Source organism: Spea bombifrons, chromosome 4 (assembly GCF_027358695.1).
Source record: "Spea bombifrons isolate aSpeBom1 chromosome 4, aSpeBom1.2.pri, whole genome shotgun sequence".
NCBI classification, from domain to species: Eukaryota; Metazoa; Chordata; class Amphibia; order Anura; family Pelobatidae; genus Spea; species Spea bombifrons.
In genome coordinates, this window is record NC_071090.1 from 7,853,877 (window position 1) to 7,981,286 (window position 127,410).

General features: G+C 39.0%; 2 protein-coding genes across 5 annotated transcripts in view; both read left to right on the forward strand.

The window, feature by feature from the left end:
• Positions 1-554, forward strand: part of BPGM (bisphosphoglycerate mutase) — a 5,532-nt gene extending 4,978 nt beyond the window's left edge. The window contains exon 3 of the mRNA XM_053465557.1: positions 21-554. Within this exon, the coding sequence (XP_053321532.1) occupies positions 21-199 (179 nt within the window). The 3' untranslated portion in view covers positions 200-554. The remainder of the gene's footprint in view (positions 1-20) is intronic.
• Positions 555-40,000: 39,446 nt separating this feature from the next.
• CALD1 (caldesmon 1) lies at positions 40,001-121,276 on the forward strand. 4 transcript variants are annotated; one of them, XM_053464725.1, is made up of 15 exons: positions 40,001-40,138; positions 67,834-67,938; positions 78,687-78,787; positions 102,077-102,208; positions 104,176-105,439; positions 107,034-107,108; positions 108,821-108,957; positions 109,631-109,886; positions 110,393-110,533; positions 112,844-112,887; positions 115,008-115,086; positions 115,614-115,751; positions 116,368-116,463; positions 118,737-118,817; positions 119,795-121,276. In XM_053464725.1, exons 3-15 carry the CDS (start codon positions 78,717-78,719, stop codon positions 119,798-119,800), a joined length of 2,520 nt encoding a protein of 839 aa, XP_053320700.1. In that variant the 5' UTR covers positions 40,001-40,138; positions 67,834-67,938; positions 78,687-78,716; the 3' UTR covers positions 119,801-121,276. The 4 variants fall into 4 exon arrangements, with proteins under 4 accessions (XP_053320700.1, XP_053320703.1, XP_053320701.1 ...); XM_053464728.1 differs by lacking the exon at positions 107,034-107,108 and having other exon boundaries at positions 40,012-40,138; positions 104,176-104,584; XM_053464726.1 differs by lacking the exons at positions 40,001-40,138; positions 67,834-67,938 and adding an exon at positions 76,237-76,254.
• The last annotated feature ends 6,134 nt before the right edge of the window (positions 121,277-127,410 follow it).

Below are 127,410 nucleotides of genomic sequence, written 5' to 3' on the forward strand. Positions count from 1 at the left end.
GTTCTTCTGTAATTCAACAGGTATTTCTGATACAGACATAATAAACATTTCTCTTCCGACTGGCGTTCCTGTGCTCCTAGAACTTGATGAAAACCTGCACCCGGTTAAGCCTCACGTGTTCCTGGGCGATCAGCAGGCCATCCAAGCTGCCATCAAAAAAGTGGAGGATCAAGGCAAAGTGAAACCTACCAAGAATTAGTTCCTTTGTTTACTTCCGTGGCATTTGCTTGAGGGGATTTTCCAGTGTTTTGTGTAATTTGTAGCAAATCCTGTAAATAGTTATTTTCTGTTTTGTTTTAATTGTTTTTCAAACATACGCTACTGTGAAACGTTTGGGGTCATATAGCTGTTTTCATCGAAAATAGGAATATTTCTAGCTGTAACAAAATAGCAAAAGTGTGTTTCTAACGATCGGTTAGCCTCTTAAACATAAACTTGGATCAGCGAACACAACGTGCCATTGGAACACAGGAGTGATGAAGGGCCTCTGTATGTCTATGACGGTATTCCATTAAAAAAAAAATCGTTTCCAGCTATAATAGTCATTTACCACATTCACAATCCGCTTTTCTTTCAAAAACTAGGAAATATCTAAGTGACCCCAAACTTTTGAATGGTAGTGTATATAGTTCTATATTTTGTATATGTATATTTTGCGTATTGTTTATGTTGTAGAAGGCACTTCCTAATATTCTGGGTATTAATGATCTAGTCTGCACCTTAGTGTATAGTGTTTTTTTTTCCCATTTTGCTTTTATTTTTCTGTTTTCTTCCTTTTTGCAGAATTTTTTATCTTTGTTGAAGGTGTGTTACAAGATCGCCATCAATGCTGATGAATTCTGATTTCACATCCAAAGCCGGTGCTCTGTTTGTTCTAGCTTTAGTCTTTTAATGAGGTGCAGGCACATGGGTCTAAGTAGTTAGGAGCAAGAGAACAAATACTATATCCGCAGACAGGTTTGGGCTTTTTTAACCCCTTAAGGACAACGGGCGGTCCCTAAACCCATTGAAAACAATGCACGGGCTTTGTCATTAAGGGGTTGATGTGAGCCCCTGGATGTTGTGAATCCATAACTGACTGTGTTCTTTGTAACGCCACTATAGGTATTGCTTGGATATGATGGACCTATGACTATAGCGCCCTATAGAATACAACATTCTATAGGAAGCTATAGTAATAGGTCCATCATGTCTAAGTAATTCCTATAGTGCCATTGCAAAATGCCGGTTGGGCGATTCTTTTGATTACTATGTTAATAAATCCACCTTTTAAAACTGTTCCTAAATAACCCCCCGTGTTGTGTCGTGGAAGGGTGACCAGAATCAATTTATCTACGCGACGTGGACGGTGGCCCTTATTTTAGCATGTTCCCTTTGTTTTCGGAGTACCTACTATATGTAGCATTCACTGTTGACCTCGGCTATGTTCAGACGGGTATGTTGTTATAAGCTTGCCACCCATAGGCACTTCAGAGATCACAGCACTTTTGGACATTTAAAGGTCAAATTTGCATTTCTGTGTTTTAAACGTTTAGGAAAGTTAATATTTTTATAAACTTTAAAATATTTTGTTTTTCTCTTCTCCAGAAATTAAAATGTCTAGTTGGACAAACCCATGTAAAATTAAACATATTTTGAGCCAAAGAAATGTCTGTTTTGCTGTAAGAAATACTTTTTTTTTATTTTTTTTTACTTACTAATATGTAAACTATTCCTGTCTTCTCACACCAATGCAACCTTCATACACATTCTATTGTTTCCTTAGATCTGTGGATACTTTTTTGTTTGTTTTTTTTTCTCTTCTGTATTAAGAATTTACACCCCCGCTTTGACACTTGAAAGGTTAATTGGAGTCTCTCTCACTTGTATCGCAAAAAGCACATATGATATACTGGACTACAGGACTGGCCTGGGGATGCACTGGCACTTTAAGGCCAATGTCCACCAAGTGACAAAACTACAGCCGATGACCCTACATGCTCACGCAGCGTGAGGGCTGGCGTATCCAGCCAATAGCCACCCTCAGCACTTGCAACAGATCGGCAGAGTATGGAGCGATGTTGGCCAGTGACCCACCAGGCGTTTGCCCAGATGACCAGTCCGAGCCTGCTGCTCAATAAAGATAACCTGTTATGTTTTCTGAAGGGTTGCCGTGAGTTTAATCACATTGAGCCAAAAGCTTGTTTTTGTTCCTTTCCTAATGCATACTGAAAATCAAAATGGCAAACTCCTGATTAACTCTATACACCCTTGAGTTTAATTTTTTTTTAATTTTGACGTTCAACATTTTGTCGTTTAGGCGAGACAAATCACGAACTAAATGGAAACTCTTTCCTAGTCAACATAGCTGATACATGCGTGTAAAACCTGTATAACTACTTCTAAAATAACTATTTTCATCTGAGAAACAATGCGGAAGGGGTAGGTAAAGCATGAATGTTATTTAACTTTTAGGCCTATAAGATAATGTTGAGTATATTTGATTAAGTAGAGGTAATGTCCTTAACATCCCAAGTATTGCATGTTAATACTTTAATATGGAATCTTTCTCAAAAATAAAATAAAGCTCTAACCTGACAGAAGCTTCAGCCCTTCTTGCCGACCTATCAGTGGCAGGAAAACACTCCTATTGAATTCAATGGAAGTGCTTTACACGCACACAGGAGTCTTTTATCCTAGAAAATCTTCTCCCAAAATATGATTAATCCAATATTGTGCTGTTTTGTTGCTCACAAATATATGAGTAAAGGCTAGGATTGAAATGTTACTCTTACGCTTTTGTGCTAAAGATTAGGTGCTATTAAACTTGTGAATGAGGCCAAAATTCTTTTCGGACAAATGTTTGACCCATTTGTTTTTGGGCACTCAATTTCTTTTCCTGCCCTTTTGGTTCAGAAAAAATTCAGGGGGCTGTGTTTACTCTGAAACAACAAAAATATATCTCTTTCTGTGTGCCCCCTGCCTAATCCTCAGTCCTGTCGGTGACTCGACTCTCTGCTTCCTTTTGTGCCCCCTGCCCTAATCCTCCTAGTCTTCCCTCTACCATATCCCCACAACCTTCTCTTGGGGTTTTGCCATGTGTGTGCTCTCTCCCTGTGCCTTATAGCTGCTCCCCCTCACCTGCTCACCCACCTTCTTCAGCTGTTTACTTGTCTCCTCTGATCTCTCTGTGCAGCTGCAGAGACAATATTGACAAGAAAGGGAGAGGGGAGTTATTGATTGAAAGAGTGTGCAGGTGCAGAGAATAAATTGTGTTGTGTACACAGTGCCTGCAATAGAAGCTGCCCTAAATTATAACATAATATGCTTGTCTGTAGAAGTAAATTAATGCATAGTTTTCCTTACTGGAACTGAAATAGTTAATTGTCATCTGTATATTAGTTATCCTCTGTTAGGTCGTTTTTATAAGATGTGTTAGTTTGGTAACACTTGTTCCTCTGCCCATAAAGTGTTTGTTAATCAGTCTTTGGTCTTGTCTTAGATTCAGGAGCCATATGACCATCCTATGTATGTTTTTAAATTACTTCTCTGTATTATAGCCTCTACCACTTCTGCTAGGTGACTGTTCCACTTATCCACCACCTCTCAGTAAAGTAAACCTTCCTGACATTAGGTAAATCCCAAGGACCTCCATGTTAAGATTTTACACTGTTGGAGCAGCACAATATTCCCCCAAAATAACTAATAACTAATGTTGTCTCAGCTGCCCTAAAATATAATAAGATCCTCGCTTGACCACAGAGGTTAAAGGACGGCACAAAGCCGTGAGGACGATCACAGGGAAATGCGTCGGGCTTAGTGGTTTACACTCCATTCACGTTACACTTGGGATCCCTGTTAGTTGTTTGACCTCTGTGGTTAAGTTAGGATTCTATCAGATTTTAGGGCAGTAGAGCGAGGCAACATTAGTTTTTTTTATTCAAGCCACTGTTAATTTTGGAGAATCTTGGGCTGCCCCACAGCAGTAGCTGCCAAGAAGAGCGGCCGTGTAAAATACTTACTGCCAGTTATCGCAAGCCAAGAGTATTCCAACCAGTTATTAGGTTTAGGGGGGGAATTACTTTCTTGCCTGGGTCATATAGGTTTTGATAAACTCTACCTTCAATAAATGAAACCATCATTTAAAAGCTGCATTTTGTGTTTACTCACATTGTCTTAAAATTATTTGGATGATCTGAAACATTTAAGTGTGGCAATAAGCAAACAATAAAACAAAATCGGGAATGGGGCAAATACTTTTTCACAGCACTGTACCTTCATTCCATTTTTTTGTGGTGCTTTTTGTGAACCTCCCTTTTAGATTTTTGTGCCCCTTTCACAATCAGGAACTCAAGTTAATTATCCGTTATTGAATTGCTGTTAACATTTGTTTTGTGAAATTTAAGCTTTTAATTCTCCTTATTCACCTTCAGCCAAAACATGTTGCTTCACCGTATGAAATTAGCTGGATGCGCTTATTTTCTTACCTGGAGTTCTGTTCCTATTGTGGGGCCAGGTAAAAAAAAGACCTGATGGTTATTTAAATACTTAAATATTGATATCCCTCTACAGACCTATCCCATTTCCATTCTTCAGCCATAATCTGCCTACCCATTCTCTCCCAATTATCACCCGGTCCCCAGTCATAGCCCCCTTCTGTTATCAATTATCTGCCTTCCCCATACACAATCCCACCTCTAATTACATTAGGATAGGAGCTGCTTGATTGAGTTGGTTCAAAGACAGGACAGACATGTCGTATATACAGCCATCTGTGACGCAGCACAGAAGAGAAGCGTCGACAGTTTCACCATGAATGTACAGGCGTCACGTTTGTACCGTCAATAAAAATAGCACACCTGAGACATCACAACTCTTGTACATATGTAAGCAGCGCAGCACCAACAATCATTCATGCATTGATGTGAAACATATCACAAAGAGGCAATGGTAATCACAACAAGAGCAAAGATGTCAAAAAAAGGCTATTGTGGCAGGAATGACACCTGGGGATGCGGAGGGGGTGGAATGGCTTAGCCTGCGACATTGACCTGTTCCCTATTCAAAATTGGGTAGTTGCTAGCAAACTACAAAGCATCCTTAACACATTAGGTGCCATTAAAATGGGGGTGTTTCCCATGATGTCAATTAAAAGCTATTTATCCATAACAACAAATTGATGTACAATTGTTTTTTTTTTTAACTTTCAAAATATTATTTTATTTATGAAATCAACATTAACAATATATCATAAAACACATTTTTTTGTGAAAATTAAATGTGATTTTTATGGGGACAGTTAAATAAAATAAATACAGGTTTTTAACAAGAAATAACGGTGGTGTAAACTATTTGGCAAGATAATTTTTGAAATAAGTAAAGTGTATATATACTTTAGTATAGAGTTTTGCTAAATGAATTCACTTTTTAACACTTAGCTACGCTCACAGGATGCCTGTAAGGGCCAAATCTCTTCATGTTTTTTGGGAAACTTAAAAAAATTTTATATAGCCATATCTGGGAACATTCTAAATCAGATGGTTTTTAAACTGTTGAAATATGAACCCTTTAATAGCGGATAATGTAGATTCTATTTAATGACTCATATGTGTTAATTAAATGACTTTGATATCAGTCATCATGGAAATCTTGACTTGTCGTTATTTGAAGACACTCTTAATTGAGTCACCTGCATTCAAGCAGGATATCCACCATAACATGCTGGTAACAAAAGCACCAATTGGCAGCCTTATATATGATCAAAGAAGCGTAGAGTAGGAAGGAGTCAGTTCTAGACTGTTTGACCCTGAGAATCTGCCCCTTCCCCCTGAGATTAGGTCAAACCTGAGAGTTCCCAGGTATGTACATAACTGCTGTTAAATTTTATTTAATTGTCCCCATAAAAATCCCATTTAATTTTCACAAAAAAAGGTGTTTTATGATATATTGTTAATGTTGATTTCATAAATAAAATAATATTTTGAAACTTAAAAAAACAAACAATTGTACATCAATTTGTTGTTATGAATAAAGAGTTTTTAATTGACATTAAAGAAATCATACAAAAATATAAAAACCTAGACTGGATTGTTCTTGTTTCAGAAGCGCTGAACATGTTGCCGGCAGATAAAACAATAGCCACAAGGTGGCAGTATAGCCATGCCAGAATATAAACAACGCGACATGACCTTTTATGGAATAAATGTGTTCTCCTCAACAAAATCCCTTCCTGCTTTTTGCTCATCATGTTCACCGCCAATATCATTAAGAGGCTTTATTTTTATATAAAATGTGGTTGCAAATACTCCACAAATGTAAATACTTCCATCAGCAATTTATTGTTGGCAGTCCTTACCATAGGCCTACCCCTCCAAAGACCCATATTGAGTCACCTACATTCAAGCAGGGTTATCAATGATAAAATATTGGTAGCCAAGAGCTGTAGCTAGCTCCTTTTGCGCCCGAGGCAAGAGTGGAAAATTGTGCCCCCCAGCTAATTTTTAACAGAGGTTATTTTATTTACACCGCCCTCACGCACTGCCTTTACACACACCTATCCATAAACACGCATATATGCATACACTGCCCTTACACACGACTGTCCAATAACACGCATATACACATACACTGCCCTTACACAACCCTGCCTTTACACACATATACACACACACTAGCTTACAAACATACAAATACCTACACTGCTCTTACACACACACTACCCATATACACACACCAGCTTACAAACACACACATATATACACATATACTGCCTTTACACACTGCCTTTACACACACCTGATCATTAACACGCATATACACATACACTGCCCTTACACACACCAGCCTATACACACTACCTTTACACACACGTGCCCGTAAACACACATATACGCATACACTGCCCTTACACAAGCCTATCCATATACACGTGTATAAACATACACTGCCCTCACACTCCTCTGACTTTACACACACATATACACACACACCAGCTTACAACACACAAATACCTATACTGCTCTTACACACACACTGCCCATACACACACAAGCTTACAAACACACTGCCCTTACACACACACCAGCTTACAAACACACACACATATAGACAGCCCTTACACCCCTTTCTCCCCATCCCTTACTTTTTATCATCTTCCATCATCTTCTATCTTCCATCCTGTGGTGGAATCATGAGGTTTGTCACTCCTAGTGATTAGGGAGCATGGAAGCTGAGGTCTGAATTGACAGACCTCGCGCTCCATAATGTTGGGTCAGTTAGAGGGGGTTTGTGAGCTCCCCAACCAGCCCTGCTCATCGGACATCTCCTCCCCAGACCAGCGAGCAGCGCTGGTTGGGGAGAGCACAATCGTGCAGCTGCCTTGCCAGTCCCCTGAAGACCGGCCCAGGGGAGTTGGCCTTTCCTCTCGCCCCCTCCCCTATAGAATTGTTACTGTTTTTTTAGGGGCTTCATGGTGAATCACATTGCTAGCAGCAAAATAGTGTTCAATTCTGCAACATCTCCATGATTGTCCCTACGTGGCGTGGCTAACATCAGCGAGGAGACAGAGGGCCGTATATGCAGTGATATATTCTGTGGAGTGTTTTATTTAGTGTAACAGTAATAAGCTCCCCTAATTTTCCAACTATAGGCCACTTCTTTAAACAAATTTCAAGTCCTTAAACCAGGGGTGCACCCTATAATCCAGACAATGGAGTATTTTTAATGTCTAGTGAGAACAGGAACAGGGACATCAATGTAATAAAAGAAAATAATGCATATTGTCCCAATTTTCGAATTGACTGATTATGGACAGTGGTGTACTTACCTTTCTTGCTGCCCTAGCCTATGCTTAGGATAACACCCCCAGGCGCCCCTCTTCTGCTGGCACCTCCACTGCATTAAAGGGTGCACAGTACCCTTAAGTCAAAGATTTGACCTCATATCCATTCTAATGCAATCTATGTAGGCTGTGCTGAGCAGGTATAGCCTCCATAGTGGTCAGTTGGGGAGATCAAAGAACTTCCTTGCATACCCAGGAACTCGGGTTTTGCCCAGAGACTCTGGGAGAAGCACTGCTTCGTCATTGGAAAACTAGGGGTCGCGGGAGCAGTGTTCTGACACACCCAATTCCCCGTCCATTTCCCCCTTAACCAGTGTTGTTTCCTGCGGGACCTCCAACTGACGTCAACAAGACCCCCCCACTGACATCACTGATGACTTCCTGCCCACATCCCACAAGGGGGGGCTCCATGGAGCCATATGGTTCCCAGGTATGCTCCCTTGTGACTGCTGCATTGAGTAGCGGGACACCGCTGTACCTGCGCCCTACATCTAGGACACATGACTGGTTATGGAGCCAAAAATCTGCTTCACAGTTTCAGGCAGAAGATGGCTATTCTTCTCTCTCTCTATATCTCCTTCCTCTCTCTTTTTTTATCCAGCATGCTTTCTCTTTGCAAATTAACAATTACTCGGCATGGCAGACACAAACTACCTGGGATGTATTTTAAAAATAAATACACATCTGGTGGAAGAAAGGATGAGACTCAGTCAAAATAACACAGCTGTCAACTGTTTAGTTCACATTAAAGAATGTTAGATATTCCTAACAAACTTTCCCACAGGAGCCTATCAGCATTTCTATTTAGAGACTGCATTTATGAGCGATGCCAAGCAAACTGCAAAGGATGAGGATGGATAATAATAACGGGCCAAAAAAAAAGAGAGGGACATGGAATTTGATTTTCGTCTTTAAGTGTATCCGTTACAACCCTTAACTTTTTTTTTCTTTCCTCCTGGTCAGCGGCCAGTAAAAATTCCATCTTCAAGCGAAATGAACAAAGAGGCTGCCAGATCTCAGCCTGCATGTTTTCCTGCCATGAACGTCTGTCGTCTCTACTGAAGGTCTACAACAACAACCAAAAACATGAAAATATCCATTTTTCTTCATCGTGTGTTATCTATTGTTTATAACACTGATCTGTTAATACATTGTGGATCCGTCAATTATTTTACAGTTATGGAAACGAAATAAACCTATGCCATGGCATTTACAGATAAGCATTATACACACTGCCGTTCAAAGGTTTGGGGTCACTTAGAAATATCCTTATTTTTGAGAGAAAAGCACATTTTGTCCATTAAAATCACATGAAATGGATCGGAAATCTAGCGCAGACGGGGTTAATGTTGTAAATGACTATTGTAGCCTGAAAAAGACTGATTTTTAATGGAACCTCTTCATTGGTGTACAGAGGCCCTTTATCACTCCTGTGCTCCAATGGAACGTTGTGTTCTCCAATCAAAGGTTACATTTTAAAGACTAGTTGATCGTTAGGAAACCTTTTCGCAATTACGTTACGGCTCGAAATGCCATGATTTTCCATGAAAACAGCTACATTTCTAAGTGACCCCAAACTTTTGAATGGTAGTTTGTATATTTTCCCCAATCTGTGATCTGGAAAGCACTAAATTAAAAGCTGCCACCCAAATGCTGCTATCAGAGAACAAGTTTATCGTGAACACAGAGCAGATAACAAAACATAAACAGAAGCAAGATCTTCTCATTTCTTTTCGAAGTGTTTATATTCATGATAAAAATAAGTAGGTGTCAAACAGAGTAAGTTTCCCATAAAGAATTTGATGTAGTGGAGTGCAGAGGTCGGACTGCATCCAGGGAGAAGATTACGCCCTTCGTACACGTGGACATATAAGGTGAAAGGTCTGGCCTAAAATCATATGCAGCTCTTTTGGATGTTACCTGTAGCAAAATTATCATTTAATGTTCTCGACCCTTCTTTAATTTCCAATAAATCACTAGAAATAGAAGCACAATGTTTAATCTGGATAATTCATGCAGTTGTTGCTAATGAGATGATTTTGTAAACTTCGTTATAGTTGGGCAACTTGGTGGAATTAGTGGAATGAACACAGAATTTGATGGCGGATAAGCCCGTCTAGTCTGCCATTTTCCCAAGATAAAATGGAGAACTTGCTGCCCCCAATCTCAGCTTCCACGAGGTGAACTTTTCAACTAAATAAAACAGAAATTATTCTGCTGGATGACAAACAGATGGTACAGACTATGGGTATTTCTGATAATTGTTAAAAGCTGTCAAAATGACATTTGCCTGCATGGGTTCTCACTGTTCTCCACCACCATTAAATTATCTGTTCAACATTAGAATTAGGACTGCACAAAACTCTTGATTGGTCGAAATGGACCTGAGGACATTCTGTAAGCCAGTTGACAAAGCTTTTGTTGAGTTGCTGGTTACCAATCACCAAGGTACAGCACATTTTGAGCTTTTTTGATGAGTCCTAGCTTTAGTCCATATGGACTCAGCTAGATGGAAATCAGGTGGAAAATGGTGCACAATGGATAGTAAATTCACCTGAATGTGAGTGCACTCAAGATGCACTTGGCTCCCCTTGAGTCTCAAGACCACAGCTTTACTTTACTGAATAAACTAGATAGATAAAATAGCTTTACGGGGTAAGGTTGTCCAAATCTCGCAGATGAGGTAGCCTTGAGTCCTAATGCCAACCGACGCCTTCTACATACAGAGAACAGAACAACAAATGATAGGTGACCCTCACTGGTCTGGACCACCAAGTCCGTATCTGTCTGTATCTTTTTCCATACTTTTTTCATAAATCTGTGCAAAGCCGACACTAGCTACCAATGACATTTTTGTTGCGAGAGAATAAATTTCCTTTAATAAAGTGAACATTTTCTCATGAATCTACGGCAGATAATAGGCCTTTAACTCGTGGGAATGAAATGGTCCATTGAAATAAAAATAAAATAATGGATTAAGATTGTCAGGAATTAATACCTTGATTTAGCACAGAGCATTCCAGAAATGCTTTCCATCCAGATAAATTATTCAGAGAAATATTAAATTATTCAGAGAAATATTAAATTATTCAGACAACATCAAATTATGGAAATTATTCAGAGAAATACAGGGTGGCTTACATGCTGATTTATTAAACAAAGATAGTTAAAAGATCATCAATATATTTGGTATATATTTGTCATCCTGGCTCCTATAGCTCTCATGACGGTGTAATTATTTTATGTATTATATAACTTTGTTTTTTAACTATTTTTTTTGGATTCTCAAGAACCTTCAGTATTTTGTTTTATTGCATTTAGTTTTATGACAATGTACCTCTAAAAGATCTACATTTATAAGGCTGCAGTGTGTAGTACGGATAACTCTTCTGTTCATGTGCACAGGACTGGTCCAAACATTTTTAGTTCTGTAGGCTGTAGGCTGACCCTGATGGTCTTCAGCTCCCTACTCTGCCTCACTTGGTGGTCAGGCCACCCCACCTTATTACCGATGATTGTATCGCTCACAATCCCACCTATTGCTATATTAATGAGGCGGGGGGCTGGTAGCTAAGGGGCCATAAGCAAATCAAGGTGCTTCAATGTAGCCTGTAGTAAGTCATTCTCAATGACCCTGAACTTAATGTCCGACACTGGAAAGAACTTGGTGAAGCTGTCACCCGCCAGCTCAATGCCTTCCACTACAAGGCAGGCCATATGGCTTCCAGCACCCAGGGCAGACAACAATCTTATATTTTAGCATTTAACATAGGAGAAAACCTGGTAGTATAGGCTAGGCTTTAAGCAGGTCTGCCATTGTCTATATGTTGAGACAATCTGGTATTTTTATGTTCCAATATGAAAACTGTAAATGTTGTAATGGTATAAACAGTACCATATACAGTATATTTGTATTACTCTTATATCCTAATTTTGACATAATAGTTATGCGTGATTTGTTGCATAGGCATTATATCTGGATATAAATTTCTGTTTCCTTAAAATTCTCTACATGATCTAATAGGGTAGATTACACTCTAGATTTTGTATTACTATTAACCATTGTTGTGTTATAACAGTATTATACACACAACGATTCTTAATGCATTATAGCTTTCTGAATTGTAATGGTGATTAGGTATAAGTAAATATACCGACATTGTTGAATAACTAAAATACTTTTATCAGAAAAGCAGGATATATACATGATTAAAACTTTGTTAAAATTGTATTGAAATCAGTCTAGATTTGTGCTGATTTTTTTTTTATTTTTATTTTTTATTTTACATAATTGTTAAAATAGTTTTATTAGTTTTAGAATTGTTTAATACAGTGAATTAAATATCAACAATGGAATTCTTTGTCATAAAACATATAGTGTGACATTCCAGCTGAAGCCGCTGACATGTTATTGTAGAACGGTCTACTCTTTGCTCATGGTAAAGAAATACTTTATTTGTTTAGGTCTGTGAGAAGAAGGTTCTATGGAAAGTCCCAGGGCTTTCATGTTGGATTCCATATTCATTTCTCCCACTGGAAGTGTTTGGCCACTTAAACTCGGCTCCGAACAGCAGCATAATCTATCTGCATCTGCATGTGGTTTATGGAACCCGGCCAAATCTTGATCGCCGTTACTGTGTGAACCTAAGTTAGATGGAACAGCACTGAAAATCTAAGAACATCAGACTAAGCAGAACTGATAAACGTCTCCTAAGATACAGAAGGTTTGAAATATAGATAGGCTACAGATGAAAAAAAGCCGCTTTGTATGAAATTTTGAATTTTATGATATTTGAATAGACCTTTATTTTTTATAGTTTGTTTTATGAATCAAGAATGATGGGGTGCTAAATACTAATGTGCTTGGCTATAGCTGCATTTCAAATCACTCTGGTGAAGGTCACAGTGGAGGTCTGTCCCATCGCCACGTTTCCCCTGATCCTCATATAAATGAAGGCAGTAAGGCAAGGCCAGTGAGAAGAAAGAGGAGCAGAGGTTAAGGGGCAGGAGACGGACTCTCCAACCAATTCCCTGTCTTTAATCTTATAAAGCCGTCCTAAACCAATCAACAACAATCAGCAACTTAAGAGTAGGGGTGGGATAACATAAAGGTGGATCAATAAGCATACAGACCCTGCGAACTGGAAGCTAAGATGGATTGCTCCCTTGTTTACACATAATGCGGGTTCAAAATAGGTATAAACCGCTTGTTTTAATCTGTAAACATAGTTCCATAGGTTTATGTAGCGTACTGAATTTTAAAATGTAGAATTTAGGGAAAGCGACAGATCAGCTTTATTCTATACATCAGCTGGTTCACTATGTGGCTCGTTTACATGCCTAATGGTCAGTGTGTCTCTTAGGAGTATGCGTGGCATTACAGTGCGATCGTGATCTTTAGTGCTATGCGGACACGTAACATTTCCACAAATGTTGCAAAAACATTCCTGAGGCTTGATTTTATATGCTAACATAATTTTAGAATGTATAGTTTTAAACAAACCAAAGCATCTATAATCAATGCCAGAATGATTTAAGAGAGATTAATTTATTTTTTAAGAAGCATCATTTTTAGAACAAAAATAACACAAGGTAGTTGTTAAGCCCAATTAAGGAATTCTATTTATCTCATGTAACACTTTGTTAAATCAGATAAGAATTGTCGATGTTTCATTCAGGCATCTGTTACGTAAGAAAAACATCTCCAAATTATATCAACATATCTGTACGTTTCTATATTTCTGAAATGCAATCAAGTGTGTAATTTAATCAAAGAAAAAAAATACAAAAATTAGAGGTTTGAGTGGGAAACAAGAAAGAAGGTGAGGAACTGCTTGGGTAAGGATAATTTCATTGTAGCAGAGGTCCCAAGTTAGTAGCCTGGAGATCTAAAAGGTGGTAAAAACAGATGGTTTTTGCTGTGGCCAAGGAGAACATGTTCCCCTTCCAGTATAATTGCATCACTTTTGATGCGCAAACCACATAAATGTACCAAAACCTTCATAGTATACACCAACCAGCCATATCATAATGACCACCTGCCTAATATTGTGTAGGCCCCTCTTTTGCCACCAAAACAGCCCTGACCCGTCAAGGCATGGACTCCACTAAACCTCTGAAGGTGTGCTGTGGTATCTGCACCAAGACGTTAGCAGAAGAGCCTTTAAGTTCTGTAAATTGCGAGGTGCGGCCTCCATGGATGCATCCTGGTGCCGCGTCTTCTCCAGGTAAGCAACGCGCCCGGCCATCCACGTGATGTAAAAAAAATAGTGATTCATCAGACCAGGCCAACTTCTTCCATTACTCCGTGGCTCGGTTCTTATGCTCATGTGCCCATTGTAGGTCATTACACCCTAATTTTGATATTTATCTATCATCATATCTGGGAACATCCTAGGGTAGGCTACCCAGAGTACACCCACTTATTGGGGAGTGACTTCATGAAGGGGTGGGGCTTTGTGTACATAGGGGAGGGGCTAGGCACAGCAGTCGTAAGTGAGTGACACTTGAGCATAGCCAAACATCACTGCCCTAGATGGAGAAAGAAGAAACTGAACCAGAAACTCCAGGTCAAACCCCGGTATGTATATGATCTATATGTTAAGCCCAGTTAAGTGTATATTCACAAAAACAAGCAAACAGTTTACAGCCAAGTGCTGGATTCCAACATCTGTAAAGGAAATTCCCAATATTTTCACAATTCATGCAAAAAATTATTTTACCACTTTTAACTAAATAGAAGAAAATAGTGTTGCATGTTTTTTGAGTAATACAATGATTATGATCCTTCTGGGCCAGGCTTTCTTCAATAAGTGTAAGTTATACATGTACCAGCTTTCACGAATAATGGGCACTATAATTCACAGATGGTGTTACTTGAGAGCGACAGACCAATTTTGAGTTACACGGAATTTTAAAATGTCCTTTGCTGAAAAAATAAAGTAAAAAAAGTAAAATCCATTTACCCTATAACGTTCCATGAAGAAGTGGTTAAGATTGATGTTACCAGACATGAAAATTTTGTCATTATGGCTTCTGCGTGTAGCGCATGGAATGTGTGGGCTTAAAAATAAAGAAATAGTTTTACTCCCCTGTGCTTAACCAAAAAAAGGAGGACGGTTTGAAATGGTCTGAAAAGAATTATATCTACTTCTGCTGGTTTGCAAAAAAAAAAAAAGACTAATCATAGCGTTTGCTCTGTATGTGCGTGGAACAAACAGGGGTTCCAGAATTATTCCAGTAAGCATTTTCTCATGTCTGGGTAAAAATACATAAAACAAGCTGACATAATTTGGATTAATTTGGTTAATTCTGCGTATATTATAATTGTTTCTGTTATAAGAGCCATAGCCACTTTGCTAGCAAATTTAGCTCTGAATGCAATTAATATGCCACAATGGAAAGCAACACACGGTAATTAAGTTCTCTGTAAGACTATAAGCATGCACCCACAATCCTCTCTGTGTAGAGAGAGAGAGAAAGAAGGAATGTTATATTGAGAAAGGAGAGACAGGGGAAAAGGAAGGTGTAAGAAGAAGGAGAAATGATGAAAAAATAGAGAGAAAAAGGAGAAAGAAAAGTGATAGGGATAAAGAGAAAGAGGAGGAAAGATAAAGAGCGAAGGGAGATAAGAGATAAAGAGAAATATGAGAGATAATGAGAAAAGGAAGGGTCCAAGTGAGAGGTAAAAAGAAAGAGGAGGGGAGATAAAAAGGGTGGGGATACTGGAAAAAAGAGTAAGGTAAAGTAAGGGAAGAGAATGAGAGAAAGGGTAGGGAAATAAAGAGAGCAAATAGAGACAAAAAGAGATAGAAAGGAGATAAAGACAAGAGGAGGAGAGGTGATGAAAAGGGGGGGTCAAAAAGAAGAGGAACAATATAGATAAAGAGATAAATAGAAAAGGCAGAGATAAAAATGGAAGTAATAAAGAGAAAGGGAAAGATAAAGAAAAAAGGGATAGATAAAACAGGGCAACTAGAAAGGGAGAGAGGTGGATGGAAAGGAGATAAATTATGAGAAAGGGGAGAAAGTGTGTGCTTGTGTTTTGAAAATGTTTGTATGTATGTGTGTTTATGGACAGTGTAGTGAATATGTGTGTATTCTGACAGTATATCCATTACTGTTACTGTGTTGGGCCTAAATGGTAAACAATGAACAAATGATGTGTGTCAGCCAGACTATGAAGAGACCTAAAAGTCTGAGACCACTGTGGGTGTAATATGGGTGCTGGGCAAGTCCTCTGGGTGCAATCTAGGTTATGGGGCAAGTCCTGTGGGTGCAAACTGGATGCTAGGCAAGTGCTGTGGGTGCAATCTAGGTGTTGGGGCAAGTCCTGTGGGTGCAAACTGGATGCTAGGCAAGTCCTGTGGGTGCAATCTGGGCGTTGGCAAGTCCTGTGAATGCAAGCTGGGTGCTTGGGCAAGTCGTGTGGGTGCAATCTAGGTGCTGGGCAAATCCTGTGAATGCAAGCTGGGTTCCAGGGCTGGCCATTGGAGTGTGCTACTTGTGAGCTATACCTGTAATTTAGGGTTTTCATGTATTATTCATTTGATCTATACCTTCAAAGGCAAAATGTTTGTACAAGGACAAAGTGTCCGTGACAAGGTTTGTGAAGGTCCATAGAAGATCAAGTTGTCCACCACAGATCCCAGTAAAATGTCCATCATGAGAAATGTTGATGCCTACCCCTGCACAGGACAGACATATGGGTATCCTGAATTTAAAACAAGACCAAGGACCGATTAGGGTTTGCATCTTCATAGCAAGAAAAACAAACAGCCTAGATGGGTCGAATGGTTCTTAACTGCCATTCAATTCTCTATTTCTATCTATGAATGAGATTCAAGGCTAAACCAGTTCAAGCTCCTATTCCTGTTTAGGATTCGTGTCCATGTGATGAGCCAAACCTATTGTTTGGCTCAGTTCCTGATCAGCCTGTGGCTTTCAAACCTCTAACCTATACCAAAGTATAACCACTAAATATACCATACCCCAGTGTCCCCATCCCATTATATATGGGACAAAGTGCTATATGGCTTCATATGTAAACAAATTTATTTGATTTGGTAAATCTACCTACGGCTGGTGATTTATGTTTGAGACAGTTTGGTTTAAAAGTAAGTAACTGATTATTTTCTATTCAATAAAACATGATAAGTAGGTAAATTATAAAGACGTGAAACTTTAGTCTCAAAGCACCAACTAGGCATTTTGCAGAACCAGCTCTTCTCTTGTAGGTGGACATCTCCTCTCGGGCTGCATAATACATAAGTGATTTATTTTACCACAACTCTCTTACAACTTAGTGTTACATGAATAAACCCCTCAAAATAAATCCTATTTGCTTTGCAGCCTTAAGAGGTTTTGTTATTAAGTATTTTATTACTACTTTTCTTATTGAATCCCACCAGTATTCGGATTCGGAGTGAATAAGGACATTTTATCAGATTTATTCCTTAATAGCAAAACATCCTTACCATTTACTACACAAAATGCAGAGTAATCAGATATTCTAAAGACCCTGTTGGTTGACAACTCTTAAGAGTCCGTTCTAAATACCTCTCTGTTATAGACTTATAAAACTGTTAGAAAAGCACATTGAAATTCCAAACGGGGGCCTCTAAATTTCCTATCCAGTGGTAAGAAAAACATTTGGTAACTTTATATAGAAGTGAGTAATTTATTATTCATGAAGATAGAGACAGGACATTTGAATTAAATACATTTGTAAATAGTAGACCAGCAGACCTTACGGGAAACACGATCACATGATCCAAAAACAGAAAAAAAAACCTTTTTTCAATATATTTTTTTAATTATAATCACTTTCCCGTCACTGCCAACATTATAACAATAGAGTTAACAGAGGCTGCGTCTGTAATTGGACCCCAATTTAAGCATTCCCTGTACCCTTCTTTGTTGTGGTGTATAGAGAGGTGGGGGTCCTAGCATATGACATCATAATCAAAAACCATTGGTGACTGTTTTGGTGAGCAATGTGAGAAATTAGCTCAAGAAATTAGCTCAAGAAAATATATAAAATGGTCTTCAAACTTTCAAGACCAATTGGTGTAGACCAAGCTATACCCCAGCCTGGCTCACACTCAACTACGTGATCAGCAGGGTCTGTCACTCACACCTTTCTCCTTTCTTCCTTTCACCTACAAATTGAAATCCTCCAATATCCATTTAAAACCCTAAACATGGCAGATTCTATTTGAATTCCGCGGCCTACTTACCCGAAGACTCTGACATGGACGGGTCAAAGATGGGCTCTTGCATTGCACTCGTGAAATCAGGAAGCAGCGGGCAGTGAAGTAAATTACCACTCTTCCTAAGTACCTCGAAACACCGATCCCTGAAGGACGTTCTAATTATTGAGTTCAATCTCGCTATGGACCCTTAATATATGTGCGTGTTTTATCACTACTATAGAAAGAAAATATTCACCCACACCAAATTCTTCTAGCTTTAACTGATCTCTAAAGTAAAACAGGCTGTTCTAGAACTGGCAATACATACGTTTCCACACACAGGCGAGGGTCACTTAACTGGCTTCCACCCTGTATTGATTGTAAAATAATAACCTCTGGAGAGGTTTCATGTTTATACTGTGATCTGTTGTGCATATATTCAATAGTCTATTTAGTTAAGTTCGCTTGTAAAATTAGAACCCAAATTCTATCGCATGTCTAATGTATCTCATTCCTAACCAAAGTCCAGAGTGGTTTGTCAATTCCCAACCTCTAATATTTTCCAGATATATTCAGCCAGGCTTTGTGGTATCGGCCTAATTTGGATGCATTCTTAGCTCTTTTTTTTTCTTTTCTTCATAAGCGGCAATCATTCTTGGCCTGAACGCACGACACAATTGCCGCATCAGCGCTAATGCACAGATTTCTCATCAGAATATTTATTTGACATCTATTCCTCCCTGCTAATTTCATCATCCAGTATGGAAGGTTCACCCTCAAAGATCAAGGAGATATCCAGATCAAAATAGAGATTTTAACCACATAAAACACTAGTCCAACTCCTCGGAGTCATTTATCTGTTTTTGATTATTGTAAACCAGTTGCCAAATACCTTTGGTTACAACAGAAAAAATAAAATAAAAATGTCTATACATTGCTGTGATTTAATGCTAATGTCTTGCTTAAAACAAGTAATTACTTTGATCATCTTAATATAATTACATTGCTTGGAACTTCCCAGGAGGCCTCCCCTTGGTGGTCCATATAGGAGATGTATGGGGTGGCGCTTAGCCAGAGTGGCAGGGCAAGGTGCGCTAAATGTGGGCGGTGTAGTAGTGGTATTAAGGGGTGTGGCTATTTGCACGTGTGAATGAATAATAGCAGGAAGGGTACAGAACTTATAGATTTGGCGGAGCTAGACCCCTACACAGACCTCAATCAGAAGCTGATCCTCTGCGGTACCTGGAGCCTTCAGGGCTGAATTCCTAGCGATGGTTCTTTATCATGCCATTAAACTCTTAAATAGAAAACATCATGCGTGATGTGTAACGTGTGATGTGTAATGTGTGATGTGTAATGTGTCACATTATACATTAGTGGACAAAAATAAATAAAGGTGAGTTAATGACCAATTTTGCCTTTGTTCGTCTACATCTATTTATAAATACATAAATGATTATGACACAGAGAAGATACAGTAGGCATACGTGTTTTGAAGAAGAGACTGGTGATATAACTTTAGGAACAATTATTTTAATCTGCTGAGTGCCACTCCATTCCACTAGGTGACATGTTAGAAGGCCTAGCAGGTTAGTGTGCCAGTGGCATGTAGATGTGCTGGGAGGGATCAATCTGGGACCTTGCCAAAAACATTAGGAACTGCAGTTGCAGGTAAGATTAACAAGAGGTTTTCATAAACCAATGCCAACCAAAAATAAAGACATTACTTCCCCTTTAATTTCTCCATATTATTTATACTCAAGATGTGGTCACATATTTAATGAAACCTACACTGATCGGCCATAACATTATGACGACTGACAGGTGAAGTGAATAACACGGATAATCTTGTTATCATGGCGCTGATCAGTGGGTGGGATATATCAGACAGCAAGCGAACATTTCGTCTTCAAAGTTGATGTGTTAGAAGCAGGAAACATGAGCAAGCGTAAGGAACTGGGCGAGAGCCAAATTGTGATGGCGAGAGAACTGGTTCAGAGCATCTCCAAAACTGCAGCTCGTGGTGGAGTGTTCCTGGTCTGCAGTGGTCAGTACCTATTAAAAGTGGTCCAAGGAAGGAATAGCGGTGAACCGGCAATAGGGTCATGGGCGGCCAAGGCTCATTGATGCAGGTGGGGGTAAAGGCTGGCCCATGTGGTCAAATCCAACAGACGAACTATTGTAGCTCAAATTGCCGAAAATGTTAATGCTGGTTCTGATAGAAAGGTGTCAGAACACACAGTGCATCGCAGTTTGTTGCCCAGACCAGTCAGGGTTGCCCATGCTGACCCCTGTCCACTGCCAAAAGCGACTACGGAAATGGGCACGGAACTGGACCACGGAGCTATGGAAGAAGGTCGCCTGGTCTGATGAATCACGTTTTCTTTTACATCACGTGGGTGGCCGGGTGCATCGCTTACCTGGAGAACGCATGGCACCAGGATGCATCCATAGAGGCCGCAACTTGCAGGACTTAAAGGATCTGCTGCTAACGTCTTGGTCCCAGATACCACAACGAACCTTCAGAGGTCTGGTAGAGTCCATACCTCGACGGGTCAGGGCTGTTTTGGTGGTAAAAGGGGGACCTACACAATTATAGTCAGATGGTCATAATGTTATAGCTGATCGGTTTATGTGTGATTAACAAATGATTTCCAGCTGTTATGAGTCTGTATGAAGAAAATAAATTAAGGATACATTTCAAACATTGTATGTATTTTTTCTATTTTATGTTTTTTGAAACTTTATTTGTATTTCTTTATATTTCTTTGGTTGTTCTGGACACTCAAGAGCTAATGAGCCAGAGCTAGAGATCCCTGCTCCAGATTATAAAACACAGTCCTAAATGTGAATGCATTTGAGAAACTATTTCTAGCATCTCTGTAACTAATTATTAAATATCAATTTTAGGTACTATATAACTTTAAATTGTTTTCCTATTTTTTCTGTTGATTATCCCAAGATTTTCCATTCAGTTGATAGTACAAGATGAAACTATTAATGACATTTTTAGTAAATGGAATTTCCAAATGGAAAACAATAATATTGTAAAAAAATTCAGTCCTGTTGAACAAAAGATGAATGTTAGAAAAAAAATAGCATTACCAAAGCCAAGAAACAGCCTAGTTAATAATCAGAGGGAAATAAATACAGTAGTAAACTAGTTTGCTGATTTTATGCAGGAAGATCCAACTTCTGGCCAAACCACTTAAATTTAGTGATTTTTCACATCTGTTTCACAATTTGTCTTCAGAATAGCTCAATTGTTTGATCTGAAGTCCCAGATTATATTTTAGAATGCCTAATATTCCAAATGACTCGGTATAGACTTCCCTTTTGTCAGATGTGCATTTGCCAGCTGTTAGATATACTTTAAAGTGGCTCTGTAACCGTTCTCAAATCTTACATTTTACAGTATAGTACATATATATATATATTTATATATATATAAAACGAACCTACAGGAACAGTCTATTTAACGCCTTATTTTTGTGTGATTATTCTTCTGTATGCGGTTATCTCTCTCATGGTGGAAAGTTGCTGATGGTTGTTGATTGGCCCAGGTAGCCATTGCAAGGGGAAGTGAGGAGAAGAAAGAGAACTTCTTCAGAACAGGAATTTGATTAAGTAACGCTAGTCATGTCACATTCAAACATAGAGCTCAACTAGTAAAACTAGTCCCGTTACTTTCTAAACTAGATATGTCATAGTTAATGTCAGTTTTACCACTACAGATCTTAGGCTGCCTGTGATAAACTTGTAAATTAACCCCTTAATGACAAAGCCCGTACATGTACAGGCTCAAAATGCATTGTTCTCAATGGGTTTATGGACCGCCCATTGTCCTTAAGGGGTTAAATAATATAGAGCTATAGATTGTTTCAATAGATTAGTTTTAGTCACGTTAAAAAACCACGGTGGTCACGGTCCCTCTAAAAAAGAAACTGATCTTTAAACTATGCATTAAACCCACTTTCTTATGTTTTATTCCTTTCGTTTTGACAGGGTGGGTTCCGCTATTTAATTCCAACTACAAAGTAAAAAAAACGGCAGACTACAACATTCTTGAATAGCTTCCAGCTCACAGTCTACATTTAGAATTAATTTATCTTCAGATGCAATATTTTACCAATTACTCATGGTCAGGTAATTTTTGTGATTTAGCAATGAATTATGAACGAGGCATTTTGTGGGGTTATTTGAGAAGAATCCACAAAGAATGTCAATTGTTGGGGAAAAGGGACGCTTATTTTTTAGTGAGTACAAAGCGATTACTATGGGATATTTAAGTTAATGTATATAATTAATTAAAGGGGTAGTCATTCTAAGTGGCAGGACTTTTTCAATAATTAGCATACCTAGGAACTTTTCAGATGGACCGTGGCTAAATACGGCTCTCTGCCCAGAGAAAGAGGAACGTGACCTGGAGACCCAGAGTGGCAGCGGCTCAACCGGAGACTCCAGGTCAAACCCAGGCGTTCCCAGGTGCTACGATTAGTGAGGCATTTTGTGCTTCAATGACCCCCTGCCTCATCACTAAGCAAGAAGTATTTCACTTCTTCTGTTATGAAGCACCACTAGTTCTTCTTTGCAGATGTTCTCTGTCAGCCATTATCATTCACTCCAATAATAATACAAATATTACAGCACGCAAAAAAAAATTACCGGAACAAAAAAACTAACTAAAAATGGAGTTTCATTTCTTTACAATACTAAATAATTTTTTACACAACATTTATTAGGGTAGTTCCTTTACGAAGGTACACAGTAGGGACGTAAATGGTGGAAGCAGGTTTTAGCTTTCCAATGATCCCAATAGGACAATAACACATTAGGTAAAGGGTCTGTCTATCTGGTGAACCAGCCCTGTCTACCCAGAACCAAATTTATATCCTAGCCCCAAATTAGGATTGTGAAAATTTGTATCCGTGGCCAATCAGGCTCAAATTGCACAAAAAACGGGTGTGAGTATGAGTGAGTGGATCATACATGGTTATGAGAAATAAGTGCCTACAAGGCAGACTCTGAACATTCCAAACCAAACGTTACAACAAAGACCTTACTAGACCTAGTTCCTTTACAACAATCAAGCTACAGACAGATACCTAGAAACAATATTGATAACGAGTAATCATCTGAGATAAGTAATCTGCGTAAAATGAGATAGATTTAGAAAAAGTTTATTAATATTTTTTATGCTTTCCCCTAAATGATGTTCACACATCGAGACCATGTGATTTTCTTGAAAATTCCGTGAAAATCTTTTCCTGCTCGCACTACATCCTCATGACCTCATGATTACAGCTTCGTAAACAGGTAAGTCATACTTCCTCATGAAGCAATCAGAATAGCGAAGACGTTCTCATTCACACAAACCAGCAAAAGTATGATTTGCCAGCGATTGCACAATCGGAATAAAAAAAAAATCAAGACGAATACGCACAGTTAGGCTTTTTAAGAATGTTTTGGGTTGGTTTTCTGGGCTGTAGTTCAGAGTTGCAAAATAGTGTATGATCCGCACGACTTGTTATCCTACCAGAGTTTTAGGATTTTTCTAATAAGCGTGTAATTTAATAGTTATTACTTTTAATGAAAATGATTTCATTCCATGTTATTATTATTTATTGACCTAGAAGTCTTAGAGGTGCAGGGTGCTGGATGGTATACAGTAGCTGGAGGCATTAGGAGAAGAAAATAGGAGGTGGTTCTGCTGCTCTCGACATCTCAGATCAGACCTCGCCTAGAGTATTGTAGATTGGAGACCCAGAAGGATACAGGAGGGAAGATAACTTCAAAGGAGAAACGTTAAAAAAAGTCAGGATCTAAACCTAGAGGGTCGAGGGCTTAGATGTAATGTTAAGAAGTTTTACTTTACTCAGAGGTTGGTAGGTAAAGTGCATAATGGGACATGCTCTTAATGTGGTTCTTTCTGGAGTAATCTTGGGAGGTCTCAACTAGTGAGATATTCTCACTTGACAGAATACATGGCATGATTTGGCAAAGATCTAAGCAAACCATATCAGAATTATCCACAAAGCTTAATGGGCTGATGTGTTTGGCCTCTGGTGATGTTGGTGACCCTACAGCCACCGCAAGCATTTTAGGGTTGTTCAACCTTGTAGGCTAAGAGGACCTTAGTTTGGCACCTCGTTTAGGGTCTGATTGCTTCATAACAATAGAATTCAAAGAAGATCTTGTTACCTTTGTTTTCTATGAGCTGAAATCTCTGTAAACTGCAAATAAAACCAGACCACCTAAATGCTGCTCCTCAGTTGAGAACCTTCTACTCCATAGAAGCAACACCACCAACATGTCAAATATTTAGTGATAAACAATGACTATACAATTTTCTGTAAACTGTAATTACTCAAGCCATAAAATAGTGTAATTATCTCTTTTTACTTCCAGTTGGATTTGAAGCACGTGTAAAGGCAACGTGTTCTTGAACAACCTGCATGACCAGGACCATGCATGTTCCAAAAGCCCCATATTTTAAGTGGCGCCACTAAACGTCACATGGCGGCTCTTAACTATAGACTGGTCCACCAATTCTCTGCCCAGTTTTCTTGTCTGCTACCATTTTCCTCTTGTTTTTTTATCCGTTTACCAGAAATAAATTGATTGCCATAATCTTGTTTGTTAATCAATGCTTTAGAAACAGTCAAGGTGAAAGAGCAGAAAGGAAATGTAATTCTGTTGGCCTTGCACAGAACACCACAAAACACTGTATCCTAACAAAAGAATAGGTCGGGGAGAGATAACTTAATGGGGAGGAATAATCACGCTGACCCTGAGAACAATTAATAAGGATGGCTTCTCCTCCGTTCAAATCACCTACCAACTCAAAGTTTAGTAAATAAACAATTCAAGTGATGCTCAGCGCAGAATCGCAAGGTATCGGAAAACAAACAAGCAAACTCTTTTAGCCCGATTGATAGACACATGAGTTTAATTCTAGTTTGAAGTGTAAGACAGACATGGGTTTTGTTAGAAAGGAACATTAAAGGTTTTTATGGTTCGTTTTTTATATACAAACCAGACCTTGCAGCTGTTTGTCTGAAGAATTGTATTTGAAGGTAAGCTTTGAATATTGTGGAGCCAAAAAAAGTTTCAAACAAAAAATGCCCTAGTGATACCTTGTAGTAGATTTGGACTCAAATTTAGCCCACATTTGTATGGATTCCCTATCAGGTGGTAGAACCAATGCAAGTGTGATGGAGATATCTTATACTGTTTAGAAGTGAGAAAGCCAGGACTAGGAGAACCAATGGCACATACATCTTTAATAGAGACGACAACACAAGTCATGCGTCATCGTGGCCTGATTCTTACGCAAATACCCAAAGAGGGGGCACTTTTGTTTTAGACGGTGTTAGTGAAAGTGACTGCAGGGGAATGGCTGTATTGAGATGTACATGGCTTTGTGACCTACTGATACATATTTATAGAACTGCGCAGGAGGACAATTAATTTTATTCCTTATATAAACCAATTTCTGCTGTTATAGGATAATAGACTCAAACCAACTATACATTATGAGCTTCTAAGAGGAACATAAATAGAAAAGAAGAAAAGGACAGAGGCATTTGAGTCCCCAAGAAAGATTCAGTTGCCTAAAGAGAGATGGTAGGTATGGATTCTAGCTCTGATCCGCACCCCTCTCCAAATACACATAACTTACCCAATTCTAATGATTTTATGTAATAATAATAATAATATCGTAACAAATTTATATGTATGTATATATATATATATATATATATATTCTTATGAGTTCCCGTTTGAAGCAGTGAAGTCATTTATTTAAGGTTAAAAATGATGTCATTGCGGAAAGGGGTTGCGATCCATTGTGTAGCTTACGCAACAAACGCAGTTCATCGCGCCGCCTGTTCCTGCGTAGACAGACACCGTATAACACTTTTGTCTTCCTCCTTGTGGTGTGTGTAACTTTGTACAGCACGTCCGGCTATATAATTTAACTTTGGAGCAATAAAGTTTAAGTGTAAAATATTCCAGATACCCTCATAAATGTAAATAAATGACAGATGCTGTGTTTTGTCTCCGGTAATTCAAAATGGCAGGTTAGCGAGATAAAATATTTTTATTGTTTTGGGCAGGAGGTAGAGAAAACGTGTTGCTCTTCTATGCGACGTAGAGTAAAATGGACGCAAGTGTGTTTCAAACATGTCTAAAAGGAGTCGCTCCATCTGTATACGTACACATGATACAATAGATCAACTGTTTGACATTGTCTTAGACAACCAAGTAATTTGTTCTGCAGCGGGGATGCTGCCAGCTGGAATTCTGACACATACAATTCTAATTGGATCCAGGCTCAACCTCTGCTTGCGCACGCCCCATCAGTCTGCATGCCCTTCCATCTTGTTTCCTTCCTTCGGACGGGGGTTTTGTTACCTGTCTGCCAAGAGATATATTTCAACATTCCGGGGATTTAATTCAAACGATTTCAAAGCCCACTTTGTAAATCCACCATCTCAGACAGGCTTGGTGGGCCGTGGGCCGGGTGTCTATTTTTAACTACACAGACCCTTTTTTTCAGCAATCTATAAAGAAAATTCCATTACCAAAAAAAGAGATATCACCAAACTAAATAACACTTTTAATGTAAATTTGGCCGCGTTTATTGGTCCTAAGAGCAAAGGCTTCTCCCATGAATGGATGACCAGATTCTCCTCGACCTGAGAACACACAGGGACTGTGTGAAAAAAGTTAAGAGAACAGAAAGTAACTCATCCTGCCCAGTAGTGCATCCCCACTCAGGTCACGTTTTAGCTCCCTTAGTGCCATCACAGAAGGAACCTCTCCATTGACATTCTAGTCTCGCCAAGCCCACCAAGGGCAGTCCAGAAATCAAGTGTCTTCTGCATAAGGGAACCAACAACCCCTAACACATGCCTTTGCCTTCATGGGGCTCATCAGTAGGGTGTAGTCAGCATCCCTTTAGTCACAAATGGTCAAGGAGGTCACCATCTGGAGGACCCAAGGAGATCTCCAAAAAGTTATTAGACCAGCTCAACCCAATTCACAGACAGTCTTAATAGCAGGCTCCATAGTGGGTTTTATATTTATTAATATGCAACAAATAATCAGTATACCATTAAAATGTAGCAAAAACCCTATTTTTTAGTGATCTGTAAAGTAAATAACACTAGTAATCAAATTATTAGTAAATATAGGGGAGATATCACCAAAAAGAATGGCTTCCTGTAAAGTTGGCAGTGCTTATTGCTATCAAGGAGCAGCAGCTTCTTTCATGAATAGATAGAGAGGTCACGTTATAATTAGTTGCTCGGGATAAATTTTTTTCACATATGCATCATATCCTTCAAAAAAAGACACAAGGTCACCCTAATGTATAAAGGAACGAGATTCAAAGAACAAGACTGGGTATATACAGACACAAAGGCCATCTTTGAATTTTGAACCTACTCTTACATCCAGAACAATTCAGTAGCAATGTTTTTATATTCTTTTTTATTAATTGAATGATTTAAATTATTAATATATTAATATTATTATTATTCGGTTCATGTGATGTCTCTTCTGTTTTACCAACATGGTGTATAACATGTTTCAAATGTAGCAGAACGTTTCCCCCTTTATTTCAGCATTAGTCATAGTCCTGTTCTCGGTTCCGGAGATGTCTAAATGTTCTAGCCCTTGGGGAGTCAGGAAGGAATTGCCAACAGGAGTGGGTTGGGGTGGAGGGACATCATTCCTAAACCATCAGTAAACACAACATCACCTTCCACATGGACGCCATATGTGCTCTACACCCTTAGTCCAGAGCGGGTAATTAGCTAATGGTAATACTCAGATCCAGACTTCTTGAATCTAGAACCCTTGGAGCAATTAAGAACACATGTATTTATGGGGGGAATATGCAAATAATTCCCTTAATTATGAAAATATACATACACAGTATTTTAAATTAGTACACACCAAAAAAATGTCTTGTGAAACTGAGCAAACTGATGTGATATCTTGTGGTCATTTCATATTTATTCTGCCGAGTGTTTTTTTAATAACTACATGCAGAGCCGGCCTTAAGTGTTCTGGCGCCCTGTGTGGACTACTCCTCTGGCGCCCCTCCATCCCCTTCTCACTGCCCCCCCTCTGTCCCTTCTCACTGCCCCCCCCTGCCCCTTCTCACTGCCCCCCTCTGCCCCTTCTCACTGCTCCCCCTATGCCCCTTCTCACTGCCCCCCCTCTGCCCCTTCTAACTGCCCCCTCCCTCTGCCCCTTCTCCCTATCCTTACTTACCTCGTTGCTGGAGTCCTGCGGTGGGAAAGGGAGGGAGCGGTGCACGCTTCACAGCTGAGCGCCGGAATAATTTCAGCATGAAACGCCGGCACCGCGACGGAGTCACGGAGAGTGAGGGGCGCTGAGCGGTTGCTGAAAACTTCACGAGCAACTGCTTGGCGCCCCTGGCCGGGACTTAAATTGAAACATCGTTTTTTTTTGTTTGTTTTAACTTTATTTAACATCCTCCATTCTAAATAAAGTTAAAAAAACTTTAATATGGAGGATGTTAAATAAAGTAAGGATGCTTTAAGTCCCGGGCAGGCGCCCCCGTTGCCATGGCGCCCTGTGCGGCCGCACAGGTCGCACACCCCTAAGGCCGGCCCTGACTACATGAATTAGTGACCTCATCAAAAAATAAGCATATCTATGAACAAGCAAAAAAAAATCCAAAGAGAATAAAAGTGTGTATTGAGAAAAAATGATAAGCCTGTCTTGTGGCATGATCCCAACTCCTACCAGCTGTGGTCTGTCATTAAACATTAAAATACACATTTATCGGAAATAGACAGAGCAGGGAAGGTCTTTCTCGTGATACGTGGGTGATAGGTTTCTACGAAAATAGTAATGTGGAAAGACATCAATGGAATTGTGCCGTTGTGTTCGTCTTTTAGATGTGTGTTGGCATAAAATGCGGTTTGTAACATTAGAGTAATTTGCGAATTAAGTGTAGATTTAACGTTGGGCATGCCACTCAGAAGGGGATATTGGAAGTATTGTCTGAATGTGGTTTTGATTTGTTTGTTTGACATACGATCTTGTTTTTTTTTTTTCAGGCGTTTTTGAATGTCAAGTTGGGAAAATGATTTAATTGGTCGTGTTTCAAATTTCTGACCGTCTAAGCACATTGCGTTGATTTAGACACAGTCTTAGGAGTTATTCGAACATCGTAGCTGTGAGCTGCTTTTAAGTACAGATCTTAGGGATGGACCCCAGAAGTGTGCGAGACAAGAGGCATGACCACCCACCAACCTTACCCCGAATGGCCACCAAGGAGTCAAGGTGGCAGCTGTAATGGAGGTCTGGGCCACAATAGCAAAGACCTTCATTGACTTTACAGCTCTCCGGGCCAGCCAAGGGAGTTTTAAGGATTTCCCCAACCCGCCCATGCTCCCCATTGCCCACAAAATAGGGATAGTACCCACCTGGGGCAGCGTGACTTTTGGCAGGTATGCATAGGTGATATGGAGCTGCCTAGGGCACTGACGTGGTTGTTACTGGCAGAAGACTATTCACTCCAGACACTTAGGAATTCCTGCCAGGGCTTAAAGTAGATCTGTCACTTTTCCCGCATTCCACATTTTTTTTACAATTCTATCTGTTTTAGGACCAGTGGTATTTAGTATCCTAAAGACAAAAGCTTTTTTTTTGCTATTTATACCATATGTTTTCTCAAGCATGATTGCCTTTTTTTTTTGTATTTAGTTCTCCAGCACAGATTGTATTTTGCTTTTCTTCAGGACAACTAGGGATTGTGTTCAAAGCCATATTCATACATATTTAATACACATATATTTCATTAGCATTCAAATGTAAAAAGAGAACATTGGGGAAAAAAATGTAAAAAATTAAATAAAAAATACGCTACATTTTACATTTAGCAAATAGCAACATAATATCTCACATACAAAAATTTTTATTTGGGGGATCAATATGTTCCCTCTTACACTATTATTATTATTATTATTATTATTTTTAATGTTTTTAATGCTTTTAGGTTGATGGCATATTAGGTACATTGTATGTACAGGTGTTTGGGGATACTTTTTAAATATTTTTTTTACATTTTTCTTGATTTTTTTTGTTCAGCCAATGTTTGTAAGCATCAGGTGAGAAGAAGCAAGGGAACTTCAGGACACAAAGCTGAATATTTACAGTAATTAATACCGTATTTTGGGGTTTTTTGTTGTTGATTATTGTTGGTTGGTTCTAGATTTATCCAGAGAATGCATTTTATTTATCCAGTTTAGAAACACAATGGTGACTTTTAGGACAATTTAACCCCTTAAGGAAAATGGGCGGTCCCTAAACCCATTGAAAACAATGCATTTTGAGCTCGTACATGTACGGCCTTTGTCATTAAGGGGATAATGTATGATATGATCATAGCCGTTCTGAACTTCCAGAAAAGAGGCCTATCACGGGAGGAAAAGTGGGCAAAGGGACAAAAGGACAATCCCTCCTAAAGAATAAAAGTTGGGACAGAAAATATTTTTTTTTAGTCCATGCCTTAATTGTACGTCCTACCCACCTATGATTAGATTTAGCTAACTCTGACATTTTTAAACAATTTACAAAAAAAATTGGAAATGAAAGTAAAAGCAAACAGGCGCATGCATTTATCATCTCTATGATGTTGTATGAAGTAGCGCAGTCATACCAAATATTAAGACTTCCAATATTTGGCTTTGCGGCCAGAAAATACTGTTGTACCGTTTTTACATAAATCACTCGGCATGGGGAGGAAACTGCTATTCAGTGGAGCTGATTTATGACTAGTAACAGATATAACGTCGAGCACATTCAATATGTCTGGTAATTCCTTATGATGCCTTTGAAAAAAGAAGTAACAGTTGTTTAGTGTTCACAAAGGAGCTGGCAAACCTTGTGACGGGCTAAAGATGCGTCTGGAAAGATAAATTATAGGATAGCGATAAATCAAAATATCCTGTCTAACTTTATAAAAGTGTAATAGTTCTATAAGAAACATTGGCGGTATCTTTCGGAGACAAGACACATACAACAGGACTTTGATTTTAAGTAGATGCGTATTAGGAACCTACCCTAACCTCCTGTTCTAGGATGTGCGTGATTATTCCTCCCCATTGCATTATCTTTTCCCGTCTTAAGATGCTCGTGGCTCTTGATCTTTTCAGCCAGTGTTTGTAAGGGTCAGGTGAGGAAAAGGGAGATATTTTGAGGACAAGAAGCTGATTATAAGTAGTTTTACAGGCTGACGTTAGTGAAATAACGAAGGTGATAGCTTTTGCCAAATATTTTAAGTGCTCATTTACAAATCATATATTTTGTTGCTCTTGCGGTTACTACTTTATATCCTCTAGTACTTCCAAATCCTTCTTTCCCTGATCCAAAGGCATATAGTTAAACATCAGCCTTATTTGAATCCTAATGCAAATCAAATTCCATTTTTATGGAGTCCAATGCATTTTACGGCATTCGAATCCGTCCAGGCGTTCTTTAGTTACTCGAGTTAGGAAAGAGACCTCTGTCTCATCTAACTCCTCCCCCAGCTGCCTCTACTGACACCAGGAAGCATTTGTAGGTACACTTCCTGCACATGCTCAGTAGCATTTCCCTTCTACTCCATCAAAGCAGCGCAGCCAATCACATTTAGGCTAATTAACAATGTAGCTACGGAGGAGTCAAATGAAACAGAAGTGTTATTTTCTAATGCCAGTAACTAAAGATCATGCCTGATTGTAGAAAAACAGACCCTTATAGACATTAAAATGTAAAAATAAAACTTTTGAATGGTAGTATACTGTATATATATATATATATATATATATATATATATATAACTACACCATACTTCTTATAACAACAAATTATAACCGTTACCACGGCACCTGGGAGCTAGAGGCCTGGATTTCATCGGCACAGACCGGCCCTTCATACACTTCTTCCAAACACTTTGCTTACACTTTGCATTGTAAATCTGGTGTGTGGCCTTTCTCGGACAGACATTATTTCACATATATATATACATTTATGATATATATATGACAGTTAGCAGTCCCATAACATCAATCAAACTTCTCTTAACCACATGCTGCAGACTCAGCGGCAGCCGAAGATGGCATTCTATTAGCGTGTGACATTTCGCATTGCACATGTCCTTTTGTTCTAGTCGTTGTATACATCAAAGTGTCAGATTCACAAAGCGAACGTGGGGAGAGCATTGTTATTTATACTTTAGACTTTCAAGGGGCTTGCTGTTTATCAAACGGGCTTGACAATCGCGTTCTAATTTTGTTTCCTCGCGGTTATACATAACTGACCTTTACTTAAAAAGGACAGATCGTGGACGAGGTCTTCCGCAAATACCTTCAGCGCTGAGATACCTTGATTACTTTATATGTATATAACATCTGGCTAAAGAGTACAACGGCAGCATTGTTTTAAAACACCATTGCTTTGCGACGTAACTCAGTCTGATTTAGACAGCACTTGGTACATCATTGTACATTTAACCATTTGAGTGCTTTTGGGGACTCTGTTAGAGTACTCAGGAGGAAGCTCTGGTCCTCAAAAGAAGATGCAACCGAGGTGGAAAGGTTGGCACACTTCCGGGCATATGTATTTTCTACATAGAATTTGTACAAAATCTAACCCATTTTTCATATGTGTGCTCGGCACTATATTGTGTACTGGGTCCTTCGTTTTTTGTGTTTGCAATCGCATATTTTGGATAAATTGACTTAAAATGATTCAGTTTAGATGACTTTTACTGTTCGGTTTGGATTATCTGGGTAAATAATGGTGGATAATGTTTTAATTCCCCCCCCCAGCATATCATGTGGTATAGGATCCGTGGTTGACCTTAAACTAGGTGAAGCACCATATTTTGTAATGAAGGTCCACATTGACTGGTCAAAAAAATTGGTTTTATTTAATTCCCCTGAATCGTGGGTTTTTACATCTGGACTCCTTGGTAAATGGCCTGTGAAGCCCATATAATGTGACCTCTGTCCAGAAATTAATACTGTAACAGCAATGCATACATTTCCACAAAACGAATATGTCTGAGAATGCCTTTAATTGGAAATGTGAAAATAGCATGTTTTTTTTTGTGTGCCTTAGACTTCTGTTTGTGATCAGTCTGCCGAAGAGCAAGATAAGAGCAAATGAATCATCTGATGATGACTAAAAACTTAAACACAATGAGTGAGGAACTACAGAGATTTCTTTTCGCTCTTCCAAGCCAAGACTTGGCACATATCGAAAGGTCAGCTCTGTGGTTCTAACTGTGAGATGTTCAGATAGCAGGAGTCCCATAACATCCCTGTAAAAGATCCTTTATTCTGTTAGTGACAACTCTCCAAGACACGGTAGATACTTCTTACTTGTGTCTAGGAAGCATCTGAACTTTTTATAAACAATTCAGCTATGTTGGGAAGCTGTAAACTGTAAAAGGTTCAAAAGATGCCTTGTGCCTCTTGTAAATATCACAAGAGTCCTCAATCCTGTGACAAAACCTTGTTCAAAAACAAGTGAAAAACACTAGCTAAAAAGTAAATATATTTTTAAAGCCTACGTACAAAGTGCCTATTTTCATAAAATTTCTCATTGGTCTTAGTCTTTTTTTTATGCTCCTGCATTTTACAACACACTGATATTATAATGTATATAGATGTCTAAATAGCTTTAATGTATTAAGATAAAAAATGATCTGTGCTCCATCACAAACCTATAAATATGCAACAAAATGTAGTATTACATTTTGGGAGGGGGTATGTACGTTTGTATGTGAGCATGAATGTCTATATGTAAGTGTGTGTCAGCATGAATGTGTGTGTGTGTATAAATGTGTGTGTGTATAAGTGTATATGAGCATGAATGCGTATTTTCACACCAGGGTCCTGTGGTTTCCAGTTATGGCCCTGATCGGTTTAGAGATATTCCTTATGCATTCTGTAAAGCTATATTGAAGACCAACATGTCAATCACAGTCCCAATCTCCAGGCAGCTTGGATCATGGGCTTTTTGAAGAGATCCTCCGATCTCCTCTGACGAGCCCAAAAGAGCTGTTGCAGCTGTTGAAGCTGACTGATGCGAGATGGCTCTTTGGGTAAGATAGGAAGGCAGTCTCATCAGGCACCTTTCTCCAGCTCCATCCTTCCTCACTTCCATACCACCACCTTCCCCTCCATAAGCCATGGGTTCCACTTTGAAATGTTGGGTCATATGTTATTTATCTATAATCTGTTGTCCATATCAAAATGATACTGTGTTCCTTATTGTAGACACATACAGAGAACACCCATATTTATTTTACAGACTATAATATGACGTGAAAGTAACATTTAATCTTGTTAATTTACTAAATTTGAGTTGGTCCGTGTAATGTAGCCTGCATTCCTTCAGGCATAGGATGGCCTGAAAAACTGATCATTGCTATTCCATTCCCCAGGCAATATAGGCTGACGCTTCCCTCATTCACGTACTACAGCTGATTACAACCACCCCCTGAGGCTATGGTCATTTTTATTTGAACAGCTTCAGGTGGTGGGTTTTATGGTATGGTCTGGAATTCTGGATTATGCTTCGGTCTCCTAGGAATAACTTTTTTGAAAGGTAAAAAAAAAATATGCTTTCAGATTTATGTTCAGAGTTTTCCCCAGAACTTGTGAATTTCTTGAGTTACAGCCAAATTTGCCTAGTTTTAAGGGAGTTTTAGGTGCCGGAATGTCAGCTGTGATTTGCCCCCCCCCCGCAATAATAGGAGCAACGGTTAAGAAGCTTTAGTGATTGTTTTATTCCATAGAGGTCTTGTTCTATCAAACATAAGCTAAAATATCGAGGAAGAAAAAGTACATTTCATACATCCAGTCAAAAGGTGGAATTTGTAGACAAAACAAATTCTCTCTGAAGGGACCAACACTATATGTGCCAATTAATGGATATTAATGTACTCGTACGACCTCACAGTGATTCTTCATTGGATTGAAATGTCTTTCTTCTTGCGTTCCAATAAACCACATTTTTAAGCCAGTAGCCACAAACTCCAAAACTATGAGGTTTTTGAAGTACAATAGTTTTTTTGTTTTGGGAAATTCTGCTTTTGTACAGCCATAGCTGAAGTACAAGGGTGTGTTCTCAAGGTAGCCACGAAGACTGAAAGGTTTAAAATGAATGTTCAAGCATTATGTGCTTTAAGGATTTTAGTAAATGCATATAAGCGAAGCCATTAGAAAGAATGCTTAAATAGCCTGTTGACTATATTTTACCCCATATACAGGTTATATTAAAATCCAGTTAAACAGTTTTAGTTTTGCATAAGATAATGTTCCAAGCAGCTACATATTAGTCCTTTGAATGTGTTCTAGCTCAGTTATCAAATCCCAATCTAGTTGACAAACACATTGGCTCATTATGGTACTTTTTGGTAAGTGATAGAATGGCTCTTTCTCACCCAGAAGGACCTTCTAGGTCATGAAAGTCCATGGAGGAAAGGATTCTGTTAGATAATCAGGACTTCATAAGCATTGCCATAAAGAATCGGCAAACCGATGGAAGCCACCAGGTCTGCGGATAAGGGAAGCCTACAAAGCCTCCTTCACCTTCTACACCAATGAGCGTTAGGTTTATTGATTGTAATGTTTTCAACAATACTACAGACATCACTGGCATTCTATTAAACTATAATATATAGTACATACAATATATAGATAACTAAAAGGTGGCACATAGACTAATCATGGGTGAATGAAAGGCCTTGACAGATTTCACTGCTTGCAACAGCGACTAAGTATGTTCCGCACCATTAATCAAGTAGGAGTGGGTTAGTGGAGGGCCACTCACTTTTCTTTTCAGAAAATGTTATGCATATTTCATTAAAATCTATTTGTATTACACTTTTGCTATCTATTGCTAATATTCTGTGTTAAAAATCCATTTATCTTCCAATTTGGATAACAGGGCACTGTCATGGGAAGTTCGTGTCTATTGATGACCACAACTATTATCTTGGTTCCTTCATATTTCAATGAGTCATTGTTTCCTTAGTTATCTGCTCTAATTGTTTGCAGCCTTCATTTCCCAAGTTATTCTTGTAGCCTTTCTTGCTAGAGTTTTCATATTTATCATCTCTAGACAAGTAAATATAGACTTTCATGAAGGGCAGGTTCTGTTACAATGTGAGTGAACATGTCTTGACCCTAAAACAGAGTATTCCATGCTCCAAGTACCTGCAGGAATGTTGCTGGATCCCACCGTTACCACCAATTTGTGATATGGGAGCGATCAGACAGCTACGGCAATAGTAAGTATTTCCAAAGCCTCCAAAATACCTTATTATCAAGGTGGAAGGAGAATAGGACTGTATAGTAACACTCTTGAACGTCCTTCCTCCACCTGTTCTTATTTGTAGATTCTAATGCTATGGGTCTAGAATGTATTAAAGAATGGGCGCAAAATGAGTGGGGATTTTTTTTTTCACACGACCAAACAATACAATACTCAATGATCTCACTGCCTAACAGAAAAAGAGATAGTATAATGAAATATTGAGCAAATTCAAAAAGCAGCCATAAATGAGTTAAATCCCATAGTCCGTCTTTGTTCCAACTGTTGTCTTATACCATAATTGTGTTCCTGTTGGCCCCATAACTACTTTCGTTTTCCTGTCCAGGGATCTTATATCCTACGGAACCAGTGAAAGCACATCCTGTTTCCAGGGAAATCTTATCAACATGAAACTGCTGATTCATGAAACCATTGTGCTTAATTGTTCTATTATTCTGCTCTACTAACGAATATCGTGCGGTACAGTTTGGTATCTAAATCAATGCCCGGGATGGAAAAATATATAAAAACCCTCTATCGTTTTATCTGCATGTGACTTATTATTATAATTATTATTATTTATTGTTTTATATAGTGCCATCATATTCTGTAGCGCTGTACAATGGGTAGACAGGACATAACAAGTAGTATGTAACATAACAATTTGACTAACAGAGACAACAGGTGAGGAGGGCCTGGCTCAAACGAGCTTACAATCCAGAGGGCTTGGCCACAACCAAACCATCCATGAAGTCACCCTCTGGGCCAGCTGGTCACAATCGCTCGATGCACACCCTGCCACTCCACCAGCAGATTGGGTGCTGTAGTATATGGCCACCGGCTGGATATGCCAGGCCACATGTTTCGCGGGCATCAAAATGTAATTTAAGGTGCCAGGGCCGCTTCGTTATCTCCCGTCTGAACCTGTAGACCAGGCTGTAGGCAGGGCCGGCCCGACAATGGAGCCAAGTGGGGCAACCGCTCCAGGCTGCACTTTTGAAGGGGTGGCACTTCGCCGCCCCAAGCCCTTTTTTTTTTTTTTAAAGCGAAAGAGAGAGAAAGGGGCGCCGAGTGGTCAGTACCCGCTCGGCGCCCCTCTCTCTCTCCTCTGCGGCGAGTCTCCCTGTTCGGTCTCGGTGCCGGCTTGTAATGCTCAGCACCGAGACCGAACAGGGAGTCTCGCCGCAGGACTGCTGAAAGGTAAGTATGGTGGGGGGTAGATAATAGGGCGGGGGGGGCGGCAGGGAAGGAGGGAGAGTAGTAAAGGGGGGGGCGGCATTTTAAAATTCGCCCCAGGCGGCATTTTGCCTTGGGCCGGCCCTGGCTGTAGGTAAGCAAACTGCAGCTATGCAAATTAAGTTTTTTTTTTTTTACCAATGCTGTTATTTTCATTTGGTTATCAAATGTTTTGTTGACCACATAAAGCAACACAAATATCATGCAGCTCTGTGTGTCACATTCACAAAATATTTGAACTATCTATATATATATGTGTGTAACATGCTATGCAACAGTACACTACTGTAGACAGTAAGTAAATCACACAATGGATGTTGCATTCTCCGTGCTTTTATTATATTCTGCTAACAAGTTTGGCGAGTTCACGGTTCACTTGGCGGTAGACCAGTCTGTGAAGAGTGCAAAGTCTGGGTTCTTCTTCTCCTGTCTGTAATGACGGCTACATAGGTGATAAATATGCTACACCCTATATCCAATATGTCTAATATTGGGTCGTTTTTGGTGCCGTAAAAAAAAAAAGAATGAATTCTTGGCTAAAATGCTGTCACAGACATTAAACATGCGCTTTAGCAGATTAGCAAGTACTAAATCCAAAAGGTTGAGTGATTTCAATAGTAATTTGCGAGCTTGTGCAAGAAAGTTTTGAAAGCCAAGCGCTTGTAGCTCCTTCTAGCAAGTCTACAAATAATAACGTTACAGTTGTAGGCCCCTTTTCGATAAAGGGAACGGCACAGCCACAATAAATGTGATTTTATCTGTTGGGACATCAAAATTCCTGTAGCCAAAAGAAGCTGCTACAATTCCACCTTTTTAGAAATAGACAGCACCAAGCACGTCTTGACATTCCACCTCCAAGTTTGTTGTGTTGGTTGAGAATGGCCTGAATTGGTCAACGGGCACTCAAGGGAAAAAAACAGCGGATTGCTGGGCTAATGTCACAGATGGGCGACGTGCCAAGAGCTTACATCATCCATTCATCATGCCTTGGCTGAAATACTTGGAAATGCCCAGTCCATTTTTCATCCTAGTAATGTCATGGCTTGGGCTGGTCCATGCAGTGGAGGACCTGATGTGATCCGCCCAGGGATCTCCCCACACCCATTGATGTCATTGATGCTGCTTTTTTACACTTATACTAAATAAATCTGGAAGAATAAATATGTAGTACCAGGGCGTCAAATTCTGAGATGGCCAGGCCTATAAGGGACCTTCAACACTTGCTAGATGTCACGACACATAAGGGTGGAGCATCGTTGGGTTCTAATATATCATATGTTGCTTTATGTTTTTATGCTTTCCATCTTGTATTTTCTAAAATAAAAAATAGCTCTGATTAAATGTTGGTTTTGATGACAAAGCTTTCCTGCTAAGATTCAGACTGAAGAGACCATCTGCTGCAGCGCTGGAGCTGCAGCTTCTCTAGGTTCGCATAATGCATGTCAAAGTGATTTTAATGTAATTTCATTTTTCATTGACTATCTCGCCTTGGACCTTGGAGTGTCCCTTTAAAGGGACATTGTCACTTACGCATGCTTGGGTTGGGTGATTATATGGCTCCTTTTACAGAAACAAATATAAAAATGCATCAAGCAGGGCAGCTATGATTTCAATGCTGTGCTGTGGTATACATTTTTTAGATTTTTTTTTCCTGTGTAAAGTAGAAATCTGACCAACCTAGCCCAAAACATGTTCAATACATCCCCTCTATGCAGCCTGTATATATTTCCCATTCAATTGTTCCTTGCCCTTGCCAGCAGAAGCAAAATACTAGAGCGTTTGTGTTACGTTACAGAGAACATTTGGTTTTCATTTAAAACAAATTAACAAGACTTTTTTTTTTTCTTTTTTTTTCTCTTGAGTTCTGAAGCTTGGGGTTTAACCGTTTAAACGCCAGTGTGGTTTGTTTCCAAAAATCCCTTTTTTTCCCCACTCTCCAAAATTCTCTTCCAGATGTTGGACGTTTCCTTTTGTTTCACCTTATTTCTTTTCTATTCAAATAAATAAATCGTAGCATTTAAAATGGGAGCTCTCGATGTTCAACAAGTTAGCTTGCTTTTTTTTTTTATTTTTTTGGGGGAAGATTAACATTTCTGACAGTGGATTTACTTACAGAGGTTCTGCAATGCATAACCAAAAAAGGACATGTAGCTAGATTTGGCAAGCTGCGTGGATTTTTTTTTCCTTTTTTTTTTTTTTTTTTCTTTTTTTTTTTTTTTTTTTTGATGAGTGGCTTCCTGAGAATGTTTAGGGAATGATAGGCATTTGTGCAATACAGGCTAAACCCACCTTTGGTTTGAGAAAGACTGATTGGCTGCATATTAAAATAAGCTCAAGACAATGCCTACCACTGGCTGCCAATTGTAAACATCAGGGATAAGGATTCATTTAGCATGGACTTTAAGGAGTGGCTACACAGAGTCTGTACTTTTATTCAATAGAGCTGTGTGCCTGTGTGGGGTTTTTTTTTTGGGTTGTCCTCCTATTCAAGGCAGTGAATTCTCTTTTCTTGCTGCTTCAAGCTCTTTTCATCAGAGAGGTAAGGATCTACTTTTCTTTTTTCTATTATTATCATTATTTTTTATATTTTTTATTAAGATTTTTTGCACTGAAACCAACAAAAGAATAATAATAAAAAAAACAAGAATATCCTGGTTAACCCTTTAGCTCCAGCAGAATGTGACAATGCATTGAACATATGCCACTGATCTGATGAAGGTGTTAGATATTGTAGCATTTTAATACATAAATGCAAATTTTGTTATTGTTTTCTTTTTTATGTAGCTGAAATTAGAAAATAAGCTTACAATGTTTCAGTTTCTATTGTTTACCGGTATTCATTTAATTGCAATAGCTGTGAGTTGGGATTTTGTATAAAAACAGTCTAATTCTTACCACCATGCTTTTTATAGAAGGTGAAATGCAGCAGAACCCATTTTTTAATAAATAAATCTATTACCTTTTTAGCTAAATCTATGTTTTTTTTTAACCAAATTCATTTGACTTTTCTAAAATCTAAATTTTTATATTTATAGATTCTGCTACTGTTTTTGTTTAAAAAGCAGAAAGCAGAGGAGGGGCAACATGTAGGAATATTACGAAATAAGCATCCCAATAGATTGTAAGCTCCCAGGATCAGGGCCCTCTTTTCCTTCTGCACCAGTATGTCTTATTCCATGTTAATATGAATTTAATATAGTCTTTATGGCGCTATTAATACGTGCAATGTAATATTTATCCTGTAGACAGTAATTCCTGGAAGAGGCGATGCAAGTTTGTATACTACTGAGACATGCTGAGGCAGCTAACTAAACCATGGAGAAGTGTGATGGATGCTGGAGATAGTTTGTGTTGCTTTGAATTCATGAGTTTAAGATAAAAACACTTAGCTGGAGGTAATCCTGTTTGGAAAGGAATGACTGATCTGATAACCTTTTGGTTATCTGAGATCTCCTTTTCATGTTCATAAACCCCTAACGGATTATGCTTGAAAAACCAAACAGCAAAGCAAGTTGTAATTCCACACTTCATTACCTTGAGCGGTTACTTAAAGCACCAATCTGCCCTTTACTTTGATTTTCATTTTTGGTATTCTTCCTTCGATTTGGTGTGTGACAACAGTAAGAAGGGTACTTTTGAGATTAAGTCGTGATATATTGTGGTTGCCCAAACGTTGGCGCAGTATACGGAAATGATGTCCTCGTTAAACATGTATATTGGGTTTATCAATGCCAGGATCCTCTTGCAAGCAGAACTGTCAATCATGATACTGATGGAAGAGCTTCTGCAACGGCTGAGGTCTTCTGCAGATGACTCTTGGGTCTTCAGAGCTTACAACGCTGCATGTTATTATGCTTGGTCCACTTGGTATTCCAAACATCCTTGGGCTATCTTCTCTAGGGCAAAAAAAAGATATAGATACAGATAGTGTTTCTTTCATGATGCGGATTAAGAGATACCCTTGATCACTTTCCTGGATTTTTTGCTTCCTGAAGCTCTGGAAATATATCAGTTTGCAGTTTCATGTGAATCGTTATATCAAATTCGGCACATCTGGTAGTACAAAAGAAAACAGAACATTCCAAATAATCCCATAATATATCAGATGTTGCTTTGATATTTCATCTTAATGGTATTTCTTGACATCGCATACTGAGTCTAACTTGCACCTGGTCGCTTCTGACTATTCTTGCCTGCAGTTACCATCGAGAGGTAACATTGAGCTGTTCCTACACTAGCACATTATCAATTCTGTCCCATCATCATGCTCAGATATGGATCTCCAGCTGCTGTGGACATGGTTATCAGCAACCGCAGACACGCCAGATGCTTTGGGCTGCAACTCCTTTCATGATCACCTATAACATCTTCAGACAGGAAAATAAGTGACTTATCTAGTTTTATGCATCAAATAAGAGGGTCGTTTGCAAAGTACTATTCTGGTTTTATCACCATAGGACCTAAAGGAATGTCCCGGCTCCTTTGACCATTCCTTTATAAATACCCCCCATTGTATTTAAATATAGGCAGTCATGTTTAACCTTTTGGGTTCCAGATGGGCCTGAAATGTGATCCAGACTTTTCTGGAACGGAGAAGTTACAGGGAAGTGGATAAATGTTTTGGTAGAGATTATACATTTCCTGCTGTATGGGTGTTGGAGATGTTGATGGTTTCAGGACCACTCAAGCATCTCTCGCAGCAATCTGAGGAATGTTACTACCCTCAGGCTGTTCCAGATGCCTTTGGAAGCTGGGGAAAGGGCCAGAAAGTTTATCTCTGACACATCTCTCAGCCACAAGGTATTGTCCCTAGTGATTACATTCCTTCAGTTTATCTCTACTGAGTCTGATAGCCGTCTTCCAATCCGTTATACCTTTCATAACGGTAATTTTACTCATTCCTTTATACAAAGGTTTTCAGCCTTCACAGTCACTTATATTATTTAAGATTATCTATCTATCTATCTATCTATCTATCTATCTATCTATCTATCTATCTATCTATCTATCTATCCTGGGCCTTCTTTAATGCAGGGAAGGGGGGCCCATGTATTATGTGCCCAGCTGTTTTTGTTTTAGACCCATAGGGAGACATCTTAAAGGGACATACCATCAAAAAAAACAATGCTGTTTTTCATTTGCCTTTTTAATTTGGGATTATGTGTATTTTATGTATACAGTCTGTTTACTGCAACATTCTAAGTAATTACCACCGCAACTTGACAGCACAGCGCTTGTAGCTCACTTTGTGTCTTTGGGTAACTGAGAGTCAATAATGAAGCTCAAGTCCTTCAGAGGGTCAGACATACTCAGCTCGCTGTGTGAGACAGGCTACTAGTAACTAAACAAAAAGCGACACCCAGCAAGCTCCCTCTCAATAGAGACACAGTAGATAGCAGGATACCTGATAGGGGGGGGGGGTCTTATCTAATAATATTGTGTCATACAGCATAATGTAAAGTGGAATCTTCTATTAGGATTGTGAAAATGCAGCATCATGGGAAATAACTATAGCCTTGGAACTAAGGGGAAACTCCAGGCCGCAGTTGAGGAGTGTTGCGGCACGCCTCGCTCCCTACCACTTGTCCATTACTGGGATAATCACCAAACATTATTAATTCCCCCTAGAGGTTTATGTTGTCTTTGGTAAGCATGAGTAGTAAAGATTATTTGCAAGAACCTTATAATTCTTAATTTTCATATAGACCAAGGTGATGTAGCATGGAGACTCACCAGATGAACTCAACTTGGCCTTGGTTCCAGGAGAACATTTAAGATCAGCAGCTAAACTTGACAGCTGTAGAGCTAAGTCCAGCTCAACTAAGCTAAAACTTTTTATTAACCCTTAAAAAAGGTTGAAACGGTTTGTGTGCCCAGCAGGGCCGGCTCTTTCTTTTTGTATGATGCTGGGAGGCAGGAGGTCAATGGGGGCACATAAAGCAAAGTCAATCGATCCTTTCATGGTAGCGCAGCAGCTTCTGGGTTTTGTATCTCGATCCTGTTCATATAGGTAATATAAAGCCTGCTGCTTAACTGCAACTTAAAACTGCAACTAAAATATGGGCTTCGTAAATAACACCCGTTATCATTGGCACATCTTTTTGGGAGGTAGTTGGCTCAGGTTTTGCCGAAAGTTTCTGCAACATCTTCCAACATGTCAAGTTCAGACTTAATGCTCCTTAAAATATTCATGAGAGCTACTAATGGAGAGTAGGTGCATGTTACGTTTATGAAATGCGTAATTATTTACCCAAGTTCCTTTATGTCTTAAGTTTTAGCGTAATTTCTTGAGTATTTTTTTCTCCAGATTCCCAAATAGCAGCTTAAACTCATCCTAGATCTGTATAGTTTGTCGTGTAGCTGGAGATAAACAAGATACATACATTCTAATGTATGAAAAATAGTTTAAAATGGAAAAAAAAAATCCACATAATTTGCTTTTAACTTTTGTCGAATTCAAGACAATAACAAAATACTTGCTTTTCAACCTCAGAACAAAGACTGGAATATATTTTATACCAAGAGGATGTTTACGATGCATTTACTGCCGCCGACCATGTAAGAAATTGTCATGTGGTTACAGAGTAAGAAGAAACCATTTAATTATTCCATTATCTTAGTCGTACAGCTGGAAAACAAATTACAAAACAAAGACATGGTTCACTTAACAAAGAAAAACCAGCATTACACTAGATATCGGTTGTGGGACAGACAGGCATTCTCATGTTTTCTGTGGTATGTAAAGAAGAATAAAAAACATATAAAAAAAACATCTTTTAAAGGGGAACTGTCACTGCTTTTAGCATAACTAAATTTGATTTGAAACAAGGTAAAACAAGGTAAAGGAAGATAGTTTATTTAAAAGGAGAAATACTACCACAACAAGAGGACATAAACTAGAGGGGCAAAGAAAATATTACTTTACGGAAAGGGTAGTGGACGCATGAAATAGCCTTCCAGCAGAGGTGGTAGATGTTAATACAGTAAAGTCATTTAAGCAAGCATGGGATAGGCATAAGGCCAAGCTAGATATAGGATAAGGGCAAGTACTAAAGGAAAGTACTCAGAGGTTGGGCAGACTGGATGGGCCTACTGGTTCTTATCTGCCGTCACTTTCTATGTTTCTATGATTATTAAATCTACCTTTTGTTTGTGAATTTTGTTTGTCATTTGGTGCAATTGCTTTGGAGACATTTACTTTAATAATTCACCTGATGGAAGCCGGGATGGATGGCAGCCTGTGGCAAAGTCAGCGTTATCTGCTCATTAAAGTTATTTTCCTAATTCCCATCATACAAAGGCTGCCTCGACCAATAAACAACAATCAGCAACTTAACAACAGGGGAGAGATAACTGGGGGGGGGGGGATCACATAGATCAAAGGGTGCAGGAGGTTTGTTTGTCCCGCTTCTTACGTGATATAAGTGATATACTTACCGCCAGCCAGTTCCAGGCCCCCACTGCACAGTGCAAGTCAATGAGGATGCTTTCCAGCCACTAATTGGCTGCTACAAGCAGCCAATCAGTGGCCAGAATCGTTTTGACATGGAGGAGAAGGGCTGCAGCAGCTGCAAGGCTCTATTTAAGGTAACTTATTTTATTTATATTTGAAAGAATGCATATTAAAGTACTCATAAAGTACTCATAAAGTACTCATAAAGCTTTAATAGGCTTTCTGATTTAGTGTGGCTGTCAGGGACAGTAAAACTTAAGGATTTCTGTCCCCACAGTATATGCATTGGAGGGGTTTTAATACATAAATATTTCACATTTCAACCTGTAAATATCATAGGTTTGCTTAGTGTCTAAAACTCTGTCAAATGTAGCAGAAACCGGGAAGAGGAACGTCTCCTACAGTCACACAGTGAGTGCAGGGAAACACTCTCAATATCCACAGGATCTTGAAGGAACCAGGATGTCTTCATAATAAAAATAACAAGAATCCAATAGGGAATAACCCATATAGTTTACATTGATCTTATAAGTCTTGTGAGCTCATAAGACAACCTACCTTGGACAATTTATTATATTTTTAGGATTTTTACTCAAATGAAGTTGTAAATCACATACGTTTCAAAGAAGGCCACCATCAACAGCGCCATTAAGGACTGTCATGGTCCATATGCTATGCCGGTAATTAACATCCCATTTGTGTATCATTAGTTGTAAACTTCAGAGAGATTGTTGGTAGACAATTTAGCTTCTCGGGATCTCCATGATCTCCCTTACACGATTCCTTACATTTTCCTACATACATTACATTTATTTATAAAGCTCCAGCAGATTCGTTAGCGCCGTTACCATCAGTGGGATAATTTAAAGTCACACACAATAACCAACCGGGTCAAAATGAGAAGAGGGCCCTGCTCTTGTGAGCTGACAATCTAGCCCGGCAAGCTTACAATCTAGTCCTGTTTCCTACAATACTGTCCATAAACATTATAATAAAGGGATTACTTGAATAGTGGACTGCCTAGTGAGCCACAATAGGAACCGGGTACAATTTCCCTTTAAATTCTATGATATAACATACAATACAATGTTCGGTTCCACACATGAAACTATTTGGAATATGGAATTCATTTCGCTGAAGTTTACCAGCAGATCATATTTATGGGTATTTAACATAAAAAATGCCATATGGTTTTAGTTTTGCAATGTCGTGAGATCACATCTTTGAAGACCAAAAAAAAAAAAAAAATTGGCAATATAATCTGTATTATCTGGGAAATGACTGTAATTATTTGTTTTCTTAATATGGAATAAAATACCAGAAGAAAAAAAATGCACTAAAATAACAGGCAGATAAGTTTATTCTAATTATAGCAGATTTTTCTGCTTTTTTTTTCATTGTTGCCTGGCAAAAATATTTAATACAGAAGATTGAAATAGCTGACCTTGTATGGATGTTAATCTACTATTAATAAGAGGCTTTTCTTGTTTTTAAGTTTTAACTTACTTAAAAAAAAATTACATGTTTTAAGTTTGGTTTTGATCTTTTACGTTCAGCTCCCACAATCTCCATTTCTGTTTTTTTTCCACTCCATTTTTTTTTTCTCGGGATTTTCCTCTAAAATGGAAAATCCATTAATTTTACACCATCCAGTTTGTTTTCTATGCTGTGTTTTTAGAGTTCCAAGGCAAAATGTATAAATGAGCTGGAATTACAGAAAATATATACACAGACTCCACGCCGGTGTTCGGAGAGAGACAGGAAGTAACCTGTTTCTTGTGCCTTTCCATCTGATAACAGGATAAGTTGAGACGATAGGAGAGGAATGCATTAACCCCTTAAGGACAATGAGCGGTCCCTAAACCCATTGAAAACAATGCATTTTGAGCCCGTACATATACAGGCTTTGTCATTAAGGGGTTAAATGTGTAGGGCCAGAGCCTGACGACAAATGATGAACTATTTTTGTTTTATATGTGTATTAAAACAAGTATCGTATTGAAGGCCAACTATATCCCATGTTGGGTTAAAGGCCAACTTCAGCCTCGTTTGAATATTTAAAGTCCATCGTTTCCTCGTTCTTTTTCATTTAACTCCTCCCCCCCAGCATCCTGCGCTGAAACCAGGAAGCATTCCTGTGTACACTTCTTGCACATGCTCAGTAGCTCTCACATCCTAGTCAACAGGAGCTGAGCCGCCACTTAAATCAGTAGGAGTATAAGCAACCAATCACACATTTGCTAGCTGAATTCTGATGTTTTGCTAGAATACGTACGATTGGCTACTGGTATTCCAACTACCATGTGATATATTAACCTGTTAAAGTTTAGAGGTACCTAACTTTGACCTAAAGCCTCTATTTGTATTATTGGCTTACTTCTCTATGTTTTCTCTATGTTTTCTATTACAAGCAATCAAGTTTCACAGCCTTCTATAGTATCAGTCTACAGTGTGAGAAATCTGCGCTCACATCATATATCATAAGGATGTCACGTTGTACATTTAAATCTAAACCTCTGAATTCTATGTCCTGCAGCTCTGTCTAACTAATACAGCCCTGAACTATAGTTTTTTTTTAACTAAACCACTATTATGATATCGATAAATGAAATGCCCAAACTTCCAACACTTTCTACAATTTATGAAAATTACCTTTATTTGCCATGGTCAGTTCTGTCGTGGTTCCTGTGACAGGGTAATGAGTGACTCCTCTTAATATGGTAACTCGGCTGGAGGCCAAGATGAGCAATTTTCCACCCATTGTTCATGGCGAGCATGACTTTCTCTTACAGGCTGTATGTGACATGACATCATGAGCAGCCGTATGATGCAAAAAAACAGTATTCATTTCCTCCATATTTTGGAATGGGGGCAATGTTTCCTCTCTGCTGTACTCAGTATATATTTCAAATCATTTTACAAAACATTCAGGTTTTTATAAATACCGGTATAAAGAGGTGCCAGTTACTTAACATCAAAATGTGAATATGAAATACAGGTTTTTGCATAAATTAGTTGGGTATTCGCAAAAGATAAAGTTATGCAACGTTTACTTTCTTTGGAAAGCGTCAATTAAACAGCAAAAAATGACACAGAAAAAAGCTATATGTCTCCATCTGGAATTGGGCTTTATTGGACGCCGTTGTTTTTGGAAAATCCTTTAATTTTGTAATATGATTTTTGAAGCCCTGGCATGAAGTTCACCAAATCAACCGTAAATTGATGGGATAACGCTGGCTGTGCCACAGGCTGCCACTCATTTGGTTGATCTTTAATTCTTAAACATAATACTTTAAAAATAATTTCACAGACAAAAAAAACCCACAACCAATAAAGACTATAGATTAATTTAGTTATGTTATTTGCTATGATAACAACAGCCCCCCCCTCTATATTAACATTGATGTTTCTACATATTCTTTTAACCCGTTAGTAACCGGGGCACATGGAAATAGTTTTGCAAAGTTATATACCCCTCCAGCACCTGAAGGGTCACTCATATAGGGCATCCTTGGGAGGATAATTGATTTAACCTCCAGACAGAATGTAACCTAAGGGGAGTTTATTGGAGACGGCAATGTTCTGAGTACCGAATCGGTCTATCCTGTTACCCCTGAAGAAGTATTTATAACATGCATAAAGGAATCTCTCCAGAGAACCTGGAAAAACAGATTTATGAACCAGATGTTTTCTTGCATTTACACAGGTGTGACGACGACGACGAAAGAAGGAACATTCTGTATAAGGATGGAGTTCCTTCTTTTCGCAACTCCAATTAACCTTACTTGGCTTTTTGGTGCACCATAGGAATATTTTGGTTCATCTTAAAAGCAGACGAATGGCACGTAGGCTGTTAGTTTACAAGTCAAATGACCGTTTAATTACACCTAGAAAAAATATTTTTGTAGCTGGAGAGCCATCCTGTCTTTCGATTTTAGTGTTGCTAGTTGTTTGGAAGGAAAGGCTTCAATGTACTTATGTCTCTGTATGAATGTTTAGACTGGTGGTGGTTGTGTCTCATGATGTTAAGGCAGCTTGAGAATCATGGGATATGTAGTCCACAAAGATTTGCCCCAAATTGTGAAGGGGAACACAGACTGTGGGAGATCATTCTGCATTATTCAGTATTCATGAAGATAGTTCCTTAGTGGCGAGATCATGTGAGTGATGTGTAACTCATGTGACCCGCACCTAATGTACGCGTGTCCGCATGTTGGCTTGCATTTCAGAGTCAGCCAAGTCTTTGAAAGCAGGTAGGCGGCGAGAGTGCTATATCGAAGGGTTGGCAGCACAGATCTGAGGTCAGAATAAAAGATGACCTCGAACTAGTCTTATAATCGTGCAAATACTGTATTTATCATGGAGAGGGGCCAGTAGGGCTCAATCTGGAACCCTGTCTTTTGAGGAGAATGCATTGAGAATGCGTACATGCCCATGGTGTGATACAAGAGACCTTCTAAAGGACACATCTCATCTCAGTGAGTACATGGGAGAATAGCGTACGAGAGAAGTTAACGCCCCTTTAAGATTAGAAAAGTTGACCTGTTTTGATTGCTTTGTTATAAGCACTCCATAGTTTAGAGTGCTTTTAAGGGTGCTTGAACACAGGTGTAAGAATAACCATGCTTTAAAAAGCACCAGAAAATATTTTTTTTCATATCTCAAGAAAACAATTAAGCAAATCTTTCTCGTATTAAAAAAATAAGGTTTCCACAATTGTTATGTGAGTAAGAAAGCAGCGTTGACGCCACGTGTCATGTCATTGTGCTAGTAGTGTCTGTAATGGCAGTGCAGATCTGAAGCTTCTTATGGACATTGTAGGCTTCTTTGCTGAATCCTTTAAAATACTAATTTGCACACAGAGGAGGGCTGGCCCCTTTCCCCCTGGTAACACACGCTAACACACATACCCACCATAACACCTACATTCACTATAATACATACAGTCACTGTAACCCACACCACACACCCTTACCTGCTCACGCACTTTGCCGGCCGCCGTGCTATTACCCCTCTTTAGTTGACCCCACTGCGCTTCTGCCTCTGCAAGTGGGCAGATCTAAGTTGGACCAGCCCTGGTTTTTTTGACCATGCAATTGCCCATCTGCCCCCCTGGGCCAGCCTGCCCTCTAATTGCGCATGCCTGGCTTTCGAGTTAATTGTTTTCTTAAGGGAAGGAAAGACTTTACTGGCACTTTAATTTCCCCAATTCATGCTCTGCGTCAATTGCCTGTTTTAGACTTTTCAGCCTTTTCAGAGGGCTAGGTTCTCTTTTTTTTTTACCGTCGGATTCATGGGGGAACAATTTATGGGTCAATATTTGCATTCTGTCGTGTAGAACTCAAAGAATGCAGTGCCAACGGATGGCTTATATAATTAGAGCTAAAGGGGGCTGTAATTGAAAATTTAATAATATACATATGTGACCTTACAATACATCCATATGATCCATCATGCTAACATTACACATGTAGACAATCACAGATTATCAAGGTAAAGGATATAACTCATGCAGTCTGCTTTAACTTTATGAAGAAAAACAAGAATGTAATAGGTATGGTTTCGTCATTTTGCCCTTTAATCTTTTCACTAAATGCCTGTTTCTCCAGAAATACCATGCTGATAATGTGTCTTACATTTATTTTAACAGCATATTTGCTATTTATCACGATTCAAGCAAAAAAAAAACCCCCAAAACATATACTTATCAATATGGCTGTGATTTTATGTTTCATAGCGGCATAATATAGTATATTGTTTGGCCAAGGGCAATCTTCTAATGAGTTATGGTGTTCCTTTCCCTACAAACTAACTACAGTGGCCACTTTAAAGACTTTTTTGTGACCTCACTTTTTATTCTGGACTCTGTTGGCTTGTTAAAGACCAGGGGCTACTTCTATACTGGTATTACTGGTAATATTGAGTAGAAGTATGTAAAGGGAGTTAGGGAAGAAGGAAAGTAAATCATATAGCGTAGTAGATACTGATGGAAATATAATAAAGATTGAAGTGTATGGGACACATCTGTGCTTGGAAGTCTGCTTTTAAATAAGGGTCTATGTCCCATCCTTCAGGCAACAAGTAATTCTCAGGAAACTCCAACATGCGTTCCAAATCTGTTTTAGAACAGACAAGCTGTATACAGTATTTATTAACATTTTAAACATACTTTACTGTGTCTTTGGTGACACAGTAGGAGCCTGCTGTGATTTAGCATGTAAAAATAAATTACCTCCATCCTCAAGAGATTTTATGTTCTTCTGGGTTCCTCTCCACTTGGAGTTAGACATTCCCAATCCTTAAGATGGTTTCTAGTAGGACCCTCTGACAATGTTCTTTTGGAATTTGGATTGTGTCCATCAGGAAACATTACCTAAGGTATAAAAATGAACACACATTCTAATATAGTGCTTCAAGCTATGACATTTAGCTGTATAACAGTACTGTGTAATCCTCTTTGAACAATGTTCTTGATTAAGTGTAGGGCTGTTCTGGCAAGGCTGCATTTTCGCCCCCTGGGCAGCTTAACTTAAGGAAATTTGGCTATTATGTTTTTTGTTTGCTTAGATGAACACGGCTCTACAATAGGAAGCTTGATCGGATGTCCCCTCTGTATGTGCTGACACTTTTGTGGCTAATACAACCATCTTTGTGCCAACTCTGGATACCTATAACACTTCTAATGCATTCAGGCTGGCCTAAAGGTAGTGACCAACACTTCGGAGGAGCCAAGGCATCATTTATCTGGCAATAAAATAATTTGATAATTGTAGATCTTCCAGAATTCTTAGTCAACCATTATCTCAAGAATGTCTTCACACAGTAGACATATTCTTTTGACTACTATTTAAATGTATCAATAGATCAACTGGTTAAATAAAAAAAAGTTGGTGTCAGGACAGCCTACACATTTTATCAAGTTCATTAAGCCTGATTTGACTTGGGCTCTAATTTTCCTTTAGATGTTATATGAAGAATGGAAAATCTTGCAGAGTTTACTATGCATGAAAGGGAAACTGTGTATCCTTGCAATAAACAGGAATATATAAAGTATCAGTTGGAAAGAGCATTGTTCATGAAACAGATACTTCTGGAAAAGTCCTGGCTTTGCCAAGTGGACCTCGATTCCTTAGATGGCAGGAAGCAAGAACGGAATGGAGTAACAAATGATTCTGTTGCTTGTTTAAATAGTTGAGGTAGGCGATTCACCAGGCCTCAGCAACACAGCAATATAAAGCAGCTCCATGTTTGAAAAGAGATGCTAACGTTCCATTAACAAAGCTATTTATATCATGACACCCTTCCACTGATTTATAGGCGTTTAGAAATGGCTTTAATTTAAATAACTTGGAAAGTAATAATTTTCCATCTGGCAAATGACATAAAAAAATCTAAATAAGAACATGTCAGCACCTAAGAAAAAAAATCACACCAGATCCAGGATCATAAAAAATGTCATTTTTTTTTTTTTTAATTTTACAATCAGCATTTAAAAAAAAAATTGTCATGTCTTTATAGCATTTCCCATCACACACCTTTTTCTTGAGTAACATTCTTTTTTTGTACTTGGTTTGTAATTTAAAACTGCTTTTATAACATGATCATATAAAGGGTTAATGTATAGTTTAAAATGAGCCATTTCTTGTAGGTTGATAAAATTGGTTTTACTTAAACAATGTATGCTTTATTATATATTATGTCAAATGTTGAAATTTCTGTCCAAGTAGCTTTGTGAATGTAGGATCACTGCATCACGTTATATTACGGTAGATCACCCACATCCAAATAGTCTAATTCTAAAGGGAGTACAGATAGCTCAATAGTTGCACCTAGCAGCCATGAATGTCAACAAAGAGATTCGGGACACCTTTGGAATATTAAAATATCAACTAAATGCATCAACACAGGATAGACAGGCAACTTTTCAACATGTTGCTATTTGTGACCATTGGCAACCTTGGGTTTTAGTCCAGAGGCTGATTACCTGGCCCACTGGTCAGTATGTTTAATCTACGGACGAAGGGCAGTGTTTGGCCCTAATCCAAGGCTATTCCTGTACTTATGTGTAACAAGCTCTGCCTCCTCAACCTGGATACAATCTTCCTGCCTCTTATGAGGAACAGAAGAGGGAGTTTTCTGGGAAGGGCCACCATGGGAAGTTCTCTTTTATGCCTATTGTATCAGAGGTCACACTGTGATATCATAGACCCAAGACTCTCATTGGGGGTTATATTCATAAAACGTGTTTCTGGTCTGCAGTCAATGATAATTAGCATACACATATCCCAACACTTGCTTATTTTATGGGAATATCTAAGCGCCTTCCTCTCTATCGCAGTGCACCCTTTCCTCCATCTTAACCAAAATTCACTTCCCCTTCTTCCAGAAAGAGAGTTGTCCAACCACACCCAATGGACTCAATCACCAGGAGAAAGGTTGGGGGATTATGGAACTGATTATTTGCTGTATCAAATTAGTTTGGAGCCTGATACATCTTCCCAAGCAAGTCCTATTTCAGAAGAACTTTAGGACAAATGTAATCTAAGATGTAATGCAAAACACAGAACATTTGGTTTATTAATAAGGAAAATATTTTTAGTTATTTTTGGGGATTTCTGTAGCTTTGGTCTACCAGAACCATTGCAATCTTTCAGTATTATCCTCTTTTGATATTGTTCTTGTTTCTGAAAGACTTCCTTTATTTGAAGAATGTAATTTAGAAGGAATCTGGAATATGCAGAGAAAAATTGATAATCTGAAATCTGATCATACGCCTTAGTTTTTTAATAAATAATAATGTGCCTGGACCAATAAAAGATGAAGAGTGAAACATTAGTCCACATGTAGTGGTGCTAGGGGATCCCAAACAGTGACTATTCTTAAACCTCAGTGTGATTCAAGTTCCAAACCAGTTTCTAAGCAGGTTTTCAAACAAGCAGGGGCCATCAAAAAATCATACGGGATCACAACCACCTCAGAGGCCACTGGTTGGACAACAGTGGCCTGTACCTTTTAGTTCCCAACAATATACATACCTGGGAACTCTGTGGGGTTCACCTTGAGTAACCTAGTGGAGTACTAGGGCTCAAGGTTAGTAACATCATGTTAGGGCAGGGAGTGTACATGACCAAACACTTGGTCCCCAGCCATAAGATGAAGTTAACAAAACCAAACCTTAGAGAACTAAGGCAGCCCAAAAGTGGTCATGAGCCACCTACTTGTAGAAATGTATAATTTCCTTGTGAAATACCTCTTTATGAATATGTTTGCACATATTGTAGGCTCTGATTGACTAACATGACTGACATGAAATGTGCCATTCCAGGCCAAATATTCTGTTTGTTTTCTTTCTATAAGTCTGAGATGTTTGGAAAAGTTTATTTTATTAAAGTTTCAGAATACTTCCATGCCCACTCTGTAATTTTTGGCCGGTACACACACTCAGCTAAATTGTTTTCTTTTTTTTTTTAGGCATTCCACATTTTTTTTCCAGTGTTTATTTGAATGGACAGTGCTTATTATTTTTGGATAATTGACTAAAAAAATAAGCTATATAATATATGCTTCTGGCTTCTCAAAATTATGGGACGTCATTAAAGTTATTACTTTGATGAAGTACATGTAAAGAAAAAACAGGGTATCATATACCTAATAACTAGTAATAAGCCATTTAATGGATATTAGTGACAGGCTATTAATCAAATTCATAATCTGTTATAATGAGTTATTCAAGTTACACTGACTTTTAAAGGGTTTTTTGTAAACTTGCTTCTCCAGGCTGTGATAGAAGTAGGAAAATAGAGACTCAAATTATTTAAGAAGTAGGACAATACAGCCTTAAATTATTTAGAAGTCTTATCTTCTCTCGCATGACAAGGAAGCAACATTTCGTGCAGGAATTACATATTGTCTTCCAACAGGATACAAGATGTCTAGATTCCTTTAGAGCCTTGGTGAACTGGACTTCCATCTCATGTCACCAACACCAACTCAGCAATCTAGGCAACCACCAAGTATGAGTATGTGGTAGGGACGGCTCTATCTCTAATTGCCCTGGTTTGATGTTTATGAGCTTTCATGGTTTATGAACGAACGCACCCGTTGAAGGTAACCGGGCAGAAACTGACTTGGTATTAGCTTGACCCCATCCCAGCTTGCCAGGACAGTCCTAAATAAGAGAGATTTTAGTTGATTATGTTCCAGCTATAGATCAGGGGTGTTGTTGCTGGGTGTGCTGAGTCTCAGAGGAACGTGCCGGTCCTTCAAGTTGGATTTAATAATAATAGGGACGGGGGGGAAAACGTTGTACCTTTGAAGTGCCCCATGACATTTCCTGTTTTTAAGTCTGCCCAGCTTGGAGGTTGGGCAGTGAAATAAAGATGTTTTTGTGTGCAGTAAAACACTTATTTCCTATTTACGCGTTAAAAAACCATGAAATAGAAGCCCTGCCCTCTTCACGGCCTTTCCTACTGCATTGTTAAATTACAGTAAATGGCTAAAAGCATCTCATCTTCACAGTTTTGTGAATAAATCCCTCAGGAGTATATCATACCTTTTGATATCACAATCATTTAGGCCTGGGCTCGCTTCAATGTCCGGTTGAAATATCACCTTTAAAGGGGCGGCCATGACATTTCTCCAGGCACCGGTGACGCAAGCAGTGGTTCCTGTTTGCCAGCTGTTGGCCGTTTCGTGGCATCTAGCACCGCTGAGTCTACTGAACGTTGGCATTCTCCCCATCAGTGATGGAGCCAACCTGGCCGGTACTCATTGGTGCAGATGGGAAGCTGAAAGGGTTGGGGCCTAAGGGCCTTTTAGAAAGGGGACCCTTTTAACAAGGGATTTCTTGTTTCTTCATTTCTTATTTATAAAGCAGTAATACGGTTTCATATTTTTAAGTATTGGTTCTCGTAATCTACGGTGCCTTCAATTCTTTCATACTTGTGGTTTTATTTGCAGTTGAACTCTAATCTTTAATCTGTCTGCTACACAGCATGTTTCTTAACTAGAAAATCCTTCAGCTGAGACTGTTGAGGAAAGCTCTGCCATAAAGCAGTCTGCCGGTCGAGATTTTTCAGTCAGGGGCGGCACCCGGCGATCACATGACACCCTTCAATGGTGACCTCCTATATCAGCACCAAAAGCTTGTAAAGTAAATTCAAAAACACAGCTTTCTTCAAGGCTGAATGAAAATATATATAAAAAATAATGATTATTAGCTTCCTGGGCTAGCCTCCTACATTCATTCTGCAACACTTGTTTAACTTTTCTATCGCTTCGATAAAAAAAAAAAAATCTTCCAGCCATCTGTGGGCAATTATTACTTTTTTTTTCACTTAAATTGACGTTGAGGTTTTACAAATTTGACATACCTTCTTTCCATTTATCGTCAGGTAATCTCTTTTCATGGGATGCGCACCCGCTGCAATTATCTAATCAAAGGCTACCCCATAACTTTCTAACCCATCACAAGAGACCAAGAATGCATGACAAAGCCCCGAGGAATGTTTACCTCTTACACCACATCTAAGCTGAGATTTTACAGCAAAGAACATTATAATTGGATTTGGTGTTTTTTTTTTTGCTGAAGAATTATTTAAGGCCTGCTGACGTTTGAGGAATTTTTGGGTTAATTAATTACTTTTCACCTTTCAGACAGTTTAAAATTTGGATTTTTATTTTATTTTATTATTTTACATGGATAAGTAAACCTTGAGATGCCTGTTTTAAAACTATGATTCTTATGATTCTCATTCATGCACATAGATGGTTTAAACTTGTGATAGTTAATTAAAAGTTAATTCCTTATACATCCTATGGCAATTACAGTTGAAGACAATTTAAAGAAAGGACTACATCATGTTAAAGGGTAATTCCCACCGTACTTTTATAAAGTATATGCCACATTAGTCTCATAAATTTGAACATTGTATGTTATTTCTATGTTTCATGCAAGTATTCCCCTACCAACGATCCTCTGTTATTTGGGGAAGCTGGTTCTTGCATCTTATGCATCACGTTAAGGAGCATGCAACCTAATCGATAGATGTTTATCCTGCAAACGTCCTTACGCAAGCCATAAATTGTCCCAAAAATTGCAAAAATTCACCTGCATTGTTTGCTTCAAGCTCAGCACGTCTGACATGATCTTACATGAGGTACCATCCCATGGTGTCCAAAATCTGGCCATAAAAAGTGACCCTCAGCAAACACACCCATGCAAGTCGTGTAAGTTTTCTTGCGGTTCTTCTTCAAGGAACACAAACCTACTTAGCACACATTTCTAGGAACACTACTGACAATATGACTATACAGGGGGGGAAACGTGGGAGTTCGACCCTTAAGAACATAGTTCCTTTTAAATCCAGATTAGCAGAAGTTCCAGTCATGGAACGATGTTCTCCGTAACTTCATCTTCAACCTCAGCGTACATGGAACATCACTAATTCCATACACACCTTGTTGAGGCACATGCATCCATGATCTACTCTCTAGATCAGCACATTAAGTGAATTTTTCTTTGCAGAGAAAGACAGGCACAGATGTTTCCCAGTATGTGTGGAATTTAAGGATTTGGGGAGAGGGATCTGGTTCTTTCCAATGGCAGTCCATATAGTAACCAATCATGGCTAATCTCTAATAATGTATACATATGGCTCTCAGATGTTTTATATCCTTTGTCTTACGTATATATAAAAATGTAAGATGGTAAAGATGTAAGGTACTAAAGAATACTATAAAATCTTACTTAAAATAATAATATGTTTTTAAATATCCTGTTCTATATAAAAAAATAAAAGGTTTTTTTTAAACCCACACAGGGAAAAAAGTTTTAATTGGACAACAACAAGTTCTGTCCAATTACTGGAAAACATTTGAAAACCTTTTTCTAAGTCATTTTTAACGCACATAAGCATAAACTCACACATACTACATGCGACATAGACACAGCTAAACATAGTAACGTATTATATTGTGTAAAATGTAATTGATGCAAGGATTAAGTGTTATTTTGCTTATGTCATAACTCAACATTCAAGCAGGAAAAGAGAGATATTAATGGTACCGTTCCCTACATTCTACAAGTACAGACAGATCATGCAAAATGTTAACCTCATTCTTAAGTTTTGTAGGGAATGCCCGTATTGTGTTGTGGCACAAAAACAGGGCACTTATAGGCTATAACTATATTATTATGTGATATAAAGTTCAGATCTGCGAAGATTTATATAACATGCTGTTTCTCAGCATTCCCAAAGACTTATCTAAACCACAAACGATTGCAGGTAGCCCTTGGAAACATTTATTAACTTATTAATATAAAGTTGGTCCTTTGCAGCTATACCAGCTTTCACTCTTCTGGGAAGGTTTTCCACAAGATTTTGGGGGAGTTTCTGTGGGAATTTTTGCCCATTCATCCAGTAGACCATTTGTGAGGTCAGGCATTGATGTTGGGCGAGAAGGTCCGGCTCGCAATCTCCGTTCCAGTTTATCCCACAGGTGTTCAATGGGGTTGAGGTCAGAGCTCTGTGTGGCCGGTCAAGTTCTTCCACACCAAACTCATCCAACCATTTCCCAATGTACATTTCACCTTTCATATGCTTTACCAGCAAGATGAAGTGGGCATCTCTCTAGTCGCAAGTGAGCAAGGAGGGCCATGTCTGGACTCATCACTTAAGGGGAACCTTAATAGATCCTCTAAGTGAGAAAACTCGTACAAATACTGTATGTTTGGGACTAGCTCAATTGAGAACATACAGGGTCCTAGTAGCCTGCGGTATACTGCATCCCTACTAAGGGCAGTTTCAAGATGTAGCTCACTTGTGCCAGTAGGTTAGAAAAATCTCCACTTGCATATCAGTCTAATCCATCCTACAAGGACAGTCCTGTTGTATGCATTTTCTTTGGGGTCCTATAGTTTGTCCCGGAGTATAACAGTCTTGTGATTCAAGAGATGCCAACTTAACCCTGTTAATGAGGACCATGATGGATCAAACATGCGTCTTGAGAGTTTGGTGCGTGTGTGTAGACGGTATCTGCCTTGTATTTCAGTTCTGGACTGTGCTTATGGAAGGTATCATACTGATATGGCAATGGCCGATTTCTTTACTCTCTAATGGCACCAGTAAGCTAAATGTTGACACGCTCTCAAGCAGGAATGCACTGTTCATGTGATCTGATACGTGCCGTATAATCGAAAATGTCCCCATAAGACTCAAACAATTAAGTTAACTTTAAGTACTGTGTAACTTGTAAATAATACTGCTTCCCCATAAATATTAAGATTCCCCTTGGAAAGCAGTCTCAGTTGTAACCTTTTTACCTCTATAGGAAACATTTGCAAACTTTATTATATGCCATTTGATACCCACTTTAACTTTGTAGGATGATTTTCATGATATCTCTAAATCATTTTCAGCTACTGAGTGGAATTTCATCTCAACCTATTACTTACTGTTACAGTAAACCCATGGAATTTTAAATATGCATTTAATTGGGTGTTTCTTAGCTATAATGCTCTTTAGCTTTGGAAGCAGCATGTGACACATAGGATGGATCCTATTACTAATGATAAATGGATTGTTGGTTTACATGTCTGTGAACCCCAAAGCAGAATTTGGTGATAAAAACTTGATGCTTTTACCACAGGCAATAAAACCTTGTCTTATAAAGTGATATTTTGATATGCAGTTGAAAAAGGAGCATTTTAATAGGCAAAGCATCCTAAGACTCTTAAATCAAAAAGATTTAAGAGCGAAACCATCTTTTCAATGTTCACGTGGATCTGCTACAGTTGCCTTTGAACTTTCTGAACTAGCCATCAATCAAAGATTCCAAAGACCATTGACTGGCTTTGAGTCTTCTTCAGGTAGGACGCAGCCTGTATAGGCGTATGTTAACAGAATTTATATCTCCAGAATATGGTAAATGGTGGTTATTAAGCAGATGCAGTCCTCATCCAGTTCTATCAAGTTCTGCCTGTTCTTCCCAAAATCAAACTAACTTGCTAAAGATAAAAGGAGCTGGTTAGGGATTCTGGCCAGCGGTTATATTCAGTAACATTCAGAGCCTATTCATATTATGACAGGATCCAACATTAAACAAATATTAAATCATACAAGATACAAGATATATTCAGATAGAGCCCAGATCACCTAGAGGCCAAGGGCTACATGATGAGGAGGGCTGGGGGATTCGATGGGATTAAGGCGCAGATTTAAGGGGGTAGGTTTTGGAGGTGGTCCAGGGTCAGGCACCTGAACCCTACTTAAACCCTGGGTTTTCAAGGCCTCCCTCCTCTCTCAGTTTTGTCAGCAAAGCAGGGGCAGCATTATTGATAGGAAAGGGGAGCTGCGTCTAGTGCTGGTTGTCCTGGGGAAGCCAGCCCAGGTGCTCTAGCGAATAAGCTAGATGGTGGGTTCCCATCATCCCTGGTGGCGTCCCTGGGGGTGCATGGACAAAACCACCGTGCTTTGCAATGTCAGTATGTTAGATCAACATTTGGAAGAGGAAATGTACCACGAGAGCTGCCACCCTCTCCCTCATATGTTGGCCACAAGTTAATTAATGCAATGGATGGTATATCAAGTTTTTATGTTGCTGTTATGTCATCAGAGTGTTTATTAAATACTTTGACCTTATTAAAACCCAACAATGCCTCTGGGGTCTTTACTAATGGAAGAGATAGCAAACTTGGCAATTCACCATCAAGCACTGGAAGCAAACTTGAGTAATTCTTTATTTTGGTTAAAAAACATGATGCTGCTGACGAACCACAGTTGCTTACCAAAAAGGATTCCTTGGTGTAAATACGACGGTAAGCAAACAGCTCTATTGTGCATTACTATATTATGATTTTTGGCTGGATTGTAGAAGAACAATGTTTAAGATCCAAGTCAAGGCCTGTCATAAAACATCAATATTCCTGGTGCCAAGTTTTCACAGATTAGCCAACAATAAAGCAGTGCATTCTCTTCTCAGATGCCCTCTAGTCATGGTACAATAATATTACAGTGCATATTTTGTTTTAATGTAGTATTATATAAAAGCAGAAATAAAAGTAAAAACTACTTGAACACTAAGAAGATTGTCTTAAAGTCTCAATCATCGTACAGTTTGGGGTGCAGTAGTGGAACAAGAAACGAGTTACAAGGAAATCAATGTCTGTAATAAGGCTTGTGGACGTCGGTGGTCGGTGGTAGTGAAATGTCCACCAAAAAGCCTTTTGCTGCATGTCCGTTAGTGAAACGGGGGGGGGGGTTTGGTGCGGTAAGATATCTTCTTAAGGTTGCCACTGCTGCCATCATGTGCTCATTAATACATATGATAGCTGAGAGATCCCTTTAAATGATGATGACCCCCCCTTGCAAATGTTGGATTCAGAATCCCCCCCATGTACATTGACCCCTTTCCCCACCCCTAGCTACTTTCCATGAAGGAGTTTGGCCAAACACAGTGGCGGAACTACCGGGGTCGCGACTGCGACCGGGCCCTGGAGTTCTGCCAGTCAGGGGGGCCCAAGGGGTACCGAGCGGTTGCTGAAAACGACCGCTCGGCAACTCTTGGGCCCCCCTGACTGACGCTGAGCGCCGGCATATGGAGTTGACCGTAAGTGACCTACAAAGGGGGGGGTAGGGAGGGAGGGAGTGGGTAGATCGTGAGAAGGGGGGGTAGGGAGGGAGTAAGTAGATCGTGAGAAGGGGGGTAGGGAGGGAGTGGGTAGATCGTGAGAAGGGGGGTAGGGAGGGAGAGGGTAGATCGTGAGAAGGGGGGTAGGGAGGGAGAGGGTAGATCGTGAGAAGGGGGGGTAGGGAGGGAGAGGGTAGATCGTAAGAAAGGGATAGATGGGTTGGGGGTGGGGGGCCCTTAACAGATTCTCGCACCGGGGCCCTGAGGTTTCTAGTTACGCCCCTGGCCAAACACATCTTTTGACATACTTAACACCAGTTAGTTCCAGTGCTTCCACATGAGTGGAAAGAGCTTCTAAGGGAGCATATATATATACATATCCCATCAATGTTTTTTTCTTGTTTATATTTAAAATCTACAACATTAACTGTCGACTCTGCAGAATGAACAGTTCTTATTTCTAGCCATATTCCTGCAAATAAAATCACCGTGGGTCTGTATTGTGTTAAACATTACAAGTTCTGTTATGGCGCACTTAATATAAACGTACTTGACATTTAAATTAAATGTATTCTAAACAGATCTCCGTGGCACAGTGCTCAATGAACGGCTGTTAAATTTGGGCAAAAAAAATGCTTCACCATATTAGGTTATAGGGACAAGAGCCAAAAGTCAGCGGGACCAGGCTTTTAATGTGCTACTCTTGGTGTATGTTAATGTCTCAGTTTCCAACAAAGCACTGCTCTTTTTCTAATGCGAATGACATGATATTAAACATACGTCGTTTTATCCACGGGTGGATCTAGGGTACCCATGCCGTACTTGTCATGAATAATTTCGCCACCGTAAAATAAGAGAAACATGCTTTATATACCCAGAATTCTCAATTAGTCAATGGTATGGTCTCGAAAAGCCAGGTAATCAGCGTTGCCCATGAATCTGGCAGCATGCCTTTACAAAAAAAAATAGTTCTTTCTTTAAACCTTCAGGCTTGTATAAACTGAGCATAAAAAGACGTCTGTATTGGTGTGACACGCACATGATCTCGGAAGAGAACATGGATACATTTTTTTATAATATTTTTCAATCTGTAATTTGTACTTTGCTATAGGGTTTCCGCGGGGGGTAAACTTTACTCCATAGGGTTGCACATACCTGAAACTCACCTGCTTTATCTTGGAACGTATGGTATAAGAGATAATGGTCAGGAACTTGCCAGCATTTATACCTCTTCCATGTCCTTTTTTAGGAGGATCAGACCTTCTTTAGGAGCCCAAGTCCCCTGTTCTTATCTAGGAGCTCAGGGTCTATGGTGGATTAGTGGGTTTTGTGGTGTTCTACACACCTAAGTTAAGTCACATAAAGGACTATCAATAAGTCAAAAAATATTATATGAGGTACTAACAATGTACTTGAATGTGTATTCATTGTTGGTTCGGAACTAAACTCTCCCTGTAAAGAAATTTAGGAACGTTTGGAATGTTTATAAAGATATCCTAAAGAACTAAAAAGTAAGAAGCTATTCAAAAAAGAGCAGACTAGATGGACCAGTTGGTTCTTTTCTGCCGCCACCATCAATGTATCAATGGGAATGCTGTTTGTGGGAAAAGTTTAAAATCAGTGATTGGGAGGACTAAGAAGTCCCTTTCCTTGGTGATGGATGATTGTTATTAAACAAAAGGTTATGCATTTGCCCTCAAAGTGTCTGTTGCTATATCTTTGACCAGACAGTGGTTTTGTTGATTTACTAAGTCTCTTAAAAAGACTAAAGCATGCTGTTAATGTTAGAGAAAATATCTGTATTATTATGTAATTTATCATGGCAGTTGATACTTTTTTTAAGCTGTTACAAGAAATTACAAAATTTCTAATTTTCCAGAAGAGCCACTTAGAGCTTCAAAGCTTCCCCCCAAATATTTCAGACTTAAGGTACACCTGTTATGATTTGATATTACAACGCATTTATACCTTGTACGGTTGTAGTTTTCACCATAAAAATCATTTTATTATATTCAGATTCTGTGCTATCCCGTGGTTTATTTATGCTTGTACTTATTGGGTCACGGTGTCATAGGTTGGCCACTCTTGGCTTAGTGAGATCTCACAGGTAGGAGTTGGCATGAACCGTTACACTAACACAATAACACGAGCATTATGCTAATTCCTAAACTCCATCAAACTCCATCAAACAGAACGGGGAATCCAGACCTCTAAAAAAAATGCTTGCCTGGCAGTATTACCAATCATGTGTTTTATATAATGATCAGTAGGCAACACATTCTTCCTCTGGAGGAAACATCTCCTGGCCATTTAGGGCACAGTTTAACGCAGCGCTTCTATACATGGAAACACGGGGATTTCAATGTATAAAAGCAATTCACAGGCATCAGATATTTCCTATCCAAACCGAACTCTATTTTGGATAAACCATTCCACTTCACCAACTTCACTGTGAGAATCATCATCATACATGATATAATTGTTGAAGGCGAGGAGGTAAACCAACCTGCCAAGAACATGGTACCTAACACATAACTATCCTGTACAATATGAACAGCTATACAGTGTGTTACTATACGTGGAGATTTCCGTCTTGTGTCTTCCTCCATGAAGACTAATGGGACAAATCTCTCATTTCTATTACGTCGTAGGAGAGTCTTGGACTTATTTAGTGAGATAATCCATAAACAATGCAAGATTTTTTTTTGAAGTAAAAACATATCTGAGAATTGTTTACTAAATTAGTGTTGTTTACTTGACATTTCAACTTAATGACTATGTGCGGGAGGTCTGTTTGAATAGCTGGTTTTATCAGGATCTGGAAGACCTGCGTGGCAGACACGATCTGCTAAATTTTATCCTCCCAAGCAGTGCGACCATTGTAAATTTCCTTCGCTAAAACAAGAAAAGCAAATATTACTAGTACATGAAAGTCTGTTTACTGAGGGTCCCGTGACTTCTCCGGTTGTTTATTGTTGGGTTAAACTCTGACAGTTCTACAGAATTTGACAACGGAAGTCTGCAGGGAATGATGACTCTTAATGAGTTTGTCTTCAAGTTGTATGAAAGGTTTTACTAATTAGCATAGTCTTGTAGGAGCATGATTTCATAAAAAATAAATTCTAGAGGGTTCCAAGCTAATTTAGGTGACAACCCCCAAATTGTTGTTAGAGGGTGACGTGTATTCTGTTATGCATAGTCTCTATTGTGTCTTCTGCTATGGGTAGTCTTCTACTGTGTCTTCTGTTATGCGTAGTCTTCTATTGTGGTGAAAGCTACCTAAGTAAAGCAGTAATTGTATTTACTAACCCTTGCAGAGGTTAACAGGAGAGTTAAACACTTAGTATGCGTTTTGCATAACCAGCCCAACCATTATTGCAGGAGAATATCTCTTTAGTTATCTATGTGGATGTGGTTACAAGTGTTGGGGCTTTTTATGTGATTTTGTGAACTATTGATACCAATTTATGTAACTAATGCATTTTGGAGAAGAGGAATGCCTCTTATTTGCACAATTTAATTAATAGGCACTCTTCCTGCTGTTTTTATTCACATTTCTGTGGCTTTTAGGGCTGTAGAGCACCGTAATGCACTCATACTCAGCAAACATTCTTAGCTCTTGGAAGGGGGAGGATCAGGGAAGGTAAGAGGGACTGGGAGTTTGGGGACTAATCTTGGGGCTCAGACGCCAGAACATTATCAACTGTAGAAATGTGAACTATATTACATATCCTCAAAGTTACTTACTCCCTAGGGTAACATGGATGTGTGCCCAAGGATTGTCTATGGAGTGTACCCGCCAGGTCTGCCATCACCAAGGAGCACACATTGTGCAGGGTTTTCGCCCTGAAACACCTAGCAAGGGGTTGAGTTCCAAGAGAAGAGGGATTTTGATGATCCAAACAGTGTGGAGGCTCATGTATAACTAGGCACTGGGTATATTAGGCAGAGCATAGTAGAAACATCCAGATACCTGTATAGGTAAAACTGCAGAGATCCCCTGAGCAGGTAATTCTGGGTGCAAGGTGGGAATACTGAACTGACCCGGAGCCGGGTTCGGTACACTATGCAGGTAATCAGGCAAGCCAGGTACGGCAGACGGATCAGGATAGTAAAGTACAAAATCACTAGACAGAGAGTAATCAAAAGCAATCCAAGAGTCAAAGTGTTCAGGAATCAGTACGCCAGATAGGATGCGCAGGACCAGACTAGGAGGCCCCTACACAGCAGATTTTTAAATCCAACGCCTAGCCTGCCCTTCTCCCTGTTGCGCATCACAGGCGCGCCTCCAGCATTATGTTCCCGACGGGACCGCGCATCCGACAGCCGTCAGATAAGCACATGCCGCCTGGAGACCTGGCACCGGGCTAGCTGGTAGTTGGTCCCAGTAGTGTGACAGTACTCCGACTGCCAAAACACTTAAGAGTCAAGCTTAGCAGGGTAGTTGCCTATTTGAGACACCAAATTCTTACTGTTATCAACTATGGTTAACTTACTATATGTACAGAAAATAAAGCATTAATTTTGAATTTGTTTTTATTTATATAGCGCCTATAGGTTCCATAGCATTGCAGAATATAAGTTAGAAACATAAAAATACAGGGAATGTTGCTGTAGCGTACAGGATAATCAGGGCCCTACGTGTATAAAAGTTCAATGAAAGCTCTTCTCTATTCATGGTCCAGGGGATTTATTCAACGTTGTCATGAGTATTTCTCCTCCTGAGGTATCTCTCCCCTGTTATAAGTTGCTGATTGTCGGTGAATGGTCCAGGAAGCCTTCTTAAAGGTGGGGTCAGGAAAAGGGACAGACGGGGCTTTTGTTTTTGCCACATTTAGCCACAGATCTCAGCTTCCTTGGCATAAAATAGTCACAACTTTTAAACAAAACACCTCTAAAATATTAGCAGAAGAAATAGGTAGTTTTGATACATTTTGTTATGCTAAGAGCCACGACAGAAACAGCTTCCCTGTAAAAGAGGCCACGTTCATCTTTCTTGACTTTAGAAAGTTACATTTCTTTTCACGGTTTAATATACTCCAAGGTCTCAAGTATGTGCCTAATTTGTTGTTTTTGGCACAAATAACCAAAGTGATAACAGCTTCTTTGAAACCAAACAAGATCTGGCACGCATACAAGTATAATACGCTATGTTTAGTCTTGTGATTCATAGGATTGTTAAGATTTTTTTTTTTTGCCACTTTTGAAGACCATATTTTGCAAGATGCAACTCGCCGAACTTTTATATCATTAAATGAAACTATTTTATCATTTTCTCTGATCCACAGAAAAATGCTGTTTATTTTGCGGTTGACTTTTTACACACTTGACAACTGTAAAATCTTCTAGAATCTGTCATGGTAAAAAGACAGTTGGCATTCATCTGCTTTGCAACAGAGCATTTCATTGTCTACACGCAAAACAATGCATTGCAGACGCCTGTGATACTCTAAGGGTTAAAACCACCTCAAGTCTATGTATTGTGGAAACGTGTCTTTTTGTATATGTCTGGAACTAAATGTGTTTCATCTCAATGAATGCAGAAGGGCTGTTCTCTCTCCCAGCCATGTCTGAATAAGGACATTAACAATGGCCGTATCGGTCCAAGGGAAGATGGAGTCTTCGGTGGTAAAGGAGACCTTTTGATGAGCCAACATAGAAAATATGCCTTTAGGACTTCTTAGGTCTCTTCTTCAGATCTTGGGAAGAGGAGGAGAAGAAGAGGTCTCTGAGGTCCCAAAACCTTATGTGACTTAATTCACCTTTCCTAAAAAGGCTCCATTTTGTTTTATTCTCCGGATGAATTTGGCTCCATCCACTTCTGACCACACATGTCCTCATATGATGTAGCTAGCCACGTCCTATTTGTGTCTAACCACACTTTCTTTGTATGTCCATGGCCAGAGCCAGATAAGATATCTGGCTCTGGCCATTGACATACAAAGAAAGTAGGCAAGAGGTTCTAATTACCCAAGGTGCGATCTTATCGACATTGTATCGGGAAGTGGCTTCAACATTACCTTATAAAAAGCTCAAAATACTGTAAGAGATAAATGTATTATACACTAAAGCAAAGCACAAAACACCCGTTTACATGATAATGTCCAGTTTTGTGTACTAACATAATTAAAACTTGTCTTATTTCTTTCTAGCGTTCAAATATTGGATTGGATTCATCATCATTGTTCTATGTCTGGTTGCTGAGCTGCTGTTACATTTTCACATAGGACCCAGGGCTAGTGTTTATTTGTCTTCAGGTATGTACATTTAATGTTATTATCTTTTCTTCATTCTGTGTTCCCTCAATGGAGTTTGAATGCACTTATTTTAATGAGTGATAATTTTTTTTATTTAGCTTTTCTGTCAAATGTGTTTTTTAGGCTTCTTGGGGTGAGCGCGACTCCCCAGCAAGTAGGTTTAAGGTGTATTAGACTACTGGCTAATCATATCACCATGTGGGCTTCTTTTCTCCAGATTATGTAAACCCAGTTTGGAAGGTCTATCTTCTTGGATTTCTTTCATTAATTTTATTGCCCACCTCTGAAGATTTTCTATTTTCCAGTTTTTTATGAACTGGTGCCCACAATTGTACTGCGTATTCAATGTACAGCATTACCATTTATACTTAAATAGGTGTTTTTTGAATAGTATTCACTGGAAATGTTTTATTCTTGCTTTGTTTAGTGTATTTTTCCTAGGGCACAATCGATGGCACGTTCATCAGCTATACAGTCTTTGTTTTTTTCATTCAGTTGGTCTATGAAAGGACAATGTGTTCTTGCTCAGTGGCATACATCTTTGGATGGCTGAGAGTGATGGATGTTTAAGTCCAACCTTGAGCCGAAAGGTATTCATTTCAACTCTGTTTGGAGACAGCTGGAATCCACATTTTTAAGAGTCGATCACAGTTCTCACCATGATAAAAAAGTGCATTGAGTAAGAACCTCTTGCCTCAGATAGCACAATCGACCTTTATGTTGGTTCAAGATTAGCAAGTAGAATTTGTCACATGGTTGGTTTCTGTACATGCCAAACAGGGACGCTAAAAGTTGAAATAGCTGGAAGAATAATAACTCCATTATTTGTATCTCGTCACGATGATAGGTATCGGAACACTGAGTCAGACAACGTTTAACGTCTATAGAACAATGGAGATCATAGATCAATAAAATACTGGTTTCACTAGAGCGTATTTGGTGTCCACATTTTTAGAGTAGGATGGAAGATAGGTCAAGGAAGCACTTAGGGACCTTAAAGCATACCTGGGGACTTCCAGGCTGTGGCCACCCGTAGCCCTCCCTTTTTGTGTCAGTGGCTTAATGATAACAGGGGTTACCCACATGCTAGTACCATATAGGAATAGGGCGAGTAGTAGGTGTGCCTAAACACTGCTTCCGTGACCCAAAGATTGGGCGTAACGACCTGGAGAATCTGAGAGTCACCTGGAGTTTGTAGAGGAAACCCTGAGAGTTCCTAGGAATGCTTGAAAAGTAATAATAATAATAAATATATGTTTCACGTACATATTTTATTTAACACATATTATTTTCAATTTTACTGTGCACTTAGTCTTTTTTTCCCTGAAGGTAAAGCTTCTTATAGCGAAGCAGGAAGTGGAGAGTGCAGAGTAGAATTACTTCCCCCACATTGTGCTGATTTTTTTAAGAACCATGATTTGGTTCTGCAGCACGTTTAACGTCGCAATCTGTACTTTACAGTGTTTGGTAAGCTTTTCTGGATGAAAGGGCTATTATGTTCAAAAGTGCCATTTAAAGATCATACCGTTATTAAGTTATCTGTTATTTATTTGCTTAGCAAAATAATCACCCCCCCCCCAGTGAGTTATTAATGTAGAGCAGGGGTACACAATTCCAGTCCTCGATGGTCACAGAATAAGATGGTGAATTCATTTAGATGCCTGTGCCCAAAATTAACAAATAATAAGAATGTTTATTTTAGAATTTTTTTTGCTGCTTTTCCTTTCTTTTTTTTAAGTTTGAAAGGTCATCACATTTAAATGGTGTGCAGCCGTTGGCGCGCATTATAGCTGTCTCGGAATTTCGAAAGTTTCATTTAAACTCAGAATGACTTCTTACCAGAGACTCCAAACAAATTAACTGTCATTTGAGGATTCCTGCTCTTTTGCAGAAAGGCCAAGAGGCCGCATACCTCACATAGTTTTATTTCCAGAGGTTTGAAAGAAAATGCCCGTTTGAGGCTTTATCAATAGTTTACTTATGTTATATATGATAATTATATATATCTTGACTTCTGGTGTCTGCTGGTTTTGGGGGAACAAACGTGAATTCCGCTAATTTTCAAGAAACGATTATTTTTACAATGAAGATTTTAGATTTCTTTAGAGTATTCAGTCCTACCGTTCTCATTGTTGGTGATGAATGGAAACAATAATTATTGTAAAGACTCCGCATAACATGATGAAGGGGGCCAAATATTTGGGGGTGGCTTATGACTGCTCAATGAATTGGACGTTGCTACACAGGCTTGAAAATTGGGGGCAAGGAGCATAATTTTGGAGTCCACTTGTTTGGCCTACCAAAGCTAATGCGGAATAAATCCATCCAGAATCTAAAAGTTTTAAGTCTATTCCAGTGACTTTTAAGGAGACAGACACAAATTTAACCTTCCAAGTTAGAGAATGGTGTACAGTAGCTTCCCCTTTAAGATTACCTTTGAGTACTGATCCTAAACAAGACCAAGCTGTTTATGATGTCCCCCCCTTCAGAGTCTAAGAAGGTATTTGTTTTTTTTGGATAAACACGTCCGCATACAACATCCTTAAGTAGAAAGAAACAATCTCATCTTCTGGGATACATGTGTTTTTAATCCAAACCCTTTATTTACTCAGCTTTTTCCCCTCTGTTTTTATGTTCTTGACCCGAATGCATGTTTTCACGATTAAAACTTTTAACATGCTTCTTGTTCAGACAAAAGTGGGAGGAACAGATACACATTCCACTTACGTGCACCATTTCCACTGGGGTATCTAAACGTCGAGAATATTCAAAAAGTGTAACGTTTATGTCATAAGGATAATCAAGAGGAGTCTAGAATCTTGATGGAGATCCTACTCAAACTATTGTACCCTTGCTTACGTCTTCTGCACTCACATGATGTCCGGCAGTGTACTCCATAGACTGGGAGTTTCCATGTATATCTTTGTAAGTACTTCTATATGCATTATTTAAACCTCTAAAAAAAAAAAAAAAAGAATTGCTTACCTTAGGAGGAAGCTGCAGATCCAGGGCTGCAGCAGAATACCTCCGCCATTGATTTGGTCTACTGAGTAGCTAAGCAGGCAGTCAGTGCCATGCAAGCACTTTCATTGAAATCAATGAAAGCTCTTCTGTGCAATGACCATTTAACTCCCCCCCAGTTACTGATCCCATGCTGGAGCTGACTGGCGGTGAGTATGTTGCATGGCTGAAGATGTATTAAAACACATCCCTTGCGTGTCAAATAGCTGGAGGGCCAATGTATATAGGCAGGTTCTGCAGAATCCCCCCATGCATTTGCAATGGGACACACATGGAATGGATTTAAAGGGACTAATGTTCTTATTTAACTCCCTTTAATAAACTTGCCCGTACCCTGCATTTTCCATTTGGAACAGGAAATGTCAACATATAATGCTTTTACTGCACATGGCTTTCTCTTCATGGTTGGCTTTTGGAGATGGGTTCTTGGAATATTTATACATATTTTGGAAATCAGGAGCGGAGGTATTAAGAGAGGCTCCAACATAATTAATAACGACACAAATTGGGTGTCGCGTTTCCGGGACATCTCAGGGTACCTGCGTGCCACACTATGTGGGTGATGTAATGACTGCAATCTGATCACATTTTGTGTGATGTCATAGGATGCCATAACCGAGGCACTCTTTGCGGACAGTGCGACACCAAGAAAAGCTTGAACCAAATATATTAAGTATGTGAGACAAACCCACGTTTTTGGGGACAGCCGATTTACCCCTGTTACCCCAAATCCAGCCGACGGCCCTCCTCATGCACAAATCCATCATGAGAAACACAGAGTTTCCCTGTGTATGTTTATAAGTTTCTTCCAGTAATCACTGAGGCTTAGAACAATCTCGCATTATGTCAAGCCTTTTCCCAAAGCAACAGTGATAATTGCAGACAAGGGAATTTGTCCAAGAAAGTATTTGCCTGTAACCTTTTTGGCAAAAGTACAGGGATTCAAATAAAAATGATGGAGTAGTATTTTCTTTTTTTTTTTTTGTCACTCCAACCAGGTCCTTGTTTTCTTTAAGGCGTTAAGTAAACAACCAGTTTTGTGAGAAGTGCGGTGTTGATAATGGCGGCAAATCATATTTTTCTCGGGTATTTAATGGTGTGAGGTGATGCTTGGTTCCCAACACTCAAATGTCTCACGGATTATAACATGAGGAGGAGATTTATGAGGTACTGAAATACACGCGGCTGAATAGTACATTATTTATAGTATCTGCTTCACTTATCCTTAAAAAAACAATTAAGTGATAAATTAGCCCCATAAAATAATATTTTTTTCAGAGATCTTGCAGGAGAGGTTTTTCTTTTTTACTCATTAAAAAAAGCTCATGGTCAGAATTTTACTATTTATGGTTCTGCACAACAAATAAACCTAAATAATGGTGTTTACATATTAAAATTAGCAATAAGTTTGTACTAGAACCCCACATTGAGCAGAAAACAATATAAATCTACACCACTGAGTTTGTGGACAAACTGGGGTATTTTGTGTTCATATCAGTCCTGTTCGCTCTAGTGTTTGTGTGCCTTGATTAATAACTAGCGCTAGTGGAACGTCCAGTTTCCGCCAAGCCTACAGGGTGTCCAAAAAAGCCATAAAAGATATTTTTAATCTCACATGCTTATCTTGGAACACGCTGATGAATTGCGTTTGTTCTAATATAGTAATGTATCTAAGTGTCCAAAAGCAGGCCGTCTAGAGTTTTTGAGAAGTGAAATATTTTAGCAATCAAAAGTATCACCAAACTAATTCTTCTTTAAAGGGAATACCTGACGAAAGTATGGACTTGTTGAGTTTTAGTGTGTAGGCCTCAAAAACCAAGCCTGATACTGCAGCCAAACCTACGTCTTCAGTATTTTCTTTAAGCAGGAATCTAGGGGGATAGGACAGTAAATTCCAGGGCTGGACTGGGGGTGACTAAGTGACCCCCTAGCACTCTAACACCAATGGCCTCCAAATGACACCAGTATGCATGTGTAGGAACTTCCCAGTTCAGGCTACCCTGAGCCCTTCTCCTTAAGGAGGGGGACATAGCTCATTGCGCACAAGGGCGGGGTTAATGACGCGAGTTGGGGTCTAGCTGCCAATAAGATTGCAGGAGGGTTTTTTTATATGGAGTGGGTGTGGCTAAAGCCACGCCCACACCCCGGATAAAGGGTAAAGTGTCCCGGAGGCTCGGGGAAGCAGCGCTTTACCTGAGGGGTTCCAAGGCATGTGATGCACAAGGCTCCAAACAGCCAGCGACCTCGCAAATCCAGCGGCTGCTAAATGCAGGGTCCCAGAGGATTCTTTTAATCAGCTTATCCACAAATTAATATATGGACGATACTGTCTGAACAATATTCACGATTTCAATATTCAATGTATTTCATTAATTATTATTATTATTTTTTTTTATGGAAATATGCATTTAATTTAAGCCTACTTTAAGAGCAAAGAGAAAAAAAAAAGCAGTTTGTATCCATGGAAACTAATTCGTTAATGAGAAAAAGACAACATTTTTTAGAGGACTCGGTATAATGTTACAGCTCATGGTATCAGCAGTGACCTCTAGTTCGGCACTTCCTGTTTGTTGTCGACAATCCTGGCTACAACTTGGTTTCAAATACTTTTCCAGATGTTTTTTCTTTTACTGAATCTATGATGACACAAAACTGACTTTAAATGTCGACTTTCCTACATGTGGTGTTCTTTATTTTTTTTGTATTTCAAGGTAAACCATATAGAATATTGCTGAAATCAAACAAATTACTTAAAGGGGAAGTTTAATGTCCTAGGCATTAATAATAAGATTTCAAATAGATCTTCTTTTCTATCTAGCAACCAATGTCCAAAGGCCATTTTTTGTTCAACTTTGCACCACATTGACTTTTTATTTTTTTCAAGTCAAAGTCCTGTACAAAAAAAAAGGAATATATAGTTTTTGCTTAAATTATGCTTTTACTCTTATACTTTCATGATGCCATGTCTCCATTTTCCAAACCATATTTTAATATAACATTGATCAATCCTGGACATTACAGATTTTTTCAATTTACTAAATTCTTGTCTCCACATTTTAGTGAAAAGCTTCAAACACATCAATTCAAGTAAGAAATATATATCCACGATCTACGACCGGGTGGTCGATTTTGAAAATGAAAAGTGATCACTGTCCCTTTTTTTAGCCCCATCTCAGAGATGCTTTTTGTTCTGTGGTAAACTCCTTGCAGTACGTGTTCTAAAGGGTCTAAAAAAAATGTGATTAAGGATTTTTTTTTAAAAAATATACAAGTAGGACCAATTTGAAGCTCAATTTTTTGTTCGCATGAGCTAATATGTTTATTTTCCTCATATCTCGGATTCCCCAATGAGCGCTTCAGTACGGAAAAAAATTGTTGTTTCTTAAAAAAAAAGAAAATAATTTGGCTACGGAAAGTTCATTTTTACACTCGACGAGAGAGCTTTGCCAAGTTTGTTGAAACAAAGACAGATGTAGTTAGATGAAAATAATTATTGAAATGAGCAGTCTTCGCCCAGAGATGAAGCTCTAATGGTGAGAAAAATATTCCCAACGACAATAACTCATGTACTCGTTTTTGAGCCAAAGCAAACAGCTCAACAGGTTGGATCTTTTTTTATCAGTTTGAAAAAAAAATCCATTTTAAACAGGGTTATATTGTGTGGGAGATAAATTATATGTATTTGTGGATTTTTTACCAGGAACAAAATGGAAATATATCATTCACATATTGCATAAACACAATTATGTGTAGTTACAAGCAATGGCAGGGAAATTAAATATTTATATATATATATTGTTTTAACTTTCGTATTTTTGTTTGAAATGGGAATGGTCATCGTTTTTGGCATGACCATGCCTCGGAACTTCCCAGGTAAGGCTACTGGGAGCTTTCCCTGTTCTGAGGAGGTGGCTTCACGAGGGGGTGGGGCTAGCCACATGTGGAGCTGGCCTCAGACAGCCTTAAATGGGCAGGGAGTAGGTGGTGAAGTGGGTGGAGAGTAGGTGGTGACGTGGGCAGGGAGTAGGTGGTGACATGGGCAGGGAGTAGGTGGTGACATGGGCAGGGAGAAGGTGGTGAAGTGGGTGGAGAGTAGGTGTGGATTAACACCGATCCCCACCTAGAGAAGGAGGAAAGTTACCCGGCGACCAAGGAAAGCAGCATTTCACCCGGAGACTCCACAGTCAAACCTTGATCTAATCCATTTATTAAAGCTACTTTTTAAATATAATTGAGTTAACAGTAAGCTTCCATAACATTTAATGTGATGTAAACTTAGACCTATGTTAAAGGTGCAGGATCCTTAAAATAAAACTTTTATGAAGCACTCAAACACTTTTTTTTAATATTTAACGGTCCCTGAAGAGATAAAATGTGGCAACTGCCTACTAACCACAGAGAAAGAGCCGTTGTGTTTGAGGCCTCTTTTGGGAATTGCATAGCCTTTGCGAGGAGTTCATTAATCTCCTAGATTAACAGAACCTAAAGTTGGTTGGCCGTGACCTAGCACCGTACCAGCTGACCCTTCAAAGATGGCAAGTTGGTATTCATTTCTCGAATCACATAATAAAAGTTTGATTCCACCCCTACATTGAGCCCATTCCTGTTTCTTGCAGACCTCATCAAAAGAAGTCCCCAACCATTACAGCGAGCCCAAGTGGTTGTTCTGTTCCCAGTTCCCACATTGGAGTCATCTGTAAATATGTGTTGAGAGTTTCTCTTCGATAAAATGGCTTTCATCTCTGAATAAACCAAGGCTTTACAATGATTAAAAATCATATAATGCCCTTTAAACTTTCTATACTTTCAGAAACACCACATTTATTGTCCCTATTCCTATACATAATGACTTTCAGTCTTGTTGTGTCTTCGAGAGGACCTAGTATGTCAGGAATGCTTTACATACTTTTTGGAAGCAAAAGGGTTAAGACTGGAATTTTTGTTTCAAAGTGGGTTTCAGACAGAGGAAGAAGTGGCCTCAGCCTTTGCACAGGAAATAATATCGCTGCGGTCCTTGTATTCCCCATCCCTAAGTTAAACTAACCACTGACAGGGCAGTTAAACTAAACACAGTGCAGGCAAAAAACCTTTCCCTTATCTGGTAGTCCTTTCATTTCTCCTTGGGAGTCGGAGGGTAGATTGTGCAGGACTATTTTGGATGAGCATCGAGCCTCTTTCCGGCAAATGGTTTTCTACCCTGACAATCAACAGGATTTTGGGGGCTAAAAACCATATAAAAAGGACTAAGAACGATACTTTGACCCAAAACAATTAAGAATACCGATCATCTACCAAGTAAGTATGAGTAGGAAACCCGTAGTCTTCTTCACCAATTTTTTAAATGTATTTTTCTTAAAAACAAAATATTGTATGTGTTATGTATGGAACGTGATTCTGGATTCTCATATTTCTTTGTGTGTTTCCCGGAAAATATTTAAAGCTAAAGGAAATGTATATTGTCCAAAAACGGCCCAGAAGACAACGGCGCATTGTCTATGTAGTTAATAAGCACTTAATCGTAATTTTTGTTTTTTAAGTAAAAAACAAAAATATTAAATATGAAAATTTGTATATTTCAAGATATGTGTTATTTTAAATATATATATATATATATATATATATATATATGTATATATATATATATATATATATTTAATATATATATATATATATATATACCGTATACATACATATATATATACTGTATACCATATATATATAGAGAGAGAGAGAGAGAGAGAGAGAGAAATGGTCTTTTAAAGCAGACATACGAATAATTAGCAATGACAGTGAGAAAATCCAGTGAAGGTTGAACTTTCCTGCAACGTTCACTTGAAAAAAAAAAAGCTTGACCTTGCCTTTATTAAATTTAAGTTTGTCTAGCACATCTGGGCGCATTTGCTACAAAAAAAAAACATTATTAGTGTTTCAAATTCTTTTACTTTGCAATAAAACCAATGGATAGTTTTTGTCAGTCCAGGCGTTCAGGACCTCAGAGGACTCTTCGTTTTTTTTTTTTAAGCATTACCCATTGTTTTCATGATTAGCATGAATTAATTTACTAGAGTAGAATAACTTTGATTATAAAAATGTATATAAAGACTAAAGTCTGAAATAATGTCTTTTTTAATGATCTATATGCTCTATTTTGATAAAAATGCACCATTTTTTTTCCATAGATCCGTTCATTTGAATTCAGCTGGTTTTAAAATAAAAACAGCTGTGTAATTGTTAAAACGGTTGCGTAATTGTCATTACTGTAAGCGGTCCAAGGACTATGGTGGGAAATCATATGAACATGACCTGTCCATAATTGTAGTGCATTAGATGATACAGAGGCTGAAATCATTGCTCGGAACAGCCAATATATACATATATAAATATCTATATTATTCATATAGAGAAATATAGATATATTTTTTATAAATATTTTATCATTTTTTTATAAAAAATTGAACATTTGCCGAAACATGCACTTTTTAGACTTATGTGAAACCACTGGGTTTAAGTTACATATCTGACCATATAAAGAGGTGATGATTAAATGGAAGGAGTCTGGTCACATAATCCAGTGTTTCCAACCGTTTTTTTTTATATCAAACAATTTATGTATAACCTGTAGATTTCAAGCTGTGCATTTTTTCACATATGTACTCAGGGTGATGAGAGTTTTAGGGGAGCTATATGCAAACCGTAACTGATTTACTATATGACGTCAAGAAAGTCTAGATCCGCTGTTAAATGTTTCTTAATATTTACCTATAATGAGGATTTGTAAAAAAAACAAAAAAAAAACATGGGGACTCCAATATTGAAAATTCCTCATTTCTACCCTGGCTGGATAAGGATAATATGAATTGTCGATGAGCTGTGCTGTGATCAGCACTATTTCGTCTTTAAATGAATTTCCCTGAATGTGTATTCTAATGCGTCCGTCAAATTAAAACCATTTTTTTTGCAACAATACCACACCATGTACTTTATACCAAAACATACATAGTATGGTAACAATTACAGTGGGAAAGATAATCCAGTTTGTCATAACAAAGGATTGGAGTGCTGCCCAAACAGGCTTGCAATTTAATCCATTGCTTTATTCAATAGAGTACATTTTTGCCGATTACACAGTAATATCTGGCGTTGGTAACTGAGCTGCTCACCCAAGCCTCCCAAATGTTTTTTCTTATTGATATATTATGGGGTTTAGTGCCAGTGGCCACCAAGGTATATAGGTTTTTATGCTCACACGCCATATCCAGCTGGTCGCTGGCCCCAATCTGCATGGGGCACAATGCCTCCAGGGCTATAGCCAGATGGAATGGCCTGGCTATAGATGAGTTAAGATGGAATCTCTCTGACTTCATTGTGCAATAAGAAGGGTCCACCTTGGGGGATTTCTGCTGCAACAAGGGTTGAGTAGGTCCTTGCAGAAGAAGTTCACCCGACCTGGCCATCCATAATTAAGTTAATTGTTTTGACCCACCTACAGTTTAGGTTTAATGTGTATAACTAAAATCCCATCTTAAATACAAGTAGAAAAAAATCTATAATAATGCATTAATAATGCTATAATAATATTTGCTAGTTGTTAAAGTTTCTATTTTAAGATCTCGAGGAGGAATTGCTTTGGAAAGCCCCAATATCCGATGATACGTATGACCGATAAAACATGATCTTGTAAGATGTGTCCTCTATCTAATTCACTTCTTTTTTTTGTCTTGGTTTAGATTTGGTTTTGAAACGCGCAAGAGCTCATCATGGATGACTTTGAACGTCGCAGGGAGCTCAGGAGACAGAAACGGGAGGAAATGCGCCAAGAAACTGAAAGGTAACGTGATGGATTAATAGCAAGGCTGTGGACGTAGTGTTAAGATAATCCTCCCCAATGTGTGCATTGGAGATTTCCCATGTCTGGCGAGCTCCGTCTCCACACCATGAAGTAACCGACCATGTTGTATTTCCAAAAATGGTTATAAATAATGTTTTGCACTGGCTTCTGTATGTTGGCCCAAATAAGGCATGTAAAGAATTTTCGGCTGAGGGAGAATACTATTTATAAACCGTATTTATGGGTTTGTTGCTCTTAGCAGGTGACAGTGCTTTCAGTGCCATTTCTCGAATAAGGAAAATTGTTGGAATGTTGATAAGATTTTCTAGAAATAAATTTTTTGAAATAAATATAGCGCAAATATTTCTGGCCCTCTAATATACACAATTTTTTTTTATTGTACAATATCAAAAATAGTACCATTGGCACACATAAATAACGTAGATTTTTTTTCCATTTTCTTCTTAAATTTCTTCAATTAGTCAAAACATTTTTTAGTTTCTAAAATTAAATGTCTGCTGAAGATGATACCGGATGTGATAGGACTGCGAAGGAATCACTTCACTGTCAGGATAGGTACAATCCTGGAATACCTTCATTAGCATAGGTTGCCAGGTTTAACAGTGGCTTCATGTTTTGAGTATATTGTATTTATGAGCAAAAGCCTAATTCATTGATGACATCATATCTCTTACACAATCATGCATAACTTCAGCAGGGATTAGTGCTCAACCCAGCTTCCATGGAAAGACAAGAGGGTTCATTTTCTTCCATTCCTAATGCGCAGTTCTCCTCACATGAGGTCCTTCAGTTAGGGTCGCCATCAGAAATCTTGGGGCCCAGGACAAACCCTATGCCCCATACCACCACCACATGTGCCTCCCACTACCCTGCCTAATACTCTTAGTGGGACCACCAGGCTCCAAATTACACAAATGGGCCACTGGGCCTCAATGTCTGCAGTTGCCCAAACATGGGTACCAAGCTGGGTCGCTTTCATGCCCAGGCACCATGTCCTGATGGCGGCCCTGCATTCAATGAACTGGTGGGTAAGTATCCTTTTTTTAACTTTAGATACATTTAAATTGTGCCATTTATGTGAGCCTAGGTGAATTTTCATGACATCAGACAATGTCATCTATGCTTACTTTGTATCAGGTAAGAGTTTCATGAAAGTTAGATAACGCCAATTTATCATAACGGTAATATTTATTCTCTTAAAATAGGAGTTCTTATAATGTATTTTTCTAAATAAAAAAGTACAGAAAGAGAAAAAATTATCTTTGTAACACTCATTTTTAAACAGGTCAGATAATTGCAATAGAAGCGCGGTGTGGTGGTGTAACTTATTGGTGAATATAAAATATTCTCTTAGGTTTAATCACATGTAGGCAACCTAAGGAGTTGTTCTAGTCCACATCACATGTAGCAAAACGACTTTAGAGTTTGATCTGTAATCCACAAATCCCACTTAAAAAGGTTTTTGGCTTTTGTTATTTGTTGTTCTTTTGCTCTGTAATCCAAAATCCTTTTGCAGCTGTGGCGCCATAAACTCCCTCCATCTTTGGGGACAAATTAAATAGTTCCCCATGAAACTATTTACAACATATGTTTTGTAAAACTCCAGATTTCCAGCTTTGTGAATTATATACCGATGTTAAATCCTGATAATCATGTAAAATAATGAGTTACATAAACATCTCAAAGATACATTGGATTTCCTAGAAACCATTGCGAAAACCTGTTTTTGTCAGCTGTGGTCAACATGATCTCCTGGCGCGTGTAAAGGAATGATTGAATGTCATTAACGCGGTTGAACACCTATTTGTATCTGCTTACTTTAAAATGTTTCGGCAAATAGCAAATTCGTGTTTTGTTTTGAGGGCAAGTTTAATTTAAGGAAAATGAAACATGACATCATAATATGAATGGAAATAGTTATTAGTTAATAGATATTCTTTCTGTGAAAAATGTCCTGAAAGATGTCAGGGATAATGATTACATGATACATTGGAATGTGGCTTTGAGTCTGAAATGCAAACTCATCTAAATTACCATTCTTGGGATCCTTCTAAGTTAGGTGCCAAAGACTCTTTAAATATTAACTATTTAATAGGCCATGTCAATGTTTCTATTGCATTGAACAATACAGATTAGAGAAAATGGGCCTACTTTAGAGAGAAAGTCCTCATACCCTCCAACATTTTAGAAGCCTGCAGGCTATGCGTCTGAAAAAATAATGCTCAGCATGCTAAGCATGACAAAGGCTCCGGAGACTTCAGTATTATTAAATTAAATGTTAATTTATGGGGAGTTTTTAAGTGTGCATAGAACATAATGGGGTCTATTCACTAAAAAGTGAAGTAGTCTGTCGTTAAGAGTTAACTCAACTGACCAAGCTCAACTGAAGTCAGATATTCCCACAAGCTAACACTCACAAAGCAACTTGCAGATTCACTAACTTGTCAGTTGTATGCGAGGGCATGCAGCTTAACATTTTATCAGCTTCAGACGAGGGCACGCAAGTTCAATAAATACTTCCAACATTTTCTACGTCCCCCTCAGTACACGTAAATAATATTAAGAAATAAATAATAAAAATGAGCAGTAGGGCAATAGGGAAATTAAATTAGCTATGGACAGTGTAGTATACCCCTCCCTTTACCCACACCCCCTACTCAGAGGAATACATTAAATAAGTCTGCCATCTTTGCAGAGTTTTCATGTTTGGATCCTTAACATCCTTTTTTTTAAAACCTAACCGGTATCTCTTAATTTGGAACTTTGGGTCGAGAGTCTTTTGGGAAGACGCAGTATACAAGTTTTCCTTACAAGGAAGGGAATGTCTGCTAACTCGAAGTTCCAGCGCTGGTCACTAATACAGACAACCGACTCTCTTCCTTTACATAATATTCTGCCATAAAGTCGATATCGCTCTCATTTATTACTCTAAAAAAGTATTTTTTTTTACATTTCCAGTCTCTGCACCAGACCCCTGTTTCCATCAATAAAAAATATTCATTGTGTGGCCAAAAGAACAAGTTTGTTTATTATGACGGGCTTTATTCCAGGGGCTGAATTTCACAAGAGAGCATTCGCCAATCTAACTATTCACACTTATTCATGTTATGTTTTCATATATAATATAACTCTGGGAGATCAAGTCCTGAGGGGAAAAAGTTAATTACAGAAACTGAATAAGTAAAGGCACATCCATACACCATTAAAATATTTCAAAACAGCTAAGAATTGTCAAGTTAAAATAAATAAAAATGATTGGAACTATTCAAAAAAACATATCTCGCAGCTGTTAGGGTCTATAAAATCGAATATTGTATGCCTAATATCATAATCTAAACTAGAAAGGCAGAGGTTTACATGTAACGTGAGGACATTTTACTTTACAGAGAGGGTGGTAGATAAATGGAACAGCCTCCCATCAGAAGTGGTGGAGGTTAACGCAGTGAGGGAATTTAAACATGCATGGGACATTCTTGCCTTCTCAGCGGTCCAACAATTTTCACATTGAAATCAATGTAAGCGCCTTCCGTGCATGTACGCGGGGGTTCTCATTAACCCCCTTTTGTTACATTCATCAAGGATTTTGGGTTAAATCGGCAGATCCTCTTTAAGGGAATAACCAGATGATCCTGTGTTATGCTAGGGAATGTTTTTTTTCCCCTAAAAACTGTTGGCTTTTTATTATATGCATAGATTTCAGGAAGATTGTCCTATTTTTAAACAAATCAATCATTTTATTTGTGGGAAAAAAATACTTAGCAAACCAGATGCAATTTTTACTCCCAAAAATTTGGATATATATATATATACATTTTAATGGCTATTCCTGGCTAATAAGGCCATACCATGGGTTCCAAGGAAATATGAAGTCCACCCGGATTCTGGCCAGACGAAGCCTGGCGATACATGACGGATACAAACGATATGTTTTGTTAAGAGAATAGTTACACGGGAAACTAACCCCGCCGAAGCAAGCTTTCAGCACTTTGCTAATAACGGTGAAAGTAAAAGTCATTAACTACCCTATAAAGATAGATTACATTGATTTCCTGTGCTTTTCTGGGCTAGACACTGAAATCTCAGGCTGTAGCGTACATTGTCAGCGCCAGCTGTACGAATCAAATGCTTTGGCAAAACCTAAGTAGGCCAGAACTACTGCGCCCACCCCGTTCAATATTCTTCACAGAAACAATCAGATTTGGCACTTTATAAAGCCACTTCATAACCATGAATATTGTGTCTTAATAATGCCTAAAATAACTTCTCCATCGCAGGTGTCAGACTTACTGGTCCGTAAATACCAGCCTCAAATCATAGTGATTGATTGATTGATGGCCACCGCTCATGCTCTCTCTTGGTATCCTGCCAAGAAAGGAGAGAGTCTCTAAAGTGGTTTTGTTATTACTGGATCTAAGTTCCTTAAGTATCTTTTGCTTTCATTGAAGTTTATAAGAGCTACTCTTTATTTTCGAGATCGTTTTGGTGCCATATTAAAGCTCTGTTGAAGCTGCTATAAGCACTTTTAGTTGCAACAATTCTAAACTGATTTTAGGGTCGATTTATCATTCATGCCGTGGCATATTTTCCTAAATTTTTTATTATTTATTGATGTGTTTTTATATATTATTGAAGACTGTGTATCTGTATTTTGGTGTTCTAATTCAGAACATTCTATACCAATGGAGAGCGAGCGTTGCCAATCCCAATGGTAGTATTTTTCAATGATTTTCTTTCGCACAGTGGACACCAAAGTTCATGTTTTCCATTCTCAGAGTCAAACTCATGGACCTGGTATGGTTTTCCTACACTTTCCACATGAGCGGGACCTCTGTAGCTCAGTGAATGGGCCCCCCGGTTAAATAGAACATGTTCTAGACCTTTATCTAGTGAATATAAACAGGTGACGGCAATATTACCATTAAGAAAGCCCTCCGTTTGCTTTTAATCTGCTCACACGCACGTTTCCAGCTTGGATAAATGTAAAGAAAATAAATGTAGCCATTTTTTTTGGGTCCTGCGGGTATTATGTGAATTTCATGCCTCTGTTAGAATACATGCTAGTTATCTCACCAAGCTGTCACCGCAGAATATCCAATGAATGGCTGCTTTATTTCTCGTACGTGTCATGTTAATATGCCCCTTTCAGTAACAGCGGGCAAACAATTTTATACTCCCAAAGGAAGGGCTAAGCTGCCTTTGTAAATTTCCTTAAGTGAAAGAATGAGTTATTGGCAAAACGTTGGACATGATATAAATATTGAGATTTGGCTTCTGTTCAGTACTAAACCATACCTGTGTCAACATATTCACATTCATTGACGCAGTTACAGCTAGAACTTGACTTTATCATCTTCAAATGATATCTCGAATTCATACCTTCTTTTTAGAGACAGGTGTGGGGGGTTCCCATAACATCTACCATTCAAATACGTTTTTGTGGACAATTGATCCGTGTAGAGGCAGGGTTCTCTGAAGGCACAGGGGGGGATGGAAAGAGCTTTAAATTGTAGGTATCTATCTGTGCAATCCCACCTATATTATCATTGTGGCATTCTGTCACCAGAAGATGGAATCAGGGTGGACAGCAGCTCCACAAGACAAGGTTTGACCCATCTTTGGCTCCCCTTGTGGCAACCACCAGCCTTCTTGTCCAACTTCACTATAATTTAATTAATTGTCCTTGCGGCTCCCATTTTGGTGTTCTAATTGAGAACATTCTGTACCAATGGAGAGCGAGCGTTGCCAGTCCCAATGGTAGTATTTTTTAATGCTTTTCTTTCACACAGTGGACACCAAAGTTCATGTTTTCCATCCTCAGAGTCAAACTCATTGACCCGTCTACTAAATACCAATGGTGGACAGCAGCTCCACAAGACAAGGTTTGACCCAACTTTGGCTCCACTTGTGGCAACCACCAGCCTTCTTGTCCAACTTCACTATAATTTAATTAATTGTTGATTTCCATCCCATCCGACTTAGAGAAACATATCTTAACCAGGGCCGGCCTTTGGGGTGTGCGACCTGTGCGACCGCACAGGGCGCCACACTCCAGGGGGCGCCGCCGCGGGGTCCGCCGCCGCCGCCGCAGCGCGGTCCGACGCCACTGCCGCCGCGGGGTCCGCCGCAGCGCGGTCCGACGCCCCTGCCGCCGCGGGGTCCGCTGCCGCCAGTATGGGGGCACCCGGCACCCCTCCAGAGACGGACAGTAATGTCCGCCGCTGGAGGAGCAGGCTCGCAAGGGAGCAGTATCGGAGGTCTTTAACAGACCTCCGATACCGCTCCCTTGTGATCCCCGCGGCAACAGCTGCTGTGCGCCGGGGTTTGCTGTCAGATCCCGGCGCACAGCACTGAAGCCGCGCCCACCGGTCTCCGTGCCCTCTGACCCGGAAGAAGAGAAGACAGAAGAACTAAGAAGAAGAGCGAAGAGGAGGCAAATAAACTGAAAGAGGAAAGGTAGGAAAGCATAGAGTGACAGTGAGAGTGGATTGGTGTATATGTGTGGTTTGGTATATATGTGTGGTTTGGTATATATGTGTGGTTTGGTATATATGTGTGGTTTGGTGTATATGTGTGGATTGGTGTATATGTGTGGATTGGTGTATATGTGTGGATTGGTATATATGTGTGGATTGGTATGCGTGTGGATTGGTGTATATGTGTGGATTGGTATATATGTGTGGATTGGTGTATATGTGTGGATTGGTGTATATGTGTGGATTGGTGTATACGTGTGTGGATTGGTATGCGTGTGTGGATTGGTATGCGTGTGGATTGGTGTATATGTGTGGATTGGTATATATGTGTGGATTGGTGTATATGTGTGGATTGGTATATGTGTGGATTGGTATATGTGTGGATTGGTGTATGTGTGTGTGGATTGGTGTATGTGTGTGTGGATTGGTGTGTGTGTGTGTGGATTGGTGTATATATGTGGATTGGTGTATATGTGTGGAGTGGATTGGTGTATATGTGTGGATTGGTGTATATGTGTGGATTGGTGTATATGTGTGGATTGGTGTATATGTGTGGTGTGGATTGGTGTATGTGTGTGTGGATTGGTGTATATATGTGTGGATTGGTGTATGTGTGTGTGGATTGGTAAGGGTGTGAGAGTGATGGGTGTTATGCTGTACCATTTCCAATGTATTTTTCATTATATAATTATGCTCTAAAGTACATCATAACTCCCATCACTCTATACTGTTCCATACAGTGGCAGAGCTGGGAGGCAGAGGCCTTGCACCCTCACCGCAGGACTTCTGAAAGGTAAGTGAACTTCAAAGAGGGAGAGGGTAGATAGTTAGGAGGGGGTAGATAGGGAGAATGGAGTGAGACGGGGTACATAGGGCAATCATACTCCTATCATGCCAAGTAGTCTACGAGTACATCCTGGAATCTGCGGGCATGATAAGAATGTGATTGCTGTTAATCATATATATATATATATATATATATATATATAAATATTGTTATTTAATTGTTTTGTTATGTGTTATGGTGTGTGTGTGGGGGGTCATATTCGGTTTCGGCCAGGTAAATGCTGCACTTTTGGTTTCAGTCCAGAATTCGTTTCGGTGCATCCCTACTACTAAGCCAGACAATGAAGTGGTAGGCCTACACCACATCAATGTTTGGCGTAGTATATAGTGATTGGGGTTTTGTTACAAGTTTTGATTCCTTTCTTTTTTAGGGATGGGGGGGCGCCAGACGAGTAGTCCGCACAGGGCGCCAGAACACCTAAGGCCGGCTCTGATCTTAACCATGACATGGCGTGGTTTCCCCAGGAGCTGGCATTAGAAATTGGAAATTAGCTACATAAAATATATTGCGACCAATTTGAGTTGAAGGCTCCTACATTTTCAGCGCAACATTGCACATACCAAAGTGGGATTGAAAGAAAATAACATATAATCATCAAGTCTTAATTTACAGCAACGCATGCCCGTCCTTTTCCCCCCAAATATTCTTTTCTTAGAATTCTATTTTTTTAGCTAAGGAAGGATACAGCTGGTTTCATTTATTAAATTTTCAGCCCAGTCCCCTGCAAAGAATTCATGTGGCTTTATTGATCTGAGTGATAAAAATACACATAAGACCCCCCCCCCTGACATAGGATGGAAAACAGGTTTGAAATATGTATGCTTGCGTCAATGAACACATTTCTCTAGCTTTCATTTTCTTTCTTCTCTGCGTTGTTTGTTTTCTGTTTGTTTAACAGCCGTCAGTTAAAAATCAGAAATCATGTTTTGAAAAATAAGAACCAGATTGGTAGAAAGGGATAGAGGATTGTCACGATTACAGAAAACATTTTGCCTGGCATTGTCGGTTTTCATCTTTTTTGTTTTGTTTACTGTTGATGTGTAAGAAAGTTATACCACAGGAATAGGTATCTTAACTTCCTCTTCTAGGGATCAGCATGATTATTCCTTCCCATTAAGTTCTCCCCTCTATCGTTTAGTTGCTAAAGACATTATTATATCAAATTCAAATCTCCTGGGACCAGAATGGGGCAGGACCCATTTTCCACTATACATGGTGCCACCTAAAGAGTTAATTAGGTGAAGTTGATACATTTCATTGGGCCAACATGGAAAAATACAGAACCTATGTTTGTCAAATAAGATTTATCAATCTCAACTTAAGTGCAGCTATACCCATTTTCCGTAGATAATGAGAAGGCATAACAACATGTGCCCTAGGAGACCGATTTCAGAAGACTTGTCATTGGAAGTAATGAATGTTCATCCACTCACCCAATGACCATTCTCTATCTTCTACCTATATTTTTTGTTTTTTAAAACAAAAGGCTCCAGAGATCGAGGTCAGGTTCCCTTGCTTTTCTGGTATTACGCCACCTGTGTTCATCTCCGATGCATGCTGAGAAAGTCACGTGGATTTGTAGATTAGTTGCAGGGAAGAACATTGATATGCAACCCTTGATATGTAGATCAAGCAACCCTTGGTATGTAGATCAAGCAACCCTTGGTATGTAGATCAAGCAACCCTTGGTATGTAGACCCTAAAGTAATCAATTCTCAGTCTGGCATGACCTTGCTGAAAATTAGCACTGGATGTTCCTCTCAATATTTGACCCAGAGTCTCTGGGTGAAGCCCTGCTTCCCCGAGTCTCCAGAGCAGTTTTTCCTTTCTCCGGGAGAGCAGCATCTGGACGCTTCCACTCCCACCCATTCTTGTCTACTCTCAGCCCACTACAGTCTGTCTGGAACTAGCTCTGCCCCTTCACAAAACCACCCCTAGAGGAGGAAGAGAGATGTTGAGATGACCCTGACACTTTAAGGCCGGCAGCTGTCCGATGACGTTTTATGCTCACGTAGCACGTCGAGCTGCTGGCCTCATGCTGCAGCCCCCGATCTTGCTCTCCAACCCGATGGCCAACACGGGCCTGGTTCCCAGGTATGTGTATAGTATATATTATCATATTGGGAGTGAATCTGACACTGGCTGGGCGGCCATAGTAGCCGCACCTTTCATTAAAGTGTTTGCAATACATCATTTAAGAAACTTAACCAGAAATGCAGGGGAAAAAAAATCTGATTAACTTCAGGCAACAGCTCAAAGGAAAGTTTGGAAAGTCGGTACAGACTTGACTGATTGTCATTTAGTTTCACACGGACTAAATAGCTCTTTGTTCTACATGGTAAACGCTGTAATAATATCCTTGAAACATGGCAGGCTTTTTATTTTGTTATACTCAGCCTAAAGGCATTTACATGAAAAAAGTGTCTATGGGCATATTTGATCCAAGATTCACTTTTTTTTAAATATCCACTGAATGCTAACTTTTCAACAAAACACCATATATATATAATATATCTTATAACTTATTTGTGCCTGAAAATGACTTAAAAACATTGTTTCACCTATTCAATATAACAAAGAAATCATGGAGAATTTTCCACTAACACTTTTCCGGTATTCTTTACACAATGTCAGTAAACTCAATATTTTACCCCGATTTAAAGGTCTATCGATAGCACTTTTTTCTCCGAGGAGGTGGCATGTCATGGAGACCTCTTTTTGCTTGGTCACCATACACATTTTTTTGGGGTCTTCTCAGGGCCGGCCCTACAAATGAGCCGACTGGGGCAATTGCCCCAGGTGGCACTTTTGAAGGGGCGGCACTTTGCCTCCCCAAGTGCTTTTTTTTTTTTTAAGCGGAGGAGAGAGAGGGGCGCCGAGTGGTTTTCGCTTACCCGCTCGGCGCCTCTCTCTCTCTCCTCTGCGGCGAGTCTCCGTGCTCTGCCACGAGGCCGGCTTGTAATGCTGAGCGCCGGAAGTGACGTCAATTTACGGCGCTCAGCATTACAAGCCGGCACCGTGGCAGAGCAGGGAGACTTGCCGCAGGACTGTTTAAAGGTAAGTCCCTGGGGGGGGGGGTTAGGGTAGTTAATGGCGTCGGCAAAGTTTAAAATGCCGCCCCCCGGCGTCGGCGGGGGGGGCCTCATTTTAAACTTCGCCCCAGGCGGCATTAAGTCTTGGGCCGGCCCTGGGTCTTCTGTCTTATGCTATTATCTAATCTGCATTGTCTAGAGTTCTGGAAACAACTTCTCCAGACACATGTGATAGAAATATTAAAATACTTAAGGGAAAATTAGCAAAGTACAGGAGGGAAGTTTTTTTTTGAAGGAGGAGAAATGTCATAGGAGAGGAGAGGTCATAATCCAACATTGATTCCATTGACAGCGAGATAAGGATGGGGACAGATGCCGATCCACTGATGTGTAACAGCAGGGGCTGTGCTGGTATCTCAATACAATAATGTGTGTATTCAGAACTATAAACAATGTGATTTATTTACTAAGCAAGGAATCAGCGCACACCCAGCACCCCTATGTGAAGCATAAATATTGGGGACTCCGTCACACTATATGGCTGTACGCTCATACCTGGGAATTCTTTCGCCCGGAGACCCCAGAGGAAGCTTTGGCTCACTACGGGGAATATCGGGATTGTGGCGCGCCCCACTCCCCGTCCACTTCTCCTCCAACAATAGCATGGGTCCTGTAATGTCAGCAGGACCGCCCACTGACGGCAGTGGGACCGCCTACCCGCATCCTGCAAGGGGGGCTCCGAGAAACCAGAGAGTTCCCAAGTATGCCACTCAAAGTACCCCAACCTTGGCGATTCCTACCTAATCCTATGCATGGAGCAGCAGTGGGACTGCTTTACTTCTGACACATTGAGCACCCTTTGACTACGTTAATATGCATTTTTATTTCCTAGGACGTTCCGTGACACTAAACTGCCCCCAAACATAACAAATACACACGTGTATTCAGCACAAAGCACGCTTAGTATCACTTATGCACATGAGTTCTTCCATACTCCATGACAATTTGGATTAACAATGAAGACGACCAAGAGCAGACAACACCAATGACCCTATGAGTATTTTTAGCTCAATTTTTAGCTACTTTTTATTGAGTGGTAATTAATTACCAACTGTCCTGTTGTGATCAGGACAGTCCTGATAGTCCTGTTCTCCTGTACGTATGGTCCTTTGTTTCCAGCTACTTGGCACAGAATGGGCAGACATAAGACTCAATGTGAGTTTGTGATACTTTGTGCTTTGTTTTATTTTTTATTGTGACATTAAACTGATTATTTTTTTTTTTTATTTTATTCATGCAGATAAAAGATTCAACATAAAACTTTTTCACATTCTTAAACTTTCTAAAACATTTCAGAGCTCAGTGTTTATGTACTGTATTGATACATGTATTTCATATATTGTGTTAATAAGCTTAAGAGTTACATTTTCCCCAGAACTATATCAGCAGCTTCATATCTAGTCCTACTTTTCTAACCCCTTGATAACGGAAAGTTAAATATTTTTGGTTTCGGGTGGCATTATACGCTCCCGAACCTCTAGGAAGAATGTGCGCGTCTGTTTCTAGACAGAGAACAAAGAGCCTCTACTACAGAGAGTACGGCAAATCGGGGAGAAAAAAAAAAAAAAAGCACACACACACACAGTCATGAGATCATGTGATAAAATTGGTGGGTCAGCCTGGCAGACAGCGAGCTGGGGTTTTCGTCACGGATTCGTGGGCTGGCAGAGGTTTTTATGCATAGGTGTAAAGAGATTTCTACGGTAATCAGCCCCTGGAGGGATTATGACATTTGCTGTGTCTCATTCCATCCGGCTTTGGTTAAATGAACATTTGGCAAAAGCTCTGTAAGCCTCAACTGCAGACATGATCAGCAGATCCTACTGCAGACGCGACCTGTCCACTCTTTCCAAGTGAGTTACTCATTTACTGGAGCATTTCTTTTTTAACCTAATGTGTTCTTTTTTTAACTCATATTAGGATCCTGTAGAAGTATAGCTCGGAGGCGATGTGATAGAAACATTTCAATTCTTAAAGGGATCGAACAAAGTACGGGAGAGAAGTTTATTTTAAACCTAAGAGGGTCAGAGGTTTAGAAGTAACGTAAAGAAGTTTTACTTTACCGAGAGGGTGGCAGATAAGTGGAACAGCCTCCCAGCAGAAGCGGTAGAGGCTAATACAGTGAGGGAATTCAAACATGCATGGTACAGGCATAAAGCTATCCTGAACCTAAGGTAATACCAACGACTGATTAAGGTTTGAGTCTTTACATCAGGACAGGCTAGATGGGCCAAATGGGTCGTATGAAGAATTAATACCCTGTCCTTTTGGGGTAATGTAGAGGACAATCAGTATTAGCCTGTATACCGAAAAACACAGGATTCCCCAGTGATAGAGTAGCCTTACATTCTGTGAAACGCGATTTGACTATGCAAGGTATAGATCAAAGAGCGTCCTATTTCCCTGTATTGTGTTGGCGTGTTTGTCAATCATGACACAACAACATGGTCTGTAGCACCGTGCGCTAGAAGGGGTTAAGAAGATTAATATATCGTACAGTGAAAAGTCCATGGCAATAAATGATAGATAGTCTTGAGAATTTAAGGCAGTAGCGCAGGTGTTGGGTGACTGCAACTCCCATGGTGCGCAGCCTAGATAAAAAAAAAAAGGAACTCACTGTATTAGCTTCTACCGCTTCTGATAAATTTTCAGGTATAATACACGGTTTAGAACTAAATAAGCTGGAAAACTTTGCATAGAGGAATTGTTATTTTGTGCATTGATGATAGATAGATAGATAGATAGATAGATAGATAGATAGATAGATAGATAGATAGATAGATTGATAGATAGATAGATAGATAGATAGATAGATAGATAGAGAAATAGATGATATATATAGATGATAGATAAATCGATGATAGATTACAGATTAATAAATAGATAATTAGATAGAGAGATTGATAAATGGATAACTAGAGACATATAGATAGATCATAGATGATAGATTAATAAATAACTAGATAGATAGATGATAGATTAATAATTAGATAGATGATGGTTTCAAACGAAGCGTCGGCTGTATTCCTCAGCGTGAAGTGTTACTGACACTGGCATGTTCAAAGTTCAGCTGATAAGGCTTGGAATTCAGAGGAAATATCACAGCGCTTCTAATCCGCTAATTAAATAAGAGCTTTTTGTCTGGTTGAGATAAAATCGCATCACTTTCACTTTATGATTTTAAAAGAAATGCTAAACTAGATTTTTTCTAGGTGATGTTTTCTGTGATTAGAAAAATGTTCTTTGTTGCCACTCCGCTGTCGGCAGTGATGCTGATCCGTCTGTCTTTGCATATTTTGTCAAATGCTTTGGGGGGAGATTTTTCTAAAACTATGCCTGATGCACTTTGGGCCTTAATCGCTAAGTCAAGAACTGGAATCACCAAGGTTGCTGCTGATTGCCCTGAAACGAGACGTGTCATTTTGCCTATATGTTACACAAATATCCTTAAAAAATGCAATGTTAAACTTAAATGATCATAAGAGTATCTGCCGCTGAGGGCAGAATCCTGATTACACCGTGATGTGAAATGAATATCAGGGCCTGTCTCTACGTGTCTTTGTTTAACTCTCTCACTCTGCTCTATGGTAGAGCCAAATCCAGACTACAAACCTATAACCCCCCCTCTTCTGATGGCCAACAGTCTCTGCAATGTCCTTCAGGATGCACATGGAGAGATATGGCTCATGCGGTCATCATTGTACAAGAGAATTCTCCTAGTTTGACCTGGAGTCTCCGGGTAAAGACCTCCTTCCCCAGGCCTCCGGGTCAGTCTCCAATTTCTCATGCCAGTTCCCCTCCCAATACATTTAAGGCTATTGGCGACTAGCCTTGCCCATGTCAATGGATAGCCCCACCCTTATGTGACCTTGCCCCCTCCAGAAGCCACTCCCATAGAAGAGAGAGAACTCTATGTGGTCCATCTTTGGAAGTTCCCAAGTATGGCCTTCTCCAAGAAAGTCAAGCTTTGGCTGTCTTCAAACATGACGTTGCTGGTTCTCACACCCCCCTCCTTTACTGTATAGCTCTCTTATGTGTATTTGCATTGATGTGAATGGCCTTTTCCTTCCTCAAACTCAGCTTCCTAACTCTCTGCATCTTCGTCTTGTCTCTTACTACCACAAAGTCTTTCGGTGACGCTGAGACCTTTTATTGGGCCAACGTAGAAAAAGATGTAAATTTACACACATTTCTAGGACCTCAAACATATGTTCTTCGGGTGGAAACTGAGTATTTTTTCATCATAGAAGCCAGAAGGAATATTTGGTCGGTTACCATAGTGATAACATTTTTCAAAGTTGCACAAAAATCTCTTTTTATACATAACTTCCTTGGTGTACGGTTCTTAATAACTCAAAAAAGTCTCTCTTAGTGTTAAAAGACTATAGTTTTAAAACAACCATTTTATTATAAACATTTTGTTAATTATGTAAAATTATGTAAAATAGTCCCTTTAACAGATATACATAAAATTAGTAGAAAAAAAATACAAATGTAACTTATTTTAATACATAGATTGTGTTCAATAGAAAAAAAATATACCTTTGTAAGAAATTCATGTTGAAACAATGTAACTTTGTTTTACTAGTTTATTTTCCCAGCTGTCTCCCTGCTGATATTATTGAGCTAATGCATGCTGGGAAAACAGGGGTTTTCCAGTTTAAAGCTAAAGACTTTTTGGAATATTTGTCTTATTATTATTTTTTATTTTTTTTAAAGAGGTTTGAAGTCATAGAACGACACTGGGAAGGACATCTTAGAGTGTCTAATTATTTTTTTAATAAATTTTACTATGAGTAGACCATCTAACATGTGCTAAGCTAGACAGCTTTAACCCCCTTTTGTATTTAATGGGGCTTTCTTACTCAAAACAAGGACTTGTTACTAACCCGCCCGTCCGCCGGCGAAGGAGGCTTCCAGCCAGTGCTTCCAGTTCTATCCTTCGTTCTGCCAACAGACGGAGGATCAGGAGGCTCCTGCTTCCTCCTGAACTCCTTTCTGACACTACAGTGGCTTTGCACGCAACTGCGCCACTACCAAGATGGCCGCGAATTAAAGGCTGAAGCGAAGTGATGTCACGGCTATTCAAATTTTTCATTCCTAGCTCTCTGATGGTCGTACCTGTGCATGTCATATTATATCCTGTCCTAGTGCATTCTCCTATCTATCCCTGTATTTGACCCGGCTTGACCCCGGCTATCTGATTTCTGGCTTCCTGACCTTGGGTTGCTCTATCGTCTATCCTGATCTCTGAGGCTATTCTTGTGGATAAACATTGTCCTGTTCTGCATCAGTGTCTCCTCAAGTACTATGAGCATGACAGAACTGAATGTTTCCTAAATCAGAGCAGTGTAATAACATTTGGAAGCGTGGTCAGAGATGGACCAATGGGACACTATACATGGGACATTGAGCTTGACTGAGAATATGCACCAAATTGGTGGCCTTGTGGAGGATCCTGGAATGTGCAGACAACAAATTCAGATTCTGACATGTTAGAAAAAAGTTTTATTATTTTTTCTCCAGTCTAAATTTCATATTTCTTCAAGCTCTCCGTGGGTGTGGAACTAATCCTACCAGATCAGAGAAGAATCTTAATTATGGTTTCGGCGTAAGCTGACACATTGTAATGTAGCAGAACAGTAGTTCTAACTGATAGACAACAGAATTCTTCTGTATGTGAGGTCCAGGAGTGTCTACGTACATTACCCATGCCTTCTGTGATTTCTCTACTAGAGGATAAAGAGATTCTTTTTAATTACAGTTCTTGTTGTCATGTTTATTTTTTAAAGTAAGCTTGGTACTTAATGTGTGAGAAAAAAGTAAGCTGGAGTAAGCTTCAAGAAAAAGGGGGCAGACTTGATTCCATAAACCGTGTAGAAGGAAAAAACATTTGTCAGAGGTATCCTGAAAGTCAGTGATTATGGAGCTTTTTACACTCGTTAGTATAGCTTTGACCTATGGCAACTGCCAAATGTTACAAATTAGGCTGCTTTCTGTGCCCCATGCCCATCATTCTGCTTTTCTGCCTGCATCGCACATAGGGTATGGGACATGGTCATGCTTTCTTCTGACTGCTCTTCTACACACCTCCGATGTACACTTGTGTCACTGGTATTGATTGTGGTTAAGTGAGACTTAGTGCATAGGCCTTTTTGGCCATATACAGTACAGTCAATGAGAGACAGAACACTCTATTGATGCTTTTCAATGAGAAAGACAGATAAAAAGAAGAGAAGGGAAAAAAGACTGGTGATAAGAATGAACAGTTTGTTGTACAAGTGAAAAAGAGAAAAGAAAGAATGAGCAGGGTGCATTACAGAGAAACATGCATGGGTAAATTAAAAATGGGAGATTGACCGCCGAAAGTGGATTGACACGAAGCTTAGCCCTCTGGTGATTGGCTTCCTAGTATGACTTTATGATAGCCAATGAGGATCCACCAAAGTGGAAGTTCAATATCCAGCATGTTCTAGGTGCAACTCAATCAATGTATTCTCTTCCTAATTAGTTATATTGAGAGGCTTCCCGATTCTGCGTTATGTTGTTACTCTTGGAGTTCATTTGGAGATTCTTCTCTGGAGTAGCATCTCACTCTGAGGAACAGGGACATATCCTGGCCTAGGCCAACTAGGCTCAGGCCTAGGGTGGCAGGTCCAGGGGCGATCAACCCCCCAGGTGTCCCAACTGAACTATTTATGCTGTGGTGACTATGCTGGCCCAGCACAGCCTCCATAGACTTCATTACAAGCCACTGGGCGACCTTAAAGCACAGCATGCCGGGATATGACGTTATGAATGTATCCTGCGATGAGATGGTGACCATTGTCCTTCATTTCTTTTGTTCCATGTTTTACTCTTAGAGCACACAGTTGCTGTCACTTTGAATGCTTGTAAAGCGATTTTTATTACCCAGATATTCTCCTAATAAGGAAATACATTTGCTCTTTTGGTGATGTAATGAAAAATCAGCCTCTGAGTATTTTTTTTTGTTGCTGATTGAGGAGGATAAGGTGTGGTTTGGCAGTTAAACATTGGTTTGGCTAACTATTGTTCTAACGTTGACTGGTTTATGGGACACGTAAAAGAGACATTTTGTAAAGATGTTTTCACAAGAATTATTTGACGCCAAATGATCTCAATGAAATATTTCCGTAGCGTTGAGTAGTTTTTGTAAAGATTTTTTTTCCTGCATAAAGCCATTAAATTTCCGTCTACGGTACATATGAAAATTTGAATTTGATTCAAATGATCAGAGCCCCCATGGTGAAAATATGTGTTCATATATGTTCAAGTATTCAGTCGGGAAAAATACTAAGAACATTTTCCCTACTCGTTTCGATTTTTCTGTTTACATAGAAACATTGTATTTGATGGTAGATAAGGACATTTCGGTCCGTCTCGTCTGCCCAATTTTTTCATGCTGTAAAAACCTCAAGCCGTATTAGATCATTGTTTTTTTTTTCTTGTACAAAGTCAGTTTTCTTCTGCTACATCTTTACAAATCATTTAAACAAAAGAGACTCACATTGAGGAGTCCGAATCTCTCACACTCACTAAGGATGAAGTCATCTCAGCAGATAGAAAAAAAACATTCTTCTATCTTTTGTTGTCTCTGGACACGACTGTAAGTGAAATCAAACATACGTAATAAAAAATAACTACCGTATTGGCCCGAATATAGGCCGCACTTTTTCCCCCCACTTTAAGTCTTTAAAGTGGGGGTGCGGCCTATATTCGGGGTCTAGCGCCCGACGCCCGGGACATGCAGTCCCGGGCGCCGGGCAGGCAGCGGGGTTAGGATACAGATCCCCCGCAGCGGTGCAGGGGACCTGCATCCTACTCCCCGATACGCTCAGAAAGCCTCCCCTGCCGGCACTTTCCACGGGGGGGAGTACCGGCACGGGAGGTTGTCTAAGCGCATCGCACGGACGTTCACCGGCAGCGGCGATGCGCCGTTGCCGGTGAACGTGCGCACGATGCATTCTAACCCCCCCGACTTACCAGGGCAGACTCCCGGGTCTTGCAGGGCCAGCGGAAGACATTACGCAATACGCGTATACAACTTCCGGTACCGGCACTTCCGCTGAGTGCCGGCACCGGGAGTTGTATACACGATGTGCATAGATGTCCCCCTCCGGCCCCGTAAGACACCCGGGAGTCTGCTCTGGTAAGTCGGGGGGGGGGGGGGGACAGAGTGGCAGCATATCTCGGGGGAGGACAGAGTGGCAGCATATCTCGGAGGGGGAGGACAGAGTGGCAGCATATCTCGGGGGGGGACAGAGTGGCAGCATGTTTTTTGGTGCTTTTAAAAAAAAAAAAAAAATTCTTTAAAAAAGCACCAAACTTTTAGGGTGCGGCCTATATACGGGGGCGGCCTATATCCGAGCCAATACGGTAATTGGAAAAACTGCAGTTTCTGTAATATTTGGAATCGATTTAAAGCTATATGTCATTTGACGTATCTAGGTCGCATCTTTTGTCCTCCAGATCTTCTTGGACATCCCAAAGCCACCTAGTGGTGTTCAGAGTGCTAGTCCAGCAGTATCTGGAGGAACTCTGAAAATGTACATCTCTTTTCTATTTTTGAATATACTGTTACTGCTAACAGGTCACCATTACAGTAATCTTAGCATTTCCACAAGATTTTACACATTTGTATGCCAAATACAAATTAAAAATGGTGCTTGATCCAAAACCAGGTCTCATACTTTGAAGTCAAACTCAGGCCTCCTTTGAAGCTAGACTGGAATCTTTGGGCTAGCTGTGTGATCAATTGGGGGCATCTTCACTAGATCCCTCTAATGATTTTGGAGTCAAGATTGTTGGGATCCGGTCTCACGATTTGAAGGCGAGGACAAAAGAAGGGATGCGTCTCGGAAGATGCACCTCTTTTTATAAAAGATCCATCAGCAAATGGAAATAAATTGGTTTCTATCAGAGATGCTGAGTTATTTAATGTTGTCTCTTTATGGTATGGAATTATCGAAAGCCTTACTTTCCTTGTATAATGTATATAAAGGGCATGTGCTTGGGGTATAGTGCTTCTCGCGTGTCTGCCTTTGAGAACGCAGCACGAGATGAGGTCATGGTCACCCTTAAATTCACATATATATAGATACTACTTACCTTGTCACAAATATACTGACATATATACTGAAGCTTACCAGGGAATGCTATTTATTTGTGTTAAGGATTTGAGGTGTAAATAGAATATTAAATATCCCATGTGTGAAAAATGTTTTTTTTTTCTGTGTTAAAGAACATCACGTCATGTTCTGTTAATCTGGAAGGCTGATTCATCAAAGTGCTAAAACAACTCACTGCTTAAAGCATTAACCATACAATAACACAGCATTGTGTGATTTCTTTTCCTTTTTTTTTAATGTGAGGTGAGATAATACTGGCCCATCCCTTGAATATTTCCTTTTGTACGTTCAAGTCTGTACCAAATAATTACAAAAATTTAATAATTAATTTTTTTTTAAAAGTATCATCTACATGTCAGCATTGAGTAAAATCCTATTTTGTGGGCTAAAACAATAAATGTTTGGATTGTTTATAAATATCAGTCCAGATGGCGTTTTAAATGTGGTTTTATCACCATAGCAACCAGTAGAATAGCTGTGCCGCCTTTTCCATTCTGTTACTGTGGTAATAAAACATTATTCAAACACAAAAAATATTCTTTATATATCCCACTATTTTTTTAACAGATTAACTAATTCTATTTTATCAGAATTTAGGGCCAGTGTACTTCATATCACTATGCAGAGTATAATAAAAAGATAGAACAATTATAAGTACTGTTTGTTTTTAAACAGAAAATAACATAATAGAACATTTCGATGACAGGAATTAGACGTCATCAAATTGGGGTTACTGTGCCGCATTAATAATTTCCTCTATATCTACTTGTGACACTGAAGATAACGGTAATAAGAAAGGTATGTTTTTGATATGCAAAACACGCATGTAATGGGCGGAGCTAATGACCTGGGGTGTGGCAAAAAGGAAGGGAGTGGCCAAATTAGGGCCCAGGTAGGGCCACTTGCTGCACCAGGTGGCACAGTCTGTGCCACCTGATAACCAGGTATCCGGGGCAAATATGGAGGTAATGTACGGCCAAGTGCGTCACAACGATCCACTGATTTCCCTTTTTGTTGTTTTGTAAACAAATGCAGTATAGATGCGCTCAGTAGTTAGGTTATCATATATTAAATATTAGCTCAATAGTGCTGGTGGGGGTGATGAGTCTTTTGAGCCAAATCATATTGGGCCAAAAAAAAAACTTTTAAGTAGGGAAAATGTTTTTTTTTTTGTTGGTACAGAAAAGACTTTAAATTTCTCCCTGCCTCTCCACATGCATTATTAACGCCAGGATAGAGTATCTGCCCGATGTAACTCCCTCGGTAACGAAACATTATCCTTCGAGGGATCAGCAGGTATGACGAGGAGGACAGATGGACTGCAGGTTAGTCTCAAGCTTTTTGCTAGAGCCCGTAGGTTCGACAGCATTGCGGGACAGTACGAAGTTACAAAGAAATCAATATCCAAAGGAAGTTACATAGAAGAAAAGAGAATAAGGGTCCTGCTTAACAAAAGTTTGGGTTTTGTCTTAATCCAGAGGGTTTATTCACTAAGCAGCGAAGTATAATGAGTTCTTGGGGGGGGGGGGTGTAAATGTCTCGTAGACTTAAAGCAGATCCCAAATCATGTTACAGTTTGTTACCCCTAATAAAATCATATATATATATATTTACTTTTAAATCCACTTTATGTGCATACTATGGGGGCAGCCATCTTTACTTCCTGTTCTTGGAATCCGGATTGTTTTTCACACCTAATAAATTGTCCCTGATAAGTTGCTGATTATTGGTTATTTCAGGCAGCCAATCAGCAATTTAACAAAGAGACAGAGGTAACTTAATTTAGAGGAATAATCCTTCAGATCCCAATAAAAGGAATCTAACACGACCGCTCCTACTGGTGCACAACCTGCATTTGGCCAATTCTGTCCGCTTAATTTTCCCGTCTTAACAAACTCTTATTCTGTCCTTGGTCTTGTCATGAAAGCCCTCTGCCTATACCATTCATGTCTAAATTAACTCACTGCTACTCTACCACTTCTGCTGGAAAGCTCTTCTGTTTATCTACCACCCTATACAATTTCATTTTTTGTGGACCTGGTATAACGTTGAGATTTTTTTTTAAACCCTGTTCCACATGTTTCTTCCTGAAACTAATAAAATGAGTGACATGTTATGGAAACAATGTGATATGTATGCCTAGGGAAATCATTTGGTAACTTTATGTCATGGAAAAATATGCTAGATAAAAGAATTCAAATTGGGGGGGGGACCGCTGCGTATCTTACTCTGGGCTGGTTGGGTCAGTATGTGACATAGTGTAAATGTGGTCCTGCTGTGCGCTGTTATGTCTCCTGGAACCTCAGACTTTCTCAGACACTCGATTTTCAGTCCCACTGTTTCACTTTGTTGTTTTAATTTTTTCGAACGTATATTTCTCTTGGCTTTATTTATTCGTTTATTTATTGGGGGGGTAGCCCCACCGTAGAGCTGAGATAGGCGACTGTCTAGGGAGCTGAGCTAGTGATGGCTTCTCTTATCGGTTAGAGATTACATGCATATTATGTGTCATTTACCGTGAAGCGATGAGCGATGACTCTTGTTAGACATCCCTGATCCTCACACAAACAGCAGCTGTGTATAGAGGCTACCACCAATACACACTGGAAACGTATAGACGAGGGTAGCCTCAATAATCATAGAGCTGGTGGTCACCTGTTCTCAGGCGCTGTAGCGTCCCGGGACCTTCTTCAAGATCCCATAAATTGAAATTCAAACACAAGAAAATCCCAGCTGAAACTCCGGAATAAAGAGGTAAATCGCTAAAAACAAATAGTCTTTATTCACGTCCTGGCTGCTTTGGAATAAGCAAAAATAGTGCAAAACGCGTCAGGCGTTTAGAAAGGCCCTGTTAGGTTATTCTTTTGCTCTTGTATTTACTTTCCAAAGACGTAAATAAAAACTATTTGATTTTATATGGACATCGATTTATCCCTTTATTCCGGAGTTTCAGCTGGTGGTTTTTTTGTGTGCGTTTCTTTACCACCAATACACGAGAGCAGTAACCTAACAATGAATATCGAAGAAGGCTAGTGATATGGACACTGAAGTTTGTCTGGGAAGGTGGAAACCGTAGGGCCGTCCTGCTCTTCTGTTCTGTATCTGTCTCGTAACAAAAGACACCTTGAGTAAAATCTTATATGTATAGCTTGAGTGGAAATCTTTAAAAGATAGACTCAGATTGTGTTTGAATTGTACCAAAAGCCTGTGATCCATGAATATTGTTTGTAAAGTTTCTGTAGGTACTCGGTTGATGATTTCGGTTCTGGGTAGCAGGATATCATACATTCCTTAGACTTTTTACCAATCGCGCACCTAGGGGTAAGAGACAAGGTCCGTCACCGACCCCTTGTGCTTTCCGTAGTACAAATTGCTGGAATATGATGTCATAAGGATGCACGGCGCCTGGGATCAGCTTGCTATGAAGGCATACTCCTCTATAGTGGGGCAGTTGGGAAGAAGAATTTCCCCACGTAGCTAGCCTATTGAACAGCCGTGCACCAGGGAACCTGAACGCCCAATTTGCCAATCTGCCTTTAGTTTGCTTTTGGAGGCGCTGCCACCCCTCTCTGGACCTGTTACTAATTGGAGTAATAAATGCTATTATTCTAATATACATTAACTATTTATTCCTTCACTAGTTAGTATCAATTTCCCCATGAAATTCCTATATTTGTTCAATAGATATTATCCTATTTTCTTTACAGAGTAACCTACCAGAGAAATGACGATGACGAAGAGGAAGCCGCAAGGGAGCGCCGCCGCCGGGCCCGTCTTGAGAGACAACGCTTGCAGGATGTAGGAGACGGAAGTGTGACAGAAGTCAACTCTCAGAATAGGTAAATCAACATAACAATTGTTTTCATTATAAGCTGGCCGTAAAAATGTAACACACGGTAACATAGTTGCTCACACACAAACATACTAACACGCTCTCACAGTAATATACTTACACAGACACACGGTACAATATGTACCAATACACGGTAACATACACACATTGACATACTTACTTAAACACGCACACACTAACATACTTACTTAAGCACACACATACACATTAACATACTTACACACATACTACTCCTACTGGAACAATTTCTTCAATATTTATTTATCTAGTTTGTACTAAAAGTTGTCCAGCTAAACTTTGTGAAGATATTTTGAGTTTGAAAAACATTTTTGAAGTAGATGGTGGGAAAAAACTGAGATCTTTAAACAAATTAAACACTAACACATTTTTTTTTTTTTATCAAGAAAAAGAAAGCTCCCAAAATATAAATAACACGGTGAGATAAAAGCGTGGATAGAAAGTTTATGTCTGTACATGATGGCATTGGAGTAAATATATCAGTGGTATTTATATATTTAATGTCAAGACCCCCAATATCAATGGTTTAAACACAAACAGCATTACTTAAGAACGCTAGGTCCTTGGGAACCCCCCCGACTCTTACTTCAAAGTGTCACTAAACTTTAAAAATAACTTTGGCTTCATCTGAAGAAGTCACAGTTGTTTTTCCAACGATTCCCAAATCTTTGGGAAGCAGCTCATGCTTTAGAAGTTACGAGCTGCTTTCTCATTGCGTCAATGGTCACTCTTCAGCGAGCGACACAATCTATGCCAGGATCGTTAGCGGCAATAAGCTTTCTCTTCCGGTCCCAACTAATTGGCAATGAGGTGTACTGACAGCATCAGACAGCGGCGGTCAAGGTCAAAACTAAAATAAAATAAAGCATACACTTTTTTTTTTTGCTGTTATCCGGTTATTTAGAGGTATTTGAGTACTATGTTATTAACTGTGGTTTTTGAAAGTTCTCATTATAGTCAGTGTTGGTTCGTTTCCATGGATACTGCATAAATACTACAGGGATGACATGGTATTGAGGTTATTGTGGCTACACAAAACACTGAGGCACACTAGGGGTTAACCCAGCGAAACAGATAAATTCCCGTTTATTACTTTTTAGATATTAATATTAAAGTTACGTTTTATGAGCACACGTCTTCTTGTTACACTTTATCGTAGCTTCACACCATAAGCTCTTTGTAGTGTTTAAATCAAAACTTATGGATTGAGGAACTTTTGGGTTACATGAGCCAAACGATAGGGAATATAACGCACCTGTATACTTATTTCATATACAGGCATTACTTATCTCCTGTAATTCTGATATACCACAATAATAGAAATAGCAGTTTAGGTTAGATGCCTTTCTAATGAACACAGGCATTCAGGGTTATAACGATTTCCCATTAGCGTAGGTATTATTGATACCCCTTTTGGAAAAATGTTGAATAAAAAGCTAATTGAGATTGTTTTTCTTCTAGATCAACAAATATGGATGCTTGGACGGTTTAATATTGATGGTTGTGGTTTCAACTTGTTGACTTCCCGATAAATGATGACTTCTAATACAAGAGCTTGGCTTGCCCTGTTACTTTATGCATTATGCAGGGCCAACTTAGTCCTTCTAGCTGGAGGAACCTACTTGCGTTGGCTCTTCATAATGTGTAGTGAGGGAGCTGAAATCACATCTCTTCTGAATAAACCCCTTTATGTGCTGGTTCAACATAACTAAATATATAACTACATAACTTGGATTTTGTATTCCGCTAAATTATACATGCTCCTCGGGGGTAAAACGTACTGCATAACATGGAAGCCCTTTAGGATAAATAGTTCTGTATATTAAAAAGAGGTTATTGCAAAATGAAATGTTAATACAATGAAAAGTTCTATTCTACGAAGTATTTTATCTTTGTGTACAATACCCAATACATGACTGCTTTGTTTTATTATAGTATCACAGTAGAGGGGACAAGATCTACAACGACTAACTCTGATTTGTCTACGGATGACGAGGCTGCATTGTTGGAAAGAATAGCCAAGCGAGAAGAGAGGCGTCAAAAGCGTCTAAAAGAGGCGTTGGATCGTCAAAAGGAATTTGATCCCACGATCACAGACGAGAGTCTATCGCTTGAAAAAAGCACCAGAAACGGAGAAAATGAAGTCGAAGAAAATGATACCTCTACAAAAGACCAAGATTCTGTAACTGTGACCCGCCGGAGTAAATACGAGGTTGAGGAGACCGAGACGGTGGTCGTGTCGCACGAGAAGAATGATCAGAAAGAGGAACCTGAAGAAGTGGAGGATGCCAAGCCGGACGAGAAAGAAGATTTACAAGAGGAAATTCAAGTAGAGGAAAATCAGGTAGCAGTGACCTTTGAAATTAAAAATGTAATCCATGAAACTGATATAGCAAAATTAGAAATTGATGGGGAGGGACGTGACATACAAATCAGTGTTCGGTTAGGGGGAGAGGTGAAAAAAGATGATTCAAAAGAACAAGAACGACAACAGGAAGAAGAAAGTGAAAGGGCTGAGGCAGAGGGGAGGGCTGAGGATGAAGGGACTGGAGCAGAGAGGAGAGCTGCTGAGGAAAGAGCTGAAGCAGAGAGGAAAGCAGCAGAGGAAAGGGCTGAGGCAGAGAGGAAAGCAGCAGAGGAAAGGGCTGAGGCAGAGAGGAAAGCTGCAGAGGAAAGGGCTGAAAGAGAGAGGAAAGAAGCAGAGGAAAAGGAAAGGATAGCAGAAGAGGCAGAAAGGAAAGCAGCAGAGGAAAGGGACAGGCTTGAAGCAGAAGCCAAAAGAGAAGCAGAACAAAGGGAAAAAGAAAGAGCTGAAGCAGAAGCAAGAGAAAGGGAGAGACGTGAAGAAGAAGAGAGGAGGGCAGCGGAGAAAAGAGCTGAGGCTGAAAGAAAAGCAGAAGAGGAAAGAATTAAAGCAGAGCAAAAAAAGGCAGAAGAGGAAAGGAAAAGATTAGAGGCGGAACAAAAGAGAGCAGCGGAGGAAAAGAGAAAGGCAGAGGAGAAGAAAGCTGCAGAAGAGAAAGAGAGGAAAAAGGCAGAGGAAAAAAAAGCCGCTGAAGAGAAGGCTAGGTTAGAAGCCAAGAAGAAAGAGGAAAAAATTAAAGTAGAAGAGAAGAAAGACAAGAAGGCTGACGACAAACAGGTAAAAGAAAAGAGCGTGACGGAGCAGAAGATCCAGCCAGCGTTCTTAAGGAAACAGGTACACAGTGCAGCACATATTGCACCTGTGTGTTGGAAAATGGAATGCAACACAATTTTTGTGCTTCACCCAAACATCTCGACAAAGTGTTTTTGCTTCCTGCTCAGTTTGTCTCACTTAAAAAAAAAAAAAAATATTAACCCTATGAATTTGACTAACACACGTGTGCATGCACAAAATGCTTTCCCCCTTGGAAAGGGCCAAACACAGCATGTCAGGAAGGGGATTCGGGATGCAACGGTTTGAGTAGTTTGTGGAAAGATTTGCCACTGGCGTTTGATTGTGGCTGCAGCTTCATATTGTGTCCCGCAGCAGTGCTTCTCAACCTCTGGTATATGAATCAGTTGCGATTCTTAGTACCTTCTCAGTGGTCCATGGGCTAAAGCTAAGGGAGTATTCACAACAACTGCTCTCAGTTCCCATCATCGTGGGTCTAGATTAACAATATAACAAACAAATAGTGATTAAATGACAGAAACAAGATAAACAATTTGAAATACACGTGAAAAATTTGGGGTTTGTAGCATATTTACATAGAGCCTGAACCGGTGATGGTAGAAGAGATGGTCTTCTGCGACCAAAGCCCGACATAATTAACCCATGGACCTAAAGAGTTTCTGAATCACTGTGTAGCAAAGATTGCACTTAAGAATTTGCCTCGCATAAAAGCCAAAAAAAATGTATTTTCTTAGATTACGTGGAGAAATAGACAGAGTGGAATACCTGAAAAGAGAAAATCACTTGGTACTTTCTTATCCAAAGTCTAAAAAGTATAAAATACATTATTAAAGGGTAAAACCTATTTAGGTAGCTAAGCTTCAATGCCATGCGCTGCTGCGTGAAGTCCTTCATTTTATGTAAAACAGGTAATGTACATTTCAGAGAATCACAACTGAAAAGAATAACTATTCTGTTGGTGTTTCTGAACTATTCGGCTGCCTTCTAATATTACAGCTAGAAATCAAATCATTACAAAAATGATAGCCTCTGCTAAAAAGTGCAGATTTAAATATGAAATAAATATCATAGGCCCTAAATGAGCACAGTTAGGTCTGATCCCTATTTTTATTGCAGAAATGGCTATAAATAAAGTACGAATTCTCTATATTATCGAGCTTTTCCATAATAACATTGTGCGGGTTTAAAGGGAAAAGATCATGTGACCGTTTTACTCTTGTATGGTCAAAGCTCGTAATAAGGAGAATGGGATCCGATATATATAAGTCTATGTCTGATGTATCTTGAGATGAGGTTTAGAAAACGGAGGCACAATGACTCACTGACTGCCTGTAGATATGTTTTAATACATGTATGTTGCTTAATATGTAAACACCATTACACGGGTTTAGTATGTATACTGAACCGGGTAATGAAGGCGACATTTACCCCAGGAAGGGACAATGTGGTCAGGTTTGGCATCGTGTTATGATCAGGGCGATGTCGGGCACGGGTGAGCACAGCTCCACTTCAGAAACACGGCTGCACGAAGGTGGTTTTTTGGACACCGGTTTTGCCGCACCTTGGAGTTTTTTTGTTGCACGCACCTCTAGATCCTGTCTTCTAGAGTCACATTTTTTACTTTAAACGTGGAAAGGGAGAAGACAAAGAAAAAGCCGAAGCTAAAAAGGAAAAAGATGAGAAACTGCGAGGAGGATTCAGAAAGGAAGAGGTAAATGGCATAAAAACAGACATTTGTAACCGAAGGTGCAAAAAAAACCAGATCCCATCATTTAGGTGAAAGTTTGTGCCAATGGCTTTTCAAAAATGAGAACACTTAAATTATGGTCTTTTCATTTTTTAATTACCAAACGCGACTGCGTTATTGGAGTGGGGGAGTCATGTTTGGCCCACCTACTTCCGCCATATTTTCACCTACTCCATGCCTCATTGGTGATGTAATAGGAGGCTCCGCCCCCTCCATTAGAGGATGGAGTTTAAGGTGTCATGAAAGGTCTGATGCATGCCGATGAGCACATGAAGCTAATCCTGGGCCGTAGGGGGAAATATTGATAAACATGAAACGCAGCCCTTGCCATGGCGTCCATAAGTCGTGACGGGTTGGGAACTTGGCATGACGTGGATTTTTCTGAAGCTTTTCAGAAGCCTTTGAGTTTCTTTCTCTCTCTGGTGCTCCCCACAAAATAAAAATTCCAGCCTCATGCAGAAGACTACATCCAATGCTAATTCCCAGTGGCTTAAATTATTATAAATCTTATTTAGCAAAAATAGAATTACTTTCTACGTTCTGATGTAACGTAATAAGTTCAACATTTATTCTCAATTTTCATCTAAAAAAATCATTTTCTATGTTACAGTTAATAACATACCTTATAGTAAAGCATATTAACCCAATCCTTCCTTAAAATTTAATTTTGAGACCTTAAACTGATAACTAAAATTAAAAAAAAATCTAAATATAAAAGGGGGTAAGACTCACAAAATTTGTATAATAAAGTTTAATATATTATATTGTTATGTTACCAAAGGCTCTCTGAGACATTCCAACATTTTATTTGAGTTGTTTCATTTCACTTAAAAGTTCCAGAATGATTCTCCTTAAAAAATCTTAACCTAAAACGTTAATATTTGATTTCTAATAAACATAGTTTACATCCATTTTACTCTTCAACAACATTTTCTGCATTACATTTTAATAGAAACACAGGAAATTTATTACTATGAGGTAAGTATTAAGCCCGATAGTCTTGTCGTTGCCACAATATTAAAAATAATCAAGGTAGATCAAGGTGGTATATTAGACAAGATAAAACAATCCATTTTTGATTGAAGTTACTTTTGGACCACTGAGTTTTTGTTATTTTTTTTAGTTTAAAAATCGGTTCTCTTTTCCAGAACCAATGATTTCTTTACATATCGCAGGACTATTATAAAGATATAATTTAAAGAAAAAAAAAGCTGCACTACACAAGATATGTTGGCTAAACTATTGTAAAGATCAAATAATTTAGACTTAATTGTATCTACTTTTATAAATATCTGTTTTACAGATATCTTGGTTTTATGTTTTGTTAGTGATTGTCAAGTATCAGACAAAATAAAACAAGGCTTTTAAAAAGATCTCCAAGGTTTGTTAGAAGTTATTTTTTTCTCTTATAAACAATACATGGGTATAGGCAGTGTTCCATTTTTCTTCCTCCATATATCCCTCCGTGTGTGAAGATCATAGCCTCAAATCATCAAGTCAACAGGGTATATTTGTCACTAGTGGTCATCAACTGGGAATTTCATAAGATATTATATAGATACCTAATGGTTTGCTGTGTATTCTATACTGAAGATGACTTGGACTTTTTACTGATGACTTGTAAGCGTGCATGCAATTCATTGTCTCTCCTGTTTCGTTGAAAATGTCTTCAATAGTTGAAAGATGACAAAAAGAAGGACGAGGGGAAGCTCGGTTGGGAACGCAAGAAAACCTTTCCTGAAACCAAAGTACAAAATGGAGAAACTCATCATGAAGCCACCCCCCAGAAGCTTAAACACCTTGAGAAGTTTGGGTAAATATTTCTGGGGATTCTTTCTCAGCTGATGCAAAGTCTACACGCGTGGCCTCTTGCCAGGGGAATGAAAGAAAGGAGAGATAATATTAGTGAATTTGTATTTTTCTCAACTTTTTCTCAACTTAATGTTGAAGGAAGCTAAAGAAACCCTGATGTATTCGTAGAAGCGACATAAGCATGATATGTATCCCATTGACCCCACCAAGTCCCTGCACTAAATTAGAACTTCCTTGTCATTCTTATACACAGAAAGCAGCTGTTCTGTAATACACCATGTTTATAAATGCCATTGGGAAATAATTTGCTTGTAGTCTTTGACCCTGGAGCAATCTTGGGAAAGATGGAGTTGACGTTGACATCATCTGCATCTTCAAAGTGCATGAGAATGATTAAGGTCAAACTATTCTTTTTTGACTAACACTCCCATCATTCTTAGTGATCCACCTAACAGCTGAGGGTAATCAGATGGCCCCAGGATGACCATGAATAATTTGGAAGCAAAAAAGTATTTCCGTTGCTTTCCTTGGCCCCATTGTGACAGGATTAGCACTGTTTTATTTGTTTTCTAGTTCTATGAACAAGTTAAAAAAAGAGAAAATTAATTAATTAAAATGTAAGTTGATGTGTTTTACACAAAACCATTTTCTTGTTTTTTTTTTTATTGTCCTAGTGGGGCAAAAGCTCCCGTTAGCACTGACGAAGCCGACTCTGTATCAAAGGTGGAAGCAGGAAAGAGGCTGGACGAACTACGTCGTAAAAGAGGTGAAAGCGAAACGGGCGAATTTGAGAAGCTGAAGCAGAAGCAACAGGAAGCGGCCGTGGAGTTAGAGGAACTGAAGAAAAGGCGCGAGGAACGTCGAAAAATATTGGAGGAGGAGGAACAGAAAAAGAAGCAGGAAGAGGCAGAGCGGAAGGCCAAAGAGGAGGTATGCGAGTTAAAAGTTAAAATCTGCTCAGAATATATCTTTGTCATTATTATTATTATTATCATCTTTTATTATCATCATTGACCTGACCTATGTAGTGCGTTGTAACCAGTGACGAATACAGCAGGCTAGACCAAATACCCCTGGTATAAAGGATTCCATGCCAAAAGAAGGAAAATAATCTATTATTAGAATTATCAAAACTTCAGAATGTATGCTTTTTTAAAAAAATAATTTTTAGTATTTTTATATCTTATTTTTTTCCTTGTAAATAGTTATTTTTTTTTTAAGTCAGATCTTTAGAATTCTGAGAACAACAAATGTTACATAGAAAATAAAAATGTAAAATATATAAGTTTCCCAAAAGCAAAAGTACAAAGTAGTCTTAGTGTTCAATTTCTAGATATGTTAGTTGTCTGCTCTACCCAACTGGGCGTTCAATAATAAATGAAAAACAAAAAGGGAGGCTATATCATTTTTTAATTTTTTTTATGTTTTCTTTTCAGGCTGAGAAAAAGAGGCTGAAAGAAGAAATTGAAAAGAGAAGGGCAGAGGCTGCAGAGAAAAGGCAAAAGGTTCCAGAGGATGGTGTACAAGAAGAGAAGAAGCCATTTAAGTGTTTTACTCCCAAAGGTTCATCATTGAAGGTATAAATAAAGATGTCCGATTTTCATGTATATTTTTTTGTAAATATTTATGTAAATATTGATCTTAATATTAGTAATTAATATTAGTATTGCCACATGTCTTACATTTCTTGACCTAGCTAGATTATATTTAATATGTTGATCAGGGAAATATGTGTTTATTCTGGTTGTTTAATATTCTAGATTGTAAAAGCATATATATCAGTACAAAGCATTATTAACAGACATAGAAATAGAATTTTAAGGCATTTCAGAACCATTTGGTCCATTTTTCTTGATGTAGAGACTCGGATCTTAAGCAGTCCTTGGTCTTGTCTTAGATTCAGGATACTTTTATGTCTATCCTGTGTAAATGCCCTCACTGTATTATCCTCTACTTCTCCTCCTGGGAGGCCTTTCCACTTATTTACTACCCTCTCAGTAAACTAAAACTTCCTTACATTACATCTAAACAAAGACGAATCACAATACATTTATCACATATGCCGAAAAGAGCTGCATTTAATGTTTATTTTTTAAATATTTGAAATTAAAAGCACTTTTTTCTATTTTTATATCATTAGTTTAAAATATGATTCCATTTAATGCAAATTCTAAATTCTACAAATCACTGTAAATAAAGAAAAAGAAAAGAAAAAAATGCAATTATATTTATTAAATAAGTAAACAAACAAAATCACTATTTTTCATTATTAACTTGGTATGTTTATTTTTTTGCAGCTACACTTTGTAATTCTATATACTGTATGTACAAAGTATTTGTGCCAAATGTTTAAGGAGAGTTTGACTATTACTGTACAAAGACTTGGGAATATACATCTCTCCTTCTTATACCTTTGTACCCTCTATAACAAAATAGATCATAGTTTTGCAACAAATTATTTTTTTCATGGAACATTTTTCTTTTTAATTTATAGGGAATATAATAAACTGTAATCAGATGTAAATTTGTTCCTATGACAAGTTATTGTTTATATGGAATATAAAATATTCTCAAATCTTATTACACTATAAGAACACCGTGATTTGATATGATTGTGGATTGAGTTCGATTTAGAAATGCATGACTGTGCTTTTTGTTGTGATGAACTCAAAATACTTTAATTTGGGAAAAAATAATATATTTCTGCGTGAAAACCATGTATTTCCTTCTTTTTTGTTAAATACCGCTAAATGTGTGTCCTTATAATGTTAAAAGACAGGCTTAACTGACCCAGATTTTCATAAGGATGTCACTCATTAAAAATTATATATGATTAAATTTTAATATTAAAAAGGAAACCTCTTTTGAATTTGTCAGAGGAATATTTTCAATGCTGAGGTATGGCACATCAGAAAGTATATTACAGAAAACTTAACAGTGCTTTATTTTAGTTTTTTTTATGCAGTGTGTTGCTGCCACCTAGTGTTGAAATGGGAGTAAGCAGTTTTTCATACAGCCATTAGCTAATACTTGAGCAACACCAAAACCCACAGTTGTTTTTAGTGCCTACATTATCAAGTACAAAGTTTTGTTGGAAGGGAGGTGATAGGGGTGGGGTGGGGATTCGTATCATCTACTGCAAATAAAGAAATGTGGGACATTGATCGGTTTATCAAACACCATAACGCTGGTCAGCCTTTTTGAAAAATAATCACTTATTTTTTCTGACTATCTCTTGTACAAACTCTGTCTAATCAAATTTGATTGAATACCAAAATTAAGCAATCGTTGAAGTACCTCCATTCAGTATAAAAAATAACCATTGTAACAATGCTTTCAAAAAAGTAATGGTGTGTGCGCGTGAAGGTGTCTTCCGGATGACTTTATTTTTGTTATGTATGTCTAACAAGAAATGTGTGTTACCTGTATTTAAAGGTGCTGTTCTACTTAAAAATGTCTGTGAGGAAATGCAGCTTTATTAAAAGCCCAAATTCTACTTAGAAATAAGTATTTAAAACATTACAATGACATATTATTGCAGGGCACCAGAATTGTTATATGATACAAAGACAGGCAGTGGTTGTTGCTGTAGAGAATTGGAAGAAAAGGACTTCTTAAATGTTTCCGTGTTGTGTTTTATGTATTTAAACCTTAGGAGGAAAGAACAAAAGGACAGATATGATAAGGATCATTTGATTAACATACTTAAGAGTGCAGTTAATGTTTTGTGTAAGTGCAACGGCACCTTTAAATAAGAGACATAAAACATCAAATATTTATGTTTTGCTGTGGAAATTATTTTTTTTGAAGCCATATTTTGCATGCAACTGCAAGGTGCTTATTTATTATGTTTAGTGGGTTTATCTATATTTTATTTCTTTTTATAGATTGAGGAACGGGCAGAATTTTTGAATAAGTCAGCTCAAAAGAGGTATGTGATAAAAGCTTTTCTGGAGTTTCTGACCAAAAAGTCGATCATTCTTGGGTCAAATATTAATTTTTGTAAACCTAGAAGAAACCGACTGGAGACTGAAATAGAATCCAATTATCTATTGCCTAGCGTCCCCCCTGGCATTTTCACTGTTTAACATGAATTAAATATGCTATCTTGTGTTTGATGTCTACAGGCATGACTGGGGCAATGACAAAACTAAAGTCAGGTTTTACTGTACATCAGCAGTGTCATTAGGTGAAATTCTATATATGTCCCCACAAAGTTATTTATATATAATGACCATTGTTTTTTTAATATCATTATATTACTCCTAAATGAGTAATATTACCAATTTTCAGCAGTCTAGAACTCTGGAGCATGGACAGTTTTAACACAATTGGGGAAAAAAAAATTTGGGGGGAGAAAACATGCAATGAACTTTTTGAGGTATAAATTGTACTTTTGTTATGAGACACAACAATAGAGACACTAAATAAATTAAGCAAAAGAAATTCAGAAACCAAACCCAGTTTAGAAATGATCCATTTTCTTAGTGCCTGCTAACGAAGGCCGACAATTACAGAAACCCAAAGTGAAAAAACCCAGGACTATTTAAAGAGTGTCAAGTTTCCGCCTTACAACCACAACACACAGCTATGATTTATTTGGCAATTAATAGTTTTTTTATTATTTCGCGCTCCAGCCAGACAGCATTTTGCTAAACACTTTTACACACACACACACACACACACACACGCACACACACACACACAAAAGTCTAATCTTTCGGAACTCCAGTGACGTCAATGTAGAGTCTGGGTCTGGAGGTGATTGTCTCGATTTGCTACACAATTGTTCTCCCGGCTCATTTTACTTCCTGTATTCACGTCTGCAACAGCAGAGTTTCTGTTCTCAAACAATCGTTAATTGTGGCAGGTTAAATAAACGAACACTCAGCGCGGTGATTACGGATCACCATTTACTTCTAGCGTTCAGGCGGCCATCTTTGATGTTATCAGTCTTACCAAGGGTGTTGAAATTGCAAAGTGAATGAATTATGTATAATACGACTGGATGATTCAGGAACAGCACGGGCCGTTTCGTTATCGTTCTTTCGCTAACGTTTCTCACGTCTAGACTGGCTGACATATTTGTACTGTTCCAAAAAAAGCAGAAGCTCGGATTAGTCATTTTTTGTAGCAGTTGTAACGGATATAGCGCATGTTGGGAGTCCTTAGAGGGCCTGTAAAGGACAGAAGAATGCCATTTTCTTTTACATCGCATACCATTTCATACCATTGAAATGAACTCGATTTGTTTTTTTATTTATTATCGCTGCTCATTGTTTCCAGATAAAATGATAAAGTTTGAAAACACTGTTAACTCTCACAAACATGTGATTTCAAGCACGGTGGGACTTAAAAATACAGGATTTAATTAGAAACATAGAATTTGTCTGCAGGTGAGAACCATTCGGCCTCTTTCAGTCTGCCCATTTTTCCCGATATAAGGACTGAAACCTTAATCAGCTTTTGGTCTTAGATTCAGGGGCTTTATGTCCATTCCATGCTATGTTAGTTCTTTTCCTTACCAGTGCTTGCTATGGCAGGCAGACAAAAATTAAGTAAAAGGTCTTTATGGCAGGAAAAATGGCCAAATAGTTCTTATCTGCTGACAAATTATATGTTTCTGTTGTTCCTTACTACTTGAAACATGTCTCCTCTGCACCTGCTTCCAATCTTAAACTATGTCTTCCAGACAAAACAGCCGGCTTCTGCCTCCAAAACACAGCCCTGGCCTAGGGGTTACTTAGTGCTTGAAACGATAATGAGAAATCTGGGTAAACTGCACATTTTGCTAGAAAAAAATATGCAACAGTTTTGTGATTATAGTCACGCCATTGGCTGGAGAAACTGCTTGTCAATACACAACCACCAATGGAAATCCTGCGAGAAGCTCTGACTATAAAGCAGGCAATGTCACCCGAAATATTGCATGACCGTAAACAATGGCAGCACTAAGGACGCTAACCTACTCAAGCATATACAGCACTGTATTTAATGTTTAATGAATATAGGAGACTTTCCCTATAAACACTTATTTTATCTTTACTGCAGTCTTAAATCCACACAACCCGCAACAGTTGTTGTCTCCAAAATTGATAGCCGGCTCGAGCAATACACCAGCGCGATCGGGGTACGTACAATAGTGGACTTTCTCAACATTAAGAAATAACGATAAAGCGATTCTTATCAGTTTGCTAAAAAATGTCTGGTAGGGCGAAATATATTTTATTTCCATGTGATCATTTATAAGACTCCCAATTGGTGCTTTCACTCCCAGTATGTTTTGGTTGACATCTCTTCTTGAATGCAGGTGACTCAATTAAGTGAATATTTAAATAATGACATTTTAAAAAGCAAATTTATTGCCGAATATATTTTTTTCACTAGCTAGTTAGCTAGTTATATTTTTTTATTTTCAGATTATTAATTTAACACATTGCTATGATTTTTAATGATTAGAAGTTGGTTGCAGGAAGGAATTTTCTTTCCAAGCTCCTAGTAGTTATTTCACAACAGGACGCTGAAATGTGCGCGAAGAAATGTTTCCCCTACAGCTACAGGGGATATCTATGTATAACACAAACATATTTAACCAAAAAAATAACTTCACTAATCAGTAATCAATACCTGGTAACTAAAAACTTTTTTTTTTTCTAGAGCAACAAAAGTGCCAAACCTTTGAAGGCAGCACCCTCCGACCTTCCCTTGCCGGCCGATGGTGTCCGTAACATAAAGAGCAAGTGGGAAACGGGGAATGTTTTCTCATCACCAAGCAATGCAATGTCTCCAAATAAGGTATATTTTTGAGTATATTTGAATCAAAGAAAATCCATTCGGGGACAGGATGGGGGCTAATGGGGATGAAGGCCTAATCGTGTTAGAGAAAGCCCTAAAAAAGGGGGGTCAGTGCATGCACCAGATATTCCCAGTGTCTTCTTTATGTGACATGGGCAGAGCTGTGATGGCGGTCATTCTCCCTCACATCCCGTCTATCAACTGGAACAGAAAAAGGGCAAACGCCATGACTAGAAACCAATGGAACAATCCAGTCTCTAGGCGCTTTCCAGCGATTGCTCTGATAATAGTATGACATTTAACCCCTTAAGGACAATGGGCGGTCCCAAAACCCTTGGAGAAAATTGAATACATGTACGGGCTTTGTCATTAAGGGGTTAAACACGAGAACCACAAATGATAAAAACTTTTTTCCAAACCCTGCCTTATTTTTTAAAGGGTGAGCCTATTAACGTGTTCAAACATATTGGTAATGAACCTCCTTGTATTTCTTTAAGGAAATAAATACGCTTCACAGTTCTGTGAAATCTTTTCTTTTTCTTTTGAGAGGACAGGTTGGGTCTATATATGTTTCGCTGTAAGTATTTCTAACTATTGGTTGTGCTTATGGTTCCAGGAAACAGCAGGCCTTAAAGTTGGAGTATCTAGCCGTATTAACGAATGGCTGACCAAAACTCCAGAGACGAGTAAATCTCCTGCTTCAAAGCCTTCCGTAAGTTTTAGTTCCCAAACGGATAGATGAATGTTTTTTTTTCTGAATGCAGTTTGAGAAACTATGTGACTTGAATGCCAGTGTTGATTTTATAACAAAAAACATGTGGAAAAAAAGCGTCAAACAGTCTGAAAGATCCTCCTGCATTTATTATAAACATGCAAAGCAAAATCAGCCATGAAAAACACATACCCTATGATAGTGTGGCTAGATTCTGCTTTAGGGCACTTATACAAAATGTCACTGTTTATCATGGGTTAATGGAAGCTAACCTATAGGTTAATATTTTTAATCCAAAAGTATGTTAATAAAATTTCAAGAAGACTTAGTAAGCAGAAGATTATAGAGATCCCATATACCATCTGTATTGATGTATACATTGTCTTCATATACAATTAAATATTCTTAGCATTCACATTCATCTTAATTCTTTATGAGCACTGTATTTAATGTAGTCCTTTAAAAGGTCATATATTGATTATAATTCTATGTTATGTAAATGCTAATTCTTATTCCTCTTGCATTTCTCTCAACTGTGTTTTTTCCCTTTTTACTCCTCTGTCCTTCTGCCGTTAGAGAGAACTGTTCTCAGATGTTTTGCTCTTCTTCCTCCTTCTCTTCTTCTTGGAGTCTGATCTTTTGAGTATGTTTATAAGGTAAAATCCTTAAGAAATAAATGGGCACAGTTGATGAGCTGAACGGTTCTCATCTGCTGTTAGATTCTATGTGTATGGCCATGAAATAAAGTAATAAAACAACGTATCTGGAGCACCTGTTGATGTCTTAACACCAATTTTATATACCGTATTGGCTCGGATATAGGCCGCCCCCGTATATAGGCCGCACCCTAAAAGTTTGGTGCTTTTTTAAAGAAAAAGTTTTTTTTCTTTAAAAAAGCACCAAAAAAACATGCTGCCACTCTGTCTCCCCCCCCCCGAGATATGCTGCCACTGTCCTCCTCCCCCCCGAGATATGCTGCCACTGTCGTCCCCCCCCCCGAGATATGCTGCCACTGTCCTCCTTCCCCCCGAGATATGCTGCCACTGTCCTCCTCCCCCCGAGATATGCTGCCACTGTCGTCACCCCCCCCCCCGAGATATGCTGCCACTGTCCTCCCCCCCCGAGATATGCTGCCACTGTCCTCCCCCCCCGAGATATGCTGCCACTGCCCCCCCCCCGAGATATGCTGCCACTCTGCCCCCCTCGACTTACCGGAGCAGACTCCCAGGTGTCTTGCGTGGCCGGCGGGGGGCATCTACGCAATATGCGTATACAACCGGAAGTCTGCTCAGTAAGTCTTGGGGGCAGAGGTAAAACGCGTCGTGCGGACGATCACTGGCTGCGGCGATGCGGGCTTAGACAACCTCCCGTGCCGGCACCCCATGCCCCCCCCCCGTGGAAAGTGCTGGCAGGGGAGGCTGTCTGAGCGTATCGGAGAGTAGGATACAGGTCCCCAGTATCGCTAGACCCCGAATATAGGCCGCACCCCCACTTTAAAGACTTAAAGTGGGGGGAAAAAGTGCGGCCTATATTCGAGCCAATACGGTATATAAAGCTTCAGTATGGATTATAGTTCTTAGCAAAATCAATACATTATTGAAAGGTTAAATAGTAATCTATGTGAAGTTCATGAAATGGCCACAAGATGTCGCTAACCTATGGTTATCAAATACGTAAACGGCTCAAACAACAGTGACACCTGCTGGACATGTGCAACACTACAGCTACTAAAAATTAAAAAATGTGCTTCATATCATAGTGCTTTAACATGTGAAATGTATACCATGTGCAGTATTGGGCACTCGAGGCAAAGGCCTGTTAGGCCAACTGCCCTTGAGCTATTTTCCAATTCCAGAAAACAATCAACTAATCACTGGTGTGTTTTAATGTCCAAACATATTTTTTGTCCCTTTCCCATCTGGAATGGGTAAAAATGTGCACATGGGTGCACAGAGTAATCCTTTTAACATCCCTGCAGCATTCAAAACACAAGCTGATATATAAAATAAGAAGAAAGTGTATTGAACACTGTGTAAAGCAAATAGAGGAAAGTGCCCCTTGTTTAAGGTAATATCCTCTCCAAAATGAGTCCTAAACCATTTTGAGATTTAGCCTTTACTCAATTTTCTTAGTTATATGTATTTTTGGGATTCTCGCCAACCTTACTATTTCTCTCGAGCATTCCATTACAAACATAAGGATCATTTGAGTAGGCTGGCTATATTTGGATATATACATTGTACTGATGTACTGATCTTCTTTTTCCTGTTTAGGATTTAAGACCCGGGGATGTATCTGGCAAACGCAATATTTGGGAAAAACAGCAAGTGGAGAAATCTGGATCACCCACTAAGGTGAGTGCAGCTTAATAAGCACCAAAGAGACCTTTATTAAACTTGAAAAGAAACATGTATTTGGTTCTAGCATTCTTTTACATTTACCCAGTTGAAAACCTAAAGCAAAGCATTAGACGTTGTAGGGATTGGGGCATCTTCAGGGCCTCTAATCCAGAAGTCTACCAAATTTGAACTCAATTCAAGGACCCCACCAGTTCTTCTGCACACATGTCTACAGCACAGAAATCTGCGTCTCTAATGCACTAATATGACATAGGACGTCAGTAAGTGAGTGAAGCATTACAATGCTGGGGCTCTTCAGTCAATCATCACATGAAGCAATGTAAGCAACACATACTCATTGTGTTCCTTACACTCGTTAAGTGTATGGAAGTAGACCCTCCTAGACGCAGTAAAATCATGCTGAGCCGTATCCCTTCAATCTGTGGAACAGTTTGGGGAGTGATGGACCACCATGAGCTGAAGGACCCACATTGTAACGCTGCTTATATTTTGAACGTGCATCAATATCAAAGTCCCTATCTGCCACATCATCTTTTCCTACCTCTGACCTCAATGAGTTGGTGCTATCAGTGACAAAGATTTGTGGTGCTCAAGAACGTATCTCTTTCATGACTTGGTCCTAACACCTGGGTTCAGTTATAACGTTTAGCAGATCTTAATGTCAGGTTGGACCACGCCTCTTTTAGTCTTACTTCTGCTGAGATTTGAAGGGTTAATTTTAAGTTGGCAGGCATTAAAATCTACCAACGTTTGACTTTCCCAGCCATGTTCCTACTATGTTCCTGGCATGTCCCACTGAAAACAAAAGTCCTTATTGAAGGCATAAAGGACTAATTTATGGTTAATTTTACCCATCTTACCTTAAAGCCAAGGTTGATGGGATGTAGCATATGGCTATGGATTGGGGTAATTTGATCATCATAGCATAGAGTATAAATTAATTGTCTAATGCCTTTCATCTTTTCCGGCAGGACTGAGATTTGAAAAGGAGCCCTAGGAAGTTTCCCCGAAGCCGTTGGACCAACTCAGTTACAAAGTGCTAAATTGACCTTTTTATATTTATGTTTACTTACCAAAAATGTGTTTCTCATTATATGGATTTAAATCCATTTACATCAGCGATCTATTCGATAAGCCCAAAAATCAAGACATTCGGCCTGGAAAATATTATTGCCTTTGCACAATTTATTTTTTTTAAATGATAATCAGGCTGTGAAACAAATTATTTCTGCTGATGCATATTTTTTCAAAAAGTTCTGCCCAGGTAGGAGTTTAGTTTTAAAGGCAGTTTTATTTGACATTTTTTTTAAAGACTCATGAGGCACTTTAGAATAAAATAGAATTTAGTAAACTTAGTCGATATAAAGGAACCGGTATCTAATGGAATGATACTGCATTTTTAAATTAACCTTTTCTTTGCAAAGTATTCTTAAAAAAACAAAACACAAAAAAACAGCCTTTCCAGTTCATTATTGATAACACCAAATTTAATTTGTATTAGCAAACTGTGGTACTTATATGATTGATCTTGTAATGTTGTTCATTCAGCAATTGCAGTTTATACACACAATACAGTATATACAGGTAGCGTTTAATGTTATGACACTATTAAATGGTGAATGCTTTTCTATGTGCTAGAATATGACGCAAGTTTTTTTTTTTTTTTACATGCTAGTCTACATCACAGCTTTTTTTTAACTCACTTTTTTTTTTAGGATTTAGATTTTTTTTGGACATTGTAGGAAAAATATTAATCCCAGTATGATCTCGAATTAACTTTGGAAAACACAGGTACAATACATAACGTCGTAACAAAATTAGTTTACATTTGGTAAAACGCAATTAATTTATAAAAACAGAAATTTTATTATTTTCTAAAGTCTTGCAAAAATCTTTAATTCAGAATACCGCCGTCAGGGGCGACGTACAGTAATTTCGTTCTTTTTTTAAAAAAAAAATAAATAAAAAAATAAATATGCATATTAACGCATTCCAGAGTTGTTGACAGGCAGGTTTCATTTTATATGTAAATAATAAACATTTTCTGCAGCATAAAAAAAAAAATTAAAAATAAAATTTAAAAAATCACATTTGGCTTAAAGATCTGTGAAGATTAAGTGAGTTGCTATTATCTTGTAGCGATCATGGATCGTTACAAATAAAAAATACTATTTGCGATGGCTCCATCTGCAAGAATAAGAACGATCACATTGCTTTTTTGTATGTGAACGATTAGATACACTGCTTTGCTGGAAGATAAGTACTCTCTTTTTAATAAATCCATTAGTTTGTTTTGCAAATTGCAAGTGCACTCAGTTATTGTGTAAGGAGGGCTAAGTCCGGGCAAACCTGCGTCCTTATTTTGTGAACACTTTGAACATTTCAACCGCATAGAATAATTTGTTTAAACAATGTATTATGAAACTGCAACCACAATAAATGGATAAATTTCAGTTTGATGTCTCGCTGTCTTCTTTAATTAAGCCTCATTTGTGATGGATGGATTAAGGATTTAATTACTTATCATAATTAAGTATCTTAGAAACAACTTTGGACAGTATATGCAGAACAATTTGTCCTTCATCATGTGTATATAAAGAAGTAAGTCACTAAGGGTGAATCTCAAGAGTAAAAAAAACATTAAATTACTTTTTTTTTTTAAGCAAAACTGTAGCCTGAATGAAGTTTGAGCCTCTTTAGGGCCGGACGTATTATTAACATCGTTTCTGATACTTTAAGTCCAGCGACTGATAGAATGACATACAGTATGGGATCCGGACCACAGCGTGTGACATATGCCTTTCTTGAGATCGTATGCTAGGGTTAATATGGCTGCAGCTTCTGGACATCAAATAAAATAAAGCCTATTATTTTTTAGGAGAAGCACAGAGATCAAAGGATCATATAAACTGTGCCTCTCCTGATGCCAAAGGGAGCTGAGATCTAGGGCTAAGATCTCCTAAACAGAACTTGCCATTCCATCGTCCTGACCATGAGTTGAGTCAATATCCCTGTCGACATCCCTATATCATTTTGTAGTTGAGTCTTTATGTAGATTATGTGCAGGTTTTAGAAAAGAACACCAAGGAGCATTTAAAAAATGTCTGTTAGCTTTCTTCAACCTCTTTCTAAGCCTAGTAGCCAAAAAGAACGTTAAAACGCGCCATTGGGCTCTGGGAAGCGTTTCCTGAAAATGTCTTGGTATTTTGTTACACCCCTTCAGTAAGAAAAATACTAGAACAGGAGGTCATAACCTAAAACTAAAGGATCAGAGGCTTAGATGTAATGTAAGGAAGTTCTACTTTACCTAGAAGGTGGTAGATAAGTGAAGCGGAGACGGAGGCGATGATGTGAAGATATAACGCGCCATACGTGCTTTGTGGGGCTATGACATGCACACACGATGGAGACTCAGAGCACAACATGGAAGCTTATCTGACTTACAAAGTATCATAGGAGAGACAGTGAAAACTGGTAAATTCTACTGATCCATAAGCGATTACGCTTGAGAAGCTTGAAGGGAAAGTTGGAGATGCGATCGCGTTCTTCATAGCGAGAGCGGAGTGAGCAGGACTCGGAGACGCCAGCGGGAAGACAAATGAGGTTGGTGGTGAGAGATTCCTAATTCGGTTTATGATGGAATCAACAGAGAGGAATCACCCCTGGGTGAAACATCCTTAGTTTGCATTCTACCGGCGATAGACGCTCAAAGGGGAACCTCTTAGTAAACAGAATCCGCTATCATTAAGATGATCGCCAAGGAGTTTACAGAACGGTTGACGAGAACGTATATATATAAATCTTTATTAAGCAATTCTATACATTATTAGCTATAAAATAAGTCGGCTCAGAGATTAACCTCGTCTCCTGCTTGCTCATTTAGTTTTGAAAATGGAATCGGATCTTATCAACTTTCTTGTCACTCTATTTATTTGTTTATATATTTATTTGTTTATCTTTTACTAATAGTTAATTGAATTCATGTATTTATCCACTTATTAATAATCATATCTTGGATACATAAATCAAAAGCCAAAAGAAATGCAGATAAACGGGAGAAAAGACTTTCACATTTTTTTCCATCTCCTAGTATGAAAGCTTTCAAAGACCGTAACACATTAGAAGTTACTCCAGACATGAAATTCAATTAAAAAAGACATGCAAAATGATCAGATGATGCAGAACAAAATGTTATTACTCCAGCCTTCTTTAAAACATGCCTAGATAACCAATTACAACAAAAAAGAATGACTTATCAAATATATCCAATGAGATTAAAACAAAGATGTGATACCTCTTAGTAATAGAGTTACATTTAAGATGTTAACTTAAAATTTTCTTAATCTCAATAGAATGGAAGAGAGAACTAGGGGAGCCAATTTATATTTAGGAATGGATAGCTACAATAAAGAGACTACGAAAACACATGCATTCTTTAACCCCTTAAGGACAATGGGCGGTCCCTAAATCCATTGAAAACAATGGTCCTCCCCCTTTGCATCTATAGAAGCTTCCAATAGATTTTGGGGAGTTTCCGTGGGAATTTTGCCCATTCATCCAGTAGAGTATCTGTGAGGTCAGGCTCTGATGTTGGACGAGACGCCCAGCTCGCAATCTCCGCTCCAGTTCTTCCCAAAGGTGTTCGATGGGGTTGAGGTCCGGGCTCTGTGTGACTGGTCAGGTTCTTCCACACCAAACTCATCCTACCATGTCATTCAAAATCTCTTGGTATGTCCTCTTCAGCATACCAAGACATAGACTGGCCATTGGGCTAATACACAGCCTGGAACAGCCTGGAATATATTCCAAATAGTGGGATGGGCTCCAGTGGATAAATATTGAAGATATTAGTTAATTAGATGTGCAAAATGTTAACACTTTGGTTAAGATATTTGATTTTATCACCCTGGACACCCTTATTGGTTGCCTGACTCCATATCTTTTGTATTGGCTGCGTGCATTCTGTGTATGGGGAGGTTGTACTGCGCATGGTGTCCTGTCTACACAGCAGAAATAGATAAGTGGCAATTTCTACTTTATGTCCATGGGAATACCAAATGGCCATCCGGTCACCCTATTGCATTACAAAACCCAACGCTGCATTTATGTAATCAGCACTTGGCCTATTACTGAACCCTCTCGCTGTATTATCCCATTTCATGTGAAAAAGATGATTTTGCCCCATTGCAACTACCAAGCCAGACCCAGGCTCTGATCTCAAGTTCGACCCACTCTCTGGATGTTCAGGTCCTTCATAACCTCCTTTCAAATGTTTGTGAGTCGACTTGCGCGTCCTTCCTCGTGGCAACCAGCTGTTCCTTAAAACATCTCTACCAATATCAGGACATGCATTTTGCTCCAAATCTGGTCTTGACTGTGAGAAGTGAAAGTAAATGTAGAACCAAACATTTGTTTCTGAGAAAACCAAAACTGCTGATTCTGCCATACGAATAGGAAATGCACACTTTTTCACAAAGTGACTAAACAAGTGTGAAACAGCCTCCTTTACCTCCACACAAAAGTGAAAGGTTCTACTTATTCCATTATTGTCAAGCTGGAAAATAATTAAATATGCATCACCGTTTACTTTAGCATAAGTGAAAAAAAACAGTGAAAGCGCTATTAGATTATTATTATTATCTTTTATTTCTTACAGTCCCTACATTCAAAGGGTCTGACAAAACTATAATTTACAAACCCGATATATATTAGGTGAAGAAGGCCCTGCAGTCCTACAATCTAGAAAATTGCAAGGAGTTAAGAGAACCCTGGCCAATGAGGTACCATCCAAAAAGAAATATTAATGGAAACCAGATGGGAGGCCACTAATTGAAAACATACGCCAAAAGAAGGCCAAGAAAAAATATACAACAGAGATGTTCTTCTGAGCAACCAGCAACCATCGGGTTCGGAAGAGTTCTGGATTACTTTTTATGTTGTTGTTTTCATATGTCAAGAAAAATGAAGCGAAGTGATAGATTATACTTAGCAACGGCTTGTGGATGTAGGCAGAGTAACAATAACAGTGCTGGTGGGGTTTCTAACCATCCAGAATTACAAAACATGGAGCATTTATCTTCTGGAGCATTGTGTGGGTATTAAAAGGCTCTTAAGGTTCTAGTTCCTTCATAGTCATCGCCCGTTATGTATATTTTTATATGTCTGAGCTCAATAGCAGTGAGTACCGGTATGTATCATGTAAAGCAGTGCATTGTTCTAGATTGCATAGCCAATGCGCAGATCAAAAGAAAAAAAGAGCCAAATATTAGGGTAAAAATATTTTCTGGATCTATACGTCTTCTTTCACCAGTAAAATGTGTAAGTCGCGTGTTACATTCTACAGTTATGCTGTAAGCATATCTTAACAGTTAAACAGGGGTAGGCTAAAAGTCCACTGAAACACTGATTTAATGGCCCAGGAATGTGGATGCCTTAAATTACATGTAGCACATGTTGACTCCCAGAGAAAACATAGCATAGTCTGACCAGCTCAATGTGCACTCCGGTCTGGTTTTAATTGTTTTGGCCAAAGCACAGTATGGGTTTTATTTCTGTATTTCTTCAGGCTGCCACAGGGGGCACTGTTGTCAGTTTTAAATGGACAAACATCACAAGCATGAAAATTATTATTAACGCTTATGTATGTAGTGCCAAAAATTTACTAAACGCTTCTTACAGTCCATGCATTCAAGGGGTCCAACAAATTTAGAATTGGCAGACTAAGATGGTTACTTTCAGTAATAAAGGGCCCTGCTCACAAGCTTACTTGTATAGGTTTCTCCCTTTCACGGTCTAAAGGGCTCCTTAGACCATTGGAGATCCTAAGGAGTTGCTTGTTCAACTCATATGGTGGTTGGATTAAAGACCAAATCCAATGTGCACCCAATGCATAACACATATATAAAGAGACATAGACTGACCATTGGGCTAATACACAGTCTGGAGCAGACCTCTTCATATTTTACTTCATATCCCAAATAGTGCTTTTCTTGCAGGTATATTGCAGTTACAGAAATCCCTGCTTGACTCTAGTTGAGTTATTTCAGAATATCTTTATCACCAGACAAGTAAAGATTTTCCATGTCCATTAATAGAACATGTTCAGTAGGGACATGTATCAAGATGCCTTTCTTGGCCAACCCTTTCCTCCAAACCCACCTTGTTAAAAGGTCCATCCCCCCAGCCCCAATGCTACAAGTCTCTACCTCAAATACAATGCATGTATCAAGGTAGGGGTATGAGAGGAGCCTGGGGGCCCAAGGTGCCTCTGGAGGCTGTGCCCGATACAGCTCTACTCACTGTAATGCCTGAAGTGGGCCTGACTTGGTTGCCACCATAAACCAGTAACAGCAATTGAATATTTTTGATGAACTATTAAAGAGTTAACACTTAGAGAGCCTCAGGGTCAACTAATTGTGAAAGTTCCGGGGTACAGGGATATATATTCCATAGCTGAAAGGCCACTTTGGTACATCATGCTTTATGCTTTGAGGTGTGCTGTTTAATTGGGTTAATGATTTGCCCTGCATCAATCCCATTAGATGGTGCATGAATCAACAGTTGTAACAAAGGGTTAAGGATAAGTAAGCACTATTTCCTTGCAGTTTTGGTCTGACTGAGTCATTCTTACTGCAGTTTCATTTCAAAGAGGAAGCGATCCCTGTTTTGAGCCAAGTTAATTCCTCTAAAACGCCAAGGGGAGCGGGCAGAAGTGTTTATTAAAAGTCCACGTGACTTTGAGGTGATGTGATGGAATTAATGACCCCACGAACACCTCTCACTTATATAATACACTGCTGATTTTTCATAATAAAGTGAATGTTACCAATACCAACGCGTTTTGCAGAGCTCCATCTGTTATGTGTAGTCTCAGCTTCTGCATCCAGCTGCATCATTGTTTACTCATCTAAAGTCAAACACCAGTTCCCAAGGACTGCAGACATAACCCATCTGTAAATCTCCTTGATGGGAAGTCACTAAACCATGAACTGGCATGAGATATCTCTCCACTCAGCCATTCACTACGCCATACAACCCTGTCCATCTCCGAAATGTTTTCTATCCACTGATACCAGCTTCTACCAGTTGCAATTTATGTCTCCTCCAAATGTGCCTCATGCTGCAAATGTTTTGTTTTGCTTTTGCGCCATTCGCTTCCAGATGATTTTCATATTCTGCCCTTTTCACAGAAATCAGAGGGCATTTTACATTCAGGAATCAATCGCAGGAGAGTGTGTGCCCGGAAGCTCCGCGTTTCTGCACCTTTCTTTTTCCACCAATGTATCTGAATTATTATGGCCTCTCTGTGCACATCCTCGGAAGATGGAGCCACGGAGCCAGCCTCTCCCCTGTTCCGCCACTCCGGGAAAGCGTGTGCCTGGAGGTTCCTCCCTTTTGCGGAAGTTCGCCGGGATGTCATGTCCACAGAGAAGCGGATGAAGAAAGAAGACACAAGGAGCAGCGGACGAAGAAAGAAAAACTAGAAGAGGCAAGAGAAGAAGCGCAGTTGCACGTCAAGGAGACAGGAACACGGAAGAGTTCGGCTGAGAAGGTAGGGAGACTTTCAAAGACAGCATGAGAGAAATTG

Bases quoted from the DNA above. Each gene is read 5' to 3' on its own strand.
- CALD1 (XM_053464725.1), top strand. From the start codon at position 78,717: ATGGATGACTTTGAACGTCGCAGGGAGCTCAGGAGACAGAAACGGGAG. The intron at 78,788-102,076 runs GTAACGTGATGG...TTTTCTTTACAG, and splicing joins ATGCGCCAAGAAACTGAAAG to AGTAACCTACCAGAGAAATG. The intron at 105,440-107,033 runs GTACACAGTGCA...AAACGTGGAAAG, and splicing joins CAGCGTTCTTAAGGAAACAG to GGAGAAGACAAAGAAAAAGC.